The sequence below is a fragment of the Mesoplodon mirus genome (assembly GCF_964341445.2).
Source record: "Mesoplodon mirus genome assembly, chromosome: 12".
Taxonomy (NCBI): Eukaryota; Metazoa; Chordata; class Mammalia; order Artiodactyla; family Ziphiidae; genus Mesoplodon; species Mesoplodon mirus.
The window spans coordinates 79,644,655-79,788,833 of NC_138988.1; the positions used below are offsets into that span (position 1 = coordinate 79,644,655).

General features: G+C 38.4%; 5 protein-coding genes across 7 annotated transcripts; 2 read left to right on the forward strand and 3 right to left on the reverse strand.

Annotated features, from left to right (window-relative positions):
- Positions 1-8,952: 8,952 nt before the first annotated feature.
- Positions 8,953-37,268, reverse strand: MMUT (methylmalonyl-CoA mutase). Of its 2 annotated transcripts, none has more exons than XM_082639657.1 (13): positions 37,091-37,268; positions 33,340-33,764; positions 31,775-32,142; positions 27,948-28,105; positions 27,006-27,177; positions 25,476-25,724; positions 22,737-22,848; positions 21,238-21,353; positions 19,021-19,136; positions 17,291-17,422; positions 15,996-16,143; positions 13,193-13,360; positions 8,953-9,396 (listed from the first exon to the last, which is right to left on the reverse strand). In XM_082639657.1, exons 2-13 carry the CDS (start codon positions 33,722-33,724, stop codon positions 9,268-9,270), a joined length of 2,253 nt encoding a protein of 750 aa, XP_082495783.1. In that variant the 5' UTR covers positions 33,725-33,764; positions 37,091-37,268; the 3' UTR covers positions 8,953-9,267. The 2 variants fall into 2 exon arrangements, with proteins under 2 accessions (XP_082495783.1, XP_082495782.1); XM_082639656.1 differs by having other exon boundaries at positions 8,954-9,396; positions 37,115-37,268.
- Positions 37,269-37,373: 105 nt separating this feature from the next.
- On the forward strand, positions 37,374-52,948 carry CENPQ (centromere protein Q). 2 transcript variants are annotated; one of them, XM_082639520.1, is made up of 9 exons: positions 37,374-37,458; positions 41,945-42,087; positions 42,849-42,903; positions 43,964-44,084; positions 44,671-44,739; positions 45,268-45,397; positions 50,370-50,489; positions 50,644-50,718; positions 52,003-52,948. In XM_082639520.1, exons 2-9 carry the CDS (start codon positions 41,986-41,988, stop codon positions 52,132-52,134), a joined length of 804 nt encoding a protein of 267 aa, XP_082495646.1. In that variant the 5' UTR covers positions 37,374-37,458; positions 41,945-41,985; the 3' UTR covers positions 52,135-52,948. The 2 variants fall into 2 exon arrangements, with proteins under 2 accessions (XP_082495646.1, XP_082495645.1); XM_082639519.1 differs by having other exon boundaries at positions 37,381-37,458; positions 50,370-50,480.
- Positions 52,949-73,044: 20,096 nt separating this feature from the next.
- LOC309813147 (uncharacterized protein C6orf141) lies at positions 73,045-73,689 on the forward strand (the record flags this gene model as incomplete). The annotated part of the gene is made up of 1 exon (XM_082637733.1): positions 73,045-73,689. One exon carries the CDS (start codon positions 73,045-73,047, stop codon positions 73,600-73,602), a length of 558 nt encoding a protein of 185 aa, XP_082493859.1. The 3' UTR covers positions 73,603-73,689.
- Positions 73,690-95,320: 21,631 nt separating this feature from the next.
- RHAG (Rh associated glycoprotein) lies at positions 95,321-117,715 on the reverse strand (the record flags this gene model as incomplete). Its single annotated transcript, XM_082637123.1, has 10 exons — positions 117,538-117,715; positions 106,918-107,101; positions 106,226-106,376; positions 104,027-104,174; positions 103,671-103,837; positions 101,432-101,569; positions 100,765-100,886; positions 96,402-96,475; positions 96,118-96,191; positions 95,321-95,401 (listed from the first exon to the last, which is right to left on the reverse strand). The coding sequence occupies exons 1-10, from the start codon at positions 117,698-117,700 to the stop codon at positions 95,321-95,323; spliced, it is 1,302 nt and encodes a 433-aa protein (XP_082493249.1). The 5' UTR covers positions 117,701-117,715.
- Positions 117,716-127,742: 10,027 nt separating this feature from the next.
- Positions 127,743-135,417, reverse strand: LOC309813148 (cysteine-rich secretory protein 1-like; the record flags this gene model as incomplete). Its single annotated transcript, XM_082637734.1, has 5 exons — positions 127,743-127,837; positions 128,997-129,085; positions 131,199-131,290; positions 134,306-134,411; positions 135,260-135,417. 5 exons carry the CDS (start codon positions 135,415-135,417, stop codon positions 127,743-127,745), a joined length of 540 nt encoding a protein of 179 aa, XP_082493860.1.
- Positions 135,418-144,179: the final 8,762 nt, after the last annotated feature.

Consider the following 144,179-nt stretch of genomic DNA (forward strand, 5'->3'; position numbering starts at 1 on the left):
TGCCCACAATCCAACATCTGGAAAAAGGCTGAACTAGAGCTTGGGCCAATCTAATACCCAAGTCCATGCTCTTTCCACAACTGGACATGATTCACAGAGGCTGAGCTGACGCACAACCAAAAAAACCTAGAGAGGCGATATATATATGTATATGCAATGGAATATTACTCAGCCATAAAAAGGAATGAAGTAATGCCATTTGCAGCAACATGGATGAACCTAGAGATTATCATACTAAGTGAAGTAAGTCAGACAAATATCTAATGATATCACTTATATGTGGAATCTAAAAAAAATCATACAAATGAACTTATTTACAAAACAGAAATAGACTCAAAGACATAGAAAACAAACTTATGGTTACCAAAGGGGATGGGGGGGTGGATAAATTAGGAGTTTGGGATTAACATACCACAGTACTACATATCGATATAAAGCAAATAAACAACAAGGTCCTACTATATAACAGATATTCAGTATCTTGTAATAACCTATAATAGAAAAAATCTGAAAAAGAATATATATATATATATGCTGTACACCAGCTGTACACAACATTGTACACTGTATATCAACTATACTTCAAAATAAATAAATTAAAAAAACACATGCCTAGAGAAGCCACTTGATCAACAGAATGAAAACAAGAAAAAGGAAATGTATTTTCATATTGCAATCAGAATCTTAGAACTAGAGGCCCTCAGACAGTTATCTCAACACACTGGCACCGCTCCCTCCCCAGCCCTAGTCCCTGGGGTGGGGTTGAGGGTTTCCTTCCCAGGCTCTGCTGGAGTCCCCTGACTGCATCTGAGACAGGAAGACAAGAGGACAGCCATTTTGGAAACGGACCAGGGAACGCCTTGAGCAAAACAGGCCTTGCAAGCTAAAGAACAAAGGCCCTGGAGGCCTGAGTCCCAGAAGGGAGAAAAAAACAGGCTTAAAAGATTAACTTTATCTCTGTTACACTGACGAGTATACCTAGCTACCATAACACAAAAAGCTCAACTATACATTTGCACCTTATCCGTTCCTGTGCTTTCTTGCAGAAAATTCTCCTGCATTTCTTTCCTCTCAGAGAAGCACTCCCCATTCCTGACAGCCACCCTGGAGCCCCCTACTGCTGATCAAAGAAATTATCAGTGATTATGAGACAAACCTTACCTTTTGTTATAAAAGCAACTTGCCCCAGGGAGCTGGCCCTTTCCCCCACCCCCACCCCCTGCTTTCTCCGTTGTGCACATTCTATCTCTTCTAATAAAAAGCTTTGCTTGTCTAAGAGTCTTGAGGAAGCGATATTCATTTCTACGGTATTGCTGTCCAAGAATCTAGAAAGGGCCATGCACCAGCACATCAAGGGATGCTCCAGGTTAGAGGGAAAGGCTAAAGGGATTCGCTACCAGATCCCCGGCGCCCGGCCAGGCTGGGGAGGGGTCTCCGTGCGCCCTGGGGGCGCACTGACGAGGGGGACGGTCACTGGGCAGGAGTACGTGTCCAGGGGGAGCGCCGAGGGTTCCAAAAGGTAGAAGGAGAAGAGGGGAGGCCTCGCGGGTGGAAACTTGAAGAAACAGGGCCTCGGAGCCAAAAGGGTGGAAGGCGCGGGGATGGAGGGTGCTTTGGAGCTACTGGCCTGGACCGAAACGCGGCTCACTCACCTCAGTCGGTCTTCTGAGCTGCGAGGACCCCGGAGAGGGCGCTAGGCAAGCGGGTCCGACCCTTCTTAGGCCTCCCGGGCCGCAGGTGGAGTTCCCAGAAGCCCCGGAACGCCTCGGCAACGTTGGGTCTGTTTCCGCCTGGAGGGCGTGGCACATCTATTCTCGCGTTTTTTCCGGGACCGATTGGTGAGCCCTACTGCGTGCCCTGCGCCCTCCTCGGGGCCCAGCGGGAACCCAGACAGCCCCGACCTACCCTCCCAGGGCACACAGGCCAAGGGGACTCAGATTCTCGTCTCTTACTACTTTCCGTTTCCCCGGGATCCTGGAAAGGCTGCGGGCATACCCAAGCTGCCCAATAAATGTGTATTGAATTAAAAAAAAAATCTTAGAAATAGAAAGCATTATACCCATCAATACCCACAATAGTTTGCTTCCACATCACCCGCATATCTTCAGTACCAGTAAGTGGACCCTCAGCAAAAATATGAAGTAAAAAATGTTTTCCTGTGCATGCATACGCACACACATGCATGCATGCACACAAATACACACATACATACCTGTTAAAAATACTCAAATTGGGCTTCCCTGGTGGCGCAGTGGTTGAGAGTCCACTTGCCAATGCAGGGGACACGGGTTCGCGCCCTGATCTGGGAAAATCCCACATGCCGCGGAGCGTCTGGGCTCGTGAGCCATGGCCGCTGAGCCTGCGCATCCGGAGCCTGTGCTCCGCAACGGGAGAGGCCACAACAGTGAGAGGCCCGCGTACCGCAAAAAAAAAAAAAAAAAAAACCTCAAATTATTTAATGAAAATAGTTTGACAGAGGAAATATGTCTGTATAGAAGAGGTGTACGTGCAGCATTCTCTAGCATACATACTATTTTCTTTCCATCCTTGGTTTTCTATGGAGCGCATAGTTCTTGTTGACATTCTCTTTACGAAAGTGTCCTATGAGACAAATGTTGGGCTCTCCTGGTTCTTGAACCAAATTTGGCCTCAGCAAACCCATGTTTTCATTGGGAATGGTGGGATAGTAGGGTGGATGAGAGCATAAGTCGTACACAAATAATTTAAATAACAAACAACCAGGGCTTCCCTGGTGGCGCAGTGGTTGATAGTCCGCCCGGCGATGCAGGGGACACGGGTTCGTGCCCCGGTCTGGGAAGATCCCACATGCCGCGGAGCAGCTGGGCTTGTGAGCCATGGCCGCTGAGCCTGCGCGTCGGAGCCTGTGCTCCGCAACGGGAGGGGCCACAACAGTGAGAGGCCCGCGTACCACAAAAAAACAAAAAAAAAACCAAACTTCGTTGCCAATTTCCCATTGTTCAGGAAAACCCATTGCAAGAATGTGCCTCAATTTTCCCTTCTTCTCTGCCCCTGCCCCCATTCTATTACTCACACAAATACCCTTTTCATTCTCTTAGCTCCTTTATACTCTCTCCCAGATCAAAATGTATGTGCGTAAAAAGATCTAATATGAATTGTCAACACTTCTCCCAGAGTTAGAGTTTACTCTCAGTCCTAACTAGAATTAAAGATGTGGTCTGCTGTTTAAGGAATTTCCAGCACAACTAAGCATGTGAGAAAGTATATTTGGGGGTGGCATCTTTGAAATCATACTAGTTGATTATTTCTTCTCTTGGTCTACAAATTTATTGTCCAACTGAGCAGTGACTTTGATGAGAGTCAGAAATTTTGTGTTCTCACAGCATCATGTGGAGATTTCCTTCACATCATGTAGTCACAATCTTCCTGTGAGTTCATCTCCTGCAAACTGGCTACCATCTCCTTGAGAGGAACCATGTCATACGTATACATTATTTTTATTTCCAAGGGCTAGAAGTGAGGCTAGCATAAAGTGTAATAATTACTATAGAAAACATTGATTGGTCTTTCACTGCAGGCTGCACAGTTCAAAGTGGGTTCCATGCACTATCTCATTTAATCCTTAAGACAAACATTTGACATGCGCTCTGCCATTATGCCCCCTTCAAGGTGGAAAACAGCAGCACAAAGTATGCAGGGCTGTGACAGTGCAAGACTACAAAGTAAATGGCTCTCCCTGGAGGTGGGCAGTGCACAACCGTGCAGAATTAGCAACAGCCCTCTCTGTCAATGCTTTTAGAATCAAATTTAAATTTTCAATTGAATATTTGGCTTTTATCAGATATATCTGCAATTCTGAAGAATAATTTTAGAGGTCTTGATGCCTTAAACCAAAGAACATGTTAGAGGTAAAGACAGCCATCTGCCTAGTGTCCTTCACAACTTATTGTCCAGATAACCATTTATTCTGACAGAAAATTGTCACTAACATTGCTCTGATGACCATATGGTCTAACGAGAATGAAAAACTAAAAGAGAGAATAGGACAGATTGTTTGAAGTAAAGATAGTCCAGAAAGTCTGAGAATATCATCAGTGTTACTCTACTACAAGTTTTAGGCTATTTTGGTAATAATTTAACATGAAAATGTCTCTTTTCTATAGACATATGTAATGCGTACTGGCCATGTGGCGCTCTGCTAAAACATAATAAAATCTTGTATGTCCTTATTTTCTAAAAGTAATAGCATATTAGGGCTTCCCTGGTGGCACAGTGGTTAAGAATCCGGCTGCCAATGCAGGGGACACGGGTTTGAGCCCTGGTCCAGGAAGATCCCACATGCCGTGGAGCAACCAAGCCTATGAGCCACAACTACTGAGCCTGTACTCTGGAGTCCGCGAGTCACGACGACTGAAGCCTGGGCGCCTAGAGACAATGCTCCACAACAAGACAAGCCACCGCAATGAGAAGCCTGCACACCACAACAAAGAGTAGCCCGTTTGCCGAAACTAGAGAAAGCCTGCGCGCGGCAACGAAGACCCAACACAGCCAAAAATAAAAATAAATAAAAATAAAAAGTAATAGCATATTAGAATTTAACAACTGAGAGTCACCAATAGAAGTACACATTACATGAATTCATGGCATTTATCTGAATTGATATTTTGTCCATGGTCTCAGAATCAAAAGGATATGTGAGTAATCCTGAAAGAAGTTATTAAATTCTGCATTTCTCTTTTTTAAAGGACTTTAACGGAATCTGTATATTGCGTTGTGTATAAATATTCCTAATATCATTCTCTGATCTCATGGTAAATGGAAAGAGAATGTCAGTATAACAATAAGAGGTTCAAGTGCAGAGGGAGGGAACATGCCATGAAGAATTAGTAACTTAGGGGCTTCCCTGGTGGCACAGTGGTTGAGAGTCCGCCTGACGATTTAGGGGACGCGGGTTCGTGCCCCGGTCCGGGAGGATCCCACATGCCGCGGAGCGGCTGGGCCCGTGAGCCATGGCCGCTGAGCCTGCGTGTCCAGAGCCTGTGCTCCGCAACGGGAGAGGCCACAAGAGTGAGAGGCCCGCGTACCGCAAAAAAAAAAAAAAAAAAAAAAAGAATTAGTAACTTAAAATGAGTTAGTGTGAATTAGGGATGGATTTACCGAATAGAATTCAATAACAATCTCATATCCAAGGTCATATTCTAGCTTCACTGCTAATGAACTGCTCATTTTAGCACAAATGCAGTACAGTTCATGAACAATTATCAACATTTAGTTTTATCAACCATAGATCACAATCACAAAGGATGACATTAGGTGCATCTAAGTAGATTATTAAAGAAATTTTCTGAGAGTATTTATAGCACCTATGGGTTGCTAGAATGGGCATCATTTCGAATATTTTCAGGGAAATAGAATAATCCTGAACTTAGGGAGACACCTACAGGTAGAGTAGAAAAATCAAATAAAATAAAAGGAGGATCTGAGAACCAGAAAACAATAATATTGTTTAATCAGGAAAACCAAAATAATTTTCTTTGAAAATAGTTTTGAATGCTGAGAGCATTTTTCATAATGATAAGCACAAATTAGATAAGAATATCTTAGTAGCAAATATACATATATATATTTTTTTTAATTTTATGTCTCAACTTTAAGGTACTTATAAAAATCAAACTTCGTCAAATGGTCTAAAGCATGGTCCATAATTGTTGGAAATGGGTCGGGATTTATCTATTGGTAGAAATAACATTAGTTGCTATCATCATTACTATTATCATCATCATCATTTTTACTGAGTGTCTACCAAATAGCAACAAGTATATTTAGATATTCATCACTTTGGTAAGTTTTTTTTTCCTCATTTAAAATAAAAATACTCCTGGTTGGACTTCCCTGCTGGCACAGTGGTTAAGAATCCGCCTGCAATGCAGGGGACACAGGTTCAAGCCCTGGTCTGGGAAGATCCCACATGCCGCGGAGCAACTAAGCCTGTGCGCCACAGCTACTGAGCCTGCTCTCTAGAGCCCGTGAGCCACAACTACTGAAGCCCACACGCCTAGAGCCTGTGCTCTGCAACAAGAGAAGCCACCGCAATGAGAAGCCCAGACACCGCAACAGAGTAGCCCCCGCTCGCCGCAACAGAGAAATCCCGCGCGCAGCGACGAAGACCCAACGCCGCCAAAAATAATAAAAATAATTAATTAATTCAAAAAATAAAAATAAAAATACTCCTGATAGAACAAACATGGCCAATGCCAGCAGACATTTATGTCTTAACGTAAATGATTTTATTAGGTTCTTTTTTAAAGAAAAGAATTTTGAGTAGTATGAAGCCGATAGGAATATACAGATATAGTGGAGAGTGATGGTGATGAATAGCATAATCTTGTCTGTGAATATAGAACAAGAGCTGTTTAACAGCCCCCCATCCCCACCGCATTAAATGAATCCCCACTCCCTGAAATGGAAATCAGAAGAATTCATCCAGTTTTCTTTTGTTGCTTATCCCTCCTACTTCTATGCAGGTTTTGCTCAGAAAGGCTGCATCTTCGAAGCTCTCCTCCACTGCCTATATTACTATTATAATATTCATATTTATATAACACTTATATTTCCATTAAAGGAAAGGATTTGACATCTTCAGATGCCTAGAGACATCATTCTAGTATACTTCCAAAGCCAGAAAAGCTTCTAAAGCTCTGGTATTGACCAAAAAATCATTAGAAAACAAATCCTGCAATTCTGACTTTTCCTAATGTTGACTTTATGCCAGTGTATCCAGTCGTGAAATCACTGCACATCAAAAAAGGTCCACAAGAGAACAACTAAAATGGGTGAGAGGAGAGCAGATTCCACACAGCAAATACCTAAGGATCAAGAGACTTTTTTTTTTTAAGACAAAAGCCAGATTTTGTCGATTCAAACTTCCAAAAATAAGATCATACTCTCTCCATCTTTGCCATCTCTGAGCAGCCCCTAAGCAGATAAGCTTAGATACTTAGAATTTCTGTATTATATTATTGTAACAGTCTCTCAATTCTTATCTCCAGTCTCGACTCCATTAAAAGGCATCTTCCACACAGCTGTTATGCTGAAACAAATCTCATCAGATTACTTCCCTGGTTAAAACCCTTATATGAATCTCTTTCTTTATCTTCAGGATAAAGTCCAAATCCCTGAACTGTACAAGCCTCTGTACAAAATCGGTCAGTGCCTACCTTCCCAGTTTCATGACTTAACATTCATTCTTGTTTAAAAATAACAACTATTTATAAAACATGTACCATATGCCAGGGCTGTCCTAAATACTTTTTTGTTGTGGTAAAACATACAAAACATAAAATTCATGATGTTAACCATTTTAAAGTGTAAAGTTCTGTGGCTTTAAGTACATTTACATTGTTGTGCAACCATCACCACCTGAAACTCTATACCCATTAAATATTAATTCCCCGTCCCCTGTGCTCCCCAGGCCCTGGCAACCACCATTCTACTTTCTGACCCTTCTAGGTACCTCATATAAGTGGAATCATTCAATATTTGTCCTTTTGTAACTGGCGTATTTCACTTAGCATAATGTCTTCAAGATTCATCCATCCATTATTATGTGTGTCAGAATTTCCTTCCTTTTTAGAAATAAGCTGAATAGCGTTCTGTTGTATGTACATACCACATTTTGTTTATCCATTCATCTGTCAGTGGACACCTGGGTTGCTTCTACCTTTTGGCTATTGTAAATGATGCTGCCATTAACATTAATATACATAGGTTAATGTACAAATATCTGCGTAACTCCCTGCTTTCAATTCTTGTGCATGTATACCCAGAAGTGGAATTGCTGGGCCATATGGTAATTGTTTAATTTTTTTGAGGAATAATATCACCTTCCACAGCAGCTGTATAATTGTACATTCCCATCAGCAATGTCAAAGGGCTCTGTGATAGTTAATTTTATATGTTGACTTGACTGGCCATGGGGTACCCAGATTAAACATTTTTTCTAGGTGTGTCTGTGAAGGTGTTTCTGGCTGAGATTAGCATTTGAATCAGTGGACTTGGCAAAGCAGACTGCCCTCCCCAATGTGAGTGGGCAACATCCAGTCTGTTGAGGGCCTGGAAGAGGAAGGAAATTGGAGGAAGAAGGAATTCACCACTTTTTTCCATCTCACTAACTGAGCTGGGACATCTCATCTCTTCTCTGGCCCTTGGACTGGGATTTACACCACAGGCTCCCCTGGTTCTCAGGCCTTCAGACTCAGACTGAATCACACCACTGTCTTTTCAGATACAGAACCCATAGCCCTTTTACACTTATGGTTCACATCATCATTCTAGAGGAAGCCATGGTAACAGCCTGAGCACTTTCATTTTAGGGACTATTCATAAAGATCCACTCTCCTGAGTCTTAAGCCAAGCCTAGCAATACCAGGGTCACGTGTTCACGTTCAGGAAGAAAGTAAAGTCAGACCTAAAGGAATATTCTGCCATTTCCCCCCCGCCTCCACATTCCAACTTTGGGTCTGACTTAATACACTTATAGAAGTAATTCTGGTAGAATTTGGCTGAGGACTACAATCACAATATAGTCCCTACATAAACACTACCATTATTTTTTCCAAGATAGGTATAATTATTTTATATATATGGATTACATCTTCTGGTGTTCAAGTCAATGTAAAACTAAATTAGGGCTTCCCTGGTGGCGCAGTGGTTGACAGTCCGCCTGCCGATGCAGGGGACACGGGTTCGTGCCCCGGTCCGGGAAGATCCCACATGCCGCAGAGCGGCTGGGCCCGTGAGCCATGGCCGCTGAGCCTGTGTGTCTGGAGCCTGTGCTCCACAACGGGAGAGGCCACAACAGTGAGAGGTCCGCGTACCGCAAAAAAAAAAAAACAAAAAAAAAAACAAAAAAAACCCTAAATTAAAGAATGGGACTAGTCAGATTTTTTTTAGGCATTGTTTAATTCTTAAAATAGAAAGTAAATAGGTTTATAAGAAATCTTTCAAATAAATATCACAATTAAAAAAAAAATATCTTTGTCTAGAGTTTCTGACAAAGTATTGAGCATATGTTATAGAGAGTTTTTAAGGATTTTTTTAATTTTTAAAATTAAAATTAAAGTGAAACTATACATACACACTTATAGCATAACAACATTCTTATAAGTCAGGTGCTTGAATGTAAAGCTTTCAGGAAAGCACATATTAGGTGTTGAATAATTTGAAGATGTGGCTTCTTTGATCATTAGTGAAAGAATAGTTTAGAAAAGCTAAAACAAAAACAGGATGTTATATAGATTGTTGCTTCTTTTCCAAACACTTCTCAATATCATCAAGCACTTGAACGGCAGCCTTTGGAATTCGAGTCCCAGGACCAAATACATTGGAAACACCAACTTTAAACAGAAATTCATAATCCTGTTGAAAGAATTTAATTAGTAGAACAGACAATATTTCTAATTTCAAGAAAATGAAACAAAAGGACAATGAATGCTGTCTTTTCTTCTTTATCTCCAACGCCCCAAACTTTCTCATCCGGTACACTCTTGGCATTTGGGGCTGAAAAATTCTTCCCTGATTGGGACTGCCACTAGTACCACCGTTCGTACTCCAAGCCATTAAAAGAACAAAAGACATCCTGCCCATTTTCCAAACACCCCAGTGTGTTCTTTGTGGTGGGAAGCTGTATGGTCCACCAACTGAGAACTTCTGAGCCCCAAACCATAATTTTCTCTCACCTAAATTTTTACTACTTGCCATTATTTGTGTTAAATTTAGCAACACATTATAGCTTTAAATTTACAAGGCTATTTATTTCCTCCAAGGTAATTTTGTCTACAGCTAGTGAATGGTGTAGTACTTTGAATTTGGCTTCGTGATGGAATTAGATTTTCTAGAAATGAAAATTAACTCATTTAAAAAAATTCTCTGTTGTTGCTGCTGCTGTTTGTTAGTTTTACACAAAGTTTGAGTGAAAAGATTCCCAGGGCACAAATACTGCTCCAGGCTTTAGATTGTTTTAACATCACAATATTTGTAGCTGTATCAAGTTTAGGACGTACTTTAAAGTCCTGATCCTCATCCATTAGGGTGATCATATTTCCAGGACATTTTGGTTTGTGCTTATTGTTGCAACAGCTTTTTTTTTCCCATGAGTCTTTTTTTTTTATTATTATTGAGGTATAATTGACACATAATATTAGTTTCAGGTATACAACTTAATGATTCAATATGTGTATATACTGCAAGATGATCACCACAGTAGGTCTAGTTAACATCTGTCACCCTAGTTACACAATTTTTTGTGTGTGCACTTGTGAGTTTAGAACTTTTAAGATTTATACTTAAAACTCTGTAACACACTGAGCTCTTGGTAACTCTCTTAGTTACTTAGTACTATGTCCTTCGTCCTTAGTCTCTAAGGTACTACTTACTTACTTACATACTACTCTCTTAGTAACTTTCAAATATGCAGTACGGTACTATTAACTATGGTTACCATGCTGTACGCATATTCCTAGGACTTATTTATTTTATAATTGACAGTTTGTACCTTTTGGCCCCCTTCACCCATTTCACCCACCCTCTACCACTGACTCTAGCAAACCACCAACCTGTTCTTCTCCATATAAGTAAGATCATGTGGTATTTGTTGTTCCTCTGTCTGACTTATTTCACTTAGTATAATGCCCTCATGATCCACCCATGTTGTCGTATATGGCAAGATTTCATTTTTTATGGCTGAGTAATATTCCTCTGTGTGTGTGTGTGTGTGTGTGTGTGTGTGTGTGTGTGTGTATCACATTTTCGTTATCCATTCATCCACTGATGGACGCTTAGGTTATTCCCATGTCTTGGTTGTTGTAAATAATGCTGCTATGAACATGGGGGTGCATATATCTTTCAAGTCACTGTTTTTGTTTCCTTCAGATAAATATCCAGTATTGGAATTGCTGGATCATATGTACTTCTATTTTTAACTTTTTGAAAAGTCTCTATATTGTTTTCCATAGCAGCTGCACCAATTTACATTCCTACCAACAGTGCACAAGGGTTCCCTTTTCTACACATCCTTGACGACGCTTGTTATTTCTAATCTTCTTGATGATAGCCATTCTAATAGATATGAGGTGATATCTCATGGTTTTGATTTGCACTTCCTTGATAATTAGTGATGTTGAGCATCTTTTCATGCACCTGTCGACATCTGTCTATTTAGATCCTCTGTCCATTTTTTAATTGGATTATTTTTGCAGCATCCTTTTTAGTAGTACTCATTTTCATTCTTAAAAGTCATCACATTGGATGATTAATTACATGGTCATGCTAATTATCCCCCAGCTACTTCTTTTCTATCTCTATTATTTCCTTATAATATTCTTGTAACACCATAATTCTGCAATGACACTTAACATGTGTTATCGCTATAAGCTCCACAATAGCAATGGCTCAATCATTTTGATTAACTGCCATATATTAGTGCTTTCTAATCTAAAATCTAAGAGACTTTCAGTTGAATAATAGCAACACTTTATATATTTACTGAAAACAAATAATGAGAAAAATGCATGGGTATTAACTGATATATAATTATATTATAAAGGATACCCATGTTAACACACAAGTGTGTTAGAATATGATCCTTAGTCTTTAAACTCATGGGGAAAAAAGTACGGCAAACACCTACAGATATTCTAGGTAATTTAAATATCCAGAGACTTATACAAAATATATTTCTTGAAAATGTCAGCTCACTTATATAACAGGCCTGCATTTCTTCTCAATTCATATTTCAATGCCAGTATTTTGTGCTGCCTAATTATTTTGGTTCTTAAATTTTAATATCATGCCCAAGAGCTTAGGGATTGTAGACTCTAAAACTGCAATATAGATAGAAGTGTGCCACAGACAGACAGCAGTAAAGACTAAAAGCCCTTTATATTCCCAAATAGTATTCCCAAATAGTGTTCCCAAATAGTAAACTATATTTATGAAGATAAGAGCAAATGTGCTAATAAAAGCAGTTTTGTGTTGACTGTACCACATTAAGTATTGTGTTGTTAGAAAGAATAAGTAATACACAGCTTGGTCGCCAGCCCCACATTGTCACCAATCTCACAACCTCATACATATGTATATTTTCTCATTTCCTAAGTAGTGTATAAATTCATTATTTTATATTCTGAGTCGTAATGGAGGGAAAACAATTGTAGACATGGGCACAAGGTCACATGTCATTGACAGAGTCCTGCTATATGGTGGTGAGGCCTTTACAGTATGTATGAATCATTTACTTAGGAGCAGTTTCATGTAAAGTTCTTGTAACTCAATACTTTTTCCATTCTTAGTAAAAGAAGAAAATTTGATATAATTAAAAATTAAATTGGAAATAGACCCAATTTATATCTTAACTATTTTAACTTATCAGGAAGGTGTCCCTGCCCCCTTAATAAATTAATTGACATTATCGTTACCTAGCATCCATTTCTCCTTTCCTAAGAGGATCTACCCTTTTGTTCAAGAATCCACCTCTGCCCCATTCAGCCAATAATTTTTAGGACAGGCTGACTCCATCTATGTCTGAATTAGGTATTTTTGGCTCTAAGAAAACCATTCCCCAATCAAATTAGCTTCATGGAAAAGGGCCTCTTACAGGACCATGTAATTTATACAATGCTGAGTGAAGGCAACATTTAGGGATGGGAACAGGCAGGAAATGGACAAGGCAGTGACTCTAAAACAACAGAAGTAAGTGCTACCGACCGACTGACTAAAGGACTGGCTCCACTGCTAGGACAAGGGGTGCTCACCCTATCTCTAGGGAGGGGCTGATATAGTCACTGTGTGTTCACCATTTTTCGCTACTCCAGTTGTGAGATTTTATTACTTTTATCCTGTTCCTTCTCCGTCATTGCTTATTGAATATAAAGAAGATAGATCTCTATCTAGGTGACTAGTTTGTAGGGAGGCAACTCTCTCATACAAGCATTATATATTATTAAATCAAATTATGCATATTGAATTATAATATAGTCTGAATAGAAAACAACATGGACCACTTTTATAGAATTTACTTAGTAATTGACCTAGGAAATGATCTGGCTCTAAATCTGCAACAAATTTTTAGAGAAAGTATATAGAAAATTAAAGAACTATGAATAAGCTACTCAGGTTTCCCTTCATGGTACTAGAAAATGTAGGAGATGAACAATACCTGTGGTGGTATCACCCCCCCACACATGACGAGAATATCTGGCCGTCCAAGGGCGTTGAGTTCCTTGATGAGCTCAGGAACTAGGGTCTTATGCCCAGCAGCGAGTGTGCTCACACCCACAGCATGAACATCTGCATCCACAGCCTGCTGGGCCACTTCCCGGGGAGTCTGAACAATTCAAAAGTAAAGAGACAAATCATTATTTATTCCAAAAAGTGTTTCTAAAGTGTTATACTACTTCAATCAACATTCCAAGATTTTCCTCATTAAAAATCTTGAAGTGAATATAACTTTATATTTCATCATCAAATACCAACTCATCCAATTATTATAATAAACACCAGGGCTATATCTGCTTCTAGCACTACAAACTATCAATTAGATTTAAGTTACACCAAAATATAGTTCCCCCCAAAATGTTCAAGATAAAGTAGGAATATAGGCAAAATATATATTATCTCTTCATTATAATTTTTAAAAAATACATCTGTTGTCTTCACTATCAACATTTACTGAGAGGCAACATGGGATAGGATTTATAAAGAAGTAAAAGACTGAACATAAAATGCAACATGAAAAAGTGAGCCTTAGGTTTTAAAATAGAATGGGAAAGAACAAGATGGTGGACTAGGAAGCTCCAGGACCTCATTCTCCCATGGAAACACAGAATTAACAGTAATATATGGAGCAAAATAAGGTGAGAACTATAGAAACTAGTTAAGGCGTTACAGCACCCAGGAAAGTGCATAAACAAGAGAAAGGATGGTGCCAAGGAGGGCATGCCTCTCATTTATTAACTGATTTAACCATTGGAATATAGAATCATAAAGGATGTTTTCAAACATTCGATTATGAATTGAATTACCAAAGATCATATCTGCTCTGTAATGAATCCGTGACATTGCTTTAATACTGTACACATATATTTAAATCATTTCATATAAAAAGTACCTACAAGTTTCTCATTGTAAATATAATGTAAATTGAGACAACTGGGAAGGATAAGGCCACCTGAGAAACCACTGCACAATTATAAGCACTAAAAATACTATCAAAATCTGTGAATTTTCTGAGTTGGCAAGATTTTAAGGCTCATAATTTTAGTGCAGAATCAAAAGGTTCTATACTCAGTAATGGATCCACATTCAAGAAGATCTCTAGGTAAGTCACACAACATATTGGTAAAACCTTGAGTCTGTGAAAAACATTAACACACGAAATTAAAACCTTTAAAAATGTGCGTATTCCTGCTATTGATTTCTTAGAGGTAAGACATTTAATTTAAGCATGATATGTTATTCATATCATCCATGTTACCAAAATTGATTAGATTAAAATTCCATTTAGGGACTTCCCTGGTGGCACAGTGGTTAAGAATCTGCCTGCCAATGCAGGGGACACGGGTTCGAGCCCTGGTCCGGGAAGATCTCACATGCCAAGGAACAGCTAAGCCCGGATGCCACAACTACTGAGCTTGCGCTCTACAGCCCAAGATCCACAATTACTGAGCCTGTGTGCCACAACTACTGAAGCCCACGTGCCACAACTACTGAAGCGCATGCGCCTAGAGCCCGTGCTCTGCAACAAGAGAAGCCACTGTAGTGAGAAGCTTGTGCACCGCAACGAAGAGTAACCTCCGCTTGCTGCAACTAGAGAAAGCCTGCGTGCAGCAACAAAGACCCAAAGTAGCCATAAATAAATAAATAAATAAATAAATAAATTTATATTAAAACATTCCATTTAAACAATTCAGTTCCATGCCTTATGTTTATATAAATTAAACTGTATTTTAAATGATCAAATGTTGCAATTTTAAAAACATCAAATCTAATTTTAATTAAATCAGTCATCTGAGAACTGCATGATTGTACCTTCAGCCACAGATAAGTTTTTTTTTTTTTTTTTTTTCTTTTTGCGGTATGCGGGCCTCTCACTGTTGTGGCCTCTCCCGTTGCGGAGCACAGGCTCCGGATGCGCAGGCCCAGCGGCCATGGCTCACGGGCCCAGACGCTCCGCGGCATATGGGATCCTCCCAGACCGGGGCACGAACCCGTATCCCCTGCATCGGCAGGCGGACTCTCAACCACTGCGCCACCAGGGAGGCCCCAAGTTTTTTTTTTTAATGATGTAGAATTATGGTTATCAAAGTTGGTGGCACTAAAAGACAAATTATATTTTTGCAGATGGTATATAATGGGGAAATGAACTTTTGGTTATCTGAGAAATTCCTTTAGATGCCAATGGCTGACAATAATTTTTTTAAATTCTTTTATTTTATGAAAAAATATTTCCCCAAAGCTAACCACTAAATATTGAAAATGCATTATATTTGATCACTATTTAAAACAAACAAACTAACTAAAGCAAAAGGACAGCAAAATGTAAGTAAAAAAGTAGAATGGGAAAGTATTCAACTTAGAGGAAGACTGAAAGCAATCTAAATACAGTGTATACTATTTGTTTAATCTGAAACATAATTGAGATTCTTAACAAAACCCACCTTAAATGCCTAAGACTCTAAACACATTTACATATTTATCTACCAACACAGCTCAGGACATATCTCTAGAAGTCTGTGCTAACTCTTTATAGTAACAATTTCTTCTAGCCTCTCTAGAGTAATATTTTAAAATCCCAAATGGGAAAACTCTTATGGGAGACTCTATAAAGGCTGGGCCTCTTCAGGAAGATTTACTTCTTTCCTGGTGAAAATGCAATGAATACTCTTTAGTCTTCATTCCAGTTGACCTATCCGCAGTATGTAGCAATAGTACTTGAAATTCCTCCCAACAATTTTCAATACCTGAAAAAGAGGACCAATATCCACATCAAAACCAAGATCAGCAAATCCTGTAGCAATAACTTTTGCTCCTCTGTCATGTCCATCTTGTCCCATTTTTGCCACAAGAAGACGAGGTCTACGACCTTCACATTCCATGAATTTCTGAACCCTAAGGAACATTTTAAAATACAACAGTTATATATTAATTGTCCAAAGGTAAGATATAAGACTCTCTAATTTATTTGCAGTAAATCTTTCACGTTTATTTAAAACATCTAATCTGTTTACTCATATTTTGTTAATATCTGTTTCATGTTAAGAACTCCATTAAAGCCTGAGTATGTTTACCATCTCCCCCCTTAGAAAAAATTTTGAAAGATGGCACAGACTGTAAGCCTGTAACACTGAGAGTGAAGCAAGATAAGGAAATAACAACTTTACAACTTAAGGCAGTCCCCAGAGTACAATATGCAGAAATAGTTAAATATAAACTAAAAAATGCCTTCAGAAGTATTTGTACATATACGTGACTCACTAGCTGTTTTGAACTGTCCATATCTCACTTACCCTTCACAAGTGTGAACTCCCCCAAGGTGACCTCAATGTGGTATCTTAATGCATAATCAAAATAGTTGCTTGCTTAAATCAATAAATTTATGTCTCAGATGAAAAAGCATGAAGAAACAAATTTATTTTTGTTAAAAGAAAAAAAAATGTTCCATTTCGATGACTTTCACCTTGGCTGTCTGGATATTTATTTCATATATGAGTAGTGACATAATATTTTTCATGGAAAATTTATTACAGTGGTTGGGAAAACTAATCATCAGGAAGCTACTACTCACACTTCAGAAGCATGATCAATTTATATTAATTCATATTTCCAAATCATGTTTGACAGTTATTTACTGTCAGTCCAGTGACGAGTGATTTTAATTTATGCATAGATGGCAACCAAATATTTACTTTCAAATAGGAAAAGTAAGATTTTATAATTATTTGAGCAATTAAACAATGTAAATAAAACTTAAGAAAATATGGAAATGAACCGTCGTGAGGAGATTGAAATCTAAGTACCTGAAGGATATGAAGCAATATCAATGTTAGTTAAACAAACATTTGCTTGAAATGAGAAACTCCTAAAGGGGACTGTGGTGAAAGTTCAAAATATTATTTTAGTAAAGCTACAGATTAAGAGGAAAATACAAGTCAAATATTTTCCAGTGGAATGTGAAAAAATTAAGCCCACCGTATATTCAAGGGGATGGTGTTAACAGAAAAGATGACATTCTGGTTTAAGAAATCTCACATATTACCTCTTGATAGCAAATGATATCTCTTTACTTTCTCCAAATTCCTGGCGATAGGCTCCACTCACCATACGATCACTAGCTTTATGCTCACCAAATACCTTTTTCATGGCATCTGTGATTTCTCCAACTGTACATCTAAAATATTAAATGGAAGTTCTGTTAACATCATTATTTGGGATAAAAAATATTTAACTTAACATTCAATATAATTAGAGATATTTTCTTACCTAAGTCAAAAAAAGGCTGTCAAAAATCTAAATCCGAATGCTTTCTACTGCATTCATGATAGGATCTTTCCTCAGAATACTTATGAAAAAATGATTCTGAATGCCTTTACTGAAAAATGACCGAATGACCTAAAAACTACTAATAGACAAGCATCTAAAGGTTACTGAATAATTCACTGCTTAACAATACAAATGGGCAAAGACCAAAATTCCTACTGATATTTTTTGATAAAAAGTAAATCTTTTAGCATATTCCATTTGGTTATTAATTCATTCAACATGTCTTGAGTGCCTAATATGGGCCAAGCACTGCTAAGTGCTAGAGATACAGTGATAAATAAGACCAAAAAAAAAAAAAAAAAGTACCCGCTCTTGCAGAATTTATCATCTAGTCAGGGAATACAGATAATGCACTAACAAACAAATAAATTAATAAGATAATTTCATATGGTAATAAGTACTATAAAGACACTAAAATAGGCAAAATGGAATGAGGTGTTTGGGAAAAATGTTTTAGGGATATTGAAGATATGAAGATACAGCTTCTGAACTAAGACCTAAATGATGAGAAAGAGACACGCAAGGGAACTTAAGAGGGAAAAGTGTTCGAAAAGGAAATGCTAACTGCAGAGGCTCTGAGAAGTAGGAAAACATGTTTTATGTTCTAAAAATAGAAAGAAGGACATTGGTACACAGCATAACAAAGGAAGTAGGATAAGACAATGTCAGAGAGGTAGGCAAGGATCATATCCAGCAGTCTTGCAGGCCATGGTAAGATTAGGTTTTAATTTAAAAGGACTGGGAGACCACTGAAGGATTTTAAGCAGAGAAGTCATCTTATTTCTTTTAAGAAATTAAAACTAAAAAAAAAAAAAAAAAGAAATTAAAACTGAAAAACAAACAAAAAAACAACCGATATACTATTCACTCCATCCCTTAAGCACTTGAAACAACTTAAAAGTCCATTATATTAAGCAATAAACAATAAAAGCAAAAATAATTTACTTAGTGACATTATCATATATTGGGAGAAAAGTTTCTGTGTCACTTGCTTTTCTGCATGTTCTGTAAGGCAAAGCACTGACTGCCTTTATGCTGGACTACCTTTTCAGAGATGTCTACATAGTACACAGCCTTGGAAGACAGAGATACTGTCCAGTTTGGACAAAGGGCAGGTTTGCTTACTGTCCAACATAATAATGTCTCCCTATCCTTGAAAGTACATCAAACTTCAACTTGCAAATCAGTGACACAGGTTTATTATAATAGCTTCGAATGTCCTGAGCCACAGGGAAATACACGAATATTAATACACTCCATTCAAAATGTATGAATGTTTTAAATGCACAAATGTTTAAGAAAAACAAGAATTTTTGGGGGGGGTTTCCAATATTTTCTTTTAGGCTCACATGGTTTATAGAATCAGGCTTTTATTTAAGTACACCCTGAAAAACTAAACTGGTCAACTTTTAGGATTTGGAAATCTCCAAACTTACATATCCTTACCTTGCACGAGCTGCATCTACTGCAAGAGCGAGAATATTCCCATCTCCACTGGCAGCACATGCAGTCAGGGCAGTGAGACACCGCTCAGCCAAAGCTTGATCCCTGCTGGATTTGACCTTACAGAAAAGGGTAAGGAAAGGGACCATATATGTGATTAGAGAATAAAACAGAGATCAGATTATACTCTTATTTATATCATATGGAAATTGTTCCATAATCCTAACTTTAAAAACAAAAGAAAAAAATAGAAGAGAATAATATGTATCCTAGCATTGATATTCATTACATTTATTCATTCCCTCAATGTTTAAGGACTTCCTAAAATAATACTAAATTCTGTATAACACTGATAATTCAGAAACAAGCAGGGCAATAATAAATAATAGTGCTGACCCTCCCAAGTAGTACATGCTACTTAATAGATTACAACTTAGGGAATATTTTAGTTATATTTTAAGTTTCCCTTAGCTAATTAATAGTCTATTGGTAATAATATGTATGTATATTGCTATTCTACTTAAAAATAATCCTGAGAGAAAAAGAGAGACAGAGACAATGAGAAATACTGCAAAAGAGAGAGAAAGACAATGAAAAGTGTAGTCAAAAACATTTTCCCTTGGGTCTTAGCTCTATTCTGCTCTGCCAACAACCTGCCTAAACAAAGTTACCTAAAATGCAATTTTTTACAAGTTTTCACCACCTGTAAAAAAGTCTAAAATATGATACTGCCTAAGATGCCACTAAAATTATATCATATCTATAAGCAGATGTGGGTTAGAAAATTTATATTAAAGGCAAGGAGGAACCCAAATCCATTATCATTATTGAATTTCTCACTCTTACCCAAAATAAGGTAGATCATCATTTATGGTAAGTGGATGCCCTCAAGCTGTGCGTTTAAGAGAGTTTAAGTACAAGAGAGGAAAAAAGCAGTTTTCCAAATATAATAAATATTGAGACTTTTATGACCACTGGAAATATAATGCTACATCCTAAATAGGACCCTTTAAAAATGACAAAAATGTGGGAGATGAGTCATTATCTCCTGAATGAGGGTGAAAAAGGAAATAATATTATTAAACATCTGCCATTAACTCTAATAGAAAAAACAAATGGAAGTTGAAAGTTACACATACAGTCTAACTGGACAAAGTCTACTGGATTCTTAAAGAACATCTGAACTGAGGGGAAAAAAGTCCTATCTTTTTTTAAATTTTTATTTATTTATTTATTTATTTTCTTTTTGCGGTATGCGGGCCTCTCACTGTTGTGGCCTCTCCCGTTGCGGAGCACAGGCTCCGGACGCGCAGGCCCAGCGGCCATGGCTCACGGGCCCAGCCGCTCCGCGGCATATGCGATCCTCCCAGACCGGGGCACGAACCCGTATCCCCTGCATCGGCAGGCGGACTCTCAACCACTGCGCCACCAGGGAGGCCCCAAAAAAGTCCTATCTTAAACAATCATAGGGAAAGTTAACAGAGAAAACCATTAAGGAATTTTCAACTTTCCTGCCTTAGAAATAGCAGTAATTACTAAAGCCAGAGATTAAGAGCTACTTTGGTAGCTTCATACAATAGAAATATATAGGTTACAGCAGTAAGAATTAATATGTTTTATCTATTTTAGTATTTTATATACTTTGGTTCATCTCAGTGAGAAACTGGAAATTAAAACAGTTCTCTAGTTTCAATGTAAATATCTTTCATTCTAAACTGTATCTTACTAAAGCACTATTCAAATATATTTGAATTTTTTTTTAATTGAAAGCAAATGATTCTTTCATAGTAGTATAAGGAACATGGAAATAAATTACAGTGAGAAGACCTGGGTTCAAATATGGACTCTGAACTTAATTTTGTTTTTAACTTTGAGTGAGTTATATAATCATCTAAGCCTTACTTCAAATGTGTACATTATAGGAGGCATTATTATTATGGTGTGGTTTTTAATAAGAATGTATAAATTTCACAGAGGCAGATATCATGGTTAAAAACATGAGTGTTTGGTGTCAACAGACTTAGAGATTTGGGTCTTGGATGCTTAATTATATCCTGGGCAAGTTTCTCCATCTCCCTTATCTTTAGTTTCCTTACCTTTAAAATGTTGGGAAATAATACACACTTCATATGGTGGTTCTAACAATGCAGCAGGACAGCATGAGGGCTTGGACAGTGCCCAGCACACAGAAAATGCTCAAAATATGACAGCTGTTATTACCTTGTTAAGTTTTTCAATCTGCTTGTTACGCACTGAAGTATTATCAATTGCCAGAACATCCACAGATTCTTCTTTTTCCAACTGGTACTTATTTACTCCAACAATTACTTCAGAACCTGTTAATCTCCCAGAGGAAAATAATATGTAGATTCTATTCACAAATAACTGTCTAACAGTAATGCTCTGATCACCACACATATTTTCCTTATAAGTTTGATATTTTTAAGTAGTATTCTTACTCTTAATGAAATTTCAATATAGATCAGTGAATACCAATATGGAATGGGGATAGGAGGGGAAAAGACAGGTATATATCAGAATCTCTGTAAGGGAGGGCTTTGATTATTCACCCAAACTATATGCTTTCCCAGAGTTTCTGATAAACTCTCTTCTAACACTACAAAATTAAAACTGTAATAGCAGCTACCAACTAAGATTTATAAGGTAGAAGACAAACATGCAATGGCTTTTCTAATATTTTCTTGAATCCTCTTACAGCCAATCACTTTTAAACAAAAAATACCTACCAGAATTACAAATTATATTTCCTTAACACTATAAATATATTTTGCCTCAAACTACCAGATTATTACTCTAGCTAAAGACATCCCGCCAAGAAAAAAGGTATATCCTACCTCAGGATATACCTCTTTTCTTATTTTCTTCATAAAACTTACCATAATCCATAATTATTTTGTCTATTTATTTGTTTACTTGTTCATTTTCTCCCTCTCTCTTACCAAATTGTAAGCTCTATGGGTGTAGAGACCATGTCTGTCCCATTCACAGTTGTATGCCCAGACAGAGCACAATGTCTCAAATACTAAAGACTAAAAAAGTATTGGCTGATTGAATGAATAAATAAATGAATAGTCCAATGCAGAGCACAATGACCAATAATAATGTCATCTTCAAAATGGTGGAGTTATCTACCCACATATATACACATAAAAAATGGGCAAACCTCCACACATACTTTGTACCTATGTTTGCTTATGTGCATCCAGGCATGCAAAAATACAAACACAGAGATAGATACATATAGATTCATGAGAAACATTTTATCCAAGTTTCATTTTTCTATAATTTTTGTTTTACTAACTTTATATGTTATCTTCAAACAGAAATTAATATTTCTTTTTTTAATATAATTTATGTCATTTTATTTATTTATTTATTTTGGGTTGTGTTGGGTCTTCGTTTCTGCGTGAGGGCTTTCTCTAGTTGCGGCGAGCGGGGGCCACTCCGCATCGAGGTGCGCGGGCCTCTCACTGCTGTGGCCTCTCCCGCCGTGGAGCACAAGCTCCAGACACGCAGGCTCAGCAGCTGTGGCTCACGGGCCCAGTTGCTCCACGGCATGTGGGATCCTCCCAGACCAGGGCTCGAACCCGCATCCCCTGCACTGGCAGGCAGACTCTCAACCACTGCGCCACCAGGGAAGCCCCAATATTTCTTTTTAAATACTGGATTTCACATATAAACTCTCTACTTTATCTTACCAGAATCTATTCTAGCTTGTCTTCGGGCAGCACATTCTTCGATTCGAAGTTTAGGTATTCCCTCTGCTACAGCTTTGGCCATTCCACCCATCTCTTCAATTTCATTAATGAGCTAACAAGGAAAAACAGATTAATAAAACTAGAAGAGAAGATGAAAATATTTTAATAAACAATACGTATGTGTTATGTTATATAATTACTAATGTTAATAAAATTATAAACTATTTTAGTGGTAAATTTAATGTTTCATAAGAAAAGAATTAACAACAGAGCATTAATTAGAAATTCTGCAGAGTTAATAATGCTGTATTATATATTTGAAAGTTGCTAAGAGATAGATCTCAAAAGTTCTCATCACAAGAAAAAATATCTGTAACTGTGTGTAGTAATGGATGTTAACTGAACTTATTCTGATAATCCTTTCACAATATATACGTATATTAAATCCTTACGTTGTACATAAACTAACACAATCTTTTTTTTTTTTTTTTTTTTGCGGTATGCGGGCCTCTCACTGTTGTGGCCTCTCCCGTTGCGGAGCACAGGCTCCGGACGCGCAGGCCCAGCGGCCATGGCTCACGGGCCCAGCCGCTCCGCGGCATATGGGATCCTCCCAGACCGGGGCACGAACCCGCATCCCCTGCATCGGCAGGCGGACTCTCAACCACTGCGCCACCAGGGAGGCCCTAACACAATCTTAATATGCCAAATATATCAATAAGAAAAAAGACATTCTGTGCTTAAAATTATTTAAAAAGACAACAGATAAACTAACAAGTATATTTTGGAAAACACAAAAATTTCTCGCTCAAGTCTCAGAAGCCAACTAAAGATAACACTAATTCTGTAATTTTTATTTTTAATTACATAAATAAAGTTTTCATGGTTACATAAATACTCTAAAAAGTATACTTCAAAGTGCCATTTTATTTTTTGATTTGAGCAGCAGAGTAATGATATAACTCTAGCATTACTGACATCAAGAAATACCTAAATCTTCAATCACAGCCTCATATATACATGAGACAGTGGAAAATGGATGGTGGAACGGAATATGATTTCGTAGATAGGAGCAAGGTCAAACTGGCTTTCTGCTGATGGATTCAAGAAAGAAGAACCTGTACTGGATTCAACAGAAGCCAAGAATCTTCCAGGAAGCTAAAAAAGAAGGGGACTACTTGAGAATTTGCAACTACCTCTCTCCCATTCTGTCAGGAAAACCAAAATTTACTGAACTAGAGAAGCAATGGACTATGAAACATCAGGTACAGGGAGAGGCAAGGATAAGATGTCTTACTGAAATAAAAACCTACATTCTGAATGATAAGATTGCAAACAAAAAGGCACACAGAGGAAAAAGTGACAATACAGGATATAAAAGAAAACTTCAAAAAATATAATGATCCTCAGAAAAAGAAGAAGAGATTCTGTAATAATGAAACAACTAGTATGAATGCAAGAGGAAAAATTAGAAAACAAAAGTGAGCTCTCAGAAATTAAAAATACGATATATAAATTTTAAAGTATTTAAGTAGAAAGATAAAGGTGATGACTCTCCAAAAAACCAGAAAAAAAACTCAAAGATGTATTATAGAACAGATAAAAATGTCAGAAATCATTTAAGGAGGTCCTTACCTGATAACCATAAGTTCTAAAAAGAGAAACCAAAGGAAAATGAGTGGAGAGAAATTATCAAAGAAATAATACATGACAAATTTCCCAGAGCTATGAGAACATGAAAAAGGGGCCAGGTGAAAAATGTCCACCAAACGGGACAGTGCAGGAAAAAATACACACACCAAGGTACATCAAGACAAAAATAAAGAAGAGATCCTGAAACTTTCAGAAAGAAACATCCTGAGTGAGACTAGCATCAGATTTCTGAACAGAAATATTGAAAGCTAGAATAAAAAGTAGGTGAATGCTTACAAATTTGCTTACAGACTCCCAAATGAAAAATTTCAAACACAGACTATCAATTAAATATGAAAGTAGAATAAAGACATTTTCAAACATCCAAAGTTTCAACTAATTCATCTCCCATGCACCATTTTTAGGAAGTTCCCATAAGATGTGCTTCAAAATAACAAGAGATAATCAACAAAGAGACAGGATTCAGGACACAGATTCAACATAGCAGAGGTGAAAAGGATTCTGACAATAATGACAAAGGGAAGGTCAAGGACAGCAACGGTCTAGAGAGAAACCAGTCTAAATCAAATGAGAATATAGAGGACTTCAGGAAGGATTTACATTGAGATATAATTATATTGGTAATAAGGGACAAAGGAAAGAAGGGACAAGATCCAGCTAAAATACAAAGCTACCATACCAGCAAAGCAGTAGATAAGGTCTAAAATTGATTGAATTAGAACAAACAGTATACACATGTAATTTTAAAACATGGAGATAAAAACAAACAAAAAGATGTAGCTGACTCAAGGAAGCAGGAAAACAAGCAAGTGGAGGAGAAAGGACTGCTTTTTTGTTATAGTCTTTTAACATTAGTTGTCTTTTTAACTCTTTGAAATAAAATACTTTAGTACAAATACAAATGTATTTTTAAATTAAGTTTCAGTTTTAAATACTATAAAGTCAAATCTAAAATTCCCTTTTCTCTGAAACACTTTATAAATCTTGATATAAATCTATAAATGATTTGATTTATAAATCAAAAATCTATAAATCTTTATAAATCTGTAAATCTTATAAACAAAGTTTCAAAGAGGAGAAACTGACCTTCAAGGCAGCATCATAAACATCATTTGTGAGAGATTCCATCATATATGAACCTCCCCAAGGATCAGCCACTTTAGGAATCCCAGATTCTTCTTGAATAATGATTTGCGTGTTCCTGGCAATTCGAGCACTTTTCACAGTTGGCAAACCCAGGGCTTCATCAAAAGAATTTGTGTGCAAAGACTGAGTCCCTCCAAACACTGCTGCCATTGCTTCTACTGCGGTACGAATGATGTTATTGTAAGGATCCTAAAACATTTAGTAAAAGGCAAAAAAACAAAACAAAACAAGGCAACAATTGATATATATTGCAGCCGTAAAAGATGACAATGATTAAGCAGTGGCGGATGCATACTTTCTTTGCCAGTCTGTATTGTCTTCAGAATATCTAATAAATTTAGACAAATTAGTAAACAAACCAGACTTAGGATTAAGAGCCAAAGGATCTAGTCTGTGCTTAGGCACTAAAACATTGCCTCTTATAATCATCTGAAATATGAAGTATTTGTTGTGCTTATTTTTGTATTGCCTAAATAGTCTTCTGTAAGTGCATCACGAAGGTATACTTTGTCTACTTAGATTATTAACATACTTCATTTCATAATTCACTATCTCTTAATTATTGTATACCTTGAAGTATCTACCTTAATGAGATGCACAAAACTGGCAATGATTTATTAATAAATGATTAATAAAACAGATGAACAATGGACTATAAGACAAGAAATATGACTTCTAGTTCATTCTGTTCCTAACTGTGATTTGGGCAAGTCGTTGGACCTTTCTGAACTTCAGCTTCCTTAGCTGTAAAAATGAGGAGGCTAAGTCAAAAACAATTACCAAAGTTCTTTCCAACTCTGAAATCTATATTTCTCCATTTATAAGTACCTGAAATCATATTTAATATGGAGACTACTAGTTTTTATTTGTTTTAAATTTATAAAAGCAATGTAACTTTAAAGTTATAAATTATTTTAATGTATCAAAATAATTTAATATGTAAAGAAAATGCATGTTAAAAAAGATCACCACCACATAATTTTTTAATGAAATGAAATTTAAATAGATTACCCAAGTGATAATAGTTTTTAAATTGTTTGTTTGCATGCATGCTTATTTAAACACAACTATAATAAAAAAATTTGTATGTATAAAATCAAATTTTAATGAGGAAGTTTTGTGTTAAGAATTTTAACCATTAAAATTATTTAAGACAATATTACTTAAATTACAATTTGTACTTCTTCCTCATCATCACATTTTTTTACTTTAAAAAAAGTAAAATACACAGCCCTACATGTAAGCTAAGATTTAAATGATTTTATATTGTTAACCAACAGAGGGGGCCAATTTTATTTATTTATTATAATTTCTGTAAAAACAAATATAAGTATGCATTATGCTTCAGAATAATTATGATTTTCAAATATTAGCAGATAAGTTCTTAAACCTGTTTCTTGACTATGCCAAACTGCTTAGAAGAAAATATATGACTTTACTAAAATTCTACACTTTAAATGTTATACATACTTGCTCAGTAAGTGACCATCCTGATGTCTGGCAATGTGCTCTTAGAAGAAGAGATTTAGAGTTTTTAGGCTTAAACATTTTCTCTATTAAGTGAGCCCAGAGTCTTCTCCCAGCTCTCATTTTTGCTATTTCCATATAAAAGTTCATCCCAATTCCCCAGAAGAAAGACAACCTAAAATAGTAAAGTCCAGAATTTGATTATAAAATGGAAATTAATTGTATCACATACACACACACATGCACAGAAAAAGCTCAGATTTTTATTTCAAGCTACTTAGTTTGAATTAAAATCAAAGCATATGTACTTCAGTAACCTTAAACCTGTAATAATAGATGACTTCTGTATTTTAAAATGGAAATATTAAAAGAACAAAAGCAAATCTGTCTTGAAAACCATATTTACATTTTAATATTATTTGTCAAATGTGCCAATTAATTGTGTTCTCTGAACAGCAGAGGCCAAAATTCCTCTAATTTACTAAGAAGTACAGTCAAATTTAATTCTGAATTTTAATTATAAACAGTATTGGCTTATTCCCTCTTTATCACTCAGATAAAACATAAAAAAAATCTGGTATATTTATATATACAAATTCATTTTTATCAATATATTTTGTGGGCTTCCCTGGTGGCGCAGTGGATGAGAGTCCACCTGCCAATGCAGGGGACACGGGTTTGTGCCCCGGTCTGGGAAGATCCCACATGCCGCGGAGCAGCTAGGCCCGTGAGCCATGGCCGCTGAGCCTGCACGTCTGGAGCCTGTGGTCCAAAACGGGAGAGGCCACAACAGTGAGAGGTCTGCGTACAGCAAAAAAAAAAAAAAAAAAAAAAAAAAAAAAAAAATATATATATATATATATATATATATTTTGCTATACACTGATAAAATGGTTCTGTGAACTTTCTTAATGTTGAGGCAATATTTGAGTTTAATTTACTCACCTTGGTGCAAATTCATCAATTGTCAGGCCAGCTTGGAGTCCAGTTCTACAGTACTCCAACCCATCTGCTACAGTATAGGCCAGTTCCAGAATGGCATCAGCTCCTGCTTCCTGCATATGGTATCCACTAATTGAAATTGAATTAAATTTTGGCATGTGCTATATAAAACAATAAAAAAATACAACTGTAAATAAAAATATAAGAAAGGTTCTATTAAATTTATCTTCTAAAAGACAATATTATTTTTATGATATTCGATTCAGATATACTAGGTCATAATATTAACTGAAAATATTTAATGTTTAGTTGCATTCAATTCACTTTCCAATTAAAATGGCTGATCCAATGAACCACTGTAAGGACTGTACCTGTTTTATTTTTCTAGTGAAAAAGAATCACCAACCATCATTTAGCACCAAAAGTTAAACTCTGAAATTAGCTGGCTGAGGTTAGGAATGTAACCTTTGGCCCAAGAACTGAATGATGACATCTTTAATTCCAAACTCATGACTTCGACCTCATAAGAAGTCCTAAGACCTCAAATCTTTGGAAGAATCTGCTGAAGATGTATAAATTTAATTATTATTAACTAGTTATTAATTATCTTATTTGAATGAACTCATTGAATATGAATAAGTACACAGTGGGTAAAAAAAGAAAATGGTTCAGTGCTAGTACTATATATCAAAACAGGAAAAAATGCATGGCTTAAAAATCAAAGATTTCAGTTTGATTTACTGTGACATTTAATGCTAAGGATAATTCAGACAGCTTCCTTCTACCACAACCACTAATCCACTATCCCCCTAAAATGTCACGTTAGGTGGGGTACATATCACACAGAACCTGCAGAACCAAAAAACTATTATCCTTCCAAGAATTAACCAAAGATAAAATAATAAAAACTAAATCAGACTCTCATTACAGTTGGTTCAGAACATGGACTCAAGTCAGAGTGCTCAAATTCTAGTCATGTCACTTAACTAGACAGAAACTGTAGGCAAGTTTCTCAACCTTGTTATCCCTTGGTTTCCTAAACTATAAAATAGAGATAAAAACTCTACCTTCCTCATGGAATTGTTGTAGGATTAAAAGAAACGATTCATCTAAACAACTTAGTACAGTATTATGTCAGTACACAGTAAGTATTCATAAAAAGTTAGCTGTTGCTAGTGTATGGTATGGATTATCTGTATTTTACATTTGTAAATATTTTATTTATAACTAACCAAGAGTTCTTGAAAAATGTTCATCACAAAAGCAATAAGGGGATTGAATTACATGGAATTGAGAGACTACTTGAATATATTTGGAGTTACAAATGAGAAGGAAACAAACATGTGCTTCTTTACTCAGAGGAGTTTAATAGTAGAATTTTTTTAAGAATAGTAGAAACGGGCTTCCCTGGTGGCGCAGTGGTTGGGAGTCCGCCTGCCGATGCAGGGGACACGGGTTCGTGCCCTGGTCTGGGAGGATCCCGCATGCCGCGGAGCGGCTGGGCCCGTGAGCCATGGCTGCTGGGCCTGCGCGTCTGGAGCCCGTGCTTCGCAGCGGGAGAGGCCACAACAGTGAGAGGCCCACATACCGCAAAAAAAAAAAGAATAGTAGAAACACTGGGAACATTGGAATATTATTCAGCCTTTAAAAGGAAGTAAATTCTGTGCTTCCCTGGTGGTGCAGTGGTTAAGAATCCGCCTGCCAATGCAGGGGACATGGGTTCAAGCCTTGGTCCGGGAAGATCCCACTTGCTGCGGAGCAACTAAGCCCGTGAGCCACAACTACCTAGCCTTCACTCTAGAGCCCACAAGCCACAACTACTGAAGCCTGCGTGCCTAGAGCCCGTGTTCCGCAACAAGAGAAGCCACTGCAATGAGAAGCCCGCGCACCACAATGAAGAGTAGCCCCCGCTCACCGCAACCAGAGAAAGCCCGCGTACAGCAACGAAGACCCAACACAGCTAAAAATAAATAAATAAAATAAATAAATTTTTTAAAAAGGAAGTAAATTCTGAAACAGGCTATAATATGGATGAAACTTAAGGGCATTACACTAAGTGAAATAAGCCAGACACAAAAAGACAAATACTGTATGATTCCACTTATATGAGGTACTTAGAGTAGTCATATTCATAGAAACACAAGGTAGAATGGTGGTTGCCAGAGGCTGAAGGAAGGGGAGAATGGAAAGTTACTATTTAATAGGTACAGAGTTTCACTTTTGCAAGATGTAAAGAATTCCGGAGATGGATGGTGGTGATGGTTGCACAACAACGTGAAGGTACTTAAAGCCACTGAACTGTATACTTGGAAATGATTAAGATGGTAATTTTTATGTCATGTGTATTTTGTCACAATTAAATATTTTTTAGAGGAACAACATAAAAGTTTAGTTACTTCAAATAACATACTTGATCCATATCTGAAACTGGCACTTTTATCACTTATATGAAAGATTATATAAAGCAATTTTGAACTTGTAGATGACATTAGTGTTTCACAAGGTTAAATGCCCAAGTACGTAACAGCAGACTGGTACTATCCACTCCAATAGCCATTCTCCACTCTCCTCTTGTACCTGAACCATACATTCAGTGCCAAAGTGTTCTACATTTCCAATCTTCCCTCTTTGTGTCAACTGAGATATAAGTGGAAGTTTGGTTTGTTCCTTCTAGAAGTTCACCTTTAATCAGAGGGGCTAGGTCCCTCTCCCCACACAAACACAGCCGGCCCACCTACTTCCTTAATCATGAGCTGGCACACAAACAACAGAGAAGCCAAATGAAAGGAGGCTGGAATCCTCACAACTGCAGTGTTTCCATACAACCAAGACCCTGAGTCTACCTTCCAACTTTTTTCAGTTGAAACAGAATTGACTCCTATTTAGTTAAAGCTACTGCTATTTGTGTATGTGTGTGTTTGTCATATACTGCTCAAATCAATCCTCCTGTGCACGTGTTCTTGAAATTGAAAAAGGTGATAGGCGTGTATTCTATACAATTCATGTGAGCAGATGGAATCTATGAAAAGCAATAAAATTGAAAAGTATAAAGTTTATCAAATGAGGAGAGCAGGCAATGCTAGCAAGAGTTTGGAGATAACAGCAATTACAAGAGGTAAAGAGATTTTAAAAAAGCTTTGATGATGGAAGAGAGATGTGTCCTTTGCTATGAAATAATGGTCTAATTTTAAGGTAGGTAAGAAGAGAGCATTGCCAGCAAAAAGTAAAGTGGGAATGATGGGGGAAAATATAAATGAATTACTCAGAGGAAATGAAGAAGCTTTATGTTTCCCTGTAGAAGGATTGCTGCTAATATAGGAATACTATAAGAACCTTATTTTCCCACCAATCTTGGGAAAATGAACCTAGTTCAGGGGTGAAATATTAGGGACCTCATTGTGGTTGCAGATGTGTTATCTTCTGATCCAGTTTTTTGCAGAAATAAAGCTAATATTTTGATCCCCATCTGTCTGACACCAGTGTCTATTCACAACTGGATCTGAACTTTGGAGAGAAATAAAAGAAGTATAGATTATGAGCCCTCCCTGATTCTAACAAATATCAGAGAATAAAAATTTTAATAAAGAAAATACAGTAAATATCTACTGCCCAGATTCCCACAGGTAATGACAGACCATAAAACTAGTACATTAAAGACCAAAAAATAAAAACTAACAATACACACACATAAACACAAAACCCACACCCTGACTCGATACTACAACTATTACTCTGACTCAATTACCAAATTCAAATTAGGCTATGGCATTTTATAAAAATTCCTACATTCAAAGAACTACAGCAAAATCTATAATAACCACAAAGGATACCTTTGCTGTATACTGGAAGATGTCAGCAATAATTTTCATGGATGGTTCTGGAGGAAAAATATAAGTATTTCTGACCATAAACTCCTTTAGTATATCATTTTGGATTGTACCAGTAAGTTTCTCTTTAGGTACACCTTGTTCTTCCCCAGTTACTATAAAAGTTGCAAGAACTGGAATAACTGCTCCATTCATGGTCATGGAAACTGACATTTTTTCTAAAGGAATTCCATTGAAAAGAATTTTGGTATCTTCCACAGTGTCAATAGCAACTCCAGCCATTCCAACGTCACCACAAACTCGAGGGTTGTCTGAATCATAGCCACGATGAGTTGCCAGATCAAAAGCAACTGATAATCCCTGCTGACCGGCTAAATATATAAAGAAAAATAATGTAGGATTAGAGTCTGGCATCAAAGTAAACTGATTTTCTTTAACACTACTTAGTGTTGATTCATCTCATCACATTATACTTTTATAATAAACCTTTTTTATGCTCAAAACAAACTTAAATACTTTCCTACTAAAAGTCTGCTGTTTCCCATGTGCTAAAATGTACAAAGTGAATTCCAGACTTCACTATAATAAAGGATAGATGGAACCAAACATGTCATATATCTCATGTCCATCTCAAGATTTTTTTATCTTAACGATTTTAAAAAAATTTTTAATTTATTTCTGGCTGTGTTGGGTCTTCGTTGCTGCCCGCGGGCTTTCTCTAGTTGCCGCGAGCAGGGGCTACTCTTCGTTGCGGTGCGCAGGCTTCTTATTGTGGTGGCTTCTCTTGTTGTGGAGCACAGGCTCTAGGCATATGGGCTTCACTAGTTGTGGCACGCAGGCTCAGCAGTTGTGGCTCGCGGGCTCTAGAGCGCAGGCTCACTAGTTGTGGTGCACGGGCCTAGTTGTGCTCCACGTGGTATGTGAGATCTTCCCAGACCAGGGCTCGAACCTGTGTCTCCTGCAATGGCAGGTGGATTCTTAACCACTGTGCTACCAGTGAAGCCCTATCTTAACAATTTTTGATAGAAATATATTTAAGATTCATGAAAAGATATGGCTGTTTGTATATAGTTAACATAATTTAGTATTTGTATGCTCGCTTATTTATTTTTATTCTTGTCTTGACCATTCAAATATTATGGGAAATAGAATTACGAAAACCAGGCAAAAAACTAAAATTTGTACATGATCATTTGTTTATTCCTTTCTTTGGTCATCACTTAAACCATTTTCCCCTCCAATTCCTATCCTGATGGTTTTAAGTAAAATCTTCTCAAAGGCAAAGCCAAGGTCTCTTTTCTTCATACAGCTTCACTTCACCTAATTCCTTTTACACAATGTGCATGTAAGTATTGTTTACTCTCAAGAATTTAGCACTTTATTCTGGGTCATCTATCTTTTTGACCATGGAAGTTGAAAAACATTCATTTTTTTTCAGAGTATAGCCTTAACTACAAAATTATAAAGTGACTATTACCTTGATAGAGATTAACCAGCCTATCTTCAAAAAAACCAAGATGAGGAAGTGTATGTTTGATCATAAATATTACGTCTCACTAAAATCTCACCCTTAATATTGTCCTTATAGAACTTATTGCTCTCTTCCACAGTACTAAAACCAGCATACTGGCGGATGGTCCAGGGCCTAAAGGTGTACATGGTGGGATACGGCCCACGTGTGAATGGCTTTACTCCTGGAAGTTCTTCAGGTAAGTCCTTGGTATCCCTGCTGGAATACAGAGGCTTTATGGAGATCCCCTCTGGGGTGTGCCATATTAGTTCTTCCGGGTTTTTGCCTTTCAGCTGCTTTTTAGCCAGGGCAGCCCATTCTGGGTGAAGGGGTTGTTGCTGATGCAGAAGTCGCTGCCATATAAGCCTGGAGCTTGATGACTCTTTCAGCTGCTTCAGGTGATAGGGTGAAAGCAAAAAAAGCTGACTCTTAGCCCTCAACATGATGGAGCATGGAAAACACCCAACAGGAACAAGAACTGACCTAGAAAAAGAAACACAGTGCATATGTATTTATAAGAGAGCAGCAAAATAGGAGCTTTTGGTGAAAAGGGAAAAGAGAAAGAAAGGGTATATTAGTATGATTTCATCTTTTCTCCTTTGCTGCTCCCTCCACCTGATATCTTATAACTCTGGTCCCTCTTTTCCACAATTGCTATCATTGTTCTAGTTCTAGTCCTCTTCCTCAAGAGACTCTTAGTTGGTTTTACTGACCAGTCTTACCACCTCTCTCATCCACTCCACACACTGACACCAATGAAAATATGATCATGTATCACACTTCTCGTAAAATTTTTCAAAGGCTCTGCATCACGTAGAGGATCGAGCATTGCCTCCTAACTAACTTTTTCATTCAAAAGGTTTTTATTTAACACCTACTTTATGACAGGCAGTGTTGGACGCTGAAGAAAAAAGTGGTGAACGAAACAGGTATTCAAGGGCCCCATGACCTGATCCCTGCTTATCTCTCAGAATCACCTCTGCCTTTGACCTCTACACATTTTTGTGTTCTAGAAATACTGGATTACCTACAGTTCCCTGCATACATCAAAGTTCCAGGACATGCTCTTGCTCTTCCATCGACCTAGACACTCTTCTTTGGCTAAGGCATCACCTCCAGTATGCGCGGCTTTCTATGTGACAGGCACTCCTTAAGGACTTTATGTAGAGCAGCAATTTTAATCCTCGTAACACCACCAAGAAATAGGTACTAATATTATCCCCATTTTACAGATGAGGAAACTGAGGCACGGAAGAGCATTTAAACCTAGGAAGCATTTAACTAATATACTCACAGCCTGTCCCTGAAACTACAAGCTCAGCTAAATGGCCTCTTCAGTAATCCATACCACAGAGCTCTGTTTCCCTCTTTATACATCTATCATCTCCCACACTACAATATATTAGAACGTTTTTTTAATGTTCATATAAAATATTTCTTTATATAAGATATGTTTTATGTTTATACAAAACACACGTATATAAAATTGCATATACTATATATATTCTCCTCTATTCTATAAACTGATCCAACATCAGAGCTGTATATTCCTCATAATTAGCAGAGTCTTTTTCATCACTTTAGGTAACTAAGTCCGATTTCATCATTTTACAGATGTAGAAATTAAAGTCCAGAGAAATACAGAAATAAAGTGGCTTGATCAAAATTCCACACAGAAAAGCAGTAACTGTTCACCTGAGTTACTAAATCCTTGTCAGAGTCATATAGTCTCAATATGTAGAGCCTAGTATTTTAAAAGATTTTGAGTTGCAAATTTTATCAATATATTCATCATGCCATGTAGTAGATAAGGCAACAGCAAAGTGAGCCTAAAATTCTATTTTCCATACTATTTCTTACCTATCAATTTAGTGGAGCTTAAAAGAAAATAAGAATACCCAACATTTGTTAGGGAGTTGTGAAACAAAAGACAATCCACTGGTGGGAGTATTAACTGATTTAACTATTTCCAAAAGCAAACTGGCAATATGCACAAAAGGTCTCTGAAATGATTATGCCATTCCACTGAGGGCCATCAGTCCTGGGAAAGTTACTAGATAAAATACATGTTCCCTATAGTTTTACTTGTAGTAAAGAAAACTTAGAAACATCTAACAATGCAGAAATAAGTGAATTACAGTATATACAAATTATAGAATTTTATATAGCTATTAAAATATGTTTAGGACTTCAGCAAAACTAATCTTTGATGTCAGAAGTCAGAAGAGTGGTTATGTATGGTGACTAGGAGAGAAAGGGAGCAAGAAAGGAGCTTTGGGGTGATGGTCTAGATCTGAATTCCTATTACACAGATGTGTTCAATTTGTGGAAATGCCTCAAATTTTACAATTATGGTATGTGCACTTATCTGTAAGTTATTATACATAAGTTAAAATTTAAAATATGTTATGCACGGTTTCTTAAAAAAGGAGATAGGCTCAAAAAGTATTAAGTGAAAGATAAAAAACTGTAAATGCAATGTGTTCAACTAGTTAAAAAAGTAAATAGAACAAAGTCGAAACAGAAATACAACAAAAACAATTCCTATTTTTTTTTTAACTATAATGATTTTTATTCTATTAAATCCATGGGGTCCTTGTCATCCAAGTTCTTGTGAGCCATAAGCTATAGGTACCAGCTTAAAAGGTGGGTGAGAAAAATAATTAATTTATAACTTAACTATTAGGGTAGTAATGATATAAAAAATAATCTGAAAACTGCCTGAGACTAGATTGCAGACAGATAATATCAAACTCATTTCACACAAAATACAGGTAGGGCTTTTCTAAACCTGGATAAATGATAGGAAAGAGCCTTATATTATATAAGTGACTTCCTAAAATTGCATGGCAAATTGGCAACGGTTGGAAATAGACATCACTTTTAGATAAGAACACAACTTCTGCTGATGGCAACAGGATTTCTGCATTCTCCTCATATCCATCAAGAGAGGCTTCAGCATCCAAAGAAGCAACATGCAAAGCAAATATAATAAGTCACTGATGGTTAGAATGTATTAAAGAGCAACGATGAAGCACACCCTCAAAAAATATGGGTAAAACACCTACATACAGCTCTGAATCAAATAACTTTCAAGTTTGTTTACATGTGGTTCCGCACTAATACTTCAAGAGAAGCTAGCTTGGAGAGGACAACATATAACATGCCATTTAAATGTACTATTAGCATAAATAAATCATTAACCATAAGAAAATATTGGGAGAAAATCTTCAAATGATTTTCAATGTGACACACATACACAAACAGATTATTCAGAGTTTCGAGCTTATGAAGGATTGCTCTTTCAAGATAAAAATGAGAACAAGTTAGTAATTTACACTTTCATGTCAACTTTAGACCTGTCTTTCCCCCTCTCACCCTTACCTTCATCTGTACACAGAAAGACACTTCCACTCCCGCCACCTCTTACAAAAAACCCTCACAATCACCGCGGCCTAGACGGAAGGCAGCTGTGAAGCCAGCACATCCCTCTGAAATCTACAATCGCCCTCGGCCTAGAGAAACTTCGGGGTGCCTGGGGGGCCAAGGAAGATGGCGACATGGCCTCTGGGACATTAAAGGCACCTTCTATCCTGCAATACCTCCGGACTCCCCCTCGCTGAAAGAGAGCGGTCGGCGGAGAATCTAAACCTAAGAAGCAAGTAGAGGAGAGTGGGATCCCTTCCCAGTCGTAAAGTAAAGAAGGAGGAAGTTGGGAGGCTGGGAGGAGGGAAAGACAGAGGCTCAGAGGATAGGTATGGGGGGAGAGAGGAGTCTGAAGAATGGAGGGATTTGAAAGGCTGACGTGCCTCAAGGTGCACGGTCTTACTCACGGGTCGGCCTATCTCGGACCGCGGTTGCGGGAGAGGACGGCTGGACCTCAGCGCCCCCAGCCCTACAAGTAAAAGGTCCCCAAAGCTGGGCCTGCGACCAAGCAAACGCAAAGGCCAGCGGGACGGGACGGGGGCGTTGGCCGACACCACCCTCTTTCCAGCCAATCTCATTGCACTCTCGCGGGAGCGCTCCCGATGACGTTGGGGGCGTGGCTAGATTCCCGCCTTTCTCCACAAGCGTTTCCGGTTTCTACGGGTTCACTTCCGGGTCTCCGCGGCTTTGGAAGGTTTGGGCGCGAATTCCTCTGAGCGCCGCACCTGGGAGGATTCAAGAGGCGTCTTTGGTGAGTAGTGAAAGCGCTTTCCCTGACGGTGGCTCCAGTTTGGGGATGAGTTTTGTGTCCGGCGCGTTGGTGGCAAACTCCGCGACTCGTGTTTGAGGAGCTTGAGGTGGTTTTCAAAGAGCAGGGAGATCCGTACAGGTGTGCCCTTCGGAGCCAGCGATTGAAAAAGTGGTATTTGATTCGCAAGGAGGGAGTGAAGCCATTCATGGTTCCTCCCTCCTTTCCCCGAATCATCGTAATCCTTGTTCTCCCTCCTTAACCTCTCCCGCAGTCAGTAGTGGGGCGAAGTGCAGCCTTAGTATGAGTGCCTTTGAACCTTAAGGAAGCTGCGTCGGCAGCGTCGCTACCCCGAGGCCTCATTTGTCAAGGGGTAAACATTGCGTATTTGCAGTTTTGCCAGACGTCGTGCTCACCTTTTGTGCCCATACAGAGGTTTAGCTTGGTGGCTTCCACGAGTTTCAGCACGCTGGCAAAGAAAACAAGACAACCTAGAGTACTTCCCTGTTTCCTACAGAGTAAATGCATTCTTTACTGCAGTATATAGTCTGGCTGCAAACTACAGTTCCAGTCTTTTTTTCTGTCCATTGCTCCCGTACACCTCAAAGCCTCTCTGAATTTTTTCTGTCCCTGAACAGACCGGTTTCTTTTTTTTTTTTTTTTTTTTCCTTTTGACCAGTTTCTTTTGAAGTGTCCTGCCAACGGGCTTTTTTTCTCTCAAATGCTTTACTCCCCTTCCTTCTGGCTAAATATTTCAAAATGTAATTCAAATATTACTTTTTTCTCTGAATTCTGTATGTCCCCCCCAATACCCACACCAGTTTGAGATATTCACTCATTTGTCTCGTAACATTTGTCGCGTTGTGTATAATTGAATATACATAGGAATTGTTTTCATATGTCTCTAGCTACTACCACTAGCCTGTGGTTTCCTGTGGATCCAAAACAGGCCAAAGTTTACTCTTCCTTTTTGTATATTGCTACAACTAGCCCAATAGTAACAGTATATTTTATTTATTGAGTTCTTACTATGTCCCAAGTTCTAGACACTTTACGTGTTCTGTACAAAATTTTAGCTTAAAAAAGCCTTTGATGTTGATACTTTTAGCCGTGGGGAAAGTGAGCAAATTTAGTTCCCCAAGCCTGGGATTGGGATCCCCAATCCCAGATTGGGGATTGGGATCCCCAGAGCTGGGATTTGGAACCTGGGCAATTTGTCCTCATCCCTGGCTGGCTCTTGGCAGTGGTTCTCAACCTCGGGCAGTTTTGCACCAGCGGATATTTGATAACGTCTGGAGACAATTTTGGTTGTCACAACTTGGAGGAGTGGGAGGGGCTCCTGGCCTCTAGTGGGTAGAGATCAAGAATGTAGCTAAACATCCCACAGTGCCCAGGGCAGCCCCCATAACAAAGAACTATCCCATGCAAAATGTTAATAGTGCTGAGGTGGAGGAACTTTCTGCACTATGGCTAATTACCTCAAGTAGGTATCAATGAAAATAGAGCTTTTCAGACTGTCTGTGGTAAAGGACCAATTTTAGGTGTTTTTTTTTTAAATTTTTAATCAGTCACAACTGATACTTTTGTAAAACACAATTTTAAAACTGAATACTAGCCAAACCCATGGAATGTACAACACCAAGAATGAGCCCCAATGTAAACCATAGACTTTGGGTGATAGGATGTGTCAGTGTCAGTTCATGGACTGTGGCAAATGCACTGCTCTGGTATGGGATGTTGATAGTAGGGAAGGGGGGGTATGCTCGAATTTTGTACTTTCTGCTGAATTTTTCTGTAAACGTAAAACTTCTCAAAAAGAAAGTCTTTTTTAATGAATTATTAGAAAAATTTAACAAAAAGAAAAAAATAAGCCAGTTCTTTTTTGGCCAGATCTAACGTACATAAAATTGTTGTCAAATTGCCATAAAAGTTTCTAAATGGGGCTTCCCTGGTGGCACAGTGGTTGAGAGTCCGCCTGCCGATGCAGGGGACACGGGTTCGTGCCCCGGTCCGGGAAGATCCCACATGCCACGGAGCGGCTGGGCCCGTTGAGCCATGGCCGCTGAGCCTGCGCGTCCGGAGCCTGTGCTCCACAACGGAAGAGGCCACAGCAGTGAGAGGCCCGTGTACCAAAAAAAAAAAAAAAAAAAAAAAAAAAAAAAAAAGTTTCTAAATGAATACTTTTAATGTCTATACTTTAAAAGACTGTAACAAACAGTTTGTAAATCAAATTTGGAGTAGCACTGAATTACATGTTACTGAATAAAGAATATCAAGAAAAACAATGAACAAAACCAAACTATAAATAAGTGCCAAATGAAAGAGAGTGTAAGAGCCCACAGACTTTTAGAGAGCGTTGAGGTGGAGTAGTTAGGAAGGCTTTCAGGTACAGGTGGCTCATGTTCGGAGAGGAGGTTGGGCACAGACAGGAGAGAGCAGCTCCGGTGGAGTATGCGCACTACTCACAGTGTGTTCCGGAAATCCAGTCTATCTGGAGAGGGAGATGCAGTTGAGGAGGAGTGGGAGAGACGTATGGAAAGCTTGGCATGTCTAGATTGTTAAAGACTATAAATGTCATGGTAAAGAGTTTGGATGTTATAAGGTAGGTATTATGGAAGGATTTTTCTTTTTTAATTAAAAAAAATTACCTATCTTGTTCCAAAGTTTGTGATTGGAAACAACTTGGTAGGGTTGACTTATAACTTTTCCACGCAGTGTCAGCTGCAGTGTATTGGCTCAGGTACATGCGCGAGGCTGGCAATCGTTGGTGTTAGCTATTGGTTGGGAGTTCATCTGGGGCTTTTGCCTGGGTCTTTAGTTCCTCTCTGTGTTGGCCTTCCTCATAGAGTGCTAGCTGGGTTTCAAGAGCAAATATTCCAAGCAAGGGGAAGTTGCAGCTGCTAGCCTCTTCATATTTGGGCCAGGAAACTGGAACAGAATCATTTCCACCATATTCTACTGCTCAAACCGCTGCACAGTCTGTAAGATTTAAGACAAGGGGACATATACTTCACCTCTCAATAACAAGAGTGAGAAGGAATTTGCACCATTTTTAGTCTCCTAAATGGAATGAGGACTAAATCTCAGCCTTCAATTGTTCTCTCACCTGGATGCTCTTCTTCAGTGAAAAACTGTACTGTACATGGCAGTCCTTCCAGGAGAGGTCCACGAGCAAAACTCTCATATGGATTGGTTTTTAAGTACGGGAAGTATACGGCATGGATGTCAAGTTGAGAGAATTTGACATTTTAGGAATGCAACAGAGGAGACTGGGTGTAGAATAAGGTGCCACATTGTTCAAAAGCAGGGTAAAATGTATTTCAGCTTCCACTGCTTTTCGTAACTGATCTGACATGTAGTCTCCAAGTATGGTTTGTGATCTTTCAGTTAATTCTTTCTTTCCCAGTATTTTTTTGTCTTATGGGAAAAAGAAAAGCTTGAACTTTCCTTTTAAAATTTGAGAGAATAGATTTATCCAGAGTACACACTTTATTGTCTGTCTCTAAATCTGCATGTATATTTAAATTGTAGTAATATGATAAACTCTGAATTTTTAGAAAAGGAATGGTGACTGGTTTATCTATTTATCTAACTATATATGTCTAGAAAAATATGTATATGTAACGTACACACCACGCATACTTGTGTGTGTGAGTGTGTATGTGGGTTTGTGTTCACGTGTACTGTACCAAATGTGTACGTAATTTCTTAGCTATCTGCTCTTTATGATCTAGTGCAGGAATATATATTTTATCCCTCTGTTTCTTTTAGCAGAAATGAGTTTGGTGATAAAGAACTATTAAATGGGGAAAAGGAATTATTCTAAATTTTGTCATTGACATTCTCATCCCCACTCCGGTGCCTGTTTTGTAATGTGTGAGAAGACAGAGTAATCAGTATACTTCTGTGCTTTTGTTAAAATGCACATAACCCAGTAAAAGTTAAAGCTTAACTTTTTAATTCTTAATTCCTTATGAGTGAATTTACCACATGAATTTCTACAACGTAGATTCATGGTATAATCCTAAAAATGATCGTCTCCCATCTTTGACGTTAAGTTGAATGATAAATCCATTAAGCCTAAAATAAGAAGGCCTGAATGTTATTCTTTGAGTTGACATTATCTGTGACCAGAGTAAAACAATTTAGCACTATATATTTCCATTTTCTTGGATTTAAATATAGAGATAACGTTATTGTATGGGGGAGTATAAAGTAAGAGGTGTAAAAGTGTTTTTATATAAGATTTTTTATTGCTATACAAATGGAAGAAATTTTTAGGAATGAAATTGAATTAGGTATCTTTACTCTAATGAGAACCAATGTTATTTGTTTTAAAATATATTTAAATGTTTTAAAAACACACAATACTATCCCCAAACTTTCTTTATGATTTTTTTTAAAGGCAAATTTGGAATATTTATAGGTAGTCTATTTAACAAAATGTTTTAAATAAAACAAGTCTTTAGTGTTCTTTTCATCTTTACAGACATTTTGAAGCACTGTTGTAGTTGTTCTGTTTACATCAAGATGTCTAGCAAAGCAAATCCTTCTAAGAAAAGGTCTCAACATTTAAAAAGAAATCCAAAAAGAAAAATTGATAATGAAGAAGCGGAGTTATCAGAGAAAGAGGTAATGAAATACCAAGTTTATTATTCAGGACTCTGATTAGAAATATCATTTGTTTTATGTAAAGGAGTATGTGAAGACTAAAGGTCAGCTTTACTACAAATTATAGTAATTCATATTCCACATATATTGTTATATGGGAGCTGTTGCAACATGGGTTGTAAAAGTTCTCACATAAAAATTGTTTACCTCAATTTCTAAAGATATTGATCAGAGAATTCTTTAGGGAAGAAGTGCGATGGGGCATTGCTAAGGTGTTTAAATAGGAAGACTGGGAATGTAGTATACAGATTCTATGGCATTCATATGTTAAAAGACAAGAGAATCTTGTCAGTTGGTGGAGGAGATTTTTATTAACATAGAGAAAAATTAGTTTGGGAGGAATTAGCTTCTTCCTACCATAAAAGAAATAATCAACATTTTTTCTTTATTTACCCTGTATTAGACAATGCCTATATTTGTTTTTCAGGAAAAGTATATAACACTTTCACAGGCAAGATGAGTATGATTTCTTTAAAACATTCTTTGACACCATATGCAATTCTATTATACTTTATCACCATTGTTCAGGAGTTGCTTTAGTATATCCTCTGCTTGTGATAAATACACATCCTTTTTCTGTAGAAGTAGCAATATACTTTTTTTCTGTCTTGCCAGAAGGTATATGAATTCTCTCCAACATACATGACGAATCTATTGCAATAGCAGTATCTTTTCATCTAATGTTTAATTCTTTATGCATGCACATGTGTTTTTCCCTCTAGGTTAGAAACACAGCGAAAAAAAATAAAAGTCGTCCAAAACATCTGTCTTCTGAAGGTATTCCTGTTCTATGTCTTGTTTAACCTATCTTTCCCAAGCTATCTATATTTATGAAAAAATTCTCAGCATCTTGTTTATGAGTTCTGCATAAGCAAAAGACAGTAATAAACAGTTACATTCTTATTTTTGCAAGAATAAGTCGTACTGGTTGGTCAGTTCTTTTGGTCAACTGAAATTTTACTTACCACCTGTAGCAAAATACTGTGTAGGTCTCTAAGTTGAAAGGAGCAAGAGAAATTCAAAGTGTACCACAGTCTGAATTATTACTGATTTGTGATATACAGACATACCTACTGACTTCTCTTTGAGACAAATATGCTTCTGTTTTGCCACCACTATTTAGATTAGATTGGAACCACTAAGTTTGTCTGGAGTAAATTAGTTTGGAATAGTCATCTGTACTTAAACATCACTTCGGCATGGAAGAATTTTCTACCTCTCCTCACCCAAGACCAAGTTAGGTCCTCCGGTTTTATACTTCCATGGTGCACTGGACTTTTTCTTTTGTAATGCTTTGCATACTTGAAATGTAATTATTTAATGTCCCTTCTCTCCCAAACTAATCTTCACGTGAGCCAATAGTGTACCTCCTTTGTTTATTTCTTATAAGTAGAATAATATCAACAACCTAGTAGACACTGATTATCTGTTTGTGGTTTGGTTAATCTCCTTTGTTTCTGTTGCCATCCAACATTTGGCAGAAATCATTTTCTAGTCTTCTCAATGAAGCCCTTTAATTCAGGTCATTTCTGAGAACCAGACTTTTATGTTGAATCCTAATAGTTGTAGCTTGGTTCTTTATTTAAGATTGTCTTGAGTTTGTATCCGTGCTATCACTTAATAGTATTTTAGTTAACATAACAATAGTATATTCATATTCAACACCTGGCCTTTTATGGCTATGCAATAAAAAGGAAATTAAATAGTTTATACAGCTTCATAATATTGGTTCTGATAATTCCATTAGCTCTTTTAGATAAATTTATATTTGAATCACTTTTTAAGTAAAAACATACAAACTTCTAGAAAAAACAGTCTCTTCTTTCACCGGTGACAGGACAAGCAAAGCATACTAATCTAAAACAGGTAAAGATCGCAGCCCACAAGAGAAAAACCTGGCAACCTCTTTCGAAGAGTAGCAGAGAACATTTGCAAACTATGATGGAATCAGTAATAATGTGAGTATGAAATTTTTTTCCATTTCACTCTTCCTATTTCTGCTTATGTTTCCTATAGACAGTATCCTTTTAAATGTTATTATCTACTTTATGGTGATAGGGTGTTTTTCTCTTTTGCAAGAAGATTCATTTAGTGTCTTTTGATGGCCTTAGCATTCAGCAAAAATGTCTTTATTAATTTCAGAAACTTGGAATTTCATCAGTGGAATAAAATTGAAATCTTTGCTTGATCTGCTATCTACAACTTTTTCTGGTGAGGGATACTTTAGGAAGAAGTTAGCTCAAATTGATACTTTATGTGGCAGCTAACATGCTAAAAGGAATACAGAGACAGGATTCTGCCATCAAGGAGCTGAAATCTATCAGAAGAGTCAGACCTATAAATTAATTACAACAATATAATGTGATAAAAAGAACTTAGATTATTCCTCTGCTTTAAATGTATTTAACATAAAAGAAAAAGTGATTGATTCTGCCTGGCTAGTAAAAAGGGGTACTTGAAAGAAATCAGAGAGAAAAAGTAAACAGATTATACTAGTTATGTTTCACACTAATATTTATTCAAACCCTATTTTTTCTCTTCTAGAGCAATTTTGAGTAACAGTGTTAGAGGAAATGAAAAAATTCAATATCATATGAACTTCCTAAAGAAAAGGTAATACAGTTATGCAATTAAAAAATGATTGAAATATAATTGAAAGGTTAAATGATGATTTGTCAGGGATTTGGGGGAGCGACTTATTGCTAAGATTAGCCACTGTTAATAAAAGAACATTACAGGGCTTCCCTGGTGGCGCAGTGGTTAAGAATCTGCCTGCCAATGCAGGGGACACGGGTTCAATCCCTGGTCCGGGAAGATCCCACATGCTGTGGAGCAACTAAGCCCGTGTGCCACAACTACTGAGCCTGCGCTCTAGAGCCCGCGTGCCTAGAGCCAGTGCTCCGCAACAAAAGAAGCCTCTGCTCACCACAACTAGAGAAAGCTGGCGTGCAGCAATGAAGACCCAACGCAGCCAAAAATAAATAAATAGAATAAATAAATTTATTTAAAAAAAAAAAGAACATTACAGCCCTTGGGAATATGAGGGAAGAAGAAAGAGGATGACAGTATTTCAAAACAAAAAAACAAAAATGATACTAACGGTACTCAAAAATAAAGTTATGTTTTTATTCTATCCGTAAGATTGCTGCAACTGTGTGAAACCCTGAAAGTCCCTCCCAAAAAGCAGCAAGATTTAACTCATGTGTCAAGTCTACTGAAAATGGAAAGGGCACAGCACAGAGCTAATGAAGAGGGTCTGGCATTATTGCAGGTATGAAGTTTGAACAGGGAGTTCATCTTTAGAGGGGAAGGGGGAAAAGACCAAAAAGTTTTTAAAATTGTCATGATATTCTTCTAATAACAAATACTAGATCTTGGACCAGGTTTTTCATTAACTTTTTTTTTTAACAAAGCAAAAACTTTGCCTGAACTTTGGGCCTCTAAAGTTAAGACTATTTCTAATATATTTGTAATTAAGTAGCAGTATTATTTTGATCATCAGACTTTAAATATCAGATTATAGGAATTCATCACTAAATGCTGTAGCATTTCAAAACACATTATATTAGTTTTTCTGTCCTGTATATGCTACTTTATTGGCAAGAAGAACACAATCATCATCATTACTGTTGTTATAATCATTATAGATAACATGTAATGAGGGCCTTCTATGTTCTAATCACTGTTCTAAGCACTTTACAGTTATAGCCTTTAATGACTTAAAGAGACCTGTGCTATATTTCACATTTTACAAGTGTGAAAAAGAGACATATTGGCATTTCTAGCTGAACCTTAGACAGAGTGCTCACAGTTATGATGCAAACCTATTAGTCCGAATTCACGGCAAGTGATTCTTAATCATTATTCTGTAGAAGATAGTGGGAGATAATATTAGCTGTCATGATAAACTGCAGGCTTTTAATTAGTGGATACTTGAACAATTAAGAAAAGCAACCTTGGGGGCTTATTAAATAATTATTAAAACCAAAACAGATTGGACCATATATCCATTTGCCATTTTGAAGTAGTTTGTAGATATGGTCTTTGTTAGCAATTCAACTTTGTAAATCAATAAGTTTGTTAACCTTTGTTAGTAAATACAAGGTGGTGGTAGTTTAAGCAAGGAATGCATCCCTAACGATTTCTAATAACTCACCATTCACAAATAGGTCATTCCAGATTTTCCATATGATTGAGAATAACAATGGAAGGATTTATTTGTGAGCAACAGCTCTACATATACTGTAAATTTATAGAGTGGTATTTTTTAGTGGTTGCCTCACTTTCTTCATTGTATGAGATTGTATTTAACTTTCATCCCAATGTTACTACTTTGCAAGAGTATATTTTCATTACTGACACTAGCTCCCCCACTTAATGAACAGTTGGATAACATTAATATAGGTTATTTTTTAAATTTCAGCTTTGTCTGAGATATAATTGACAAAATTGTAAGATATTTAAAGTGTACATCATGGTTATTTAATATAACTATACATTGTGAAAGGATTCCCCCCATCTAGTTAATTTCCCTTGTCATCTCACATTTTTTTTTTTTTTTGGTAAGACCATTTAAGTTCTACTCTCTTTCAATTATATAATACAGATTTCAATTATGTAATATCAGTTATAGTCACCATGTTTTACATTAGATCTGCAAACCTTATTCATTTTAGCTGCAAGTTTGTATCCTTTACCAACTTCTCCCTATTTCCCCCACGCCCCCCAGCACCTGGCAACCACTTTTGTACTCTCTGATTCTATGAGCTTGACTTTTTTTAAAGGTTATTTTAAAATGTTTTAAAGTGTAATAATGGTAAATGTTATTTTAACATTTAATATTTGCATAAAGTACTAAATCAGAGAGAATAAATAGTCTTTAATCAGAGACAGTAAATGATAGTGTGATTTTTGTAACACTGGGTGGCATTTCTCTTTTACACCTAAAACTGGATCTCTGTGTGCCAAAAGCATAAATAGACTTAAATGGAAAAAACTGTTTTTCTATACTCGCAACACTTCTGACACCAAATTTATGGGGTTTTCCTACCAAGCAGTTCTCCACTTCTCTGTGGAAACCAACTGGGTGTCCTACAATTTAATTCAGTTCTAACACTAACTACCTGGAGTTAGCACACAGCCCACAGGTTAAGGGCTCAGTCCCACAGAACTGCCCCCACTTCAGGTGCCAGTGCAAGGCCAAGCCTCCTGTACTTCTGACCAACCAAGTATAAATATGCTTGGCTTCCCATGACCTCCTCCTCCGGTTTGATAATTTGCTAGAACAGCTCACAGAACTCAGGAAAGCACTTAATTTACTATTACAGGTTTATTATCACGGATACAACTCAGGAACAGCCAGAGGGAAGAGATGCATAGGACAAGGTATATGGGAAGGGGCACGGAACTCCCATGCCTGTTCAAGCACCTCCATGTGTTCACCAACCTAGAAGCTGTCTGAATCCAGTAATTTAGAGTTTTTATGGAAGCCTCAGCATGTAGGCATATCTATTATTAACTAAGTCTCCAGGCCCTCTCCCCTTCTCAGAGATCAAGGATCCAGGCTGAAAGTTCCAACCCTCTGATCACAGGATTTTAGTTGCTCTGGCAACCAGCCTCCATTCCTCTATGAGTTATTCATTAGCATAAATTCAGGTATGGTTGAAAGGGGCTTATTATGAATCACAAAAAGTGCTCCTCCCACTTCAGTCATTCATAAAATGCCAAGGATTTGGAAGCTCTGTGCCAGGAATCAGGGATGAAAATCAAATGTATATTTCTTATAACATCACAACAGTCTAATGTTTGCTTGACAGTCAGTTACTCAGTTGAAGCACTGTTGGCATTTTGGGCATAAGAGTTCTTCATTGGCATAAGAGTCTTTGAACTAGGAGTTTGTAGGTTTTATCTGTGTCTATTAGTTTTCTCTAATGTGCCTTACTTAGAATGGTTTTTTCGCACTGCAGCCTAGAGTTACTGCTGGTGATGACTTTCCAAAACCTGTATCAGTTACCAGTAAGAGAAGTTGTGTTCATGCAACAAGGACACATTCATTGAGCTCTCACTGCTGGTGCTAGGGAAAGGCAGTGGTGAACAAAGTCTTTTAGAGGTACCGAGAAAATGGTATAGGACCTGCCGGGGCATAGTTGTTTTTTTTTTTTTTTTTTAATTCATTTAATTAATTAATTAATTAATTAATTTTTTACTTTTGGCTGCGTTGGGTCTTCGTTGTTGTGCGCCGGCTTTCTCTAGTTGCAGTGAGCGGGGGCTACTCTTTGTTGCGGTGCGCAGGCTTCTCATTGTGGTGGCTTCTTTTGTTGCCGAGCATGGACTCTACGTGTGCGGGCTTCAGTGGTTGTGGCACGCGGGCTCAGTAGTTGTGGCTCGCAGGCTCTAGAGCACAGGCTCGTTAGTTGTGGCACACGGGCTTAGTTGCTCCGCAGCATGTGGGATCTTCCCGGACCAGGGATTGAACCCGTGTCCCCTGCATTGGCAGGCAGATTCTTAACCACTGCACCACCAGGGAAGCCCTGGGGCATAGTTTTTAATCTCTCTGGATCTCACAACCAGAGTTAACATAAGAAAATATTAGAAGAAGGACAAAAAGTAACATTTTTACAGACAACAAAAGCATGCCAAAAATATGTGTTCACAAAACAGATGAATGCTAACCTAATTTCCCAAGTGAGCCGAAAGAAATTTAGAAAAAGAATAGAAGGTATGCAAAAAGTCATAAATATTAGAAATACTAAAAAATGAAGTTATGGAACTCAGGAAAGAATTAGAGCTAAAAGAAAAAAAACTTTTAGTAATGCAGACTAAGTTAGAAGGAGCAATAAGCAAATGAACAGAACGAATAATACTTAAATGAAAGGTAAAGTAAGGAGAAAATTTTAAGACTCAAAAAGAATGACATTTTTTTAAGGTATTGAGAAAAAGTGACAAATATAAATGTTTGGCAAAAAAGACACAGCATGGATATGGTATGAATACCCAAAGAAGATAACCAAAGCAATGGAACAAAATTAATTTTTTAAATTATGCTGAAAAATTTTAGTTCTTGTTACATTAACCCTTTCCTTCATTCAGTGCTATTATTCATTCCCTTCTGTAGTGTGTTGATGGTGGCCCACCAAAAGATATGTCTAAGTCCTAATGCCTGGAACCCAAGAATGTGACATTATTTGGTCTAATAAGTGTAGCTCACAGACCCAAAGTCTTGTGTACTTGGGGATTAGCACACTATTCCTATAAGGGCCAGGTAATAAACATTTTACTCTTTTTGAGCCATGTATGGTCTTTGTTGCATAGTCTTGTTTTGTTTTTTAACCATCCTTTAGAAATGTAAAAACCATTCATAGCTCTTGGACTGATCAAAAACAGCCTATGAGCAGTTGCAGACCTCTGCAGGTACCCTTTTTAATGGTTACTAGAAGCCATAATATATTTGCTGAGGAAAATTACTATAGTTGATGGTAAAAATTCGGCTTCCAGTATTTGGAGAATGATGTAAATGTAAGTATCAACCATATCGCTCCACAGGATTTAAGAGTTATTATTTCTGTATGACTTCTGTGTGGCTTCTTTACTTGTTCCCTGATCCCCAGGGGCAGTGCTATCCTTGGCTGTTGCTAGGACTAGATTTGAAAGCAGTGCAGTACTTAATACCATTTAGAAACCTGGAAGCTGGCTAACTCTATGTGTGGCCTGCAATCTGTACACCCCTGATATCATTATACTCATTTCATTCATTTCTTATTTTTTCTTTGTTTTCCCCCGTAAGTTATATTTTCTTTTTAGGTGGGAAACTGCCACTCATTTTCTATTACTATCTCTGCCCTAACGTTCAGCATTTCTTTCTTTTGGCAAATGAAAATAGCACTCAGATGTTCCTAAGTTAAAGTTAGAGTTTCTCTGCTGTTACATACTGCTTAAGGAATGCTCCTATACCTATTACCCTCAGTCCTTGGGCTCTGCTAGATTCACACAGGTCTTCCAGGATATCTCATGCCCGCAGTTTTGGTAAGTTTTTGAGGAAAGCTTCACATACATCTTTGTTCCATTGGTAAATCAATTTCTAGGGAGTCTGTTTTCTAAAAGAAAAATGAAAATTATCAGTTTCCTCCAGAAGTGTTTCAATATATAAGGTGTTTTTAAAATATGTATGTATATATTAATAGCTGTTTGGGTTTCATTTAATAATATATTTAATTTAAAACATTAGCTTTCTCTCTCTGATGCAGGAAGAAACAGATAAAATAGTGGAGACCATAGAGTCAATGACTGGGGATATTCACAGCCTAAAGAACAAAGTTCATGTTCTGAGAAGTGAGGTAGAAGAAGAGGAAAGGAAGGTAAAACAGGTAATTGTTTAAAAACAAAGTATCGCTAGAATCTGGATATAATTTTTCATGATTAGATTCTACCCAGACAGCTTTTGAGTGTAATAAAAGAAGTCAGCCTTTTGAAATAATCTAGCTTTATGAAATAATCTGTAGCTTTCTTTTTCTACTTTAGATGTTTCAAATAGATAGTGAGGTACTCTCTCTTCCTGAACTTTCTCAGAAGAGTCTCAAAGCACCCATACTTCAGGTAAGTACCAATTTACCATATTAACTGCATCACCAGTTACAAATTGTATATATGTAAAAACATTATATGGTATTCCTTTTTTTTAAAAACAAATGAAATCCATGATATAAACTGTAAGGCAAAATTATTTTTCTCATTTGACAGTATAATTTGAACATCTCATTCTTGTCAATAGCAGTATAGCATTCCATTGTATGGATGTGCCATAATGTAATAATTTGTGAAAATGATGGAAGTAAATAATTTTTGCTAGTACAGGTAATGCTAGGAACACCCTTGCGCATATATCTTTACACATTTGTGCAATCATGTCTGTAAGATGGGTTTCTGGAAGCAAATCCTGACAGCTGCTTTCGTTTGTGCTTCTGATAATGGCGTGTGCAGCTTTTCCTAAGATGGTGCTGTGTCCACATTTGTGCAGTCATGGCTGTAGGACGGGTTTCTGGAAGCAGATCCTGACAGCTGCTTTTGTTTGTGCTTCTGATAATGGCGTGTGCAGCTTTTCCTAAGACGGTGCTGTGTCCACATTTGTGCAGTCCTGGCTGTAGGAGGGGCTTCTGAAAGCAAATCCTGACAGCTGCTTTTGTCTGTGCTTCTGATAATGGCGCGTGCAACTTTTCCTAAGACGGTACTGTGTCCCATTTGGGCGTACACAGCACACTGCTAACGTACCTTTGAAAAGGACCCCCATAGGTATTATAGTGTAAGTGTTTACAGTGGTAGAAAGCCTTTACATTTCCCCAGAAAGTAACAGAATTTTCCTGTCTCAAATCTACCTAGGGTGAGAGGAATGGGAATGGGCAGAGGGAAAACAATACCATAGATTTCAAAGCAGAATGGCAGTGAGTTGATGATCATTGAAGCTGAGTGAAGATGATATGAGGTTTATTATACCATTCTCTCTAAAGAACATACATATAACATTGTTCATAATGAAAGGTTGAAAACCAATTATATGGGTAAAGGTGGTCAAAAGGTACACACTTCCAGTTATTTATAAATAAGTCATGGGGACGTAATGGACAGAATGGTGACTAGAGTTCATACTGTATTGTATATTTGGAAGTTGCTAAGAGAGTAGATCTAAAAGTTCTCATCACAAGGAAGAAAAAGTTTGTAACCGTGTTTGGTGACGGATGTTAACTAGACTTACTGTGGTGATCATTTTGCAGTGTATACAAATGTCAAATCATTATGCCGTCTGCCTGAAGCTAATCTAATGTTAATATCAATTATGTATCAAAAAAATAAAATTTAAAAAGTGAATTATTGTCATGCCCACAGAAAGAAATTTTGATGCTAATTCCAAACCAGAATGCTCTTCTGAAGGACTTAGATGTTCTCCATAATTCACCCCAGATGAAAAACATGTTAACTTTCATTGAAGAAGTCTATAAAAGACTGGATGCCTCTTAAAGAGTTTATTGTTTTGTTTTGTTTGTAGATTGTTCCATATGAATTTAATGTTTACGAATTTGTAAAAATGTTATTCTACGTGATATTGCTGGGGCTGAGGCTTCTTCAGGGTTCTCCTAATATGCACTTTAAAATTAACCTCTATAAATCTACCATTAACCTCTATACATCTAATGCAGGCCTTGAAAGCTGTTTTTATCTATTCCCTCATCTAGGAACTCACACTTATGTTGCTGTATTTCCAGTTATTTGCCTAAAACCGTAAAATGAGAACAGCCACAATCCGATGGTTTATAATGGCTGAGTAGAGTTCATTTATTGGTTAATGCAGAGGAAATATGGTACTGTGACTGAACATATGTAAAGTGTTTATAGTGTCTAGCACATAAAAATGTAAGTGTTTGGTATCAATATTGTTTTTTAGCTGATGACTTGCATTTTCTGTTTTGTCACGTGGGACTCGAGAAGTCCCCAAATGCCTTTGCTCTTTTACATAACTCCCTAGACTTTTTGTGGCATAATTAAGATTTGCCAGGTGTCTTTAACTTTAGAGGTAGCATGAACATTTTATTTCTTTGGTTAGGTTAGTGAATAGATGTTGAATATTTATTTTCTACTCTCATCAGAGCATACCTTTATTTCATAAAATTGTTAAAAACGAACCCAAGTTCATTTATTCCCTTAAAATAAACACCAAACCAAAAAAAAAATCCCTTCTTTCTAAATCTTTTCTCATTGCAATAATAAGCATATACACGTGAAGAAATTATCACTTAAATATGTTAAAAATCATTTTTAACCAACCACAGTATATTGTCTGGTTTGCTTTTATCTGTTTATAAAATAAAATAAATGTAATTTAATTACTTTTCTGTCTAACCTAGAATGTTTTGTCAGTTATTTAGAGGGTGCTATAATTTTGTTAATGCCCTCCTGGCTGAGACCACCAGGAAGACAGCTTCAGTTAAATAAGTTGGATTTAGTGCTCACTGCAGTGAGGGAGACCACACGTCATGGGGACCCCTGGGCAGCTCAGCAAAAGGGTCAAAAAAAAGGTCTTAGGAAATAATGGTAAAAAAGGACATTAATGGATCTTAAGGGAAATAAAGTCTTCGAGAAAGGAAACCTGTAGTGCAGCATTTAAAGAGAACATCACAGTATATACTTTGGACTGTCTGCTACATGCCAGGCAAAGCAACTAAAGGAAAAAGATTTCACAAAATGTCTTAAAACCCTTGTGTTTTTAGAGTGGCAAGTAGAGCCCCAAATCACTTTTATCATTAACCATGACATTTATAATCGCTTTTGGTGGGGATGAAGGAGTTACATTAAGTCTGCTGTTTCTCTCAGAACGTCTGTTTAACAGATGATTGAAAGTCAACAGGAATTTCGACTTACCACGGTTGCTGAGGGGTAGTTCTCTACCACGCATAAACTGGTCATACTACCCTCTTGTAGCTTTGAAAAGTACATGATCTAATTTTGAGAGACGTACAGTATCTTCTGGCAGGTAGCAGGCAACATACACATATTTTCTTCAAAGGCTGAATTGTGGTATACTCTTTGTGAAGAATTTAAGAGTTAATTACAGACCCAAATAAAATTGAAATTCAACTGCACAAGATCCCAGTAACTCAGATGGTCATCTTATGTAGTATCCTCATCTGTCTAAATTCTCACATACACAGGCCATGCCAACTATCATACACCTTCTCTCTGGTGACTGATAAGTGCCCATGCCAGAAACTTTAAATTCTAAAAGATAAATATTTTGGAATGGAGCCTATATGGTGTAAAAATGTAGCCTGTGATAAAGATAGAATATCAAATAAAATGTAGAGAAAATAAATTATTCAATAAATGGTCTTGAGAAAGCTAGTGAACCAACCGTACTGGGGATGGTGGTGGAGGGTGGTGGTAAATATTCCTACTTTATGACAGAATAGATTCAAAATAAATAAAAGTAAGTAGAAAAATAGAAACTGAACAGAATTTATGAATAAATAACTGATGTCAGTGTAGATAAAGCCCGACAGACATACTTGTTTTGTAGTACTTCACTTTACTGCATTTCGCAGATGCTGTGTTTTTTACATATTGAAGGTTTGTGGCCACCCTGTTTTGAGCAAGTCTACTGATGCCATTTTTCTAACACCATTATTTTTTAATTAAGATATATACATTTTTTAAGATATAATACTGTTGTACACTTAGTAGACTACAGTACAATGTACACGAAACTTTCATATTCACTGTGAAGCCAAAAAATGGTTGCAAGATTTGCTTTATTGTGGTGGTCCGGAACTGAACCTGCAGTATCTCTGAGGTATGCCTGTATTATTCATATAAACAGACAAAACCATAAAGAAAAAAAATTAATAGATCATTACATAAAACTGAACTTTTTAAAATAAAAATTAAAAAACCAAGCCAAAGACACAGCACAGACTGAAAAATATCTATAGCATATATAAAACAAAAATAATATCTTTATTCATAAAGAGCTCTAAAATACCAGTAAAAAATAGATTAAATACCAGTAGGAAAATGGGCAGTTCTCAGAAGAAAATACATAAATGGCCAGTAAGTACTTGAAAGATTTTCAACCTTAAAATAATCATGTAAATGCAAATTAAAACAGCAAAACTTTTTCACCTATCAGATTGGAAAAGATTGAAAAAGGCTGAATGGGAAAGTTGCTGAACATACAGGAAAATGGGTCCCCATTAATGCTCCTGAAGGAAGGAGGGAAAATGGTGTAATTTGTGGGGGGGGGGGGCGAAGGCAGCCTGTACAGATGTTACAGAAACACAATTTACTGTCAGTCATTTAAAATCATTATTTTATATGGGTTCTACCATTCTCCAACTTTCAGTTGGGCGTATGTTTAACAAACAGGTTTTGCTTAAATATGAGACACCTGCCCAGCAACCTAAAATTAAGGGATTTACTTTCTTTGATTTGGACAGAATTTCTTGGCATTCTCTATTTACCAGAAATAAATGCAGGTGCACCTGTCAACATTAATATTTGAATCATTTAGGTTGGCTTAGTTTCCAAACAGAAGTATCCTAAATCCTCTCAGGTTTCATTCATTGTCAAGAAATATTCAGCTTTAAGGAAGAGAGAGGAAAGAAGGAAAACAAAAGCAGAGAGAAATTCAGATTTCCCATTTGTGCTTTATTGTGTCCTAAGTGACTGATACATTTTTCTGTTCTAACTAGTTTTCTTGTTAAAGAGTTGCTACCCTTGAATGTATTTCTCACCACTTAACCACCACACAACCACTTTCTCTTGCCTTAGGTGTTTGTCTCCTCATTAAAGTGACAGCTGTTTGTAGCAACCATATCCAAAGACTGGTTATACTTGTTAAAATTGGACAAAGAGGAAGATGAAGGAGGGACGTTTTCCAAATACAATAAAACTACCGTAGAGTACTTTTTTTACATGGACTTTTTTCCTTTTTTAACTAACAGAAACAAATGTGCCTTAGCCACTTTTACCCATTTCCACCTCCAAGGAGGTCCTTAAAATTAAGGTAAGTTTTCAAATGGAATGGCAGTGCTGTATAACAAAAATAACAATGGTTAAAATGGCTGATATTTATTGATATGTGCTATATGCCAGGCACTATTCTAAGCCCATTACATGTATCCATGCATTTATACCAATGTTTAATCCTAATAACAACCCTATGGGGATTAAACTTCATAGCAATCACTGTTATTCCCATCCTGCATAATCAGAGACAAAGGAAGCTAAGTAACTTTGTTTTAAGATCACTCAAATAGTAAGTGGTGATAGAGCTAGGAAGTAAAAAAGAGCAGGCTCTTTGTCCTTTAGAGTTTTAGGGTTTCCCACAGTCTGTTTACTGTCCTATCCCTGAGATGTTGTTTTAAATTTTCCTCGATCCCCAGTCAGGCTTTTTAAAATCAGATTTATTTCTGCATAGGAAGTTAAACAGTTTGTCTGGTTTTTTTTAATTAATTTATTTTATTTTTATTTATTTTTGGCTCCGTTGGGTCTTCGTTGCTGCATGCGGGCTTTCTCTAGTTGCGGCGAACAGGTCTACTCTTTGTTGTGGTGTGCAGGCTTCTCATTGTGGTGGCTTCTCTTGTGGAGCACAGGCTCTAGGCACAGGGGCTTCAGTAGTTTCAGCACGTGGGCTGCAGTAGTTGTGGCACGTGGGCTCAGTAGTTGTGGCTCGCGGGCTCTAGAGCGTAGGCTCAGTAGCTGTGATGCACGGGCTTAGTTACTCCGTGGCATGTGGGATCTTCCCGGACCAGGGCTCAAACCCCCATTGGCATGCGGATTCTTATTCACTGTGCCACCACAAAAGTCCAACAGTTTGTCTTTAACACCTACATCATTACCCAAATTTGGACACCTTATTTTGGATATCTGCCCTTCACATACAAGGTCATAGTCTCCACTGTCACTCCTGAAACACATGTGTTAGTGTTTTTATTTGCAGTGACATTTCTGCCTGAGGCTTCTTTGACTTTGTTTTGAAGTTTATTTTCAAGAATTAAATGAAAAAGCCTATTGAGCCCGTTATTGCTTGTATTTATGTATTCTTTCCCCCTGCTTAGTTGTTAGATGAGTGACCCAGTGCCAGAGCCCACAGAATGCCTGGAATGTGAGCTAACACTGCAGAACCGCTAATAAAAAGAAAACACAAACATGTTCTTTATAAAGAAGGACATAGTGAGAATGACATTACCAGTCTCTTAAGTGGGGATGGTGTTAGGACACTGATAATTTCAAGAATGGAAGCAAATTCGGAAGCACAACCAGCCCCAGAGAGTTGCAACTAAGTAATCCATCTCAGTTCTCAGAAATTGCACCAATTTCTATCTTTTCTTTTCTTTTTTTCTTTTTTATCTTAATGTCATGGGTTTTTAAACCTTTTTGCAAACCTTTTAGGGAAAGGTCTGGAAGAGCTAGCATTTCTTGAGCATCTACGTATGCCTAGAATATTAAGAAATTTGTATTTATTTTTCTGGTCATGGATGCGTAAAGATAGAAATTCTATCCTAAAACGTTTATTTTTACCAAGGAAACGATTAGGGGCCCAAGAATCTGGACTTGTTTAAGACCCTCAGAGAGGGTGTCAGCAGTTTCAGGAGTTAATAAGATCAAGTCTGAGATCTGTTTTACAGAAAAATGAAATACTTGCCTTCATCTATTCTGAGGACAATAACAAAGGGGCATAAAATTTGAAGGAAAGACTTAAATTTAATGAAATGAGTGTTGTGTCCTATCAGAAATGAAACCCTAAAAGATGTTTATAAGTGGTGAGTGACGGATTCTAATTCATTGAAAATATTCTGGTATTTGCAAGGCACTATCTCGAGGACGATTTCTCAGTTTGAGTCGGTATAAAAAGAGCAGTAGTTGTTTGTGGTCCCGTGATACCGAGTTCATATTTCTTCCCATGTCATTTTCTACGAGAATGAGTTCTTCCCCACGACTAACCTACCTGAGTGTTGCTGATGCTTATCTACTCAAGCGGACTTGGTCTTGGGGCAGCAATGAACAGTGTCGTTGGTACATTGCCAACCTCATCTCCTGCTTCCCGAGTGTGTGTCCATGATGACAAGGGGAACCCTGTGTCTTGGTCTGTCACAGACCAGTTTGCCACCATGTGCCATGGCTACACCCTGCCAGAGCATTGCAGGAAAGGTTACAGCTGGCTGGTAGCCCTCACGCTGGTCAGGAAGTTGCAAAGCCAGGGATTCCTCTCTCAGGGCAATGTCCTGGATGATAGCGTGTTCTCCATCAGCCTCCTAAAACAGCATCCAAGCCGAGTTCTTGCCTGGTCGATTCTATAGGCTTATTCTCACCCCTGCAGCTTTCTCTGGGCAAGTTCACCCCTAGCCCATTAGAACTCTAGGAATTTTCTTCCTTTTTCTGAACATACACATGCTCCTAGCTTTCAATGAGGGGAAAAATTAAAACTAGAATCAGGAGAACCTTAAATTTTTGAAAAGGACCAGAAGACAAGCAGGGTTAGGCTGGGAATGCCTAACTCTCCCTGTCTCAAGTTTCTAAAGTAATGACTATAGGGGTCAGAGACAGCTATGGCTAAAAACAGGATAATTATCCTCCTTTGCGATGCACTGTAGGAAGAAGGTTCTAAAGTCAGCGGGTCTTTGCAAAGGAGCAGAAATGACTGCATGAAAACAAGTGATTTAACACGGGAGCATGTGGCTACTGCTTCCTTATTTCTGCTTGGGCTTCTGCTCAGTTGTTTTCTCACTACCACGCCAGTTCCCTACGACCCAAAATAATGCTCCCCTGTGCCCGCCACTGCTCTTTCCCCAAACTCTCTTCCTACCACCTGTGACTCAAGTTCTCTGTAGAATATCCTGCTTTTTTCCCTTTAATTACTGTCTCTCCACTTCTGCCTAGGACTCTAGCATATAGTTCTTCCCTGGGAATGTTTGAATGCAGTGGTTCTCACCTTTTAGTGCCCTTCAGAATCACCTGGAGGGCAGGTTGCAACACAGATGGCTGAGCCTCTCCCCACAGCCCCTGATTCAGTAAGTCCGAGGTCAGGCCTGAGAATTTGTACTGCTAACAAGCTTCCATTTCTCAGTCGCCTTGGATGGAGGAATGAAGATATGGGCTAGAAACAAACAAACAAACAACAACAAAAACAAATCAATTAAAAAAATTTTTAAAAAGCTCGAAACAGGGCCTCCCTGGTGGCGCAGTGGTTGAGAGTCCGCCTGCCGATGCAGGGGATACGGGTTCGTGCCCTGGTCTGGGAGGATCCCATATGCCGCGGAGCGGCTGGGCCCGTGAGCCATGGCCGCTGGGCCTGCGCATCCGGAGCCTGTGCTCCGCAACGGGAGAGGCCACAACAGTGAGAGGCCCGCGTACGGCAAAAAGAAAAAAAAGAAAAAAAAAAAAAGCTCGAAACAGACGATGTTGGCATAGGAGTGGACATTGCCTATCACCTATTCCAGCCCCCTTGTTTATAATCTGCTTTCTCATGGGAAACTAAGATGCATATGTAGGTGTGAATCGATATGCAAATGCACGTGTAAACATACATACACATATATTTACATTTATTTCATGTTTCTGTATGCATATGTACATACTCAGAATTTTGATAAGACAAACTTTAATTCTCTTATTACATATGAATATTTGCAGGCCAAAGAAAATAAATGACTTCTTCGAGATCATATAGATAATCAGTGCTAGAGGCCAAGCCAGAACAGTGTTATTTTGATTTCAACCTATTTTTTTCCGTAAGCCATGTATCTTTTTCGTAAAGGAAATTTAAATGATTAAATTGATTAAATGATTAAAATCAGTACTCTTATTAGTCTTTTATCCTTGTCAGAATTTTTGTTTTAATTTTGTTTTAATTTGGGTTCCAGTTGATTGTGTATGCATATCTTTCAAGGACAATAAATAAATAAAGGAAGAGATAAACATCACAAGCTATGTTCTTCTATCTGCAATAAAAGCAGACACAAACACAATGGTTGGATTTATCTAGTCTGGATAAAGTTGACTTAGCCATATAGAAAATATTGGTTTCTTACCCCATGGAGGTCGCAAAAATCCCAGCTACAAAGATTAGAGGAAATCTAAATTTTAGGTGTTTATTCTTAGAAAAGTAAACAAACTGGTTGAAGGAGAGCTTTGTTTTAATTAAAAAATATGATTCCTTGGGAGTGACAATATGCTTGGGTCACCATGAGCCAGTTGTTACCTAGAGACTTATCCTTGGTGCCAGAGGGAAGAGGTCTAAGTAACTGGAGTCCATAAATCTCTGTGGTCTAGTTTCTCCCCCAGGGATTCTCATTATCTTTAGCATTGATAACTGAGGGTTACTCCCAGCTGGCACACGGCATCATTATTATAGCCCTGTGCCTTATTGTCTTACTAATAATAGTGTGCCTGTTTACTTAACATTTAACTACATGTTGATAATTGTGCCAAATTTTATATATACTTTTGTCTATATGTGTGTGTGATTTATCTTATTGTGGGAATTCTGGCTCGGGGGTTTTTATGACTCATCAAAGGTTATGCAGATTTTAAGTCGTGATCAGAGCCTGAGTTTATCAGATTCTGAAGCCTGTACTTTGAATTATTATGCTAATTGGCCTCTCAGGCAGCTAGGAACTCTCTGAGGACTCAGTACAGGCAACATGCTCAACTCTCCAGGTACATGTACTTGTCTGCTCTGGGTGGATGCGGACTGGGTTTTGCAATTGTCTGTGTATTTAGTGAGCATGAATGTTCACTCTGCCTAAGACTCACTGAGAGGAAATACAGAGGAAGAATGGAGATTTCAGTCTGCTCAAACTTTGGGAGCAGGACAAGGCAGGGCAGTTTCGGAGGACATTTAGACATCCTCTAGAATAGAATCTCATTTAATAACACAAGTTTTGTTTCTACTCATTTTGCATTTTTCATCACGAATTTTTGTTTGGTGATTTGAATTTTTAGAAAAAAACGTGAAAGAACTATAAGTTAAATTTCTTTAAGCTGTCTGTGATAATACCTAAAGTTTTGTATCCATTTTCCCTAATCCCTGTAAACACTAGGAACAGGGAAAAAACAAAACTGAAAATAAAACACAGCCGATGGAATAGCACAGCACCTACTACAAAGATGATTTCTCCCTTCTAACCTGGGATGTTAGCATTAAAATTATTTTAGTTGGGGAAAATAAAAATAGTAAAAAAAAAAAAAAATGCAGATGGAGGGATTGTTGTGTCAGTATAGGTAACATTAACAGCCTAATTCTCTTTCCCCAAGTTTCTATTCACCCATGTTTCTCAATCTCTGATAGAAATCTTGGCTCCAGCTATAAAACACAGTTGCCGGCAGCCCTTTGCTTTTTCTGATCTTTCTGTACCTGAGCAATGAGGTGAAAGAGAGAAAGAAGCCATTCCCAGCCTCTCCCCTTTTCTTTACCCCTTCCAACCTCAGCAGTGCTGGTGGCATGTGTGTTCCAGCCCTGTTCCAATTTTGTTCACTTCTTTTTTTAATTATTTATTTTTTATTTTTATTTATTTATTTGGCTGCATCAGGTCTTCGTTGAGGCACAAGGGGTCTTCGTTGAGGCACAAGGGATCTTCGTTGAGGAGTGTGGGTTTTCTCTCTCTAGTTGTGGTGCTTGGGCTCTGTAGTTTGCAGGCACGTGGGCTCTCGTTGAGGGGCACAGGGCTTAGTTGCCCCGTGGCATGTGGGATCTTAGTTCCCTGACCAGGGATCAAACCCAAGTCCCCTGCATTGTAAGGCGGATTGTTTACCACTGGACCACCAGGGAAGTCCCTGTTCACTTCTTGAGTGAACTTTATTTTCTTGAGTGAACTTTTGTTCACTCCCCCTTATTCTGGCTCTTGTGATTTTAAAAGTTACAAACAAAAATAGCTAACATCCGGGTATTCTTCTTCCTAATTGATGTGCGGCTTTCTCTTCCTCTAACAGATCTATGTGTTTCCAAGGCAAAATATACTCTAGGTTTTTCTTTTTTTTTTTGTGGTATGCGGGCCTCTCACTGTTGTGGCCTCTCCCGTTGCGGAGCACAGGCTCTGGACGCGCAGGTTCAGTGGCCATGGCTGACGGGCCCAGCTTTTCCGCGGCATGTGGGATCTTCTCGGACCGGGGTGCGAACCCGTGTCCCCTATATCGGCAGGCGGACTCTCAACCACTGTGCCACCAGGGAAGCCCCCTATACTCTAGCTTTTAAACACTGTTAAAAGACATTGCTTATAATCCAGTAAGACTGTCAGACTTTAGTTAGTACCATGCAGTTACTGCAGTGAACACGAGATGTCAGATTTTAGTTCTAGATTATTTCCCAAAGAGAGCACTTGATATGCTTCTAGTTGTCCCATTAGAATTTTTGCTTTTTTTTTTTTTTTTTTGGCTGCGCTGTGCAGCTATGGTATCTTAGTTCCCGGACCAGGTATTGAACCCAGGCCCCAGCACTGAAAGTGCTGAGTCCTAACCACTGGACCACGAGGGAAGTCCCTCTGCTGCATTTTTGACTATTTCCTTTCATCAGATTCCTGAGACTAAGAACATGGAAAATAAATATGCAAAAATAACAATACAAATTTCAGGAAAAGAAAATAGGTTAAAAGGGGAGATTAACCCTGCAAACATTAAAACATACTATAAAACTTATATAAAGTGTAGTAATGGTACATGATTGTGCAGAACAAAGTCAGGGGGAAGAAAAGGTCCAGAAATAACAAGTACACAGGAAAGTTTAAAATAAGATAAAAGTGGCATCTCAAGTCACTGGGGTAAAGATGGAATTTTAAATAAGTGGCAGTGAGACAAATGGATAGCAATCTGAAAAAAGGTAAAATTAAATTAAACTCATATTTCATACCTATACAAGAATAAACTCCAAATTGATCCAAGATATAAATAAATAAAGCCTTTAAAAAGAAAAGAAGTCATACAAATACTAGAAGAAAACATTGGTTAGTTCCTTTATAATGTGGGTATAAGGAAAGGCTTTCCAAATCCAGAAGTAATAAAAATATTAAGTTTGATAAATAAAATACATATGTATGTGTGCATGTGTGTGATTTCTCAGTGGCAAAAGATCTGGTGTCAAAATATAAATTATACACTACGAGAAAGTATTTGCAATTTATATCACAAATAGAAAACTATTTTCCATAAAATATAAAGAGCCCTTAACACTGAGAGGAGAAAAAAATATATACTCAAATCCAATAGAAAAATGGGCAAGAGATATTGTTAGTTCACAGAAAAACAAATAAAATGACCCTTAAACATATGAAAAGATGCTTAACTTCACTCAAAAAAAAGTGTGATTAAACTGTCATGCAATACTTTTAAAAAATATTGAGAACCCAAGTTTGAAGCTGTAGAAAATAGGCATACTCATATACTGGTAGTGGGAGTAGGAAAGTTACAACTCCAGTGAGGGGGATTCAGTACCGTCTAATAAAATACATATGCATTTACACAAGCAATTCAACTTCCAGAAATTTACCCTGAGGATTCCTCCACAAATATAAAACCAATGTTTGCACTGGGTTATTCACTCCAATATTATTTGTAATATCAAACTTTTAGAAACAACCTAAATTTCCATCCTTCAAAGTCCAGGTAAATGAATTACGACACATCTACACAATGAAGCACTTATAGCAACAAGGAAGTTCTCTGTGATGTAATTTGAGGTAATTTCCATGATACGTTTTTAAGTGGAAAAAAAAGCTACACGTACAAGAAAGAAAGAATGAGAAAATTAGTGTATATCAAATAGATCTCTGCTAACTTTTCTTACTTTTGCAAACAGAAACACAGGAAGATTAAATGAGAAACTATTTTTTAAGTGACCTATAAGTAGTGGAGTTATGGATGGGAATAAGACTTCCTTGAATATATATCCCTTTTATATTGTTTTGACTTTTGAACAGTGTAGGAACCTGGGATTAAAGATAACATCTATTCTTTGGCTCTGTTGACTGAAAAGGGCTACAAGTAACAACACTCAACGATCATCCCTGATAGTCAGATCTTCATAAATACCTTTCAGGGAAAATAGAACTCTTGGAGAAAAGGCTGAAGAACAGGAAAAGGAAAGAAGAAAAGGAAAGAACACCTTGGGCAAGAAAGTAAGGAAATGCTCAAGACTAAATGTGGTCATGTTGGGAATTCCCTGGGAGTCCAGTGCTTAGGACTCCATGCTTTCACTGCCAAGGACCCGGGTTCAATTCAAAAAAAAAAAAAAATTGTTCATGTCGAAAGAAAACAGAACTGGTACAACGAACTTCCTACTTGGCAAATTTGATACCATATATAACAGCATCGAAAATAACAATAATGTAGTGGATTATAACACATGAATTAAAAAAAAAATCCTTGAATCCACAATGATATGAAAACAAGGCGGTCTGGCAAACAAAAGCTCTTCTTTACAGAAGAATACCTACTAAGGAATGTAGAAGGAATGACAAATTAGAAAGTTGACATTTTGCAATCTCCAATTTAAGAATTAACTCAAGCAAGGATTATTATTAAATAATATTAAATAAAATTTATTTAATATTATAACTACTTACAAATTGTAAAGGGTAAAATGGACCTGTATAATGGAGATGACCGGTGGTCATCATCTTTACCAAGTGGTCAAACTTAGCATGAGCCACAGTGGAAGAACCCAACATAGTGTGCCTTCTGATACAATGCAGTGAGAAGTGCAATATATCACCACGTAGATTTCTGGGCAAAACTGCGTAACCTGAATCTAATCATAAGGGAAGAGTCAGAATAATCCAAATTGTGGATGGAACATTCTATCAGATAATTGGCCTGAACTCTTCAAAAAAGTTAATATCAGGGGTGGGAAGAAAAGATGTGAGTGCTTCATTCTAGATTTTAGGAGACTAAGAAACTTAATCACCTGCGGCTCATGAACCTTTATTGAATTCTGGATCAGAGGAACAAACTCTAAAACACATTTTGTAGACCATTGGGAAAAATTTATTATGATACATTAAATGATACTATCGAATTAGTGTTAATTTTCTTAAGTACGATATTGGTAATGTGCTGGCATTTATTTTGTTAAGATGCATGCTGAAATATTTAACAGTAAAGTATGATATCTGTAACTTAATTTCAAATAATTCCTAGTAAAGGAATGTCTATATAGTGTGTGTGTGTGTAAAGAGAGAGATCAAATATGATAAAATATCAGTGAATCCAGGTGAACAACAGCTGTTTATTACACTCTTTTAACTACTTTTACGTTTGAATCAAAATAAAACTAATGGTAGAAAGTGGCAGATTTTTACAGGCAGCTTAACCTACGTATAAATGACAAACACAGGTCACCACAAATTTAATGTAAAATATTGTATTTAAAGTATTATTTTATTCTCAGTTTTCCTTGACTCAAGAGTTCTTCTTTCTCTTTTCATTGGAAACTCCATGACTAATAATTACTGATAAATGTTGAATTTGTGATGTTTGACTCTACTCAAAAACCTTAGACCCAGAGACATAGGAGACAATTTAGGTGAGCAATAGATGATGGAAACCTGAGAGGCAAAGAATGCAGAAGTAGGAACAGAGAGCTCTTAAAGGAGGAAAGAAAGAAGAAGCAGAGCTCCAAAGAAAAACACTGAAAGATAAACACCGTAGAAATAGAAAATTAATTAATTCAACAGTGGTATCAGGCACTGGTCTAGGTACTGGAGATACAACAGTAATAGTTACATTGCAGTGAACAAAAGTTTTAAAAATCCCTGCCTTCATTCATTCTAGAGGAAATGGCATCTACTATGTGGCAGGCACTGTTCTAGAGGCTTTACATATATTAAATTATTTGCTCCCAACAACAACCCTATGGGATTGGTACTATTCTTACCCCCAGTTTTCAGATGGGTAAACTAAGGTAAGAAAAAGGTTAAGTAGGCCGCCTAAAGTCGTTCAGCTAATATATGGCAAAGGTAGATATTAAATCCAGGGAGTTTGGCTCCACCGCTCACGTTCTCAAATTCTGCACTATATTACAATAGAAAGTAAGGAAGCAACTGCATAAAAGACCAGAAAAAAAAAAAGAGGAGAAAGTGCAGAGAAGAGGTAAAAGAGACACAAAGCATGGTTAGAGGAAAGGAGGAAAGGGTACCTATCAGGAGTATTAAGCTGAAGGAGGGCTAAATTCCATGCCTTTCATAATGAATTTATGGCTTTGAAAATAACATAAGATTGTCCTCCGTAAAAGAGTTGAGAAAGAAGGGGGAGTAGAGATAAGCAGTGGGGTTACTAATGATCAGTTTAACCTTCTATAACATTCTGTCCAAGCCTTGCCCTGGAGGGATGAATTATGAAGTATGAATAAGAGATAGCAAGGGATTATTACTAACAGTTTCTTTGAGTTCCTAGACATTCCAGGTCAACTCATTTGCAGACTTGCTAAATGAGAGACTCAGTATTTTCCAGCCACTCTTTGCTTGTTGATAAAACGTAGCAAATTATAACAGCTAGATATTTGGGGAATGAAATCTCTCTAGATGTAAAATATCACTGAGGATTTCTACAGCTGTTATACCCCATACCTGATCACATGCACATTGGTTAATAACGTAATGGGAAGAAAAATTGCCTTGCCCCATTAAAAATGTTTTATTATAAACTAATCAAGATTGGGTATATTAAGATCATGACCTTTATTTTACTAACCTGAGTGATTATTTTATATGAAGTATTTCAAAGTATTAATTCACCCATATTGAGTCAAAGATTGAATTATCTCTGGAATAGTACTATGGGCAGCTGTTGAACAAGTCAAATTTTGTTTATGCTGAAGATGAATGTAGGGTAAAGAACATTCGTTCTTTATTATCATCATAAAATGCCAACTCAATTACTAATGACAAAATTTCCTGTTTAATAAGTTGTTTACTCATACTCAATGCGAGAGCCTGGTCCTAAATCCTAATCTCTGACAGGAGAGGAGGATGATGAATATACTTTAAAATGTTGGATAATGCAGACAGCTGACAATGAATTATAGTTTAAAAATCCCCTTTATGCAGCTACTAGTCAGAGTGCTACATGCATCATCTCTTTTTTTTTTTTTTTTTTTTGTTTTGTTTTGTTTTGTTTTTTGTTTTTTGCGGTATGCGGGCCTCTCACTGCCGTGGCCTCCCCCGTTGCGGAGCACAGGCTCCGGACGCGCAGGCCCAGCGGCCATGGCTCACGGGCCCAGCCGCTCCGCGGCATATGGGATCCTCCCAGACCGGGGCACGAACCCGTATCCCCTGCATCGGCAGGCGGACTCTCAACCACTGCGCCACCAGGGAGGCCCCATGCATCATCTCTTGCAGCTAACTGGCACACCTAGCATTCTTTGTCCTTTCAAAGTACCTGGCCGACATCTTTTAAGGGTCGCCAACTCTCTGTGGAGTGAAAAGGCAATGTGCTTAAATGTTTCATTCAAAAAATATCATACATATATAGCACGTTAGTCTCAGGGCCACGTGTTAGGTAAACTAAGCCTCTTTTTTCTTCTCCCAGGAACACACCCTTTGGTAATACAAAATTTAAAACAAAGACTCCTTTTTAAAAAATTTGCCTCAGTTTCCATTTTATCTCAGACCACTGGGCTAAGCTGCTTGATATCCCCAGAACTGCCACATTCCCTGTCTTCCTCTTTTTTCTCTAATTTATAACTAGTAACATTAGCTCTTCTATTCTAAGATTATGGGTCTGGTACTTATTGTCTAGCTCCAGCCCTTGACTTCTGCATCTTTCCCTAAGGATTTCATTAAAAACTGTGGTTTGGGTTCCCAGTTCTAAAAAACAGTAATGAACTTTAAAAAAGTAAATTTAAAATATTTTGCAAGTTTCATAGTTTCAAAGTGTTACCAGAAGAATTGTTTCATTTGACCTCCACAAAAACCCTGGGAAGCACACAGGACAGGTATTTTTTTTTTTTTTTTTGCGGTATGCGGGCCTCTCCCTGTTGGCGCCTCTCCCATTGTGGACCACAGGCTCCGGACGCGCAGGCTCAGCGGCCATGACTCACGGGCCCAGCCACTCCGCGGCATGTGGGATCCTCCCGGACCGGGGCACGAACCCGTGTCCCCTGCATCGGCAGGCAGACGTTCAACCACTGCGCCATCAGGGAAGCCCAGGACAGGTATTATTTATACCTTGCAGTTGAGAACATAGATTTGGAGGCATTGGGAGACTTGCCCAAGATAACACGGCCCATCAAAGTCACCTGACTCAGTCCAGTGTAGATTTTCTTTGCACAGTCTGAGTTCTTCAGGTCCCGAGAACCTTAGTTGTCAAAGGAAATATGATTAGAATCTCTTCTAAAAGGCTCGTAGTTTTCAAGGTCTATCCATAATCAGGCTGGATTTTATTTATACACAATAACCTCACCCTAGTCTCAAACTTGCACTTGGTGTTCATTTAGGTGGCTTGTTTGTTTCTTTTTTCATTTATTCATTAAACTATAAACAGTGATAGGCTGGGGTAGGATTATGAAGGTATTTTATGTCATGCCTAAGGGTCTGAGTTCATTTTTGTAGCTGTGGGGATTGCAGGGGTAGGGGCAGAGAGGAAATACACACATACACACATCAACACTAGGTTAGATATTAGATATGTGGGGTGGGTCTAGCCGCTGAGGGAAAGGGAAGACAATAGAATTGCTAGTCAAGCTAATCCTTGGGATAAGGAACACTTGAAAGAGGGGACTGATTTAAGAGAATAAATAATGAGTTCAGTTTTAGATATTTTAGGTTTAGAGTGTGTTGACTGAAAAAACAAAGCACAACATAAAAGTTGAGCGTTACGTTTTATTCGGCAGACATTCTTAGGACTTCAAGCCTGGGAGGCAGCATCTCAAGTAACACTGAGAGAACTGCTCCGAAAAGGGCGGGGGTGGGAGGGGGGAAGCCAGGATGTATAGGGGTTTTTGCAACAAAACCAGGTAGTTGAAATATCAAAAGATTATTGTTAATAAAAGAAAATCGGGTATCTCAAGTTAAGTTTAGCGCTTCTCTATGTTTGGGAAGATGCAGGAGTCTGGGCCCCCTGAAATCGTCCCTGTGCTATGCACCCCAGCTATCTGGGGCCAACTAGCTATGTGGGGCAGTTATCCTATGCTTTCTCATCCTGAGTTTCCTTAGATGCACCGTCGGGGCTGGGCTGACGGCTAGATGGGCTTGGAGTGGGCAGCCCCTTTGCCTCCATCCTGAGTTCCCTCAGGGCCCACAGTCTGGGCAGCTGTAACGTAATGGCTTGATGGCTGCAACATCCTTTGTTTACTGATATGGCAGGCAACACTTTAATTCTCAAGTGACATTCAAAAGAGGTGTCCAGGGCTTCCCTGGTGGCGCAGTGGTTGAGAGTCCGCCTGCGGATGCAGGGGGCGCAGGTTCGTGCCCTGGTCCGGGAAGATCCCACATGCCATGGAGCGGTTGGGCCCGTGAGCCATGGCCGCTGAGCCTGCGCGTCCAGAGCCTGTGCTCCGCAACAGGAGAGGCCACAGCAGTGAGAGGCCCACGTACCGCAAAAAAAAGGTGTCCAATAGAAAATTGAACAGAAACATTTTCCACTAGGTTAGACTGTAGTAGGAAGCAACCCTCAAATTTCATTGTTTTACTATAACAAAAGTTTGTTTCTTGCTTAGAATATGTATCAGCTGCTGTAACTTTGTTGGATTCCAGTCAGCTCTGTCCCATGTACTGTCTTCATTCCCAGATCACAGCAAAGATGGCAGCTCTGATTGGGGCCTGCCCAGGGCCAACCTTGCAATGACTCTTCTCCTTTTTGCTCAAATGCATCCAACGTCACACCTGTTTAAGCTGAAGCAAGTCACATAGCCAAAGTCAACATCAGTTGGGTAGAGAAGTGTATGGGAATAAGGAGCATAGCAAGTCATGTGGTACACAGCCAGGAAGTATGATCTTCTTTCAGGATGAGGAAATAAATAATTTGAGACAATAATACAATCTACCACAAGTCTGGAAATAAGCATCATGGTATATAATAGAGATATAAATTGGAGAATCATCAGAGTACAGGTTGCAGTTGAAGCCACGGGATGGATAAAATCATGGAGAGTGTTTTAGACGTGAGAGAAGAGAAATGTCAAGGACAAAACTATTCTCTACATGTGCCTCCATATTCACCATTGCACCATTGCTCATGTTGCCTTATCCAGAATACCCTGTCACTCCCATATCCACACTCTGTTTATAATAGTTAGTGTAATAGACAGTGCAATTAAAAAAAAATCCTTAACAACACCCTGACTTCTTTTTTGGAATGTTACCTTTCCCTATCATACAGTTTTATTAGGTGGGGGAAGTCCAGCTGTTTGCTTTTCCATTACAGAAGCCAAGGGGATCCCCCAAAGTCTTCTTTGTACCTTTTCTTTTACTGTCCTGTATTGTGAAGGGGTAAGCAGGTTGCATAAACTGAGCCAGGTGGATACTTCTGAGTGGAATTTAACTCCTGAGTAAGTGCCACAGGGACAAGTGAGAGAGTTGGAGTGCATTCCATCCAGCGGAGAAATCTGTTCCTGTTGTACCAACTCCTTATTCCCTTGGCAACAGCTTTGATTTCTACCTGTTTTAAAGTCTGGTATTCCCACTTTCCCAACAAATCTGTCAATATCTCCTAACAAATCTCCTAATATCCTTATGACAAAGCCTCTTTTCCTTAAATTAGAGTTGGTAGTAGGCAATTCAGAGGGGAAGTAAATGGGTTCACTTTATCAGCACCCTTTATCAGGCTTTTATGCACTGTGAGATTAAAGCATAGCAGACACCACTATCCTAAGGCAAGCTGCCTATTTCTTTGTTTTATGTTCTTTTTAGACTTTATCTCTTTGAAGTTTAATTTATTTGGCATTTCGTCTTAACATTCTTTTATGCATTAATACACAACTTCTTGACATCTAGAAATTCAGGTGCTTTATGGTGGATGAATCAGGCTCACTCCTCAGCAAATAGGTTTTCCCCATTCCCCATGCCCACATTAATCCCTCACCCAGTCCCCATTGGCATGAAAGTTTGAAAGCAATAAATCTTGTGGTTTACATTACACTTCCCTCAGAATACAGGCACCTTCATTGGAATTCTCCCAATATTCCTGCAAGGAAGGCAAACACAGTGTTCTTATTGCCACATGAAAGCAGCAAAACAAGGCCTAGAGTTTATCTGTGGTCTAGAGTATTCTCTTTGGTAATGTTTCTTATAATGTTGTCCGTGAACCACTAGCATCAGAATTGCTGAGGGTCTTGCTAAAAATCCACATTCTAAGCCCTCCCCGAAACCTATAAGAGCAGAATCCTGTAAGAGTAGGGTAGGGCATCAACTGATTTTCATGTGCGTTAAAGTTGACTTATTATCTCCTACGTTTGAACAGGATTTGATGTATGTAACTGATGTAAAGAATGAAAATTCCAACAGGACAAGCAATTCAGCTTCTTTCCTCATCACCTAGAACAGTAGCTGACATTTAGCACACACTCAGTGATTCCTGGTTAAGTAAATGAACAGAAAAGAACATGAAGTCATAGGTTTAAAAATAGGAAGGTCATTTAAAACAGGACCAAACATTTAAACTTGTGAGACTCCTGGCTCCACTGTTTATTGGTATTTAACCTTAACCTCCCTGTTCTTCAGAGTTCTCAAGGAGACTGTAGAGCTACTTCGTTAGTTTGCTGTGAAGAATAAATGAGTTTGGGCTTCCCTGGTGGCACGGTGGTTAAGAATCCGCCTGCCAATGCAGGGGACACAGGTTCGAGCCCTGGTCGGGGAAGATCCCACATGCCCCGGAGCAACTAAGCCCTTGCACCACAACTACTGAGCCTGCGCTCTAGAGCCCGAGAGCCACAACTACCGAAGCCCACGCGCCTAGAGCACGTGCTCCGCAGCAAGAGAAGCCACCGCAATGAGAAGCCCACGCACCGCAACAAAGAGTAGTCCCCACTCACCACAGCTAAAGAAAGCTTGCGCGCAGCAATGAAGACCCAACGCAGCCAAAAAGAAACAAAGAAAATTATTTTAAAGAAAATAATGAGTTTAAATATATCCAATGCTTAGAGCAGTTCTTGCCTAATACACTCGAAAAATTCAGTTAATTGTAATTTAGCAGGAACTGGCCCAAGGTCAGGCATCCAGTCAGCCAGGTATGACCCAGGTTTTCTCACCCCTTGTACACTTTTTTTTTTTTAAATGACTGGGCAGACATCAGAAGGTCCTCTCTTTCCAAAATATCTTTCACCATACTACTTGGTCCTTCAAAGTATGGGCAGAAATTTCCACCATTGCAGTCATTTTTTTCTAAAGCAGGCAGGAAAAGTGAACACTTTATAATAAAGCAAGGACCTGTAATCGAGGACAAACTGGAAATCACAAACTAAGCGCCCTTTTTTCTGTTAGCTGGCCTTCTGCATTACCCTTAGGCAAAGTTAAGTGTGTCAGAGGGCGTGGCAAGGAGAGATTCTGAAAGCCTACCCAGAGATCCATATATGTATATTTTTTTAACTTCTGGGGTTAAAGAGGTGTGTGGGGGGGGGGTGTGGGGGGGGTGAGGGGGTGAGGGAGGTAGGGGAGTAGTCAAAGGGGAAATTTTAAAAACGAACACAAAATTTTAAATCCTTAAGTTCTTATAGCAATTTGGTTTTGTTTATTTTCGTTTGATCAAAGGCACTAATGCCCCTATGATCAAAACCAAAATGAAGACCGGTGTGACCATTGTCTTACTGATTGCCGCATTCCAACGAAGAACAACAAATACAAAGGCGTTTTCTCAAAGGGCTTAACTTTCCCAATCAGATGCTTTTGATCTACATTGGATAATCTTGGTAGGATGGTGAGGGTGGATTCGGAGTGGACACGGAAACTTTTGTCAGAAGAACTTGATTAAATCAGACTTTTTTTTTTATACATATAACTTCCTTGTTCCTTCACTCCAAGGAGAGTCCTTGGAAAAAAGACATACACTGTGTTGAGCATTTCGTGGGGCAGTCCGGGTGTGTGTGCAGTGCAAGGGTGTCTCCTGTTGTTTAGAGACAAACGGTAGTGGGCTGGAAACTAGGATAGAACTGAGAAGAGAGAGGGGAGAGACTCAGAAATGAGACCACGGCCGCAGGTCTAGGATCGCAGGTGAGAAGAGGAGGGCCGATCGTGGGGTTGCGGGGAAAGTGAGGCTTTCCGCCTTTAAAAAGCCCGAAAGCCGCGAGAGAGGGAGGGAGGTGTGGACTGGAGGGGGCGGGGACAGGCCCGGGAAGGGGGCCGCGCGGAGGCCACGCCCGCGGCCGGCCGGCAGTCCTGCGCTTTCTAGAGCTCCGCTGGCGTTCGCTGCAAGAACCGGCGGAAGATCCATTGGATGAATGGCCCTCCTCCAGGGATGGGGGCCCCGGGTCCCCGCGGGGCTCCGAATCTCGTGACCTCGCCGCACAGCGTGCAGCGCGCCCGGCCGTTTGTGCGCGAGGCGTGGCGCGGGGCTCCCCTGGCCCTGGGCGCGCCGAACCCCTCGGCGGCGGGGGCGAGCAGCAGCCGGAGCGGCGCCCACGAGCACCGCGAGGCCGGAGAGAATGTGGAGTGTGACTCCTGGGTCCGAGAGAAAGTGCTCTTTCTTCTGCACCCGGAGAGGTGGTTGGGGACTCAGGGGGACTCCGTACGGGAAGAAGTGGCCGATGAGGAGGACCTTTTCAGAGCGGGAGGACAGGACCGGGAACCCGACTGCCCTTCGCCTCTCCTTCCACGGAAAAAGCGAATTTCTGGCAGCCGTGTAGACGCTCCCTCCCGAGCTACGGGGGACCCACCCAAACCCCTCCTTGTGCGGGTCGTGGATTATGAGGTGACACAAGAAGTCCTGCAGGTCGCGTGGGCGAAGGGCTGCATGACCACGCTGACCGAGGAGCGCTCCATGACCGCGGTCACTTTCGCCGCCAACACGGAGTGAGACCGGTTGCGGGGCGCCGGGACCCCTGGAGAACTCCGAGCCCTCGGCACAGAGGGAGAGAGAGACCCCCGTGTCCACGACGCGGAGCGAGAGTTTCACGGTCCCTCGGGACCTGACTCCCCGAGGAGATTCAGTGGGGAAGAGGAAGGAGCCCGAGGAACGTTCAGGAGTTGGTGAAGGAGCGCTCATCCTTAAGAAAAGAAAATGCTCTTCCGGAAACTCCAGGCTGAAATTAACCGACAGCAAGAACCTTTTAAGAGGCTTCAGGGAGGCACAGGGCACGCAGTGCAGACTGAAGAACTGTAAGCAACACGATACCTCCGTTATACTGTGGCTTAAATACTCTGACGGTCTGGGGACCTTAGAAGAGGGGAGGAAAGGTATTTTCAAACTGGCAGAACGTGGGAATTTTGAAATAAGAAAATCTGTTGTTAATTTTTATTTTGAGATAACTCTCAGTTGGTCACTTTTCTGCCTCCCCGCCCTCTCCTTCTGTGTAAGACCTGAAAGCAGAAGTGAAGTTTGAAGTCTGCTCTCTGCAAAAGGGTGGGGGTGGGAATATATGGGGAGAGAGGCTTGTTTTGAAACTGAAAAAGAAAGTAAAAAGTGGGAAGATAAAATGTAAAACAAAACAGCCAGTAAACAAAATCTTTTTTTGTTACTGTCTTCTGTGTGCACGTCTTTTTCTTTCTTTCTTTCTTTTTTTAAAAAATTTTTTTAGTACCTTTAAGTGTTAGGAAGAAAAGGGGAGGAAACAGAAGACTGAATTTTGAAGGTGAAATGCTATTTCAAAGGGCTTTACCCCAAGTATCTAATTTAGTTCAGTAAAAATGCTATTAATATGAAATTTTTAGTTATATTAATGTTTGAAACACTGCAGATGAATCGTCTGCTCCAAAGGTAGATAGAAATATATAGTTTGCCATAAAATGACTGTATATCTTATTCTTATTCGAAGTTTCTTACTAATAAGATTTGTAGTCGAGACTGGATTGAAAAAAAATCTCTCCTGATACTGTTGAAAAAATTTCTTCTGATGCTGTTGAAACAACTCATTTTTATTCTGTTTATTTTTTATTAAACACCATCTTTATTAACTCTAGTAGTGGGGCCTGTTTTGGAGGTGTGTTAGGAGCAAAGCACCCCCTCTAGAGATGAACTGATGAACTGAAGGAGTTATCTGGTTACTGCAGGAATTAACAAAACAAATGGGACTCTGGCTTTTGAGGAGTAAACTATTGAACAGGGCCCCCTCCCTTACTCTTCCTCCTTTGCCCCTTATTTTCAGTTTAGAGCTTGACAGGCCCTCAAATATCATCTGATCCACCTCTTGCCTCTTGGCAGACAAGATAGGTAAGATATGTCCCTATTTTACAGTTGAGCCAACCTAGGCCTAGAAGCCATGTGGCTTATGTAGGTCACGAAGCTAGTTACTGCATATGCTTACTAAGTAGGTAAGAATATGATCACCTCCCTCCTAAAAGTTTGGGGATGACTTTAGGACTTCTAAGGAGTCAAAAGATGAGTGAGGGCAGCCTAGGTTTTCTGACTCAGTCAGTTATGAGAACTACTAAGATCACCTTGATGTCCCTGAGTCTGGCCAGGCCTGTGGGCTTGAGATTTACCACTAGCAGTTCTCAGGCCAGTGTGATCCTCACTTGAGAGAGGAATTCAGCACCTGAGCTCATCTGTGCTCAAAACTGCTTGGTAGGTAGAAAAGGTAATACAGACTCCATGAAATGAATGATCTTTTCATCTAACAACCCTACCTGGCTCCAGTGTGAGGTTAAACTTCTTGGCAGACAAATTTCAGACCTGACTCAATAAGTTCGGTTGTTGTGAGTCAACATATGCCCCATGTGATAGAGCTTTGAATAGAGACAAAAAAAGCCTCTTGAAGATTGACCAAAAACAGTAGCGGCATTCTGTTGCCTTCCCTATGGAGCCAGCTCAGGACTTGAGCTACTTGGGTTCACAACCACTCCACCTCTTATTAACTGCGTGACACTGGGCAAGTGTTTCACCTCTCTGTGCCTCTGGGTCCTTATTTGTTAAATAGGGATAATAAATAGTATCAATCTTATAGGGTTTTTCCTAGGATTAAGTTAGGTGAAAGATATTTAGATCAGTGCTTGGCATATAATAAATGTTCAAAGTGAGCAATTATTAGTATTAGTATTATTGTTATTGTTTAGTTCACTTTCATCCTAACCAGGCTTTAGGGCTTTATTTAATAAAAAGCAGCAGAAGGCATACAACACAAGAAATCTTATAGAACCCAAACCAGTGGTTTTTATGGACTTTTTTCTGCATTCTTGAAACAAAAGTCTTATTTCTAGCTTTTCCCAAATTTAATGGATCAGTAAATTTAAATTCCTTAGATTCCGTAGTAATGACACACACACCCCCACATCTTTTGATAAGATTCATCCTAAGTTTAAGAGGCCTAAGGTACACCATGTTTGACAGTCTTTGAAGAGGTTTCTCAAACTGCTTAGTTCCCCTTGGCAGGTAGGAGCTTGGAGTACTTTCTTTAGGACCTGTCAGGTTAGTTTGTTTGCCCTCTGGGATTTTAAATCTGATGCCCTTGTCATCTCAGAAAAGCAGACTAGGCACAATTAATTTTCATTTCATCTCCTTTCTGTCAAAAAAGTATTCAAGGCAGCTGGACTCCTTTAATCCAAATACGTTTGGGTTAATTCTCTTTCCTTTAAGTAAAAATTATTTTTAAAGCACTTAACCCCACTGCTAACTGCCTATAATGTGCTTATACGTCTTCTATAAACAGATGTCTCCCCGATGCAAAAAGTAGTAAGTTGAAGTCTACTGAATTTGCTTCACAGATTTTCCCAATCCAAGCAGAACCCTGCTGTGGGAGGAAGCTGAGGGATCTTTTCCCAATTAACGGTGTCCTGGGGGCTTCCCTGGTGGTGCAGTGGTTAAGAATCTGCCTGCCAATTCAGGGGACACAGGTTCGAGCCCTGGTCCGGGAAGATCCCACATGCTGCAGAGCAACTAAGCCCATGCGCCACAGCTACTGAGCCTGTGCTGTAGAGCCCGCGAGCCACAACTACTGAGCCCGTGTGCCACAACTACTGAAGCCCGTGAGCCTTGAGCCCGTGCTCCTCAACAAGAGAAGCCACCACAATGAGAAGCCTGTGCATTGCACTGAAGAGTACCCCCGCTCACCGCAACTAGAGAAAGCCCACGCACAGAAACAAAGACCCAAGGCAGCCTGAATGAATGAATGAATAAAAAAAAAAAGAAACCAAACAGTGTCCTGGGAGTGAATCTGAAGGGAGGCCTGGGCATCCTCAATACCAAGAAGTCTCTGAGAATGACTGGGTGTTGGCTCTGTGGTCTTACCTCCATCTCACCAAAAGTGTGATCGTCTACAATTGTCTTATGTGGATAAGTCACAGCAAGGACTTTGGAAGCCAGCTGACCACTCAAGTGACCATAAGACACATATTATAGTCACATAACTGCCATGGATCAAGCAAGTGTCAGCCTCTCTTAACCTTTGTCCACAGCCTCCATCACCTTTGAGAGTCATTACATTTGACTTGCTGATCTTATTCTTGTTGGTCATCACCAGCACTTGATGTGCCTTTCTGCTTAAAAACAAAAAAGAAAGAAAGAAAAAAGGAGAAAGAGAAAAGGCTTTCGGTTAACAGAAAAAGTTATATTCATTGCAAAAAAATTTGAGGACATGTTATTTTGTGAGGAAAAAGAAAAATGGAATAAAAGAAAACAAAAACTCACCCATGACCCCAAATCTCTTTTAGTAATTGGTATGTTTCCAGTCTGGTTTTATTTATTTGATTTTTTAATGTGTATATACATACACTTTTCTGATCATAAACCTGTATATAAAATCTGAGTATTGTCTTTATGTAAACTAACATATACTGATGCTATTCAAGGTGGGGTCTGTGAACCAGAAGCTTCGGCATCTCCAAGAATGGTTTTTTAAGAAATGCAGAATTCCAAGCCCCACTCTACATCTGTTGAATCGGAATTCACATTTTGACCAGAGCCCTGGGTGATTCACATTAAAGTTTGAGAAGCATTGACATATATGCTATATTTAGTTCTGTATCCTACTTTGTCACTTACAAAAACTTAAAAGTTTTTCTTTTTCTATATGGAAAACAATGCCATGGTAATAACACTTTGTAGAATTATGAAAACATTTAGAGATCACAAAAGAGAGAAACATGTTGATTTGTGAATTGGCAAAGAGATCTCTAAAAAGCTTCTCAGTGTTTTTTTTAAACAGCCTTATTATTCTAAAGTTTTCCTAATGAAAGATTGATTGGTTATTGGAGTTCAAACTATTTCAGAAACGTGGTTCTTTTATTGTCTAAGAATGTGAAACAATACTTACTTAAAAATCCCCTTAAGGGAAGAGGGCAGGAAGTCATAAAGAAAGCCCCATTACAACACTTGCAGGCTGAGTCAAGACTCGCCAGCCACTTGTAATGAATTGCCAGGGGGTGGGGAGAGAGGTAGAGCCTGAATTTGAATCAACTGATTCAGATAAGAAAGCAGGCTGTGACTCTTGACACCCTGGCCTCCTTATAACTCTGGTCAGTACTTTGCTGTTTCATGAGGGAGGGCAAATCTTTGTAACTTTTCTTCTGTAGATGAAGATAAGAAACAGTCCAATTTACTTTGGAAAGAATAAGGAATTATAATCATTTATTAGGCACCATGTAGCTAATAGTTAACAAAACATAAGACTTGGTTAGCTTTAAAGCAAGGAATAAACTTAAATTCAAGCTCAGATTTCTAAGTGTAAGATAGAATGACTACTTTTAGGAGGCTGCAGGCTTCACAAAAGTAGGACAAACAGAGGCTGTTTATTCAGAGCTTGGTTATAGAAAGGGCGTCAGCCAGCATCACTTGCACTGGGCCAGGGAGCAAAGGCAGGCGGGGCAATGGGAAAGTTTTACAGTGACCAAGATGATCTTAACTTTATTCTCAGTTCAACTTAACCTTAGGTTTCTTCCTGACTATAGCTCCTGAGCTCTTTAGAGCATTACTTGAGAAAACTTGCAATTGTAAATTTCTTTCTCTGCCCCTTTGAGATATAAATCTCCCAACGTCTTGCCAGTTTTACAACCCAGGAACAGGACCTTCTTTCTCAAGGATCTGGAAGCCATCCCTTTGAAATGTAATCTAGAAAGATGGGGGCCCCTGACTCCCAGTCTCTGCAAGGGGCGGGGGTCAGAGCCCAACTTCATAAGCCTTAGTTAGCAAACACGGATGGCTTAATGGCTTTGACCAACCTCCCCACTAAGGTCCTCTAGTACTTCTCCACTAGCTCACCCCAGTGCTTAAAAGCTGTTCCACCTTTTGTTTCAAAGGAGTTGAGTTCAGTCTCTCTCCCCTATTGCAATAGACTTGAATAAAGTCTTCCTTGCCTCTTTAACTCGGTCTAGTACAATTTTTGTTTGACAACAGTGAAGAAAGGAGGGGTTTCATGTATGCTCTGATTGGAAGCTACTAGCATGGGAAAGCTAGAGATGGGCTATCAAGAGGGGCTTCTTATATAATGGTTTAGGGCTCTCTGGTAGGTTCTGAGTTGGAAGGGTGCAAAAAAAAAAAAAAAAAGAAAAGAAATAGGGAAGCTGGCAGTCATTGACCAAGTAAGTCCTGGTCTTTCTGGGCTGATTGCAGCAGAGGCTGTGGTTTGCCTTCCCAGGCTAGTTGCTCCAGAGGTTGTAGATTCAAGTTCTACCACCTGGTAAATAGTATCAGCCTCAGGATTTTTTTCTAGGAGTAAGTTTAAACTACTTAGAATAGTGCCTGGTATACAATAAATACTCAGAAGTATTATTATTGTTACTATTATTGTTATTGTCTATTTTAATTTTTATCCTAACCAGCTTTAGTTTTGTTTGTTTGTTTGTTTTTAAGAGCAAAAGGCATACAACACAAGAAACCATATCAAACCCAAACCAGTGGTTTTTACTAAGACTGTTTTTCTGTTAGAAACCAGAAGACCCAGTCACAGAATTCTGGAAGGTCCAGCCACAGAATTCTTTTTTGGAGAAAATCATGTTGTAATTATTTCTTAAAAACATCCAGAATGCAGCACTGCAAGTAGTTTCTTCATGGGGTGAAATATGCTTTGGCATAGTTCAGCCCTGACTGTTGGCACCCAAAATGCTATGTAATGGACTAGGACTACCTTACTGAGAGAAAAGTCAGGGTTCACCTAGGTATTACCCAGTGATCACTGAGGTTGGTTAGTGCACAGGCCTAATCTTAAGGCTGGTTTGTTGGACAACCTGCTCCAGGCTTGGAACCATGAGTGTTAAAGCTGATTTGTGTGCCTGTTGGATCATCCTTAGGCACATGTCTTACTTCTAAAAACTCTTGTGACTTTGAGCTTATTTTGAAAGCCTGGCTAGGTCCATGGAAAAGCCGGTACAATTGAATAACCGGAATTCAACTTACTTGGGAGAGGGACAAGGAGGTATACGGGGCACCAGGTAATTTTTACCAAATCAAAAGAGCTTGAAGGGGTGGGCTTGTGAGCACAGTCACCTTGTGTAAGCATTCTCTGACCACTGATGTCCATGTTTCAGAGAGAAACCCTGTGCAAGCCTATGGACTTCCCAAGCCAGCCTCAATATTGACCCAGATTTCTGAGGTTATAGGTTCAGGGTTTACAGTCTTTCCATCCCAACATAACTGGATGGGAAAATGTGCAAACTTACAAGTGAAATAATATTAAATCAAAATACGGGAGTAGAAGAAAGGAGGTTCTCTGACCTATATTCAGTGGCAGGGTTATATTTAGGCAATGGGCAGGGTTTGCCCCAAGAGTGAAAAATAAGCAGTACATCTTCAGAGATTAAAAAAAATGATAATGCTGGACTAAAAGCCTGTCTACTTTTTATCATCACCACGGACTTAGTAATAAAATACTTGTCTCTGAAAAAAATCTATTGTTGATCTAAATTCTAAAAAATTCCTGTGATTACTGTTTGAACTTTAATAATACAGAGGTAAGCCTCCAATGAGCACATTTTCATTTTCCTTTATTAGTTTTTTTTCTATGTGGAAGATAATTTAAAGAACTCTCAGTGTTGCCCCCCAAGTCAATCTCTCTGTCTCTGTCTCTGTCTCTGTCTCTGTCTCTCTCTCTCTCTCTCACACACACACACACACACACACAGAATCAGTTACATGCATTCATTTAGAGAGTAAATTCCTAAGAGTTCAGAATCTTTCTTACTCACTTGGAATGCACTTTGTGTCTCCGACCCCTATATATTCCTGCATTTTAAGAGTAGATTCAGGGACTTCCTTGGTGGCACAGTGGTTAAGGTGCCATGCTCCCAGTGCAGGGGGCCTCGGTTCAATCCCTGGTCAGGGAACTAGATCCTACACGCATGGCGCAACTAAGAGTTTGCATGCCACAACTAAGGAGCCCACCTGCTGCAACTAAGACCCAGCACAACCAAAGTAATTAATTAATTTAAAAAAAAACCCTTTTAAAAAAAAAAGAGTAGATTCAATATAAACTGTAACCCAGTGGTTGTAGTGATTTAGAAAAAGAACTAGAGTTAGTTCAATTCTGACATTATATGTGACATGTATAAAATTTTAAATAGGGAAACAGCGAAATGTAATATTTTTTGTTCAATAAGTGCAAATTTAGTTCACACATGAATAGTTTGATTGGATTTGGATAATTAACATGAAATTTATTATTCATCATTTTAAAACTAAAGAATGAATCAAGAAAATAAAATAACCCATGAATTGTATAATTTAGTAGTTCTGTTTCTTTTGCAGACAGTTCAGTTTTATTAAAGTTTATTAGTTACTTGACAGTAGTTTACGTACATAATTACTATATCAGACTCACAGAAGGATCAAAGTTATTGTTTTAGTTTATGATTATTATTGAATACTATTTTCTCATATTGGTGTTAAAAATTATCTGCTACTGGTGTCACATTCACTAAGTATGCCACTGCCAACATGTAGTCATAAAGTCATACAAACAGGAGACTGAAAGGGTTGGAATTCAAACTCAGATTTCCTGATTTCGAATCAAAGCTGTTTCTGTTAATCCCTATATAAGAGAAAGTAAAATCTCTACCTTAATGCAGTAAGTAATAAGTGATAAGGATAGAACTGGGGAAAAGAGTGCCTTCAAACACAACTAGAGAAACATGAGGGTTTGGGGAGATTTAGCTCTCACAGTTCAGGCATAAAATTGATTTTATAATAGTTTTTCTTATTGTGACACTAGGGATTATATTTTAGTAATATTTCTGTTTGTGTATGATAAAAAAATAGTATTACTACTCCTAGATTTCCTAAAGTAGAAAAAAATATATATATATATCTAGAGATGTTTAGAATTCCTGAGGTAAGCTGGGCAAAATACTTTAAGGATGGGGCCACCCTGCAAAAATCTATCTGCTGCTGCCTTGTAGTCCAAAGAAGCTCCAGGTCCAGGTGCGTGAGAAACCACAGAGGGCCTGAACACAGTGTCAGTCAGAGCTCAAGAACTAAAGTCAAAGTAATTATTGTTCACAGGGTGTCATAGAGAACATAATTTCTTTAAAGATGAACAGTAGTAAGTCCAAGAGCTGATAAAGGGATCTGGAAATCAGTCTGTATCTCTTCACTTGTAAAATGAAGGTTTGGAGTTAGATGTAGCTGGCGTATCCTCCAGAGATCATTGTTTATGTTTCTGTGGCTTTTTTTTCCCCCCAAACTATAATGCAAGGAAGTGTTGAGAGAAATTGAGCTCGAAACACTGCGAATACATGTATGTTACTTTTCATTTACTTTACCTCTTGTTCCAGATGTGATATTATGTTTTTCATTTTAAAGCAGGAGTCATGAATACGTGCAACATTTTCTTGTATATTATCCTGTGCCTGCATGTGTATGTGTGTATAAACTAGGAGAATGGATTGTGCTTTGTATCTCTCTGCATCCCTTAGTTATCAGTAGGTAAAGAAAGTCTATTTTTTGGGTGACTGCTGTTTACCCATCACTGAATCGGAATCTGGAGTGATGCTAAGCCATTGTTTGTACAAGTGCAAAGATGACAAACTGCTTATGGTGAAGTTTTGCTAAGACTCTTTTCTGGAAATGGAGAACTCATTTCAGGTTCTTAGAAATCCAGACAATTATAGAGTAAACTCATTTAGTTCATGGATTTCAAATTTAATGTAAAGCTCTTTTCTTTTCCCCACTTTGCTTTCTTCAAGAAATTCTAGGAGAAACACTGGTATTTACACAATTAAAACAAAGCTTCTCTGGTTGGAATGAAGTGGGTTTGCCCATCGTTGCCCTGCTTGACTTTCTCTTCAAATTCCTGAGGCTCCGCCCTAGCCTCACCCACAAGGAATCTTCAAGGATTCCCTAAGAAAATGTACTTCCAATGCTTAATGTCCTACAGCCAATTGAAAGCCGGGGGAGGACTCTTCCATATTTCTGAAGTTTAGTGCCACATGGAAAGATATAAAACCTTAGCACTGGCCTAAGACAAAGACAAATCTCTCCAGATTTTTCAAATCACCTTTCTCAAGTAAGATGCCTTACCTGCTGAAAAGGGCATGAAAGCTTCCTTCTTGATAAGCTTCCCGGTAGAGTTAAGGAAATGAAATGCTCAGGGTTAAATGTGTCTGGTTTTTCCTACTGTGTTTGATCCCAAAGCACAGAGGTCAGGGATGACCTCAGTGCCCTAGAGATAAAAGTGTTATTAGTAACAGAGATGAAACTTCTTCCTAAAAAAAAGTGGCTCTTTAAGATGTATGGTGACCTTGGTTGGCAATTTTTGTGAAGCAGTGTGTTCTAGAAGGAATAGGAAGTGGAGAAGGGGGAGGTGGGGCTTAGGATTGAGTGTGGAGTAGTCATGTACTCAACCAAATTTTCATTCGGTACCTACTAAAAAACACAAGCTTCGGATTCAGAACTGGGAATAAATTCTTAGTCATGTATCTGCTATGTGATAACAGCATGTTATTTAACTTTTGATAAATTCCAGTTGCTAAATTCATATGATGGGAGTTAAATAGTCCTCATTTTGGTGACTCTGAGCCTTCCTGGTGGGTTTGGGGGCTCCGTGAAGGTTTGATCTTTTACCTCCAGGGACAGTGACGGTGGGCAAACTAAATTTAACAAGCCCATCAAAACAAATCCTCAAAACTAAGCTACCCCACTTCCATAGCTTGCCACATACTCTGAAACAATGTAGGGCTGTCAACAAAAGTAGTTTTAATTTTGATATGGGAAGGAGTATTCTGAAAACTAAAACTACACTAAGATAATAAAAGCAAAAGCTTGCCTTGAAATCGAGGGCCGTGTTCCCTGCTTCAGCTTGGTGAATCACAGTTTCCTCTTGAAGAAAGTTTTGCCATACTATCATTGTGGTTAGCTGTTTTATCACAGGAATTGGTATAGTTTTCAAGTGACAAAAAGCAATCAACTGCTTTTAAGTGTTTGGTTAAATAATATTCATCCATTCATCCATTCATTCATTTATATGCCTGGGCATCCTACGTGGACCTTCTCCTCATAGTTGTGCTAGATTATTTCCATTCCACGAAAGAGAAGACTGGGGCTCAGGGCAACGAAAGGACCTAACAGCAGTAGCACGGGGTCAGTTAGATGCCCTACAACTCCAAGGCTCTTTCTAACAAAACGCCCTACCTAGCTCGCACCAGTTCATCTCAGTGCCTCTGTGATTTTGAGCAGCATTTTGATATTCTTTCCCTTTCCCCTCACCCCTCTTCTTAAACCCTTACCTTTGGAATATAGTAATCTTTAAATATAATATTTGTGGTGGTTGCACAGGGTAAGTTTGCGGGCAGGATATCAGCAAATCTCTGTACTTCGTGAATGACAGCGTCTTCGTAAGGCATTTGAGTTCGGTGTGCCATTCGAGGCACCCACGACTTTGGCGATCTCATCATGGACCTTTTCTGGATAAAACAGAGCACGGTTACAGTCTGCTGTGGGAGGTGGGTATTGAAACAGTCTCCCCATTTTCTTTAAATGTGCAAGTCAAGCCCAAGTGCTCTCTGAGTTCTGACTCATCTTTTCCCCCAACTGCTTCCACCTCCAGGCCTCTATTCCTAGGGCTCCTCTGGGGACCTGCACGTAGTGATGCGTCAGACCATCTCAGGTTGCTTAGAGGGCAAAATCTACTTTCTTATATCACAAGGAGACTAAAGGTACAAACTATCCTCAAGGGTACAAATTAAGGTATCAGGGCAACTCTAGAATTCTGCATTGTCCAGTCCAAGAGTTTCTGCTTCCTCTCCTTCAGACAATGCTCTGAATTTTAGAAGACTTACTCTGGGTCTTAGGATATCGCATCATGAGCAGAATCCCCCAGCGCAGCGTGGAGGCCGTGGTCTCTGTACCTGCTGCAAACAGATTACTAACAAGTGCCACCAAATTGTCATCACTGAAACAGTCAGTAGATGTATCTTTCTTCTGAAAGACGAAAAGGAATCATTAGTGATGAAATAATTTTATCCTGGGCAACCATCACAAATAACCTCAAGTGAATAGAAAAAACAAAAGTGTTACATTCTTCCCTCAATCGAGTGGAATTTTATTTTATGAGAATGTTGTGCAGAATTTTAGGATAAAGCACATCCCAGATGCTAATAATGATACATAATTCTAAAAAATGGGAAAGTCTGTTTCTCATTTAGGAAGACTGGGAATAAGTTTTGTTTTGTTTGCGGTACACGGGCCTCTCACTGTTGGGACCTCTCCCGTTGCGGAGCACAGGCTCCAGACGCACAGCTCAGCGGCCATGGCTCACGGGCCCAGGCGCTCCGCGGCATGTGGGATCTTCCCGGACCGGGGAAGGAACTCGTGTCCCCTGCATCGGGAGGCAGACTCTCAACCACTGTGCCACCAGGGAAGCCCGAGAGCACTGCTTTTTAACTTAATGAGAACTGCGTGCAGATCCTAGCACAGACCTTCAGCATGTTACTCAACCTCTTTATTTTAAACTGAGGAAAATAGTAATAATACATAAGTGGTTGACTTGTTGTGACGAGTTAAGAATGAACAAATACACAGCTCCTGAAATATACTTAGAATTATACCTGGCATTTCTCTTTTTTTTTCCCTCTTTTGTTCCCTGACAAGCATTTTCATTTGTTTATGTCTGTATCCCCTTCTGTCGGAGTCGACTCTTTCATTTTGCTGTCACTAAATTTTCTTCCGGTTTTTTTTTTTTTTTTTTTTTTTTTTTTGCGGTACGCGGGCCTCCCACTGCCGCGACCCCTCCCGCCGTGGAGCACAGACTCCGGACGTGCAGGCCCAGCGGCCATGGCCCATGGGCCCAGCGGCTCTGTGGCACGCGGGATCCTCCCGGACCGGGGCACGAACCTACGCCCCCCGCATCGGCAGGCGGACTCCCAACCACTGCGCCACCAGGGAAGCCCTCTACCTTTTTATGCTACTGACTTTTAACCAAGCATCTGAGAGATAACTCATTCTAGTTGACTTGATCAAGAAAGAAATATCTTTCCCTTCTGTGTTAGAATGACTATGAAAAAGGAACCATATTAATAGACTGGATTGAACAATCTTTTACATACTGCCTTCTTGATAACAATATTTCCTCAAGTTTTTACTGGTTGCCATTATATTATATATTTACCTTTTAGTGTATCATTCTTTTTCTCCAAGGAATTAAAAATTCTTGAAAGCAAGGACTCTTCCCCTGACCATTCCTACCCCCGCCCCCAACTATGGAATCCCCAATGTCTAGAACAGAACAGCTCCTGGCACTTACTGAATTGAAACTGGTCAATAAATGCAGGAGTAAATGAATGATTGAAGTCTTCTGAACATTTTGTTTCTAGAGAGTCATTCCTAGTAACATAGAATTTGGGGAAACTGAGTGACTATGCATATCAAATTCTGTCATTTTGTGGGTAATGCAATTTAGACCCAGAGAGTTCAGATTTGTTAAGGGTCATGCACTTCCTCCTAATAGAGCTACGATTAGGACTTAGGTCTGCTCCTGCTGCAGTGTTCTTCACACCACGTAGCTTCATGCCGTGATACTAAATATATACAACTGCTTGACTCCTTGCTTGGCACGACTTTGGCTTGCTGGAACACAGTCCCAGATAATCCTGTCTGGCAGGCACTAACGAAAACCTTCTTGAGCCAAGTCTAAAAGAGGCAGCTGCAGGCACAGAACAAAGGGCTGTATTTCTTTGCATAGAAAGTGACTGTTAGTTTCAGTGACATCTTTTCCGTGATATCCACACTTAACAGTGTTCCCATCAACTAAGCTCTTTTTCTAAAACAAAGGACGGAGAGAGAGACAAAAAAGAGATTCCAATCAGACCAAATGGGAGTGAGTCAGGGATTAAAATGACATGTAGCTGATTCAAATTGTTATATAATAATAGGTAATGCAATATGTAATAGATCCTAGTGATGCTGTTATTATCCCAATATTACAAATGAAAAAAATGAGGCTTTAAGAAGTTAACCAATCTGCCCAAGGTCATGTATTTATTAAGTGAGAGAATTCAAGTTTCCTTGACACCTGGGCTATTAATTTCTTTAATATATTGATACTTCCCAGTATTGATTCACACATCTGGCTCTGATTAATATAGTACCTGGAAATGATGATAGCTGACCAGCAATCAAATGTTTCTTGATTGCTCTGATTGTGACTGTATAAAGAAAATTGCTGGATATACTCAACCTCATCTCCTAAGATCTGAGTGGAGAAAGCTGGGGATTTTCTGTCTATATCTGTTAACTACTGAGAGAGGAGTAATGATTTTTCTGACCATAATTGTGGATTTACCTACATCTCTTTGCAGTTCTATCCATTTTTGCTTCATGTGTTTTGAAGTTTTGTTATTAGGGGCATAAATATTTAGAATTGTTATGTCCTCTTGATTAATTGTTTTATTATTATGAAATTACCTTTTTTATAACTGTTATATTCTTTTTTTAAATCTACATTGTCCAATATTAATACAGCTCTCCCAGCTTTCTTAAGACTAGTGTTAGTATAGAATATCTTTTCCTCATCCTTTTACTTTTAAGCCTATTTTTGTCTTTATATTTAAAGTGTATTTCTTGAAGGCAGCATATATTTGGGTTTTGTATTGTTTATTTAATCTGACAAGGATAAGTCTTTTAATTTGAGCCCTTAGCCCATTTATATTTGATGTGATATTGTTAAGCTATTTGTTTTCTATTTATGTTATGTGTTTTTTGCTCATTTTTTCCTGTTTTTCTCTGTTCTTTTGGATTCTCTTTTTTTTTTTAATATAAATTGATTTTATCACCTTTGTTGGCTTATTAGCTGTAAAACTGTTTTTTTAGTAGTTGCTTTAGGGTTTTAGTACACACCTTTAATTTATCATTCTCTATCTTCTAGTGATATTACACCACTCCTTATAGTATAAAAACTTACAATAGTATATGTCCATTCCTTTTTCTCTGGTCTTTATGCTACTGTTCCTACACATTTTACTTTACATATATTATAAATACCAGAGTACATTGTTATTTTGTTGTTTAAGCATTTAATTATCTTTTAAAGCACTTAAATAGTAAGAAATTTTTTAAAAATTGTATATTTATCCAAATAGTCACCATTTCAAGTGCTCCTCATTCCTTTGTGTATTATGTTTCCATCTGGTATAAGTTTCTTTCTGCCTGAAAGACTTCCTTTAACATTTTTTGTAGTATGGACCTTCTGGTGATGAACGCTTCTATCTTTTTTTTCTTTTCAATTTATCTAAACCAAAAATACCAAGGGAAAAAAAAAAAAAAAAAAAACCAAAAAATCCCACCCAAAAACTAGTTCACCTATTTCTCCTACTCTCTACTCCCTGCTTCTGGCAACCACCAGTCTGTTCTCTGTATCTATGAACATAGTTTTTTTTTGTTTTTTAGTATATATATTTTTAGATTCCACACAAAGAGAGGTAATATGTTGTCTTTCTCTGTCTATTTTCACTTAGCATAATGCCTTCGAGTTCTGTCTACGCTGTCGCAAATTACAAGATTTCTTCCTTTTTTAAGTCTCAACAATATTCCATTGTATACATATACCACAATTTCTTAAGTCAATAATTAAAAACTAATCTCTCAGATTTAAGACATGAACCAGACATACAAAGAATTCCAGAAATAGACCCATCTGAGTAGAGTTTGAGATTTTTAATCAAATCGTCCAATCAATCTAAATGGTATTATTTACTACTTTAAGTGATTTTGGAATGGATAAGGCGTAAACACACCAAAAGCATTCAGTGCCTCAGAGCTGGGCTACGTTTTTAGGGGTGGACCTCAGGGAGAGGGGCTTTGTGCCCTGTGCCCAAGCCTGAGGTTAAAAGGGCATGGAGGGCTTCCCTGGTGGTGCAAGTGTTTGAGAGTCCGCCTGCCGATGCAGGGGACACGGGTTCGTGCCCCGGTCCGGGAGGATCCCACATGCCGCGGAGCGGCTGGGCCCGTGAGCCATGGCCTCTGAGCCTGCGCGTCCGGAGCCTGTGCTCCGCAATGGGAGAGGCCACAACCCTGAGAGGCCCGTGTACCACAAAAAAAAAAAAAAAAAAGGGCACGGAAAGCATGAGAGGGGGGCAAGGAAGGGCAGCATTTGCTACAAAAAAATATATTTATATACATATTCAGCTAAAAATTCCCTGAGAATCTTTAAAACAAGTGAGTGGGTCCCTAACTTCATTTTCATATTCACTCCTGAACTTTACCTTATTTTTCTTGCCTCAGTATGAATTTTAACCTAGTTTCCCTTACATAAATAATAACCTATAATCTATATAGCCCCAACATTTAGTCACATCTGTCAAATAAAAAACCGCCTGAGAAAGCAGAGACTTAGTTCAAAAGGATTATTGCAAGGCAGGGAAAGGGATTATTGTAGTAGGGTGAATGCTGCAATCATAATGAAGTCTGCAAGCATCTTAGGAGTACAGAGAGGGGTGAACAAGGCCAGGAAGGACAGGGTGCATGGAAGTGGGGTGACAGGTGGTATAGTGTCAGAGAATTTTCACACCTCCCACCCCAAGCCAGCCTATTCTGAGCAGCGTTGTCTGCTGGTTCATGCTGGGTGTGGGCCAAAGTTCAGGGCTCTGGAGGAAGGAGAGAAGCTTAACCAGTCTGTCTAACAAGTGTTTTGTTCTGATTGGTCAGTGAAATGAGTAATTCAGGAAATAAGTTATGAGGCAAAGCATAGGAATTTGTGCCTGGCCCTGTCACAGGTAAACAAGGGGTTTTGTGAGTCTTATCTAATCATATGGGGAAAAGCTCTTTTTTTTCTTTGTCTTTTTTTCAGTAAACTGTGAGGTTCCTTTAAACTTCCCTGTTTCCAGAAGCACAGGGCTTAGGTAAAATTCAACACTGTCAAATCCCTATTATCTAACGTTTGACGTATTATTGAAAAAAATTGCTAAAAACTGAAAAAAAGAATTAGAGAATAAAGATCCACACACATGCTTTCATTCACCAACTTTCTGTGGTAAGGTCAAGGGCGTACCCTTGGGTCTGGTGATTGAAATTTCCTATCTTCTTCCTGGCATAAATTACACAAAAAGTGCATTGTCTAAGATATTCAGATTCAGATTCTTTAAATAACAGAAAGAAACTAGGCAAGCAATCTGAATGAAGAATCTTTCTAGATTTTTGTGTTGTTTACTTCCCAGTCTTGATTGTTGTCTTGTTTATTTTATTTTTTATTTTATTTTATTATTATTATTTTTTTTTTGCGGTACACGGGCCTCTCACTGTTGTGGCCTCTCCCGTTGCGGAGCACAGGCTCCGGACATGCAGGCCCAGCAGCCATTGCTCACGGGCCCAGCTGCTCCGTGGCACGCGGGATCCTCCCGGACCGGGACACGAACCCACGTCCCCTGAATCGGCAGGCGGACTCTCAACCACTGTGCCACCAGGGAAGCCCTATTTTATTTTCTATGTTGCTCTTGTCTGATGCAAGAGCAATTTCTTTGTTTCTTTTCTGTTGTTGTTGTTTTAGCAACTTGTCTTTATAGTCTTTCTAATATAGCCAACCTAGAAATGACCACTTTCATTCATTGCACTTATAAAACAAGTGAGCATTGAGTTGGATGTTTTTGAAAGATTCTATACAGGCAAGTTACTAAAAATGCATCATTCAAATAAGTATTAAGTAAACTGATAACATATAATTGTTTGAGGTCTGGCCTTTGCTCTGAGCTACTGGGAGGTAACCCCTGAACCTTGGAATGTCCTGCTTGATAAAGTGTGTTTGTTTACCTGGGAACCTTGGGCCACCTGGATGGTCTCTGGTAATATGGTTTATGGTGTGGTCTTTGGCTGTGTGGCAATAGCTAAGTCTCTGGAGGGTAAACACTAAGGTCAGCCATGTGGGTGACTGGCCAAGTGTATGTGACAAAGCCCAAATAAAAACCCTGGAAACCAAGGCTGGGTGATCCTTCTGGTTGCCAGTACTTCATGCACATTGCCACACATCACTGCTGCTAGTAAGCCCAGTCCACTTGACTCCACTGGGAGCGGACCACTGGAAGACTGTGTCTGGAACTTTCTTAGACCCTGTCTTTTGTTCTGCTTCTTTCACCTGATTTTAATCTGGATCCTTTTGCTATTATAAACTGGAACTACAGGCATAATAGCTTTTCTGAATTGTGTAAATCTTTCTAACAAATTATTGAAACTGAGTGTGGTCTTGGGAACTCCCGAACTTTGCACTTTCTGATAAAGTCAACATAGAAATTACCACTCACATTAAGTGCACTTGTAAAGCATGAATAAGTATTGAATTGGGTGTTTTAGAAAGACTCCATATTGGCAAGTTGCTAAAATTGCATCATTCAATTATTAAGTAAACTGATAACATATACTTGTTTGAATAATATGATTACAGTAATAGAACAGTTTGCTTAATTCCATGAGTTGAGTAAAATGGATGTCAGTAAATAGAACTACTGTATGTTAGTTAAGGAAATGATGGAGGCCACTGGCCTTCCTATTTTATTCTACAAAATAACTGGCCTATAATATTCAAAAGTGTCAAGGTCATAAAAGTCAAAGACAGACTGAGGAACTGTTACAGACTAAGGGACTAGAGAGAAATGATAACTAAAGGCAAAAATGTGATTCTGAACTGGATCCTTTTGCTGTTTAGGGCATCACTGGGACATTTGGTGAAACTTTAATTGGGTCTCAGGATTTGATGGTTGCTATGGACTGAATTGTGTTTCTCAAATTCGTGTTGAAGCCCTAACCCCCCAATGTGACTGTATTTAGAGATAGAGATTTTAGGAAGTAATTAAGGTTAAAGGAAGTCATAAGCGTGAGGTCCTAATCTGACAGGATTGGTTGCCTTATAAGAAGACAAAGAGCTTTCTCTTGTTTCTCTGTGCTCACACAATTAGGAAAGGCCATGTGAGCACACAAAGAGAAGGCAGACATCTACAAGCCAGGAAGAGGGTTCTCACCAGAAACCAAATTGACCAACACCTTGATCTTGGACTTCCAGCTTCCAGAGCTATGAGAAAATAAATTTCTGTTGTTTAAGCTTCCCAAACTATGGTATTTTGTTATGGCAGCCCTAGCTAACAATGGTCATAATTTAGCAATGTTAATTTCCAGATTTTGATGATTATATTCTGGTTGAGAGAATATTTGTTAATAGGAAATACATACTAACATATTCAGGGATAATGAGGCCAGAAACTTAAAAGGTTCAGGAAACAGTTCCTTGTACTCTACTTCTAACTTGTTCTGAAAGCTTGAGATTGTTTCAAAATAAAAACTTATGGAAAGTCTAGTTATTTCAAAGAGGCATTGAGCAAAATATCCAAGTATTTTCTGAGGACATTTGGTCATACTTTAATAGGTTTCATTTTAGGAGGATACCAATAAAATATGCAGAAAGTTGACATTTGAATTTATGTTGATGAAAAAATTTATAAAAATATCAAGGAGCCACTTTATTGAAGTATAGCTGATGTACAATATTATATGTCACAGGTATACAATATAGTGATTCATAATTTTTAAAGGCTATACTCCATTTTTATTTATTATAAAATATTGGCTGTATTCCCTGTATTGTACAATATATTCATGTAGCTTATTTTATACATAATAGTTTGTATCTTTTTTTAATGTATTTTTTTTTTTTTTTTTTTTTTGGCCACGCCACAGGGCTTGTGGGATCTTAGTTCCCCAGCCAGGGATCAAACCCGTGCCCCCTGAAGCATTGGGAGCATGGAGTCTAAACCACAGGACCGCCCAGGGAAATTCCATGCATCTTTTTTTTTGTATTTCGGCTCTACCAGGTCTTAGTTGTGGCACGTGGGATCTTCATTGCAGCATGCAGGATCTTTAGTTGAGGCATGTGGGATCTAGTTCCCTGACCAGGGATCAAACCCGGACCCCCTGCTTTGGGAGCACAGAGTCGTAGCCACTGGACCACCAGGGAAGTGCCCCCCCCACTTTTTATAAAATAGGGAATGCTTCATGAATTTGAGTGTCATCCTTTTGCAGGGGCCACTGCTACTCTTCACTATATCATTCCAATTTTAGTATACGTGCTGCCCAGTCGAGCATTCAAGTAGCCACTTTAGAATAAATGTGTTGTTTTTTTTTTGTGGTACGCGGGCCTCTCTCTGTTGTGGCCTCTCCCGTTGCGGAGCACAGGCTCCGGACGCGCAGGCTCAGCGGCCATGGCTCACGGGCCCAGCCGCTCTGCGGTATGTGGGATCTTCCCGGACTGGGGCATGAACCCATGTCCCCTGCATCGGCAGGCGGACTCTCAACCACTGCACCACCAGGGAAGCCCTAGAATAAATGTTTTTTTTTTGAAACCTATTGACCTGCATATCCAAATGAACTCTCTGAAGACCCTCTGAATACTGCCTTATGATCAGAGGAACGAGGAGGACTTGGGACATCCTGGTGTCGAAAACGATTCTTTGTGACAATCAGCAAGAGTGGGAACAGTGGACTTTTATAGGTGAGCTTTTTCAAAAAGCCCATTTGAAAGAGAAACTCATGCAGGTTTGAAAGAAGTCACCTATTTATCTAGTAAAATATTTAGGATCTACAAATAAATTACACTATTTTCCCAGAGCAATAACATTAAATAATTAATTGTTATTATCATTTTTCAGTTCTAGCATCTAGGAACTGAAGTCATGTTAATTATGGCAGGGCCTCACTGATACTTAAGCGCATCCTGGCAAGAGACCAGTACTCCAGAAATAGAAGAAAAATCTTCAGCGTTAACAGAGAGAAAAAAAATTTATGTTATTTCCCTAGAAATGGTTTTATATGACTATGTCAGTTACCTTTTTCTAAAACTCAGTTCTTCAAAATGTACCCTATAACATGAGACATTAACTTGATTTTTTTGGTAGTGAATACATAGTAACAATTTATTTGAATTGAGTATGGACTAAGTATGAGGAATGTGTGTGTATGTGTGTGTAATGTGTGTGTGTGCTTGTTACTAAAATGAATTCTAACCACCAAAGAAAAAAGACAAATGCTTTATTGTATAATAAGATTTAATCCACTGAAATTTTATACAAAACAGACATTGGTCAGATAGCATTTGAGCTCTTATTGCAAATAGTAAACATGCAAAGGAAGTTAAGCATAAGAATATTCAAACTGTGAATGAAACATGTCGCCTGCCATATCAGTAAACAAAGGATGTTGCAGCCTTAAGCCACTACCTCCTTTCTTGAGGGTGAGCCCTGAAGGAGCTCAGGATGCAAACAGCAGGAGCCCTCAGGCACTGTCGCCACCCCTAGTGGTGCACCTGAGGGGGCTCAGGATGTGAAAACACAGGCTCCTGGCCCCAGATAGCTGAGGTGCACATCAAAGGAATGATTTCAACAAGCCCAGACTCTTGCATCTTCCCATACATAGAAAAGTGCTAAATTCATTAACTTGAGATGTCTGGTTGTCTTTAATTAACAGTAATCTTTTGATATTCTGACTACTTGGTCTTTGTTGCAAAACTCCTGTATATCCTGGTTCCTCCCTTACCTCTTCCAAGCAGTCCCTCAGAACTCTCTGAGAGGCTGTCTCCCGGGCTTATGTCCTCAGAAAGTCTACCAAATAGAACATGATTCTCAACTTTTAGGTTGTGCTTTTTTTTTTTAGCCGACAAAACAAAGGCATAACATTACTAACTAGACCATTTTTAAAGTCAAGAGAGCTCAGTCAAAAAACAATCATATTATTGCTTTACATACATACGTTTCTTTCTTATTTCTTATATAGATTTCTTACATAAATTATTGTTTCATTGGCTTCGGTTTTATCATCTTTGGGATTGAAGACATACTACGTACATTAAGACATGATTAGAAAATGTTGGTTTCTTTGTAAATTTTCCTCTATGTGGAAAAAAAAAAGTTACAAGAAAGTACATGGAATGTTCACCCTGTACCTACCCACTGGCAAGAGTAATCTGGGAGTCCTGAATAGAATCCATTTGACCATCTGTTGTATGTCACATTTCTTCAACTAAACGATCATTGATGCCAAGAGACAGCACCAGATTATGTTAAAACATTTTCACACTGGACATTTGGGGCTCAGGATCTATCCATTCTGGTCCATATTCTCACTGGATGCTGCCATTTTATTTCAAGTCTAGGCAATGGGAAAAGAGGCGGAGGCACAGGAATGGTTTTTAGGCTTCATGTTCTAACTGGTTGTGGTTGCCATGTTCATGGAAATGACTGAGCATGTCCAGTTCTGTCCTCCTAGGGACCTGAAAAAAAGAAAAGATTAGGGCACTTTTGATAGTTTCTTTCACTGGGCTTGTCAGAGGTTAGTATCAAAACAAAGATTTTCTGTTATTATTATTCAAGCTTAGAAAAAACTGGAAATAAAAATTGTTTGAGTTGGGAAAAAATAATAAAACAAAAATATTTATCCCACCCACCCTGACTACATTCGCTTTCCCAAACCTGTTCTCTTTGAAAATCCCATGGAACACATCCAAATATCTATCAGTCTTAAGCTTTGCAGGAAATAATTTGGGAGAAAATGGCAATGATATAAAGAGGTAGAAACTGGAGGATGGAAAGAAGCTGATGTTTTGTTAGTCCTAGAACCTCTTGTGTACTCACTGAAATTCTTCAACCTTGCGTGCTCCACCTGTTTCGTCTACTTTTATATGTGGGGTAAAATCTCACACCACTGCCCAGGATTCTTATAGTTTTATGAGGAGCTTTTTTATTGCTCTCGGAGGAGTGAAAGGGCACTTGCCAACTAAAGTCTGTCTTTTCTTCATCCGGTTTCTGCTTTGGAAAATATCATAGCTTCTGATTTTATCTTTCTGGGCACATTTTCTCAATTTCTCTCTATAAGTAGGGAATTCAACCAATTTTATCATAGGGGTGCCACACAGACATCTAGACATGAGGTGAGCAAAACTTTCCCTAGTGTAGTCATCATGTACGTCCTTAGAACACTATATAGTACCTCCCAATAAACGGAATCATCATAGCAGTCCTGGTCAGCTGGTTGTCCCCAGATAGGTATCTTTAGAATCAAACCTGTGAAAGTGGGGAGAAAATAAGTCATGTTATGATGCTGAAGAGGAAAATCAACTTGCAAAGTAATTAAAATACTGTTGTAAAGTCATCCCCTTGAGCTTACATGATTACTGTCAGAAGTTTAGAAAAATTTTAAATTTACCAATATTTATTATCATCTATTATGCTGAGAGCATGAGATATAAACATATGTTTACTTTTTATGCTCACCTGTGACTAGCCCTCCAACAAGTGCTGTTCCGATGGAAGAACCTAGCGCAGCTGCCTGCATGGCCATGGCAGACCTAGGAGGCCAAAAAAATTCCATTGTTTTTCCAAGCCAGCAAACACAGCTCATCTCCTGAGGGCAAGCATGCCTGCCCCTTTCAGGCCGGAGTGCATCATTACATACCAGCAAACAAACATTTGTTACAATTTTTCTTTTATCTCATATATTTATTTTCTTTGAAACTCTTGATCAACGTTCACAAATTCTTACAAGCACTTAAACAGGAACTACCTTTTGCTTCAGGAATGATGAAAAGATCTTCCTCAGATTCCATATATATGTGTTAGCACACGGTATTTGTTTTTCTCTTTCTGACTTATTTCACTCTGTATGACAGACTCTGGGTCCATCCACCTCACTTCAAGTAACTCAATTTCGTTTCTTTTTATGGCTGAGTAATATTCCATTGTATATATGTGCCACGTCCTCTTTCTTTATTCATCCGTCAATGGACACTTAGATTGCTTCCATGTCCTGGCAATTGTAAATAGTGCTGCAATGAGCATTGCGGTACATGTCTCTTTTTGAATTATGGTTTTCTCAGGGTATATGCCCAGTAGTGGGATTGCTGGGTCATAGGATAGTTCTATTTTTAATTTTTCAAGGAAACTCCATATTGTTCTCCATAGTGGCTGTAGAGAATGGACTTGAGGACACAGGGAGGGGGAAGGGTAAGCTGAGATGAAGTGAGAGATGTATCAAAACTACCAAACGTAAAATAGATAGCTAGTGGGAAGCAGCCGCATAGCACAGGGAGATCAGCTCGGTGCTTTGTGACCACCTAGAGGGGTGGGATAGGGAGGGTTGGGAGGGAGACTCAAGAGGGAGGGAATATGGGGATATATGTATACATATAGCTGATTCACTTTGTTATGCAGCAGAAACTAACACAACAATGTAAAAGAATTATACTCCAATAAAGATGTTTTTTTTTAAAAAAAAGGTCTTCCTTAGAGGGTTTAGTATTTTCTAAAAATGCGGTACAGGGTTCTGACTTGCAATCTGATTCATTCAACAACTACTTATTGGGTACTTGCTCTGTGCCAGCTTCCCTTCTAGGCACTGAGAATGGAGCAATATACAAAACAAATGTGAGCAGCCGTCTCTCCTTACTTCATCCCCCCAAAAACAATTGTGATGAAATTAAGAATCAGAAAAGCTAATTTTACTATGTATTGTAGGGACAACTCACCGAAAATATTAAAGTATCTCTATCTTAGAAGTAGTTACCTTAAAATTTAATGAGTGAAAAATCCCTTATAATTTGGGGAAGAAAAGAATGTGATAAAAAGCTATAGAAATGCATAAGGGTGTCAATGAACTAGGCGTGTGGGAATCTCCTTAGCACAGTGCCTCACTCTTAACAGGCCATTAACAAATAGTTGAGTTATTGCAAGAAAGCAAACCATTGAACTAGGAGAATGTGTTGTTTCTTCCTCATCCTTCAGGGAAAAGAATGTACTTAACTCAGATTCCTTTTTTTCTCTTTATTTGAAGGTTTATTAATTTTTTTCTACTGAAGAAAAAATTGTACGAGTAATATATGATCATTGTAAAAATTTCAAAGCCACTAATTAAGAAAAGAAGGGAAAAAGTTTAATTTCCCTCCAATCTTATCAGTATAAACATGTAAAATATAAGGAAGTATTTTTATAAAAATGCAATCATGTCATGATACTGATTTTCCCATTAAATCTTAATGTTTTTTCAGGTCAATAAATGTAGATCTGGATCATAATTTTATACTAGAGTATTACACTGTACAAATATACTGTAATTATAGTTCTATAGGTTGGATATTTAGGTTGCTTCTGATGTTTCATATTTTAAAATATGCTGTGAGAATATATCCTCTTAGGAATATGCTTATGGACTTGTCCAATAATTTCCCTAAAATAAAACCTATCTGGAAATGGGATTATCAGTAAAGGTTTATATTCTTCTTAAGGGCTTTTCCAAATAGGACCTGTACAATTTATATCCCCATTTTTCCACTTTAGCCACATTCAATATTATAATTTATTAAATCTTTATCAATTTGATAACTGAAAAATGGGTAACTTGTTTTAATTTGCATTTCTTTGATTACTAGCAAGGCTGAATATTTAATATGTATTTACTCATCTGATTTTCTTCTTTTGTAAGCTGCCTGTTAATTTTACCAGAATTTGCCAAGATCTTTTACAAGGTATTAAAAGATGTTTTTTGTGTTTTTTTTTTGCGGTATGTGGGCCTCGCGCTGTTGTGGCCTCTCCCGTTGCGGAGCACAGGCTCCGGACGCGCAGGCTCAACGGCCATGGCTCACGGGCCTGCATCGGCAGGCGGGCTCTCAACCACTGCGCCACCAGGGAAGCCCTAAAAGATGTTTTTGATGAAAGTTATTCCATGATAAAATAGGCTTGGAAAACACTGAGTTAGACAAAATTAACATCACTGTTAGAGTAAAGCTGCCGTAACTTGAAAAAATGTCCCTTAAGTATATTAACTTCTCCTTGTTCTATGCTTACCAAGAAACCCGATTTGCATTTTTTTTTTTTTTTTTTTTTTTTTGCGGTACGCGGGCCTCTCACTGTTGTGGCCTCTCCCGTTGCGGAGCACAGGCTCCGGACGCGCAGGCTCAGCGGCCATGGCTCACGGGCCTAGCCGCTCCGCGGCATGTGGGATCTTTCCGGACCGGGGCACAAACCCGTGTCCCCTGCATCGGCAGGCGGACTCTCAACCACTGCGCCACCAGGGAAGCCCCCGATTTGCATTTTAATATTCTGAGTAGACACATGTGAGTAAATAGATTTGGCTCTTGTACAAATGTATTTTATCTGCTGTGTGAAATATGTGTGAATTTTACCCACACATGTGAATGGGCCTTCCAAGGCTTGCCCCCCTCAACGCCTCCTGAGTAAATTAAGAAGTTGTTAAACCTGTATACCCAAGCATTAGACTCTTAACCATGAAACCTACCCCAAATCTGACCACCCAGCAAGACCCAGCCTTTGAGAGCCAGACAGACTAGTTTTATTGCATCTATGGAACTGATCCAGGCATGATGCTCAAGAATTCCTCTATTTCTAATCCTGAGACACCTCTTAAGTGTGTGTGCAGAACATTTACACACTATAATACTTAGGAGTTGAACTCTTTAACTCAAACTTTTGTCACGCTTGATTTGCATTAAAATACATCAGTGTTTGGTCTCAACACTGTTGGGTCCTGGAAAGAACTAAAAGAAGATGTGATATTTCTGGGGTTGTCCTCCAAATTTACAAAAGTAGTAAAAAAAAACAAAACAAGAAATGGGTCACCTATACACATGAAGAGGAAGCAAATTTTCTATTCAGTAGAAAATATGATGAAGCAAGTTTTTCAAATATTTATCATTACTGGTCTTAACATGGTAATATTTTAATCTGCTAAAATGGAAGAGAAACACTTTCTTTTCATACTATATAACTCCAGCCAGTGGTCTTGTTGAGACATCATCAAACACATTCACCTTTTCCTCATGTTTTCAATCAAAAATTGAGCATTTTGATTCCTCCTTCCTTACTCCCTGAGTGATCTGAACTCTACAATTTTCCTAGCTGTTTTGCATGGATGACATTCATATCAAATTGTTCCAATCTTGTTGCATAAAATTACGACTGATGGCTTATGACATCACTTCCATTCTCCTAAATTTGACTGATGGCTGTTCTTTCTCTGGCCACTTGGGGAAGAATCTAAGTCTGTTAGAGCCTAGAAGGGATTTCAGAGAATAAATAGTACAAGTCTCTCATTTTACAGATGAGAAAACTTAGAACCAGAAATGCTGAGTGACTTGTCAAAAGCCACTTAACTAGGTAGCAAAGTTGGAACCATATGCCCGTCTTTCTGATTCCCCAGATCCAAATGCTGTCCACATTATGCTAACTCATTCTTCTTTGTGTGGATTGGATGCAAAGGTTGCCAGTTCATCACATATGCCCCATATGCTTGACTTTGGTAGGACCAAGTGAAAGAGTAAGCCTACTATAATCTGAATGTGGTGATCAAATTGTCCTATCTGCAATGAGACAGTTGCCTATGGTAGAGAAATTTAAATTAACACGTTAATTAAACCAAAAAAACCATTAATAATGCTGATTAAGAAACATCTTCCAATACAATTCTTTTATCTTGGTTGTGTCTCTTTGGCTTCAATAAGAACAGTACTTACGAACTGTGGTCTGGACTGCTAAAGAAAAAGCTCTCTCATCACTGGGTTTCTCTAAGAGTAAGAGAAAACAGCACTTGACCTTGGGGAACAGGAAAACCCATTCTTTCACTCACGTGTCAGCTGTCTCCAAGGCTATGAACACAATGCTGGCGAGGCCGCCTATCACACCAGGTAAGCCGTGTAGGTTATGGACCCCACACGTATCGTGGATCCTCAGTTTAGTAGTGAAAAATGGCTAAAATTGTAAAAAGAGGAAGCTTTATTATTTTGTTAGCTATAGAGAGCTGTGTGACTGAAGTCAATGACCATGCAGGAAAATTTTTATCTGCAGGCCAGTTCCCTGTCTTCATCTGACACCTGCTTACATCAAAGAATCTGAATACACTGGTGGCAAAACTGCTCATTTCAGTCTTAGATAGATAGATTTGAAGGTGAGTGACTTTAACTCCTACTCATTCTTACCTACTGATGGTATCCTAAATCCCATGAATAGGGCTCAGAGTCCTTAATTATGCAAAACAAACATCAACAACAACAAAACCTTTAATGGAACTGCCCTGAGAGAAGTAATACAAGTACGTTCAGTTCATACTGTTATAAGTAACTGATATAAACAAAAGAAAGCAAGAAAGAGTAGAAACCACTGGAACCCTGACATGTTGAATGACCCAAGGAGAGGTGCTTCGGAAAGGACTTGTCATAGCTTTTCTCTGCCGGTGGGATGTGAGAAGATGATGGGGCAGATCCAGAGTTTGCCTCAGAATGTCTGTTCATACTTACAGTCAGAAACTTGAACCCAAACACGGAGACCATTCCTGCAATGCTCCCAATGATCATAGCATAGTATGGGGTATTTGCCATGTCTGCACTAGTGCCCACAGCCACTCCTCCAGCAAGGGTTGCGTTCTGAATGTGAACCTGTATAGGGCACAGAAATGTGAGTGAGGTGAGAGGAAGGAGGAGGAGTTCAGAAGGACTGTAGCAATCGTGGGTTCAGTGGATTCCACACACCACACATTCTTCAGTTGAAAGGGTTATAGATTCGTTCTTTTTTAATTTTTTTTTGATATTATTGGGGAATGGACTTTTTATTTATTTTTAAAATTTTTATTTGTTTGGTTGCACTCAGTCTTAGTTGTGGCAGGCAGGCTCCTTCGTTGCGACTCAAGGGCTCCTTAACTGTGGCATGTGAACTCTCAGTTGTGGCATGCATGTGGGATCTAGTTCTCTGACCAGGGATCGAACCCAGGCCCCCTGCACTGGGATCGTGGCGTCTTAACCACTGTGCCACCAGGGAAGTCCCAGGATTCCTTTTTAAGAAGGGTCTTTGTAATTTCAGAAGGCCTTTCCTCCCAGCAGTTGACACTTGGTATCCTTGTTGTAGGGTTCTTTGGTCATGCATGAGAGATCAGGTTAGTAAGACCAGTGTGGAGGGGGATGTGAGGAAATCAAAAGAAGTTGTAGTAGGCGGGTGGGAATATACAGCAGTTATTCTGGCAGTGTTCTGCCTCTTTATGCAGCTTTGGAATGCATTTGTGGTTACCATGAACTGAAAGAGGCCTGTGGCCACTGTGTGCTTTTGCAGAGTCCCTGATATTCCAATAATCAAAGAGGGGATTTAGAGACATTGAAATGTACACATTACACATCAAAGACAACAGCTTTTGCAAGTGTCACTCTTCTGAGAACATTTGAGGGTGGAGGAAAGAGTAACCAGTTTCCATTTATCAGAATTCCTCAGAAAGATCATATTCTGACTGTTCTGCCAGAGGAAGACAGGTTATCAGTACTTCTGAAAGTACCACTGAGCTGTACATGTATGATTGCTTTTTATTGTTTTCAATTTTTTCTCATGAAACAATTTGTAGAGAACTGAAATACATGTCTTTAGCTATGCTTAGAAATATTTTAGTGGGACTTCCCTGGTGGTGCAGAGGTTAAGAATTCACCTGCCAATGCAGGGGACACGGGTTCAAGCCCTGGTCTGGGAAAATCCCACATGCCATGGAGCAACTAATTCCGTGCACCACAACTACTGAGCCTGTGCTCTAGAGCCTGCACGCCACAACTACTCAGCCTGTGTGCTATGACTAGTAAACACCTAGAGCCCATGCTCTGCAACAAGAGAAGCCACTGCAATGAGAAGTCCGCGCACCGCAATGAAGAGTAGCCCCTGCTCGAGGCAACTAGAGAAAGCCCGCACGCAGCAAAATAAATAAATAAATAAATAAATAAAATTTTAAAAAAGAATAATATTTTGGTACAATATCTTTTTTCTCCCTCAGCTCAGAAAAGAAGAGTGGCTGATCTGAGGATTATTCCTTCACTGATATTTCTTTAAGCTCTTAGGCAAGAGACTCAAAAGACTATTTTGGGGGAGATATAAAAAAGGTTTGATCTTGAAATAATTTTAGACATATAAGAGTTACAAAAATATTGCAGAGGGTTTCCATATATACCACACCCAGTTTTCCCCAATGTTAACGTCTTACATCACTGTAGAACTAGGAAATTAGCATTGGCGTAATATTATTAAATACCTTTTTTGAATTTCACCAGTATTCCCACTAATATCCCTTTTCTTTTCCAGAATCCTATTCAGGATCCCACATTACATTTAGTTGTTATTTCTTTGAGAGAAGTACCTGCTGTTAGAAAAATAAAATCAACTTGCATTCTCCCACTCTCTTTTTCTACTCTTGTAGAAATTCCTGTTTCTAAGAAAGATTTTCTAAGAACTTGGGGACAGTTAGCTATATCATTAAAGAAATATGCTTCAGATCTTTCATTTTTGCATGATTATATTCCCTACTAGACTGTAAATTCCTTGATAACACTTTTAATTTGCCAGAGTACACATTTGAAGAATGAAGGAATGTTATTTTCAGATTATTCTCCAAGGTCTGCAGTGTTGTGATTTGTTCGGGCAGCTCATCAGTGATGCAGAAGTGAACTAGTCATCAGAGCAGCCATCAGGGTTGCTTAGCGAAAGTTCCATGGGGGTTAACATGGCACTTACCATATGGAGCTTGCCTCGGCTCTCAAGAAGGCTGGAGCATGCATAGGCTGTAACCACGCTGGCGGCAAGAGAGAAGTATGTGTTTACGATGGCCAAGTACTGGTTCTTTCCAGCATCAGCGATGGCCGAATTAAAGCTGGGCCAAAATATCCATAAAAAAAGAGTCCCTGTAGTAAATCACAAAAAGGGATATTAGTTCTGAATATGGAAGGCAGTCCAGGGGAAGCCGTTTGCCTTGGGCACTGACAAGATGTCTTTACTTTTATGCTTTGTTATCTAAGAGTTAGGGGAAAATAGGGGTATTCCCTTGCGTCTGACCAAATAGACAAGAATCAGGCAAGTTCATCCCAACTCACCAATCATTGCAAACAAGTCCGAGTAGTACACAGACTCTTCATTGTGATGCCCTTCTTTCAGGCTTGATCGATACAAGACGCCTGCTACAGCCAAACCAAAGTAGGCCCCAAAGGCATGGATGGTCATTGATGCTCCAATATCAGAGGCCTGAGGGTGGAAAAACATTCATGTAAATAGAGGTGAAGCTCACTACAGGAGGGAGGTCAATGAAAGAACTGCTTCATGGGTTAAAGAAAAAAAGATCAAGAGAGAGAAAAAATGTGTCAGAGAAAGGGAATAAAACAGGATCGTGAAAAACAAAAAGTGCAAGCATTGGAGCCACACAGAACTGACTTTCAATCCTAAGTCACGTACTTCTCTGATGTGACTTTAGACAAATTACTCTACTTTTTTGAATCTCCAGTTCTGTAAAATGGGGAAATGTTACCCAGCTAATACAGTTTGTGGTAAGATTTAGATGGGACCATGTTTTTCAACTGTTAGGTCCTTAGTGGGCACTCAATACATTTTAGGTTACTTTTCCAGGTTAGGGAGATTCTCAGTGAAATATTATGCATTGCACTTGATACAAAACAAACATGATTTTTGCATTCACTTGACATTGCAGTAAAAGCTCACTTCCTTGTAACTCAAAGACTTGAAGTTTCAAGAAGCTTCACCCTGCAATGATGATAGGAAAACCAGCTGAGGGACTTCTCTGGCTTAAGTGGTTAAGATCTGCGCTTCCACTGCAGGGGGCACAGGTTCTATCCCTGGTCTGGGAACTAAGATCCCACATGCTGCTCAGTGCCACCACAAAAAAAAAAAAAAAGAAAAGAAAAGAAAAGAAAAAAACAAAGAAAAAGAAAACCAGCTGAGGTCCAAGATTCATTTGAAGAAGTGCATTTTAGGTCCCTCTTTAGGACACAATGGATTTGATCCAGTTTTCTACATTTCTTGTCTCTAGATGGAAAGTTCAGTGTTGCAAACCCAAGGCATTACTCTGTACTTATTAAAGTAGGAAAATGATACAAATTTATTAATTTATTTAGATTTTCATGCTTGATAAACTCCTATGTACCTTTCAGGTCCAGCTTAGCTGTCACTTCCTCAGATAAGTCTTCCTTGATTCCACAGTCTAAGTTAGGTCTTTTAGGTATACTCCTTCAGAGCTGCTCTATTTATTTTTTCAAAGCATGTGTAGCAATTTATAATAATATTTTTGTGTGTGTGTGTGCGTGATTCTATAGGTAGATGGTTGAATGTATGATCATTTGTTGGATGTCTGTCTCCCCAACTAGGTTGTAAACCCTATGAAGACAGAGACCTTAACTATTTGTTTGTCACTGAATCACCAACACATGACACCTAGAAAGTTACCAAAAGTATTTGCTATTGAATTACATGTTCAATAGAGGCATAAATAAAATACTGGAGAGTGCCCAGAAATATTCTATTTATTTTCCTTGGGGGAATCAATGAGATTTTCATGGAGGAGAAGAAATTTCATCTAAGCTTTAATAAAAGGCTTTGAAAGAGCTATTCAATGAGTAGTTGAAATATAAATAGGAATTGATCATTGATAGAAAATGTATTTTAATAAAAAGAGTTGTAGAGCTAGAAAATTCTGGATTTGAATCCAGATTCAGGCAAGTAAGTCATTTAGCATCTGTGATCATCAGTTTTATCGTGTATAAATAGTAACATCATAATACCTACTTTACACTGTTGTGGTGATACTGCAATTAAATAATGTTTATAAGGGCTTCCCTGGTGGCGCAGTGGTTGAGAGTCTGCCTGCCAATGCAGGGGACACAGGTTCGAGCCCTGGTCTGGGAAGATCCCACATGCCGCGGAGCAACTAGGCCCGTGAGCCACAACTACTGAGCCTGCGCGTCTGGAGCCTGTGCTCCACAACAAGAGAGGCCGCGATAGTGAGAGGCCCGCGCACTGCGATGAAGAGTGGCCCCCACTTGCCGCAACTAGAGAAAGCCCTTGCACAGAAACAAAGACCCAACACAGCCATAAATAAATAAATAAATAATAATAATAAATAATAATGTTTATAAAACTCCTGGTTTACAGTAGGCACCCAAATGATGACTTGATTACTATTTGCTATGGTATCACTGTCACCAAGGTTTGTTCCTGAATATAGTGGGCATCCAATACATGTGTTGTGATGTTCAAAGCTAGGTAAGTATCACTAGAACACTCACCCCAAATACCTCGACAACCAGATACTCATTGACAGCAAAGACAGCAATTTCTAAAATTGTCATGGTCAGCATTTGGATTGGACTTGTTTTTCCCAGGACAGCTCCAAAAGAAATCAGAACTGCGACTGTACTGAAGTCTGCATTTATCATGCTGAGGGAAGAAGAAAGAAGACATTGAAGAATAATTCACACCCCACATATGTGAGTTGTAATGAACTACAGCATCAGCCTGTCCAGAGTTCAAGGGCCGTCTTCCCACCTGTTCCCATCAGGTGCTTCTCCCAGGCCTACTTTTATCCTCTCCCACGTCCTTGCCCACCCCCACCTCCAATTACCATACAATCTTTAGTTGCTATCACATTTCCTTTAACCTACCTGTTCTTTACCTCATTTAGGGTTTTACCTTAATAAGGTAAAGGAATAATAATAATTATTACCTTAATAAGGAAGGAATAATAATTTTATGGAAGGAGATTTCTCATACCCTTAAGGTCAAATCATAGTGGATATAGACATGAATGTATGGTCCAGCTCAGTTGAGCAAGGCATTGATTTAGATCCTTGGATCCCAACGATCTTCTATCATGGAAAGGAAACAATCTGCAAGCCAGTTCAGAGGCTGACTGTCAAGAGACTAAGCAGAGAAACAATTGCTCTGAAAGCACAATGGTTGGAAAATAAGGGGTGCTCACTTTTTGATTTCAATGTGGAATTTCTCTCCATGGCTCTGCAGGATCCCCTGTGCAATAGTGCCCCACTGGAGGCCCAGAGCAGCAATGAGTAGGTTGATGCCCACACTGCTGAAGCCATATTTTCGCAAGAAGGTCATGAGGAAGCCAAACCCAGCAAATATCATAACATGCACATCTTGGAAGACTGCAAAAGAGCAGAGGAAAAAAAAATCTGCATAAGAGGACCACTCAGAAAGTGTTACATCATAGCATATTCCATTTACTAAGTGTTACATCCTTTTCAGAGAACACTACAAAGGGAATGTTAACTGGGCTGCCAAAGGCTGGGTTCAAGTGCCAGCTTCGTTACTTACCAGCCAGGAGACCTTGGGCAAATTATTCAGTGTTTGAGCCTTTTCTTGGAAGACTATGCACTATCATACCAGTGTGTCTTTCATCCTCTCCCTGAAGAGTTTTCCATTACTTTCCACCTGAGGAAAACTTTGCAAAACACAGTGCAAGTATCACCTGCTCTTTCAGACTTTCCCAATATTTTCAGGGAAAATTAATATTTCCTCTTGTCTTTCCCAAACCTCAGCTTTAGCATTTGTCACATTGCATTACCATTTATTTAGCACATATCACACTGTAATAGTTATTTGGTGAGGTGTCCATTGCCTGCACTAGATTGTGAGTTTCCTGATTGAAGGGATTAGGGCATACTCATCCTTTGCTCCCCTGAATCTGTCATAAAAGCGTGCATATAGGAAAAGAGGCAACATTGACTAAATCAATGAGCTGCTGTCTTTATCTATCAAATGTGTATAATAGGACCAGCCCTGGAAATCTTACCAGATCATTATTCAAGTCATATGGGATAATGTCTTTGTTAACACTTTCTAAGCCAACGGAAGGAAGGCTGTATCCTCTTGAGGAACAGATACTTGACTTGGTTCTGGAGCTGTAGGCTGATATCCCCCAATTGTATCATGTGACTGTGAGACCTTGGGCAAGTCACTTATTCTCTGGGAGCTTCAGTGTTCTCATCTGCAATACTGCAAAAGCTATATTTCACATTTCCTAGGGCTGTAGGGAGTGCTGCCAGGGGACAGCTCTCCCTTCCCTCTGGGAAACACTCTTGTCTTATACAGGTCACAGGCCTTCCCTCGGGAAGCCTGAGCCCAGTGTCTGGTTCACATGTGCATCCCCTTGCCTCAGGAGAGGGCCACCTGAAGCTAGACAATCCCAGTCTCAGAGTTTCTGGTGGGGTCAGCTGAGGCTTCTCTCTCTTCCCAAACACTTCTGCTGCAGGTGTTCATAAGACACTCCCGAATAACCTTCTTTCAGGCTAATGTCGCTCTTAGAGTCTGTAGCACCTTCCCTTTGGGCTCCCCTCGTCTCTGTAGAACTGTCCTGACTCTCTCCCCAACACAGCTTGCATACTACATTTTTTCCAAACTTTTCGGATTAAACCCGATCAACTAATCTGTGGCAGTGATCACAGACCTGGAAGTGGATGAAGATGCTGTCTTTCCAAAGATTCCCAGTATTTGAAAAGGGCTGGTTGGAGCCATGGGGACTTACCCTACCATTTTACTCTATGACAAATACCAGGACAGACAGAAGTTGGTATCATAGGCTGAATTACGAGGTTCCTTTGGTGGTCTAGAAGCTAGTCTCACTTGTATTTGAGTGCTGCAAATGTAATAAAGAGAATGAGAAAGCCAGACCAAACTTGCTGATTCGGGCACACACAGTGTCATTATTCTTTCGACCCCATCCAAGCAGTGAGCCTTTTGGTCATTTTATTGTTTGTTGGTGCAACCTCCCAAGACAGTCAGTCTGAGGAGGGTGAAAAAGGAAAAATTAGATTTCTGAAGATTCCCTCTCCTTAGCAGCTTTGAGGGAGGTCTCAGAGAGGAGAATGCTGCAGTCTTTTTTTTTTTTTTTCCTAGTGAGATAATGCCTATTGGCAATAATCTGACTTATACCCGCATTCTGGATGCCCAACCTCATCTCATATCTTCCCAGAGAACTTCAGAATTGGGATTTTACCTGACCTGGCGATGGGCAACTGTCAACTAACATCAACCTGTTTGATTTTGGAAATATAGGTGACTACATACATTCATCTATTTTTACAGATTGTTTTACCACCATTTAAATTTTTTATGTAAACATTTGATTTAGATCATAGACTAAGTTGGAGTGGAGCTCAGAGAGTATGCATGACTTACTGTTTATGATTTTCCTCGACCTTTCTGCAACTCAGTTTTCTCCTCTTTAAAGAACAGTTTGGATTAGATGAAGCCCAAAGTCTCTCCTAGCTCTATAAGTTGTTTCATTTATTTTATTTTGTCTTTAGGTCAGGACTCTAAGATCTAGAGAAGTTAGGTGAGTTGTTTATAATCACAAAACTAAACTAAAAATAAGAACCCAGTCTCACTGTCTTCACTGTGTTTTTTTTTTTTCATTACGCCAAGTTGTTTTTCTAAACATTCTTTTCTTTTTTCTGAGAGTACTCTTGTTCCTCCTGTCATCAGCTGATTTTAAAGTGAGCAATAACCAACTAATTTAAAAATTGATTTAACTAATTTTGTAATGTCTCACACTGGGAGTAATAATTATTCAGATTCTATCCCCCTCTTCCTTTGTTGGAAAACCAGACATTATATAGAGGGAGGAATTTCTTGTATTAACAGTGCTCCACTGTTTCCCACCCCTCCCCCAAATGTAATTCTTGTTACTGCTTTTCGCCACAAGGGGGCTTTAAGAACCTCCTCTAAGAGAGCTTACAAAGTTGAGAAGGCTCTTGACAAATAATGATTCTGTATGAAGGGTATGGATAAAAAGCTTTATAAACAGTTAAGATTATGTATTGTCTTTCATCCTGCACTAGGAATTTTTTTTTGCGGGTGGGGACAAAGGAGAGGGTCATGAGTTTAGTTTTATGGTGCAAGACTCTGCCATTAAAGGAATTAAGTATCCTCTTCATAGAAGGAAAAAGGGATTTCTTTAGTGATTGGAACTTTTGTGAAGTCTCTGACAGGTTTTAAGGACTGCCAAGACTTGTCTAAATCCGATATTCTCAGTAGCAGGCAATTTTAAAAAATTGAAGTATAGTTGATTTACAATACTGTGTTAGTTTCAGGTATAAGGCATAGTGATTTGCCTTTTTTTTTTTTGTCAGATTATGTTCCATTATAGGCTATTACAAGATATTGGGTAACATTCCCTGTGCTATATAGTAAATCCTTGTTGCTTATTTACTTTATGTATAGTAGTTTATGTCTGTTAATCCCATACTCCTAATTTGTCCATCCCTGTTCCCTTTCCCCTTTGGTAACCATAAGTTTGTTTTCTATGTCTGTGAGTCTGTGTCTGTTTTGTATATAGATTCATTTGTATTATTTTTTAGATTCCACGTGTAAGTGATATAGTATTTGTCTCCATCAATAACAGGCAACTTTAACCTCTAAAGTAAACTTGGCAATGTCTGGTATTTTTGTTCTATATTTTACTTCACATTTATCTTGGACTAGGGTATCTTTTAAGCCCTGATAACTCAATGCCTTTAAAATGCAGCTGATGATTCCAACTCTCCCTCTCCTACCACCAACCAACAAAAAAATGAAACAGAACCTTCCTTCTCCTCTATTTCTTGTACACGCCTGCTGCCTAGAATGTCCGCCCCATCCCACCTCCAACACTTTTTCTTTTTTTGGCCACGCCACGTGGCTTGTGGGATCTTACTTCCCTGACCAGGGATTGAACCTGGCACGCTGGCAGTGAGAGTGCCGAGTCCTAACAACTGGACCGCCAGGGAATTCCCCTATACCCAACACTTCTTTACCTGGCATACTTCTAGATGACCCTCAAGAACCAGATGCTCTGCACAGTGTTGCTGGGCACAGCTGTAACATTGTGCACGTTCCTCTGGTTTTATTTCATTTGTTTATGTGCTTGTCTGTGCCCGTTTATCATCAATTTTTCTTTGTTTCAGTGTGTTATAATCTATCACCATCATACCATTATTATTTTTAATGCTCTATTTATCCCCAATTTGGCTAGCTGGTGCTCTTTCAAGTAGGATCTTGTGTTCTCTTGACACGCCCCCATTAGTCTTTATGCACTTGGCTTACCTTGAGCTTTCTTTGCCCTGACCTGGAATGAGCCTCTGAGGGGAAAATGGTAGTTAGAAGCCAAGATATGGGTTCTATTTGTGCTCATTGCTTCCAGTCCTTTTAAGTAAACAAAATGAGTCAACTCAAAGGCAGCATACAGGAGGCTGGTATCTTATTGTTAGATTATAAAACACAGCATGTTAATTCAAGCATTGTATCACTTAGGATAGCAGCAAACAATTTCCTAGGAATCATTACCCTGCACTTTTTGGAACCTTTTGCCTGTCTATATCTAGATTTGCTGAATCTTTTGTAATAAATGAACTGAATGAGGAATTCCCTGGTGTTCCAGTGGTTAGAACTCGGTACTTTCACTGCCCTGGCCTGGGTTCAATCCCTGGTCAGGGAAATAAGATCCTGCAAGCCGCGCGGTGCAGCCTGCCTGCCTGCCTGCCTGCCTAAATAAATAAATAAATAAATAAATAAATAAATAAATAAAATGATATCTGAATAAATATAGAAGCATATTCTTAAATTGAGATTTTAAAAATCATCGTACTAATCTGTTGCTGGTATTGAAATTCATAAAATAATTTCTAGTGCTGTGTACATTCGTTGCCAGTTTACCTATATCTTCAGTAATTCTTCAAGTGTGATCTGCAGACATCTTGGGCATCTTGGAAGCACTTTCAGGGAATCTGAAGTTAAAATTATGTTTATGATAATTCTAATTCAGGATGATATTTGACTTTTTCACTGTGTTGATATTTCCGCAGATGATGAAAAACAATGGTATAGAAAACTACTTGTACTTTAGCATGAATGAAAGCAGTGGTACCAAGCTGAATTAGTAGTCTGGTATTCTTCATGACCACACACTTGCAGTAAAAAAAGGCCAATTTTACTTACAAATTCCTTGATGAATCAGTAAAAATTATTAATTGTAACTACTGACCCTCTCATACATGTCTTTACACATAAAGCACTACTGAAACATGATCGTTGTCTCAGAAAAGAAAAAGCACGTTTGTTATTGTTTGAGTTATGAACTGAGTGAGCAACTTTTCCACAGAACTCCATTTTTTTTTGGAAAAAAATTGATATAAACTATGGTTTTTCAAATGGGTATTAACTTTTTCTGAAAAATGAACGAAGTGATGTTTTGATTTCAATGAAAAGAACTCACAATATTTGTTGCCAGTAAACATTTTGAGTTTTAAAAAAACTTAGAATTCCACCAGAAACTAACGCAACATTGTGAATCAACTCTACTTAATTATATAAGAAGTAAATTAAAAAATTAGAAGTAAATTAAAAAATTAGAATTTCAGAAAATTTATGTCTGCCACTACAAGCTTGTCAGTTTTCTGAAACTTCTTGGGGTTTCTGGTGAGATTTTTGGTGATATTAACAAGTATCCTTTTTTGATATTATATAATGAAATATGTCAACTTTTGGAGTATCTGCATAACTGTGAATCAGTATTTTTCAAATGATCAATGTAACAAGATCACACATGGGATCCACTCAAAGTTCAAGATAGACTAATGGATTCTAATATTTAACAGAGGACATAAAGTTCATTGATGTGGTTTTAATGTCCTGTAGGCATTAAAGACCTTGTGTTTGTAGAATCTCTAATAACATGTTAACAGCCTTCAAGGAGCCTTCTCCTTAAACTTTACTTTTCTCTAGTCTTGCTACGTGTTAGCAAGGATTAGTTGACAGTCACAGCCAAATGTCATTCCTTTTCAAATTATTTGCCTCAACAAAGTGGCCAACACTTTGCTGGGTGCCATGAAGGCCAAAAACCGTGGAGTGTATTTAATTCCTCAAATGAGTTTCTCTGGGGTCCGTCATGACATGCAATGTGATATTCAGGTGTGTTGCCCACTTCTGTAGTTGTGCCCTGGGATGGGAGCAGATGCCAGGATTTCTCTGCATTGCATAGTGAGGAATACAAGAGAGGAGAGAGATGAATAAACTTATATCCTATTGAATTTATTTTAAATATAAATTAAGGTCCTACTTTATTTATTTGTGAAAAATTCATAGCTTTCACCACACTGCAACTGAGAACTGGTGAAACTCCCTGTGAGCTTCTTAGGCAGGAAATGAGGCTCTTCTGTGCTTGAACCCCTGAACTTGGCACAGTCCATGGTGCTAGGTAGGTGCCCCCAAATGTTTGTTACTTGACTTGAACTTTGCTTCTTAGTGAGTGAATATTTAATAATCTTCTCTCCAGTGACTTATGCTGTTGCATAAGTTTGATGTACGTCAATTGTTTGAAATGTACGAAAAAATATATAGGTATAATTAGTATAATTGTGTGGTTTCTAGGGCTGTTCTAAAAAATATCTTAATCAGTGATAACATAGCTGAACTGGAAGATTAGTACTAACCAGAATTTTAGATCTTGGGAGCCACCTTACAGAAGAGAGAACTTTTAATTGTGTATAGACTTGAGTTATGGGGAGCATTTTGAATGAGTGAAGGCTGCCTTCCATGTAAAATTTCACTTTGTGTTCTGCTTAATGCCCTTCTTCTGGGCCCCCAGGGGCCTCTATTGCTTAAATTCTTCTTCCCTATCCTGCCCCCGCCTATGTCCTGGCTTCACTACCCTTATAGTGAGGAAGATGTTGTGGTTTGTGTGTGTCTGTGTGTGTGTGTGTTGGCTGTTGATTGTTAATCATTATTATTATTGGCAACTGTGATTTGATGTTTCCTTAAAGAAGTGAAAAAGAATCCTGCCCTAGATATCATTTTTTGATCCCTCTCTTGTTTTCATGTTTGATACAGCTGATATAACAGAAAATCCTTTTAGCGATGCTTTCAAGTTATAGCCAGAATTTGACCATTTCTCGGAACTTCCTCCATTATGACCTTGGTCCAGCCTACTTTCATATCTCTTCAGGATTACTGGATGGTTCTCATAATATGACTTCCTAGTTGTTCCCTTGATCCCCTACAAACTCTTTTCTACTTAACATCCAGAAGAATGTCTTTAAAACTTAAGTCATATCATACTCCTCCTCTCAAAGTCCTCCAATTGTTTATCAACTCAGAATAAAAACAGTTTGCTTACAACGGTCTACAAGGCTCTGTAGCACCCGAACTCTCACACTTCTGAGTTTGTTTTCCCTGCTTGCTCACTGCGTTTACTAAATACCCCAGGGCCTTGGCGCTTGCTGTTTCTTCCATATAAAATGTCCTTGTTCCGTTTCCATATAGCTTATTCTCTTGCCTCTTTTAGTTCTGCTTAATGTCACTTCATATCAAAAAGACCTATCCAGACTCTACATTAACTGCCTTTCTCAATCAGATTTCTCATTTAAACCATGGAACAAGACAATGATTTAAGTAATTATTTTCTAGTTCTCTCAAAGATGGTACAGGATTGGTACCACTGTATAAGCACAGAAGAGAAGTTAATTAATTGTATGCAGTGGATGCCTTGGGCTAGTAAGACTTAATTCATTCACATAACTCTGGTTGAGAAAGGCTGAAAGGATATCCCCCTTGTCCAGGTACATCTGTTTTTGTTAATATTGCTTTGTTTATTGCTGTGGCATTTTATTACCATGTGAGTGTGTGTGTGTGAGTGTATGGCAGTGTGCTGTGTGTATGTATAACATACAAGCAAATATATACATGTATATGTTTGCTTGTATTATATGCAGATATGCATATGTATATGTATATATATACACATATATACATATATGTATATATGTGTAAATGCTTTTCCCCTCCCAGCACAGTATACATATGAATATGAATATATATACATATTGAATATATATCTATTCATATATATATGTATATGTGTGTGTGTGTGTGTATGTGTGTGTGTGTGTGTGTGTATATGGTCTGGGTTTCCCCATTGGAATGTAATCTTCATAATGAAATAGAGCAGGACCCTATGGTCCTCCCCCCATCCATGTTCTCCACCTGCCTTTTGTCTGTGGAAAAACTCTAGCCAAAGAATAAGTTTAATAGAAGTGAGAAAATGCAGAAGCAAAGAATAGCAGTCCAAAAAGACTAAATAATAATAGTTTAGTCCTTAACCAAAGTCAAGGACCTTTAGTTCCTCCTCATGGGCTATAGATAATACCCTGAGCCGCATGCTGTGAGCTGCCTTATAGACACTGAAACCCCGGCCAGGTGGAAGAAGTTAACTACATGATGAACAGACTGTAGCCATGACATAAGCTGTCACAGTTCTGAGAATTGGCCTCAAAGAAATGGGAACAAACCAACCCTGGAACTAAAGACTAACTGTACTTAATCAATATGACACTGATCAGACCCCTGATGACCAATATCAAGAGGACTGTCAGAGCTGACTGTGCTGTTTCTGCATGTAGCCCCCTCCCTCCGTCTATAAAAGCTCTTGCGCCCAGATTGTCGGGGGGCGGGGGGGAGTTGGCCTTTGGACAGGAGTCTGCCCTCCCCCTCAGTTGCAGCAGCTATAATAAAGCAAACCTTCCTTTCCACCAAACTTGCTTCTTTATTGGCTTTTGAGCGGCGAGCAGCCAAACTCCACTTTCGGTAATAGTAAGGGCGTGGACTTTGCTTGTTTTGTTTGCTTTGCTTTATTTACTGCCTAGAGCCTAGGACCTTGAAGATGGCTTGATGAGAATTGGGAGCTAAATAGATATTTTCTTAATGCATCATAAAATGGATGAATTTCTATGTTCCTTGCAAGCAGAGTATAAAGGTTATATGATTGCTAGGCGATTGAAAAAAATGACCATGTTTACTAACTCTTCTCTCCAACTTGGCTTTTATCTTAAATTCTGAATTGAAGTTTTACCTATGAGTGTTGACACTGGAACTGAGAGAATTCAGCTTGAATTATGCAAATTACAAAGCTTTTGATCTCTTAAGATAACTTTATTTGAATAACACTAATCTTAGATTATAGTTTTGGCATTTTGTTTCTATGCCATACTGCAGCTCTTCGTTTACATGTGTACCGAACAGTGGAGTCTTACAATAAAGACATCTTACTTGTTTTATCTTTGAGTAAGTTTGCTGTAGCACATGCTTGGTGCATAGTAAAAATGTTTACTGGATGAAGAAACGAAATGTACAAAAGCATACAGAGTTGAACAGAATTCTTTTCTGTTTTGGTGTTCTTTTTTTTTTTTTTTTTTTTTTTTTTTTTCTTTTTGCGGTATGCGGGCCTCTCACCGTTGTGGCCTCTCCCGTTGCGGAGCACAGGCTCCGGACGCACAGGCCCAGCGGCCATGGCTCACGGGCCCAGCCGCTCCGCGGCACATGGGATCCTCCCAGACCGGGGCACGAACCCGTATCCCCTGCATCGGCAGGCGGACTCCCAACCACTGCGCCACCAGGGAGGCCCTGTTTTGGTGTTCTTGAACTTGCAAATTATAAAATTCTTTCATCAAGAACCCTTTTGGATATCGATGTAGTGTAAAGAGAACTAGATTTGGACCCCGAGTCTCTGACTTATGGTCCTAACTCTGCCCTTAACTTGCGAACGTGCATTTTGGCTGAGTCGCTTGGCAACTCTAGGTCACAGTTTCTACGTGAGAATACTCCCCATTATATAAACTCCCTCAAAAATGTGTAGGAATGAGAGAACAAATGTCATATTTTTTTAAAAAGCTTAGACATATGCTATAGAACTATAATGAATATTGTTACAAAAATAATTTAATAAATTAATAAAATTTAACATTTAATAAATAATAAATACTAAAATTATTTGTGCCTCACTGAAAAATCAGTCTGTATAACAGGATTATATTACAGCCTCTCTCCCTGGTTAACAAGGTGATGAATATGCCTGGCTCATAGTAAGCAGTCAGTAAATGGTAGTTATTATTTTTATACTAAGTATTTCATAGCCTGCCTGTCCAAACTTGAAACTAAATCCCTTCTTTCCTCCAGTCGCCTTTCCCAGGGAAGGGTCCTGCTTTTAAAATATGTCAGGTGCTCACACGTTTCTTCTCCTCTCAGAGGAACAAACGGTCTTCCTTTCAGAGTATTGTAAAACCTCGAGTACATCATTTACATCCTATATCATCCTTAATACGCCTTCTTATACCTTAAGACCCTTACATGAATTCCTTCTCAATATTCCATTTTGTTTCTACTCTTTCTCCTCCAAAGTTAACTTTGAGTCTTTTTTTTTGGAGGGGGGGATATTTTTATACCTTGCAGAACTAGTGATGAAGGGAAAAATATGGTCATTTAGCAGCATGTAGGCAACACAAAATATTGATCAATTATTTACATTTTCAGCTTCTTGTTCTGACATTTTAATAAACACAGATTCTATCCAAACACATTAACTACAGAGACCAGATGCCCCAGCATAAACTTATAATAACCTTAGCACTCAGAATTATCACATAATTCTATAAGGAGCTCCCATGTAGAGTGCTAGGGGTTACAGTATTCACAGACCTCACATTCTGAGAACCTAAAATGGGTTCACATTCTGAGAACCCAGAAATGTACAATAAGAAGCACATTGCTTACTCACGAGGATACAAGTCAAGGTATCTGTCCACATCCACGGTAGGTGACTTGGTGCTGTTGGGCTGCTGGGAAACGTTCTGATCCGTTTCATACCGAACAAATAATCCAAATAAAACAATCATGGCAACTTCCAGGCCAATGGCCATGAGAGGGAATTTGAACCTCATGTCTGTGGCAAAGGACAGAGGCACACTGAGGGCTTCGCGGTCTGTGGGAGGTTGATAAGGACAGAGGGGCTGCTCTGTGTGTAGAATTAGGCTGCGTGCTCAAGTCACTCCAGTGACATTGCAAGAAAAAAAATGGGCAAGACTGGTGAAAACGCCCCATCCACTGGAGTGAATTATGCTCTGTAATCAAACTGTTGTAAATGCTGGTTTGAAGAAAATACAATATAGGTTGAAAGAAGCCAGCTGATGGAAATGATCTATTGCACACAAGTGTCTAGACTCTTTTCCCCCCTTTTTATTATATTTTTAAATTAACTTAAAAAATTTTATCGGAATATAGTTGATTTGCAATGTTGTGCTGTACAACAAAGTGACTTAGTTATACATATACATATATCCACTCTTTTTAAGATTCTATTCCCGTGTAGGTCATCACAGAGTACTGAGTAGAGTTCCCTGTGCCATACAGTAGATTCTTATTAGTTATCTATTTTATATATAGTAGTGTGTATATGTCAATCCCAATCTCCCAATTTATTCCTCCCCCCACTTTTCCCCTTGGTAACCGTAAGTTTGTTTTCTACATCTGTGACTCTATTTCAGTTTTTTAAATAGGTTCATTTGTACCATTTTTTAGATTCCACGTATAAGTGATATCATATGATACTTGTCTTTCTCTGTCTGACTGACTTCACTCAGTATGACAATCTCTAGGTCCGTCCATGTTGCTGCAAGTGGCATTATTTCTAGTGTCTAGACTCTAATGTAACTTTAATTCAGCAGAAACTTGATGCTAATTTGTATGGCAGGCACTGAGCTGGGCCCTCTAGGAGACACAAAAGTAAGCAAAGTATAGAATGGGTCTGTTAAGTTCCTTGAGGAAGCTAATCTAGTTGGGAAGACAGAAATGTAAGCAAGTGATCATATAAAAACAGATGAGTAACATAACAGTGTCTGTAAAAGTATCGGGGAACATAAGTAAGGCAGCAATGCATTTTGTCTTGGCCCAAGAACACTACTAGCACATGAAATGCTGTGGGTGGAGGCATTAAAACAATAAATAGGCTTTACCAGTAAAACAGAAAGAGGGACCAGCATAAGGCTTGGAAGACCATGGCATATTTGGGGAATAGCAATTCGTTAAGTACAGCTGGGAGAAACGGGGAGGGACCAGGTGTGGGGTAGCTGGTGATAAAGCTGTAATTGTAGCTGGGCTGGATTATAAAGGGTCTTGCATTCAGTATGAAGAATGCTGCATATATACAATGGAATATTACTCAGCCATAAAAAAGAACAAAATAATGCCATTTGCAGTGACACGGAAGGACCTAGAGATTATCGTACTGAGTGAAAGATGGCACCACAGGAGTGGATTCAGATGGTTAACTTCGGGGACACACGTGTACATCCCTCACTTTGATTTCTGGTTTTGCAGTGGCCCAAAGGGTGCTTGTGATAATTCCAACAGATCATAAAGGCAAAGTACTAACGCTGATAAACTCTACACAAGGTTGTAAAAAACCAAGTAACGGGGAATTCCCTGGCAGTCCAGTGGTTAGTACTCTGAGCTTCCACTGCAGGGGGCCTGAATTCCAAGTTTGATCCTTGGTCGGGGAACTAGGATCCCATATGTATCTAGTGAAGAAAAGATTTTTCCTGTCCCCAAAAAGGCTCTTTCCACCTCTCAGGGCTCTAGCTGGGGGGCCCTGTGTTTCGTCATCATCCTACATGGCTGTGGAATTATTTCCCAGAATATTACCACCGAGCTGGGTTACAGGACCAGAGTGAGCACCAGCACACCCAAAGCAGCTGTCTGAGGTGTAGGCCCTTGTCTTAAGCCAAGGGTTCTTAACATTTCTGTGCTATGGACACTTTTGGCAGTTTGTTGAAGCCTCTGAATTTCTTCTCGAAATATTTCTTAAATGTACAAAATAACATGCATAGAATTATCAAGGTAACCAGTTGCATTGAAATTCATTGATCAAAATATAATAAAATCCAAAAGTCTGATGTAGATGCTTCTTCATAATATAGAAAATAACAAGATCTAGTGGCATTTCTAATAACTAGTATAATTTCAAAGTAGGAGTATGAGTATAAACAATTATTACTCATTATTTTAAGATATTTGGAACAAGTATAATACGAGAGAAAATTATTTGGGATTTCTATTGGTGACAAAGTCATAAAACTACTAATGGAAATACTGAATTTCAATTAAATGCACTTTTTTTCCTACTCAAGTATATGGACCACCTGAACTCTATCCATTGAACCCTGGTTAAAATTGTCCGTTTTGGGGACTTCCCTGGTGGCACAGTGGTTAAGAATCCTCCTGCCAATGCAGGAGGGCACGGGTTTGAGCCCTGGTCTGGGAAGATCCCACATGCCGTGGAGCAACTAAGCTCGTGCATCACAACTACTGAGCCTGCGCTCTAGAGCCCGCGAGCCACAACTACTGAGCCCACGTGCCGCAACTACTGAAGCCCGCGCCTAGAGCCCATGCTCCACAACAAGAGAAACCACTGCAATGAGAAGCCTGCGCACCACAATGAAGAGTAACTCCTGCTCACCACAACTAGAGAAAGCCCGCGCTGCAACAAAGACCCAAAGCAGCCAAAAAAAAAAAAAAAAGTCTGTTTTAAATTTGGCCTTACTTCCCCTTTGTTTCAATGTAATTTTACCTCAGGAATCTCCTCATCATTTCTTGTCCTTGGTAATTCTCATGGACACCTTAGTTTATAGCAATAAATCTCCTTAATTCTACATCCCAGGGACAATTAGAGGAATATTAGTCAAAATCTTCCTAGGAGATCCTGTGCACCTTAGAAAAGTTAATTCAACACCCCTCATATGATCGGCGTTGCATAAGAAGAGCTAGAGGACCTGTGAAGTGATCCTTAACAAAGACAGTAAAACTAACTTTGCCGAGTAGAAGAGAACTCTATAGACAGATAATAAACTTGAGGCTCAGAGAGTTTAAGCAACTTGCTCAAGGTTGCACAGCAGGTAGAAGGCAGAGCTTGGCCAAACATGTCTGTCCAATTTCCTAAATTTAACTTCTTTCAGCTATACCATTTCATTTTCTATGTAAGATAATTTAGGTTCCTGCTGATCTCAAGGTACTGAAAAATGTCAAAGAATCTTCTGAAATATTAAAGGAAGACATTTCTAATTTTAGCTCTGTCTTCTGTTTATTATATTTTATTTTACTTTAATTTGGAAGGTACTACCAAATTAAGATAGATGTCAACTTTCTTACTTGGGGCATTTTTTTTCCCAGTGAGGACATTAGATAATAGAGAATATTTTATGTTTGCCTATAGTTATTCGACAGATGTCCCCAAACTTTGTCCCTGATACATAATGGCTTTATTGCAGAATACTAAAAATTGCTATGAACTTCAAACTTTGCACTGAGAAAAAAAAATATGCCCTAGGTACTTTTCAAATCAAAAGATATGAAAACTACATTTCTATTCTGTTGAGGACTGTTATACATTTATATTATATATTATATATTATATATTTAAAATATAATTATATATTTATTTAAATGTAGTTTTTACTATGGAAAGAGTGGGGATCACTAACATGTATTTACCCCTGCCTGTTAAATGGATGAATCTCATCAACCAATGATCAGGTACAAAGAATCTTCAAATCTGATCATTACTATGGGTTAAGTGTTGAGCCATAGTTGACATTCTATAAAAACATCCCCTTTTTAAAGGAGGTCACTCCTTACTACCTCAAAAATTTTCAGTCTAGCTTTTGGCTATTATGAGAAATGCTGCTATGAACATTTATGTACAAGTTTTTGTTGTAGATATACTTTTTTTTTCTTTTGGGTATATATTGAGGAGTGGAATTTCTAGGTCTAAGACTAATCATTTGAAGAACTGCCGGGCAGTTTTCCAAAGCGGCTGCACCATTTTATGTTCCCACCAGAAGTGTATGAGGAGTCTGATTTCTCCACATCCTCATCCGCAGTTGCTGTTGTCTGATTTTTTGACCCAGCCATTCATTCTAGTGCTATGGCCTTGTGGCTTTGATTTGCATTTCCCTGATGACTAATGATGTTGAATATCTTTTCTTGTGCTTTGACTATTTATATATCTTAAAGAAATGTCTATTCAGATCCTTTGCTCATAATTTTTTTTAAAGTGTTGTTGAATTGCACCAGTCTAGGTTCTTGACAAAACTCTGTTGCTGACTCATAGACCATAAAGTGAACCTCAAACTGCCTTTGTCACCATTTTGCTCATCTTTAATGTGGCAGTGAGGACTCCTTTCCATCTCAAGAAGTTGTAAAGATTGGATGAGAGAGAATATATTGCAGGTACTTTATCAATCAAAAAGAGATGCGAAATCTAGGTTATCAAAAAGCTAACAAAGCGGCAAATGTATGGGGCAGTTTGGGGGAAAATTTTGAAACCTTGGTATAAGGACAATAAATTGGAAAAATGAAGGCGTACTATTTAAATAATAAAGTCACTAAAGTGTTTATATCCTATCAACATTAGGAAGCAGAAGAGATTTTTAAGTTTTTTATTTTGAATAATTTTAGGTTTAGAATAATAACTTCAGATTTATCTCTATTGCAAAGATAACAGAGAGTTCCTTATTACCCTCCATTCGTTTTTTTCTAATGTTGACCTCTAACACCATCATAGTACAATGATCAAAACCAGGACATTAACATTGGTACAATACTATTAGCTCCAGACTTTTTTGCTAGTGTCCTTTTTCTGTTCCAGGGTTCAATCCGCAGTCCCACATCGCATTTAGTCATCATGCCTTCTTAAACTCTGATGTTTTCGAAGAGTACTGCTCAGATATTTAGCAGAATATTCCTCAAATTGGGTTTGCCCGATGTTTTCTCATGATTTGACTGGGGTTAAGGATTTTAGGGTTAACTACTCCAGAGGTGAACTGCCCTTCTCCTCCTATCATATCACGGAGTCTGAGATATGGATATGTTTTATCACTGGTGATGTTAGCCTTGGTTACTTGGTCAAGGTGGAGAAGAGTTTTGTTTTGTTTTGTTTTGTTTTGTTTTTGCGGTATGCGGGCCTCTCACTGTTGTGGCCTCTCCCGTTGCGGAGCACAGGCTCCGGGGCCAGCCATGGCTCACGGGCCCAGCTGCTCTGCGACAGGTGGGATTCTCCCGGACTGGGGCACGAAACCGTGTCCCCTGCATCGGCAGGCGGACTCTCAACCACTGACCCACCAGGGAAGCCCGAAAAGAGTTTTAATGTTGAAAAATATTCATTCTCCACCGTCTCGCCAAGAAAGGATTAGGTCCCAAACATGTTTCCCTAAATTCACTCATAATAAAATGCAGTAGCTGCAATTCTACTGTACAAAATTAAAATAAAGAACAAAAGAGAAGGAGGTGATTGTAGAGGAGAAAGGTGGGGACAGAAACTTGTATCTGGGTTCCAGGGAGATCCCGCCTGATTAGGGTCCTGGCCGTTGGGCCCAAGGGAGGGTACAGCTAAAATGAAAGGGAAGTCGTGTAAACCAGGCACCGTCTTGAGCAAGCTGCTTTCCAAAGATAAGGTTAGAACTGAAGGGCCTCCCAGAAAGTATGGCAGAATTTTTTTTTTTTCCTCCCAGAACTTGCTTCTTTCCCCATTGCGTTTTATCAAGGTGCATCAGCGTACTGGGCTTCAGGCACTAATGTGTCTTTCCAGTAAGCATTTAGTGACCTTTTAAACCTCCACTGGCACCTGATAGCTGCCAGGCTGTTTACACAGGTTAATTATTATCCTTGAGACAGTCCATCAAGGTAGGTTTGTTTCTTATTGTCATTGTACAAATGGGAAAACCAAGAAACTAAATCACTCCCCAAATCTAGCAGCACCTAGAAAAGTTCCAGGACTCAATTAAAATGCAAGTCTGTCTGACTCTGACACTGTTGTTCTTTTTCTTGGGCTAATTGTCGTTGGCGCTCTTTTACTAAGTCTTTCAGGTATTACTTACCCTAATGAGAATGATTTTAGAGGCCTAGAGGAGATGAAAGCTGGAATGGAGTAGGTTGAGGAGAAAAGTGGGAAAGTCTAAATGAAGGAATTAACAAAGACAACTATGTGAAATTTTCCTGTGAAGGAAAAAAAAAAAAGCTTTTCGTGTGAGCAAAAGGAATTGGGCTCCAGAGCATGGGTTCCATGGTTGGCCTTGGATGGAGCAAGGACAGTTTTCCCATTTGAACAGGAGGGAAAAAGGTAAATATATGTACATATGCCTGATGGATACCATTTTTTTCCAGTATTATAAGAAAGAAGGTCTTTAGATAAAGAAAACATGTTTTGTTCTTTTTGGTTTTGCCAAACAATATTTCACATGACTTTTCCTTCTTTGCACATGAATGATTTTTACTGGCCATGGTATCCCATTCTCTAGATCAGAAGTCTGTGCCAATACTATATTAAAGAAAAAAAATGAAGAATATGTGACCGAGATCTTATGTGGCTCACAAATCCTAAAAATTTTACTATCTTGACCTTTACAAAAAGAGTTCATCAAATAGAGAACAGACTTGTGGTTGCCAAGGGGGAGAAGGGCGGGGCTGGGGGGGTGGGGGGGGAAGGATTGGGAACTTGGGATTAGCAGATGCAAACTATTATATAGAGAATGGACAAACAGCAAGATTCTACCTTATAGAGCAGGGAACTATATTCAATATCCCGTGATAAACCAAAATGGAAAAGAGTATGAAAAAAGTATATATATATGTATAACTGAGTCACTTTGCTGTACAGCGGAAATTGACACAACATGGTAAATCAGCTAGACTTCAATAAAATTAAAAAAAAAATTTGTTGAGTCCTCCTGTAGACATACCATAAGGTCTTTACTCAGTTCCTTCCTGCTGTAGATTTAAGCACGTAGGCTATTTTCAGCCTTTTTAAAAGTTTTTTATGATTCCATGCAATACTGCAATCATATCATTTTGTTTGGACATTTTCACACACATAAAGTAAATATAACTATTGGAGAATTTCCCAGAAGTGAAGTTGCTGATCAAAGAATATGTGCATTTAAAAAATCGTCAAATTGTCCTCAAATTTGCATTAATGTGTACTCCCATAAAAAAGTGATTGCTCTGTAGGCCTATACATAATAAAGAGAATGAATTAGTAAGCAAAATCTCCCAACAAAGAATAGCCCAGAGCCAGACGTTTCTCTGGTGAATTCTACTAAGTATTTACAGAAGAATTAACATGAATCCTTCTCAAACTCATTCAAGAAATTGCAGAGGAGGGATAACTTTCTAATTTATTCTGGAAAGCCAGTGCTATGCTAACATCAGAGCCATAAACAGACATTAGAAGAAAAGGGAACTACAATAAAATTTAGGATTATTACTGAAAACATCCTCAAAAATACTAGCAAACTGAATTCAGGAGCATATTAAAAAGATTGTATGCCATGACCAAGCGGGATTTATTCCTGGAATCAAGGGTGGATTGACCTACAAAAATAAATCAACTTAATAGACCACATCAAAAGAAGGAAGGGGGGAAAAACATGATCTTCTCAATTGTTGTTTCAAAAGTGTTTGAACAAATTCGACACCCTTTTGTGATATACTCAACAACTAGAATAGAAACTACCTCAACTTAATGAAGGCCATGTATTACCTTTATTACCATGAGATACTCCATGCAATACAATTGTGATATACTCAATTTTGTACTATGAGCACAATTAATAAGTGACAGCTTTGATTAGAAGCAACTATAGTGTCAGGCATCTCAATGGAAAATAGTGAATTATAAAAATAATAAAAATAGCTAACACAGCATGCCGGGATCTGTTAGGAATTCTGTGTATATTTTCCCCTTACTTTACCCTCACAGCAACTCTACAGGGGAGGGACTATTATTATCCCCATTTGCAAATGAGGAAACTGAGGCTCAGATATGTTATCAGGTCATTGTCAGCAACAGCTATTCTACAAGTAATCAGTAGGTGTGGGATGAATAACTTCCCTAAGGCTATTATCCTTTCATTGTGTACATCCACTTAAAGGACTGTGACCTGTTGCCAACAAAGTGTGGAGGTTGTTTTGTTTTGTTTTTACTATAATCTTTTTATGCAAATCGTTTAGCTACTCGTTAGAATAATTTTAGGATATCAATCTAACGGTTAATTTTCCTTGGCTTCAAAACAAGTTTAACGATAATATGTATATGCTGCCATCTTGTGGTCATTTTCTAGAATTACCCTTCATGTGAATGAATTTTCTAAACCCTGAGATGAATGAAGTAACTCAGCTAGGCACAGAGAAAAAACCATGGTTCTACAGCTTTTAATTATTTCACACCAAAAGACATATTCCTATCAAACTATATGTACCTGAAGGAGTAGAACTGACAGAAAATACCCAATCAGGGCATAAGATCTTCTGGCAAAGGGAATACTAATGCCCTCACTAGTAAAGAAATCTAGCTGTTATGACCAGGTTACCAAATGCTTAGAACAATGACCCCTAATATAGGCAGTTGTCCATCTGCATATCTTGCATAATTTTGTTACTCATGCCTCCATTTACATCTGAAGAGAAATGAGTTTTTATTGTAGAGCTTTTTAAACTGAGAATCAGGATGTATTACCTTTTCTTATGGCATCAAATCCAAGTCATTCAGTTTGTCTCTCCTTCAAGTTTCCCTGTAATCTGGATCCATTTTTGTGCCCATTTGCTCTCCACTACAAACCCAACAATCTAATCAGGTTTTTGCCCTCAATGATGCTCTTTACTACCTTTGTTTTACAGGTTTTCTGGACATCCATTAGTATATGTACACACACACACACACACACACATCTGTGTTTTTTTTTAAAACTGAAAGCAGGTGTATTTAGAGAGATACACGTTCCATAGACAGAGTGTGGGCTGTCTCCACACACATCTGTTTTTAATAGAACAATGTATTTGGGTTCCTGAGTCCAGTCTTGACACTCCCCCTGATGGGGGCCCTGGAACATACCATGAGATTTCAAGTCTGGGAGTAAGAATGCTGCTGTGTCCACAAACACTCCTGATAAGCTGTGGTCATTGGAATGAGGTTGGGAAGTATTCAAAAAGTTGCCCTCGTGAAAGATTAATAAACAGAAACCTCAATGAAGTAGAGTCAGGAGACCAGAAGGGGAAGCTCTCATGCCCTGTGAGGATAGCAGAGCCCAAGAGGAAGACAAAGGACTCTTCTTTCTTGGCAAGGACTCATCCAATGAAGAGCCATGGGCTCTTTGTTTACTACAGCCCTCCTCACTAGGTTTCTTTAATGTTCCAATTCGGCTTGAAATGAGGGAGACAATATCCTCCATATATGGATTACCCCTTGCATGTAATCAATGATGAATACATCTTTTGTTAAATTAAGCACTCACGTGGTTTTCTTGCCCTGCTTTACAAATGTCTGTAGACACGGCAATGAAACAATGAGACATTTAAATCATTTCCAATTAACCAATGTTTACCTTTCAAGTAATGAGACTGGACTCTTTGTTTGCTTTGTGGATTGTTTTAATGGTTGATTTAAGGTAGAAGTAAAGTTAAGAAGTGGAGAATTATTCGTGCATGTAAATTGTACAGGAAAGACAAACATCAGGGCGGTTGGAGACCTGGGAAAGCAGGGGAAGGAGACAAACAGGGAAAGACCCTCCTTTAGCACAGGTTGCTGGATCAGTTATCCAATCCACTGAATCATGTCAACCTGAGAACGAGACATCACATGATTTAAATATGAGGCAGGTGTTGAATTGCCTCATTTAAATCATATTTCATAGTTCAGTCATATTTCATCAATCATATTTACCCCAGCTTTAAGAAAGTTTAAAACAATGTTACTTCACAATGTATCAGAACAGGAGTGAGGGGCACTGTCGTAAACATACTGATGCCCATATTTGATTAGTGAAAATTAAGATCTCAGGTGTACTTAAAGCCACATGCAATGCAGGGGAAACTGCTGAAGCAAAGTAAGGTCAAAGGTATGATTCAACAGCACATTAGAGCTGCAAATAACGAAGGCTATTTTATCTCAGTGGGACACAGGCAACTAGCTTTGCAGAGTCGTTGAACTGACGGGTGGCTGCAGGCAGGACCTCGTGTCTGTCTTACAATTACTGTATTCATCGTAGTAGATGCAAGGGTTCACTGAAAGGCAGAAGCAGGGTTACCCAGTACTGACTCAAAAGCTCATCTCTCATCTTCTCATGTATTTATAGGTGAGTAAAGGGCTTAAGAGATGTATATTCTGTGTTATATAGTCAATATTCTTAAGTAACACTTTTTTTCTTTTCTACTCTCATTTTACTTCTATTGCATTTTTCAATTCCATTGTAGACATTGCTTTTGTCTCTTGGATAAAAAAAACCCACCCCATTCCCTGTAGCAAAGATAATTAGTAGATATTTGATCTTTCTCCAAGTACATTTATTTTCAGAAATGAATTACTGAAAGTGATAGGATTTAAAAGCAAACAGAAAGACCTGGTCAGGTGAAGGAAAATAAGTTTTTTGGTCTTACAAATCTGAAGGTAAAGGAATTTTTTTTTTGGGGGGGAGGTTTGTTATTTCTCCACAAACTTATTGAAAGTTATGATGTAAACATATGCCTGTGGAGTAAGGAATTATGCCTGCAGGAAGCTCTATAAAAAGAAACTTTTGCTATTTAAGGAAATGAACATGTAATTGGAACTCATTTGGTTAATACTACATTTTAGGTAAGATTTACTTAAGAAATAAAAGGAAGTGCGGTAAACGGACAGTGTGATCATCAGCTAATATCTTCCAATGTGTCAGCGGAAACTTCAAAGAATAAGGATCACTCAGTAAGAAATTACCGGCCATGATAAGTGGTCAGGCAGGTTAGGGAGGTTATGACCAGCAAGTAATCTGAGAACACTGGTAACCTGAAAGCAAGATGTCTAACTTCAGGGCTGCAATAAGAGAGCCAAGAAACTTTTTATAGAGCAGAGAAAAATTTATACTTATATTAACATGTTATCCGAGGCGCCCATATAAGGGTGGGAACTTTAAGCTTTAGGGTGGAACCTTGAGTTTAGGCTTGGACATTCTAATTTCCAATCCAAAAGATTTAATCAGTGGTCTTCTGGGTCACTCTGGGGGTGGGGGAAGGGAAATCAGATAATGTTGATTTTTCCTTTGGAATGATTGAGGAAAAAGTAATAGAAAAGTACAATATTGTTACATGCTTGATTTTAAGGACACATGGCTCCCAGATCAACAGTCAAGAGTAAGCACACTGAGATGTAAAACTTACTACAAAGTTTATATTCACAGTTATTTGGACAGTCTCCGCATGGAGTTCCCTTATTATAAGGTACATTCTTTTTGTCAGGATCATTGCCCCTTAAAAAAGAATAAAGAAAAAAAGGCCTAATAAAATTGATGTTTGAAAAATGCATATAAAATTTTACTCACTATTGAAAATCAATTAAAATAATTTAAAACAATGAAACAATTTTTGAAAACCACTTGTAACCACTTGTATGTAATCTCTAAGACATGTAAGATTTCTAGCCGTAGAATGAGAATAATTTCCGCAGGCAACTCTGAGGTGCTAAGAATGTTTTGAGACAATTTGCATCTCTTTGGACAGTCAAGTTCTAACAAGCAGGGGGCTTTAGAAACATTTATGATAGGACTTATCCTTATTTATACCCATAAGGACTTGATAAACATTTATGTAAAAGGGCATGGTTCTTAATAATGTAAGAAAATATTTAAGTGAGTCAAATTGGAGATGTTCTAACTTCATCTTGCCCTATGTCATGAGAATTTTGATACATGTCAGTGTCATTTGTAGAAACACATGCACTATTATAAAAGATGAAAGTACAACAACATGGATAAAGCCAAAGTGTTGGAGTTTGGGGAGAGAGAATAGATGAGAATTTCCTGTTTTGAGCCAATTTAAAATTTCAGAGAAGACGGTCTTCCCTTAGATATCTAAGAAAACAGTGGGGATTATGGCTGATTTTCACTTAAATTTTTTTTTCTTTTGGAGTAGAGGAAGGTTTATTGCAGGGCCAAGCAAGGAGAATGAGTGGCTTGTGCATGCTCAAAAAACCCCAAACTCCTGATTTTCACTTAATATTACATAAAAAATAAAGTAAGTATTCTAGCTGAAACAGCATTCTATCTGATATATTTCTCCTTGAATGAATTGTTAAAATTTGAATTTATAAAAGAAACATTACTTAATTCAGCAAGGGGTTTTGTCAGACTCTTGGCTTCATCTTTGGCTGAGAAAATTCTCGTATCTCAGCCCCATGTATTCTACTTTTCTTTTCTGTGTTGTCAGAAGTTTACTGCAGACCACGAGCTCCCATAAGGATTTAGTACAATTGATGCATTGTATATGCAAGGAGACCTTACTGTCTTTAGTACTAATCACACAGATAAAATCATAACAAATATAAGTACTGAAATCAAGACATGATAAAACCAGAAAAGAGCTCACATAGAGCTATTGTATGAATATGTGACATCTATTGAATCTATAGGGATAGTGGAGACCTCATTTAAAGTGTAAATATGGTAACTTACTATGAGAGAAATCAATTTCATTGATTCATATTGCATATCTTTTATTGTGCTACACACATGGGAACTGAGAGTTCAATAAATACCATACTTGGAGCTCATCTTATGGAGGAAAGACTTGTGTATTGAACAGGTAAGCACAGGTAGCTGAAGGAGACATATGCAGACCAATAACTTTCCTTAGCAGAAGAACATTTAAACTGGCATTTGTAGTAAACTAATGGAGGTTTATATCCAGCTCAGAACAATCCCTGCTTTCTGATAATCACCATTCAAGCCACACAAGTGGGTCCCTGTGGGTTCTTGCAATTACCTTTTCTGAAGTTGACCTTGCTTCATAACCAGAGGTGACAAGACAAAGGAGTACAGCTGTCCCTAACCAGAGCAATCAGATGATCTCTTCTTGGAATTGTTGCTTACACCTTTGGTAACATGTAAATTTAATTTCTAAAGGAAATACATATGTCAACACTAAAATGCTAAATACAAAAACACTTGGCTTTTTCATTTGTTCATTCTTGATACTCCACTGCATTTTTGCCCTTGCATTCTAAAAATACTCTTGCATTGTTAAAATAAATATCCTTTTTTTTTGCTTAAGCTAGATGAAATTTGTTTCTCTTAACTAATAGTACTTGAAGAAGGAATAACACATAGCGAGATGACTGGTAATAGTGCCTAATTTGAACATTATATTGAGATAAGGATTTATTTAGAAAAATATAAATAAAAATATGTGTTTGTGGGTGTAGTGTTTTAGGTGTTGGCTAAAAGACATTGTATCCCTAAAGTTCTTAACCGAAAAGAAATATTTATTTGAGTTTTATTTTATAATGGTTGAGAAACTGAATTAGGGAAACTAGTAAGGGAAATATATTTCTAAAAGCTATGTGAAACTAAGCTGTAAAATACATACTCATGACAATAGTGACAAATGTAGAGATACTGAATTCCTTTACGACATGATGATATGCCACAGGCAATAAGGTAAGAAGTGGCCCAAACAACCTGTAAAGATAAGGTTATTTTATTAACAATTTGGTATTTTGCTAAATGATTACTCTCTGAATATTGTTATCCTTGACTGAAAATAAACATGCATGTTTTTAGGATACTTTGAGCATGGCTTATTAGGAAGTCCTAGAAACAGGAAGATTCCCATGTGTCTAGATAACACACATACATATGCACACTCAGTTGCCACCGCTGACCCTGACTCATTCTCTTCTTCTGATCAAATCTATATGGAATAACCTGATGAAGGCTGCTTGGTGATCATATAAAAATCAAAGCATGGAAGGAACTTTACTTAATCATCAAAAAACTGGCGTGGTGGAGAGTAACGAGTTGACCTTCGAGAAAAAATTGAGTCAGGTTCAAGGTCTGTCTCTACGGGATGGTATTTACCAGTTTGCTTTATGTCTTGAAATTTCATTTTCCTATTCCTAAAATGGAATATAATAATATTATCTTTTACATCATAGGTATATGGTGGGGATTAAATAATAAACCTTTTACGTGTTTGGAAGAGGAAATATTAAATTACTATTCCAAAGTAATAGAGCTCATGCTCTTTTGATGGAAATAGTGGGGCTAGTCTACTTTTATCTAAAAGAAATGGAAAGTAGGAATTGACGTCACACACTTGTCATATTTTTAGCTCTCTGGGAAATTATTTTGGTTTTTATCCTCTGTCTGATAACGTAAATTATATAAATAAATGGTCTAATGCTATAACATTCTTGGATTCCTGGCACATACTGCTTTTGTCCAAGGATATCAATCTTAAAAGAAGAATGCTATTTGCTAATCTTTTACTTAGAAATGTCTGCATTGCTAAACATAAGTGATTTAAGTCTATGAGTTTTAAATGTACTATCTTTGTCAGCTTTTAACATTAATCTTAAGTAGGCTTTATTTTAAGTAAATTTTATTATAGATTTGGCGGTCACATCTGAGTCTTCTGCTTTGGGGACAACAGCTGTTTTTCCATTTTTTATTTCTTGCATGTTCAATGTTTAAATCTATCCATTCTGGATGAGTTTTGTTAATTTATTTTTTACTGGAAAATAACTCACCTGATTTAGATATTCAAAGTCATTTTTGTAGAATTAATTTATTATCTACACTGAAGCCCATTGGTATTTTAAAAACATGAATCAGGTTAAATCATTCACCTGTTTAATGACTTCTACTGCACTTAAAATACAATGTAAAATTGATGATAGCTAATAAGGCTCCAGTGACAGAGTCCCACTTCCCTTCTGTGTTCATCTCCTTCCACTCTTGCATTTATCAAGTTTCAGCCTCCTTTTCCAACCCCTTCCCTAGTTTTTTCTCTGTCCTTGCACATACCCAGATCCCAGATACTGGTTTCCAAATATTATTTCCCACTAAAAGTAAACAAGGGCTTCCCTGGTGGCGCAGTGGTTAAGAGTCCGCCTGCCGATGCAGGGGACGCGGGTTCGTGCCCTGGTCCGGGAAGATCCCAAATGCCGCGGAGCGGCTGGGCCCGTGAGCCATGGCCGCTGAGCCTGCGCTCCGCAATGGGAGAGGCTGCAACAGTGAGAGGCCCGCATACCGCAAAAAAAAAAAAAAAAAATGTGTTCCTTGGATCTTTCCTGAGAAAGGTCAATTGAATACCTATCTACAAGGGAATGAAATAAGGCAAAGAGTGTGTAGTCATGAGTTATTTTGTGTTATGTGTTGAGATGGGGGATAGGAAATTAAAAATAACAGAAAGATTGAAGGCTCTTGAGACAGCATTTTCTAGCTTTCCAAAGAGCTAGTAATAAATGCCTGGAAAACAGTTTGTGAGAAAGGATGACTAAATGTCATTCAAAAATTGCTCACCTCTAGCCATAAGAATTTGTCTTGTTGCTGGATGGTAGTAAGCTGGAAGCATGCCAGATCTCATCTATAAATCTTTTAATATTTTGTGGACAGAGAAATTCACGTCTCAAGTAAAACTCACAAATTACTGAGTAACTTTTTTTTTCTTCCACATGGTAAAAAGAAAAGCTGGAAAAGAATTCTGTTACTTCATCAAACCAGCATGGTTTATAGATTGGAAATGTATGATTTGTCATTTATGCCTTGCTACACTGCTGTTTAGAAAGAAGAGTGTTGATTCAACACCAAGTCAAGTGTTTATGGAAACTTAATTGCTTTGGTTTTATCTGTTGGTCCTGTCAACTCCTGGCATTGCTCTACCCAACACAATGCTGTCTGCATTTTTATCACTGATGTCTTCATAGAGAGTTGCTATCCAGCTTCAAATATGGTTTTAAAAGAATTTGGGAAGTGTTGGAAAGCACAGAATAACTTGATTTGCATATGAGTCTGAAGCATGGATGCCAGTTGGCTGCTTCATTCACATCTCTCTTATTTTCATACATTGTTCTTTTTCTGTTTAAGCTTCTTAGCATAGTAAGAAATGATCTGCCATGACTTTTTTTTCTAAAACAGAAAATCAAGACACATTGGTCTAACATATGATATGATAACATGATAGAATAGAATAGAATTGGAATTATCCCCCCAAATCTTTTGAAGATAGAAGAAGACTAATATGTTTGTTATTAGTTTGTTTTGTTTGTTAAAATATATGAATTAAAAATACTTTAAAAAATCAATCATTTACTTAAAGGTTGGCTACCAAAAATTTCAGAAAACACAAACATAAATACAGAGAAAGAAGAAACCAGTGTCTGTGTGTTAAACGCTATTTGAAAATGATATTTGCACAAGAAAAGTTACATACATTATGGCTATAATATCCTTAGGGTAAGAGTTAACCTAATAACATCTCCTGTGAAGAACTTCCTGCTGAGATGTACATATATTATATATATATATATATATATATATATATATGTTTTTCCTTTTCCAATTCAATGGCTTCATTCCCATTTTCCATTCACCCCAGACTCCTCTCCCTCTCTTCCTCCATGGCTGAACTCTTACCTACTAAAGTTCCCTCTGAAGCTGATTGCTTCTTCACATCAGTCAGTAAAACTGTACGTTTGCTTCAAAGTCCTCTGTGTCGCAATGCCTCAACAACTCTAGACTTGCCCAGAAACTTGGGACCCGCACCTGAAATTCTCTAGACCCTATGAAATTCAAACATCTGTCACACACAGAATAAAGTCAAAGGAATGTTTGGAATATAAATTCTAAGAAACCTCCTGTATATTACAGCCCTTTAAACTTATTTCCCACTCTTGTCCTATGATTTATAGCTTCTATAGGAGTGGAAAACTTTTCCCTTTTTCTTTTTTAGGTTCTTTGGCTGGCCTAATAATTAAATTGATGTAAGATAAAGGAGAAAAAAAATTTTGTACATATGGGCGTCCCCATAAAAATATAATAGACTCATAGGCAGTCAGACAATTGAGGCTTATACACCATCCTGAGCTACAGAGAACTGGGTAGGGGTCTGAGGCTTCAAAGGGGAGTGAGACAATTCCCAGGAGGATAAGAAGAGTTTGGTAAACAGATGTTTGCCCTGCCATACAGATAAGTCTTTCTGATATAAAAAGTTATCTCTGGTAATAGCTCTTTTCCTAGTCTAAATTAGTTTAGACAGTTAAAGGAGAGGCAGAAAGCTCTTCCTGAGTCTGCTGGGTCCTATCTGTCTTCAGCTCAAAACAATCGACGTGCCAAAGTGGCACATTTGGGGTGACGTATTCTGCTCCCCTTTACTTCCATAATCTGGAATGAAAGTCAGTACACATTCTCTTATTCAATTTTCCTTTTTTAATTCTTTACTTCTTGTAATACAGCTCATTTCAAAGCTTAGTGGCTTCAAACAATAAATATGACCTCTCAGTTTCTGGGGATCAGGAATTTGGGACCGACTTGACAGCAGTTTTGTCTTAGAGTTTCTCATTGATTGCAATCAGAGGCAATCGTCTGCAGGCTCAGGCATCTATCCCTCCTGACAGCTTAACTGTTTCCAAGTTCACTCATTCATACCTCTTGAAAACTGGTTCTGTTTGTTGGTGGGACCTTTCGTAGCTCTCCTGATTGGCCTTTCCACAGGGATGCTTAAATATCCTCACAGTAGGGCAGTTTTTATTGTTCCCCAGTAAGTGATCCAAGGGCACAAAGAGAAGCTGTGATAGTTTTACCATGTAGATTGGGAAGTCACACACTGTAGTATTCCATTGGTCACACAGAGTAGCCCTAATTCCGTTAAGCAGGATATCACACAAGGGCATAAATAACAGGAGGCAAGAATTATTGGAGTCACCTTGGCAGTTACAATCATAAACTCCCTAGCCCCGTCCCCTTTTTAACTCTATGTCCAGTTTTTCCTATTTTCAACTTAAAGACAGGCTTGTAATTTCTCTCCAATTTTCAGGAAGACATCTGTAGGAAGCAGGAAGTATAAAAATAGTATGTTCCTCCTTTCTCAGAAATAAGAGTGCTGAAACATCATGCCTAAAACTTAAAAAGAAAAGGAAGCACAGATAAATAAAATGCACCCATACACAAAAGAGTTCCATAGCAACGCCAAGTGCCATAATCACATGGATCTTTCAAAAATATGACTATAGATATCCTCTGCTTTAGCGCCTCTCTGAAGCACCTAGATAACAGTTTCTGATGCACATTTCCTGAGCTGTTTTACAAAAGTGAACCACGCCCACCAACTGGAAGACATTAACAACTTGATGACCATGAGCACATAGCCCCAGGCCTCCTGGAGCCTAAGGACTGATAATGGTAACCCCTGTGCCACCACCCTGTTACCTCACCATTAGCCAATCAGAGAATTGTGCACGAGCTGAGCACATACTCTGCGACACCCCTCCCTCACGGGGCTTTTAAAAATGCTTTGCTGAAAACTTTTGGGGAGTTCCGGGTTTTGGGGGGCATGAGCCACCCGTCTCTTTGCGTGGCCCTGCAATAAACCTTTCTCCAAACTCTGATGTTTCGGTTTGTTTGGCCTCACTGTGTGTCGAGCACACGAACTTGCACAAACAAATATTCAATATCTTGTAATAACTTATAATGGAAAAGAATCTGAAAAAAATATACATATAACTGAATCACTTTGCTGCACACCTAAAACTAACACAATACTGGAAATCAACTATACTGCAATTAAAAAAAAAAACCAAATTGTTATTCTAATAATCATATGTGTTTGATATGTTTTTATTAAATAAAATATTGATCATCTGAGAAGACTCTACTGTTCCTGACCAAATATTTAAGAATATTCAATAGGCTGATTTGTTAATTTTCAATAACTAAATTTTTAAAAAGACAAAACTAATAGCTGCTAGAGCTTGGATTTTTTATTTTTATTTTTTTTCTTTTTTTGGTTCTTCTAGTGATGAAGTCATGATGTAAGGACTCCCTGTTAAAATGTAGTAGAGCTTCTAGAATCAGTGTAAGAAATGAGTATTAACGGGGCGGGGTTGCGGGGGGGCAGGTAATGACTCTGTCAGCCTGGAAAGAAGCTCCTGTGCATAAGAATTAGCACCTGACCCATCTTCTTTAACTTCCCTATGATTTTTTGGTGAAAGGAATACAATGCTGTAGGAGCAATTATTCCATTTCTAGTTTCTATCCTACCTGAATTCCAGCCCATGGATCCATCATCCTGGCTCAATTTTTCAACCAAACATTGTTAGTAACAACTTCTCCTGGAATTTGATGATTCTGAGTAAAAGCCTTAATTTCAATGACTTAATTCCCACTGCTGTTGAAAAGTCTGCCTCTCTCTTATGTGTGTGTGCTTTGTGTTTCTCAAACAAAGAAGACTTGTTCAGTAATTATTTGTTAAAGAAAGGAACAACAAAATGAAAAGTAAGGGAAAAATTGATATCACTTCTTTCACTATTATAAAACAAGTAGGCACAGGATTTTAATTTAATTTGATTATGTTACACATACATATTCCAGATTTTTGATAAATTAAATTTAAATACATGTATTTCCTAGAATACCCTCTATGCTACTGACCAAGACAGCCTTAACAACTTGGCAAAATGTTAGCCCTCTTCCTGACTATGGGCCCTTGAACTCCCTTTTATTAGAGCATTTACTTTAGAAAACTTGCAATTGTAAAATCTTCTTCTCTTCTTTGAAATGTGAAACTTCTACAACCCAGGAATGTCTTTCTCAAGGACCTTGCAACCATCCTTTCAAATGTAACCATCAGGAAAAGCAGAGCCACTGCTCCCAGTGTCTGTGGGAGGCTAGGAGCCTAATTTCAATAAACAACAATTGGTAAACACAGAGGCCTAATCAAATGGACCAAACTACCCCTTAATGCCCTCTAGTAATTTTCCAGTAGCTCACTCCAGCATTTAAAATCCTCTGTCTCCTTTTTCAAATTAGTTAATTTTTGGCTGCATTGGGTCTTTGTTGCTGCGCACATGCTTTCTCTAGTTACTGCGAGCCGGGGCTACTCTTCGTTGCGGTGCGCGGGCTTCTCATGGCAATGGCTTCTCTTGTTGCAGAGCACAGGCTCTAGGCACGCGGGCTTCAGTAGTTGTGGCGCACAGACTCAGTAGTTGTGGCGCACAGGCTTAGTTGCTCCATGGCATGTGGGATCTTCCCGGGCCGGGGCTCAAACCCATGTCCCCTGCAGGCGGACTCTCAACCACTGCGCCACCAGGGAAGCCCTCTTTATAGCTTTTATGATATATGTCATAGTATTAATTAACAAATCACTTCCCTCAAAAAGTGATCCTGCCTACCTCTTTGCTCTCCTTTGCCTTCTTAAACACTTAAACTTCATTTGGAAATCTCTGCGTTTTTGTTTGTTGAGTAAATCATTTGATAGCTGCTGCTGGTAGGGGTGAATAAGATAACACAGTGAGCATATTTGTATAATATGCAAAATCATTTTTTCTCCCATTTTAAAAACCTGTAAACTGAATGGGCTCTTTTTACTTTATAATGACTTTCCTTGTTTGTTGGCTTTGATATCTTTTATTCTTATGCTCAAAATATTTGCTGATCTATGGCTGTCAGCTTATATTTGAGAATGAAACACTACAGACGCTGACAGGGAAGCTCAATCTGTGAGGGCAGAATTAGCAACTGGTAAACTTGACCATAGAGGACTCAAACAACAATGTGGCTTTCATTTTAGAGTATCATTCCAAGATACTCGTGGACTTACCTGCCAGAGTTTAGTAAACTGTACTGATGGAGAAGAGTGCTTACTGGGATGCTTAACCCCAGGCATGGCTTTTCTTTGCTCCCAAAGTGAATTCCAAATGATAATGAAATTTTAAAGCTTGTGACTCTCTTTTACTCTTGATTTTTTTTCCTGCTCTCTTCTGATTCTGTGTTTTCCTTTTTGTCTCTGGTTCCTGTACAACCACTAAACGATTCTGCATTGGTGGGTGGCAGCAATAATTGATAATTTGGTTTTATCGTCTGACTGTTTGGTGTTCTTGGTTGATCAGTGGTATTAACCTGTTCTCCACTAGGTAAGATATGGTGGAGAATCCAGTTTGTTATTTTCATTGATTTGTCTGTTTGCCACCTCAAATAAATAAATAAATTCGTGCCTGCTGGGAAGGAATGTGCGAGTTTTTGTGTATTTTTACTTGTGACCTGTGGCTGAGATCGTAGAGCTGAAACTATAAGCTCTCATGTATTTGTTTTACGTCTGGGAGTTGGTGTCTATAATTAAGAAAAGCCTTGACCTTCATTGTGTATGAAATGTTTTCCTACCTCCAGAAATTATTAGTAAATTATTATAAAAGGGATGTACATGGCTGTAGAAAGTTGTGCTATGTGAAAGACAAACGCACAGGACAATTAAGGAGGTAACTGTGTTCACCTACTGTGATAGGGAAAAAGAGATGAAGAACATCTCAAAGAAAAGGAGGAGTCTGGGGTTTTATAGAGGCAACTAAACAAAAGAATCATACACAAGTATATGAGAGTCATGAGGAAGGAGGGAGAAGTGTCTTATTTCTAAATATGTGAGAGTTGGAAGGTCCTTTATGGCTAGCCTTTTCTTGGAACACACAAGGCTTGGGGATTTCTGGATTTGTTACTACTTTCCAGGAACATAGAACTCAGATACAATTCAACATTGCCAGTTACATGTATTCAGTTAATTTCTTAAAATGTTTGTGTATGACAGTCAATTCTTACTTTTCTACCTTCCATGTTTTTCTCTGTACAAGGAAATTAGGTTGTTTGGATTAAGAGTTACAATTGCTATTGCTAGTGAAGTCTATACAAGGAGCAACAGTGACAGAGAAATACATGTGTGTATATTATTTTTTTCCCAAGGTGAAATAGTATAATTTTATCTTCAAGTGTCAGTTTATTCTAGAATATGAAAGCATAAGTAGCAATTAACACACAGAGAAAGGCAAAACTTTTCTATCATAGCTGCGTCTGGAAAGAAGCCATGACATATATATATATATATATATATATAATGTTTTTCAAAGTTTACTGAGTTCCCATGGTCTTGCTTCTTTGTTTTGTTGATACATGTCTTCCTCTACAATAGGAAAGATTATTATTTACCTTCATAATGTGCCTAGACAAAGACCCCTAGTCTTATCAGAATTATTTTTAATTATTTCAAAAGAGATAGCACTACTCTCTCTCTGTTTCTGTGGGAGATGGGACCCTGATTGTAGTGGGGTGCCTTATTCTGAGCTATGAAACTACCTCCTGTCCTAAAGATAGGAGAAGTTTATTTTTCCTTTGGATAAAACCAATTCACAAGCACAGATGGCATTTGACCTCCTCCCAACCTTCTCCAGTACTTTTCTTCTAGCTCACCCAGCCCTTAGAAATCCGACTGCCCTCTGCTTCAGCATAATAAAGTTCATACCTAGTTCTGGTCTCTCTTCCAGGCAAGAGCCTCTTTCCCTCCCTCGCAATAATCCTTCTAAACAAGGTCTGTCTTTACTAATTCGGATTTCTTTTTTGTTTGACACGATTATGTTGTACTTGTACAAGAACCATGATTTTCTCTCTTAAAAAAATTCTTTAAACACCTCAAATACAAAAATGTGGAGGGCCCCCCCCCCACACACACCAAAGGGAAAATGTAATCTCCTAATTTAAAGAGTATGGATAGTTATAGAATTGACTGCTATAGAATTGACTGTTATAGAATTGACTCCTATTCTAGGAGCAGGGAGGAAGATTAGAACTTAGAATTCTGATGCAACATATAGAGATTATCATGTACTAGCCTCTCCCTTAATTTTTCCTTCTATTGCATCCTTGCCTTGTGCTTCATTTTACATCCCTGAATCCAAAGCTCTTCTTGTTTAATTTCCCTAATTTATAAACCTTCCATTTTCTGCAGGGGAGGAGTCATCTGCCTTTAGAGATAAAGGAGGGCACTGAAGAAGTGTTGGGGAGATGAGCTCTTCTAAAGAAACTTTAATCGATCATTCTATATCTTATATTTCAATCATTTCTATGTATTTATATCTCCCAAACTGGCTTATAAATTCATGTTTCTAAAATTTTATATTTCTCACTGAGAGTAACATACTACTTTTCTCTCTGTTTGTTAATCAAATATATGGTAAGCTTATAGTCATCACATTTGTTTATATATATATTTATATATATAAATATATATGAATAAATTGCAAAAATCTCTAAGGGCTTATTCTCTTCTGTATTTAGTAAAATTTTTGAGTTCTTAAAAATTACGTTATTATTATTACTATTTTTTAAGAGCAAGCATCATCTGAACAATTGCATTTGTGAAGCTCTGTATTTCTGCTGTGGCAAACAAGACTAAGCCCGCCCCACCCCACCCCCGCCCCGCCGCCGCCGCCTCCGATTTAAGAAATCATTAATAGTATGAAATTGCTAAGTTTGAGAAGAAAGGGATTTTTAAAGTGAGCCCTGTAGATGTTTCACAAAGGGCTTCTCTGAATCTAAAAGGAGAAATGACTAAGGAATTCCTCTGTTTGGGAGTGGAGGGTGAAATGTATTGTGATTTTAGCAGCGCGGAGGAGTAGTGCAGGTGCGAGGCACAGATAGCCAGGCCGAGGCTGCCAAAGCAAGAGCAGCAGCTGCTGCAAGTGACAGCTGAGCAGATGGAGCGATGGCATGGGCCACGGTCGCCATCAGCAGTGAGAAGTATCAGTTCACATCAGAAGGTTCTGGAACAGCTGTCCTGAACCTAGGGCAATATGAAGTCATTAAATTCAGTGATTATCTGTTAGTGTGCCCTGGTGTTGAGGGTTAGGTAAAGACAGCCAATGGTTATTGACCAAAGGGATGACTCTATAAAAATACAGTCATTGATTTCATATTTTCAGTTATCTGATTGAGTAAAACAAATATTATTCATTGTATGTATATTTGCAGGGATAAGAAGAACACCCAGTATTTGTACCAGGCAAAGTTGCCGATGTATGTTGCTATGTTTTTCAAGTACTGTCAAAACATGTAATTCCTTAATCCTTAAAGCCAATTTTTCTTAAAGTATGAAAAGCTCAGATATATAAGAAACACATGAGATATTGGCTTAAAAATACAAATTCCTGGGTTCTTTCTCCAAATGGTTAAATCAGAAATTCTAAAAGTGAAGCCATAAATCTGTCACTAACAAGCTTCTCCAGAGATTCCTATGCACGCTAAATTTAGCGTCCACACCTTAAGGAAATTTGGGGGAAAATTATAAAAATGAAAATCTGTGAATAAGTATAATTGCAAATGAAAGAAATTATGTTTGTCGTCTGTACATGGGAAGTCAGATGGTATAGTTTTGACTTTATGTATGGCTAGATCCAGATGCTCAAATGCTCTTTCTCCTGATATTTCTCCATTTCTCAGGTCTGCTTGTCTCTTCGGGAAGGTTTATCTTCCAAACAACTTCTTTACTCATCCCTAAAAATGACTCTGTTCTTAATTGGTTTATATTCTCACCCTAGAGAACAATAAGCCCCAGGTCTGCAATGGAAATGTTATCATAGGTTTGCATATATAATGACTGGGGGGATAAATGAATATGGATCACTTGAGAAATTGACTATAGCTTGATTTAATGCTTACAAGAAAAAGATGGTGGTGAGTCTGAAAAATCAACAGAAAGCAGATCAGTCTACACAAGTGCTACAAAATTTAAACCTTATTCTTGAGGGGAAAAAATGGAAAGATTTAATCAGGCAATATACAGCTTTAGATAATCATTTAGAAAGATCACCTTTATCATCCTTGTGTTCTTGGGTACAAATATTCTTCAAAGATTCCCTGGAATCTTAACAGAGAACTCTTAACAATGGATCTCCTCTTACAATTCCATCTTCCTACCTCAAAATGTGTTCCTCCTAAAATTGACAAAAGGTTAAAAAAAAAAAAACGTTTTCTAAAGAATTTACTATGGAACCCAGAATTTATAATTCTGCAATATTTAATTTTTGGACAAGTGTAGTAAAGTATATTGCCCACATTAAAAAAAAAAAAAAAGAAGAAGAACCAAAGAAAGAATCTTTTCCATGTAAGGAATATATATCTTTGTGCCATGGTGGCACCCTTGATTGTACCTGATTCTCTGTAATATGAAAATGCCCCATCTTAAAGCTGATTTTTCCCTATGTCCTATCCTAACCGTTAGAAAAAAGTCAAAGATTAAAAGACGTCAAACAGCCTGTGGGTTTGTGACAATATAAGAAAAATAGGTCTCCATTATTGAGTTTCTACAACATGTTAAGAGCTTAACATATGTCACTAAATTCTCACTATAATCCCACAAAGAGGAACTGCAATAATTCCCATTTTTCAGGTGAGGGATCTGAGGCTTTAAAATATAACCTGGCCAAGATCACATAAGAAGCAAGTGGCAAAGATAGGACTTGAACGCTTTTCTGTCTGATCTCAACACATATATTTTTACTATGTCCATCATGTCAGTGATGACCAATTTTATTCTTAGTTTCCTAATTTATCAAATAGATATAACACTATTCCATAGGACAACTGAGAGTACTAAATGAAACACACACACATAAAGTGACAAGGCAATAATTTAGGCTCTGCAACATGTAAACTCTTGAATCACTGTGGCTTTGGAAGAAACAGTATTGTTTACTAGTTGTTTTTTTTTTTTACTTTTAACTTTTTATTTTATATTGGAGTATAGCTGATTAACAATGTTGTGTTAGTTTCATGTGCACAGCAAAGCGACTCAGCCATGCATATACTTGTATAGGCCAAGAAGGAACTCATACCACGTTTGCTCAAAGTTTAATGGCTGGAGATATTAATGTGGTCCCACTAACTTCCTGGGGGTGAGGAAGAAGTATAGGGAAGCAGCGGGCCTATTTGGTGAGCACCACTGTCACTCAAAGACAGTCAATGAATCATGTTTTGATTGCAAGAAAGGATTGTTATGATATAAATCTAAAATTTACCTCAAATATAAATGCAATTATAGGGGTATTTAAGTTGAGGGGGAAAGTTCAAGCTAATATCCAGATACTTTAAGTTGTATAATTCCATTCTTTACAATATCTTAGTTTTTATAAGAATTCTTACTTTCTAAATCGTCCTCAAATCGCAGTTTTTTTTTAAAGAAGTGATTCTGATATTTATGTGTCCTTATTTTTATAGCTATCTATATATTACTTGGCTCTTCACACAATATAGTGAGATTTTATATTACCGGTTTTAAAATCTGAACAGTTGAGCTGGCTAAATTAGAGACTGGAAATTTCTGCCTCCTTTTCTCTTTAAGAACTAGGTTTTAGGTGTATCGTGACTCATAATTAGCAAAATGCCACTGGAATCCCATTTTTAAAAATACAGGGTCTGGGGCCTCCCTGGTGGCGCAGTGGTTGAGAGTCCGCCTGCCGATGCAGGGGATGCGGGTTCGTGCCCCGGTCTGGGAGGATCCCATATGCCGCGGAGCGGCTGGGCCCGTGAGCCA

Bases quoted from the DNA above. Each gene is read 5' to 3' on its own strand.
- CENPQ (XM_082639520.1), top strand. From the start codon at position 41,986: ATGTCTAGCAAAGCAAATCCTTCTAAGAAAAGGTCTCAACATTTAAAA. The intron at 42,904-43,963 runs GTATTCCTGTTC...CACCGGTGACAG, and splicing joins AAAACATCTGTCTTCTGAAG to GACAAGCAAAGCATACTAAT. The intron at 50,719-52,002 runs GTAAGTACCAAT...TCATGCCCACAG, and splicing joins TCAAAGCACCCATACTTCAG to AAAGAAATTTTGATGCTAAT.
- MMUT (XM_082639657.1), bottom strand. From the start codon at position 33,724: ATGTTGAGGGCTAAGAGTCAGCTTTTTTTGCTTTCACCCTATCACCTG. The intron at 19,137-21,237 runs GTAATAACAGCT...CTTTTCTGTAAG, and splicing joins AGATTGAAAAACTTAACAAG to GTCAAATCCAGCAGGGATCA. The intron at 16,144-17,290 runs GTAATATGTGAG...AATGTTCCTTAG, and splicing joins ATATCATTTGCTATCAAGAG to GGTTCAGAAATTCATGGAAT.